At 41.8% G+C, this 131,654-nt stretch overlaps 4 protein-coding genes across 12 annotated transcripts in view; 2 read left to right on the top strand and 2 right to left on the bottom strand.

The window, feature by feature from the left end:
- Positions 1–10,710: 10,710 nt before the first annotated feature.
- Positions 10,711–20,057, bottom strand: LOC139417208 (uncharacterized). Its single transcript, XM_071166455.1, has 4 exons — positions 19,576–20,057; positions 14,405–14,520; positions 13,379–13,505; positions 10,711–12,896 (listed from the first exon to the last, which is right to left on the bottom strand). Exons 1-4 carry the CDS (start codon positions 19,859–19,861, stop codon positions 12,010–12,012), a joined length of 1,416 nt encoding a protein of 471 aa, XP_071022556.1. The 5' UTR covers positions 19,862–20,057; the 3' UTR covers positions 10,711–12,009.
- Positions 20,058–37,746: 17,689 nt separating this feature from the next.
- LOC139416225 (bromodomain-containing protein 3-like) lies at positions 37,747–66,435 on the top strand. 6 transcript variants are annotated; one of them, XM_071164639.1, is made up of 12 exons: positions 37,860–37,948; positions 38,907–39,236; positions 39,867–40,004; positions 40,338–40,485; positions 40,577–40,767; positions 40,979–41,350; positions 41,615–41,743; positions 41,825–42,007; positions 42,418–42,486; positions 43,612–43,838; positions 45,411–45,694; positions 64,380–66,435. In XM_071164639.1, the coding sequence occupies exons 2-12, from the start codon at positions 39,045–39,047 to the stop codon at positions 64,496–64,498; spliced, it is 2,052 nt and encodes a 683-aa protein (XP_071020740.1). In that variant the 5' UTR covers positions 37,860–37,948; positions 38,907–39,044; the 3' UTR covers positions 64,499–66,435. The 6 variants fall into 6 exon arrangements, with proteins under 6 accessions (XP_071020743.1, XP_071020740.1, XP_071020739.1 ...); XM_071164638.1 differs by having other exon boundaries at positions 37,862–37,994; XM_071164637.1 differs by having other exon boundaries at positions 37,862–37,994; positions 41,825–42,022.
- A 9,241-nt stretch (positions 66,436–75,676) lies between these two features.
- LOC139416224 (synaptosome associated protein 29) lies at positions 75,677–98,102 on the top strand. Of its 2 annotated transcripts, XM_071164636.1 has the most exons (7): positions 75,709–75,787; positions 80,987–81,070; positions 88,763–88,993; positions 89,307–89,503; positions 89,847–89,932; positions 95,922–96,023; positions 96,252–98,102. In XM_071164636.1, exons 3-7 carry the CDS (start codon positions 88,763–88,765, stop codon positions 96,410–96,412), a joined length of 777 nt encoding a protein of 258 aa, XP_071020737.1. In that variant the 5' UTR covers positions 75,709–75,787; positions 80,987–81,070; the 3' UTR covers positions 96,413–98,102. The 2 variants fall into 2 exon arrangements, with proteins under 2 accessions (XP_071020736.1, XP_071020737.1); XM_071164635.1 differs by lacking the exon at positions 80,987–81,070 and having other exon boundaries at positions 75,677–75,787.
- A 31,380-nt stretch (positions 98,103–129,482) lies between these two features.
- Positions 129,483–131,654, bottom strand: part of LOC139416223 (cdkn1a interacting zinc finger protein 1b) — a 13,585-nt gene continuing 11,413 nt past the window's right edge. For all 3 annotated transcript variants that reach the window (XM_071164634.1, XM_071164633.1, XM_071164632.1), the window contains exon 12: positions 129,483–131,654. This exon is cut by the window's right edge and continues 802 nt beyond it. The gene's annotated coding sequence lies outside the window, so the exon portion shown is untranslated.

The following is a 131,654-nucleotide window of genomic DNA, read 5'->3' as shown; positions in this document are numbered from 1 at the left end:
GCATTAAAAAAACATTTAAAAAATGTGCTACTGGTAACCCGTTCAGGTAACCAGGTGCACGGCTGTCCATTTGCAATGTCTTACAATGGGCATTTACCATCACAAATTTGACATGCTCTAATATACTGCAGAAATGCCCAATTGACTGGCCCGTTGAACTCGGGATTGTCACGTTTCTTCAAAATCGAACCCAGAAGCAGACCAGGACAAGGAGAGTAGGAAGAAGGTGAGTATTTATTTACAAGTGAATGGGTAGATATATCCAGGTGGCGTAGCGGGCAGCGGTGGTGAGTTGATGGAAGTAAATAGGTGGATCCAATGGGGAAGCGGAATCCTCCGACGACCAGGCGGGAATGGGGTAAATGATCCGGGTGAGTAACTGAAGACAGAACAAACGTTTAAGTAAGTTTAAGGCAAGCAATATGAAAAAAAAAAATTAATAAATTCTATCCAACTTGAGGCTGATACTATGGCACAACATACTGTTCATGGCTAACGATCCGACAGGGAATGGATGTCAGGTCCGGGCTTATGAAGAGGAGAGATGATGATCAGGACCAGGTGTGCAGATAGCTGATGGGATACAGGTGCGGGTAATCAGAAACCCCAACTGGCTACATTGCCCGGCAACCAGACAGGGTGCGTTCCAGGACGCCGGAAAAAACACTCCAGGACAGAACATAGGCAAAAAACAGACTCAGGAAACGGGATTCGTGACAGTACCCCCCCTCCGACGAACGCCACCGGGCGGACTACCCGGAGCGCCAGGGTGGAGGCGGTAAAAGTCACAAAGTGGCGATCTAAAGAATAATAATGGCATTATGGGTTGTTATTTTGTGATGTCCTTAAAAATGTAATAAACTAAATACTGTAACTTGAAAGGTATATACACTACATGTACGGCGTCTCCATCCTCTACATTGTATATGAAATATGAACAATTATGAAAGTATTTTTGATAATATTAGAATGTGATATTAGGAGCCATAATAGATTTTGTCTCCTATAAACTTTGCACAGTAAGTAGCCAAACCCCATGTGACGTCAGAGCGTGTCAGCGTAACGGAACCATCCCTGTTGACCAGAGTGCAAAAAAGGATTGGTAAAGAAATGAACATTTAGACCAGTACATTGCCAGGCTGCAGCTGCATGTGAAAAGTGGTTTGAACCCTGAATAACAACACAAGGTGGAGAAGTAAACTCCCCTCTCACAAAATCCCTGGTATCCCTGGTGTCCTAAGACAGCTAATGGGACCATTCTACTACTCTTCAAACCATCCTATTCTACTACTCTTCTCAAATCACTGTATTCTACTACTTTCATCACTAATGGGAACTGTCGGCATGGCTTGCTAGCCAATCTTCCAAGGAGCATCTTCCAGAGTGAACAACAGTAGAAGACGGGGGAGGGGGACCCCTTTTGAACAATCAGAGCCTTACAAGCGTGCCGCTGAAAGGCGCAACACTCTTCCTAAGGAGGGCTGGTTCTGACAGAGATCCACTGCGAACAAAGGAATTCACATGTAAATACATTCATGATTTCTTACTCCAAACGGGCGGCGGTTCGTGTGCAAACTAGGAATGCCTTGGAGATCCACCAGTTAATCGCAATTAACCGGTTGGTGACCACTGTTCTAGAAAGTTGAGTGAAGTTCAATTTTGTGCTTCTCTGTGTGGGCTGATGTTTCTTCTGTGCAGCAGTCCTGGGGGAGCTGCACAGAAGTCTCTGGACTACTGTACGCCCGTGCCCGCATGCAGTTTAGAGGGAACATTGTTATTCATAATTTGTAGAGTGGCTTTATTTGCCCTCATTATGTTTTTTTACTATTCTGAATGTCTGAAGAATCCATATGTTGTTCAGAAATATGAACACAGAAATACTGTACATTTTGAACTCTTATGGCGGTGATTTGCCAAAAATATGAACACAGAAATACTGGACATTTTGAATTCTTATGGAGAACAAAGTGTTGCTTGGTATTCCCCCTCAAAATAATAAATATTTGGTTAGTAGAGACCCTATTGAGTATTTCCCACCCCGCTTAAGCTGAGACAGGTAGTAAGGTTCCCTCTCTACAGTGCTATATTTGTACTGTATAGTGCAAAGGAGGTTGGTGGCACCTTAATTGGGGAGAACCGGCTTGTGGTAATGGCTGGAGTGGAATTAGTGGAATGGTATCAAATACATCAAACACATGGATGTGTTTGATGCCCTTCCATTTGCGCCGTTCCGGCCATTATTATGAGCCGTTCTCCCCTCAGCAGCCTCCTGTGGTATAGTGTCCCGGTGCCCATGCAACCTATTTGACCACAGTAAAAAAAGTCCACTTGCTATGACCTAGCTTTTTGTTCAAACTCCCCTGTAGGGACTCTAGTGAGTAGACAGGATCCTGGTTTTACGGACACAACCAATCGTTTCTTCTGGACAATGCAATTGGTTTGTGCAATACAACAAAAATACGATAAGACTTTCTTAAACATTACATTTAAAAATTGCATCCTTGAACAAAAGTACCAGTAAATAAACAGGAATCATACAATCAATATGATTGTAATTGTATTTTTTTTTTTTTTCACCAGAAGGCTATTATGCTCTTGACATTCATTTACATATGCTCCAACCATTTCTCACTCTGCTCTACCTTATATTCTTTATCTTATATAAAGTAGCAATTTTCTTTAATTTAGATTTTCCCCGCTGTAGTTATAATTTGTTTTTACATAAATTATGCACGATGCAAAGCTGCAAAAAATATTGATTTCGTGTCATACACAACGTTTTACAGCGGACCTTTATTTTGAAGGCAAAACCCAAAAACCGGAAGTCTTATTGTGGTTAGGATCCAGCTGGTGTTGCTTCAGGGAAACTAATGCAAAGACAGTACAGGATTGTCAAAGACGGAACAATGAGACAGATATTTCACCGGATGTATAAATGTGAAGCATCCGCTTTGTGTTTCCACTCACATGGTAGTGAGAGGAAGCACAGTGGCCGGCGGTGGGAGAGGATGGAACAGTTGGATTTTAGCCGATATTCTACAAATGTTCTCATAGGTGAAACATTTGATCCCAAAATAAAGTCTCCTGTTCCCAAAATAATCTGTTAAGAGTGGACTAACTTTGGTAGACGAACCTTTTACCAAAGTTTTACAAAATTGCGTTGTTTTGGAGTGCAAAGGCGAATTGAATTATAGCACACACGCATCTCAAAGTAGGCGTTCCCTAACGGTAATATGCAAATGTGGGCTAGAACACGCCAATAAAATCTTGCTAGCTCGTGCTGAACTACCTTGCGTGTTCTGCCCACTATGACTCGTTTGTTCCCATTTGAAACGACGGACTGTGGTCTATCTTGGTTTAATTATAACCATCTTTGGTATCGCCACGTTTCAGTGCTAGTCGGAACTTGGAAACTCAGAAAATGTTCGAAATCTGACAAATACGAGTTCAGAACTCGTGAACGCGGCATTAGAAGATAGGGTAAAACTGCCTCTACAATAGAAATCCCTGATCACACTTGTAGGCGATGTCATGGCAAGGTTGGGTAGCACAGCTCATGAGTAGAAACACGTCTTTGGGTCTAACGGTCGTCTCACTCCGAGCTGCGCAGGCCATAAAATCAAAGGCACTCTGATATTAAGTCATTTTTTACTAAAATAAAAACGTGTCAGTTTGTCACTTTCACGAGGTTGAAGTAATAACATGTTCAACTACTTAAGACATTGGCTCGAATTTAGGTTGTGCCTTTAGATTGAGAGAAAATTAACTAAAAGGAAGAATATTTCCCTTCTCATTGACTTTTCAACCCCGGGCCTGGTCTGTTTCGCAGGCGTAGCTGAAAGTCTCGCAATGTTGCGCCTCTGCTTTTAGAAACGCCGTGCTAATCAGCATCTCGTCAGCAATGGTTTCTTGTCTGCAACACAAAGCATTTTTATTTTATTTAAGTGCCCCACTTAATAGTAGAAAAGTGTCAATAACCTGTATTTATTCATGATATGTGAAATAGAATTGTCTAAACAGACCGGAACCCTGGCCCATTGATCCTATTGCATGAGAGTCGAGTAAGTCAGGAATTGTGGTGGCCTTTATCTTTAAACTGTTTATTTCACAAAAACCTAAATTGTCAGGGGCAATTAAACTTAAAAAACAATTAAACTGGGTTGGAGGACTGTTTTTCCTAAAGAGAGGTAGTACTTTAATATATATATATATATTATATACACACACACACACACACACACACACCAGTCAAAAGTTTGGACACGCCTACTCATTCAAGGGTTTTTATTTTTACTACTTTATACATTGTAGAATAGTGAAGACATGAACACTTAGAAAAAAACAAATATGGAATCATGTAGTAACCAAAAAAGTGTTAAACAAATCAAAATGCATTCTCTGTATTTGAGATTCTTCAAAGCAGCCACCCTTTGCCTTGATGACAACTTTGCACACTCTCTGGCTTTCTCTCAACCAGCTTCATGAGGTAGTCACCTGGAATGAAATTCAATTAACAGGCGTGCATTGTTAAAATTTAATTTGTGTAAGATCTTTCCTTCTTAATTAGGTGGTGTTGTGACAAGGTAGAGAAGATATACAGAAGATAGGGCTATCTGGTAAAAGACCAAGTCCATATTATGGCAAGAACAGCTCAAATAAGCAAAGAGAAATGACACTCAATTACTTGAAGACATGAAGGTCAGTCAATCCGTAAAATTTCAAAAACTTGAACGTTTCTAAAAAGTGCAGTCGCAAAAATCATCAAGCGCTATGGTGAAACTGGCTCTCATGAGGACCTCCACAGGAAAGGAAGACCCAGAGTTACCTCTGCTGTAGAGGATAAGTTAATTAGAGTTGCCAGCCTCAGAAATGTTTGCCCAAATAAATGCGTCAGAGTTCAAGTAACAGACGCATCTCAACATCAACTGTTCAGAGGAGACTATGTGAATCAGGCCTTCGTGGTTAAATTGCTGCAAAGAAACCACCACTAAAGAAAACCGTAAGAAGAAGAGACTTGCTTTGGCCAAGAAACATGAGCAATGGACATTAGACCGGTGGAAATCTGTCCTTTGGTCAGATGAGTCCAAATTTGAGATTTTTGGTTCCAACCGCCGCATTTTTGTGAGACGCAGAGTAGGTGAATGGATGATCTCTGCATGTGTGGTTCCCACTGAGAAGGATGTGTGATAGTGTCACCAGCAAAGCAGACCCACACCATCAGTGATGTATTTAGAATTCAAGGCACACTTAACCAGCATGGCTACCACAGCATTCTGCAGCGGTACGCCATCCCATCTGGTTTGCGCTTAGTGGGACTATCATTTGTTTTTCAACAGGACAATGACCCAACACACCTCCAGGCTGTGTAAGGGCCATTTGACCAAGAAGGAGAGTGATGGAGTGCTGCATCAGATGACCTGGCCTCCACAATCACCCGACCTCAACCCAATTGAGATGGTTTGGGATGAGTTGGACCGCAAAGTGAAGGAAAAGCAGCCAACAAGCACTCAGCTTGTGGGAACTCCTTCAAGAATGTTGGAAAAGCATTCCAGGTGAAGCTGGTTGAGAGAATACAAAGAGTGTGCAAAGCTGTCAAGGAAAAGGGTGGCTACTTTGAAGAATACCAAAACATTTCCGCAGCATTAAAGGTCCCCAAGAACACTGTGGCCTCCATCATTCTTAAATGGAAGAAGATTGGAACCACAAACTCTTCCTAGGGCTGGCAGCCCAGCCAAACTGAGCAATATGGGTAGAAGGGCCTTGGTCAGGGAGGTGACCAAGAACCCGATGGTCACTGACAGAGCTCCAGAGTTTCTCTGAAGATGTGAGAACCTTCCAGAAGGACATCCATCTCTGCAGCACTCCACCAATCAGGCCTTTATGGTAGAAGCCACTCCTCAGTAAAAAGGCACAACAGCCCGTTTGGAGGAGTTTGCCAAAAGGCACCGAAAGACGCTCAGACTATAAGACACAAGATTCTCTGGCCTGATGAAAACAAGATTGAACTTTGGCCGGAATGCCAAGATTCACGTCTGGAGGAAACGTGGCACCATCCCTATGGTGGTGGCAGCATCATGCTGTGGGGATTTTTTTCAGCAGCAGGTACTGGGAGACTAGTAGGGAAATATGAACGGAGCAAAGTACAGAGAGATCCTTGATGAAAACCTGCTCCAGAGCACTCAGGACCTCAGACTGGGGCGAAGGTTCACCTTCCAACAGCAGAACGAACCTAACTACACAGCCAAGACAGCGCAGGAGTGGCTTTGGGACAAGTCTCTGAATGTCCTTGAGTGGCCCAGCCAGAGCCCGGACTTGAACATCTCTGGAGAGACTTGAAAATAGCTTGAGAGGATCTGCTGAGAAGAATGTGAGAAACTCCCCAAATACAGGTGTGCCAAGCTTGTAGCGTCATACCCAAGACGACTCAAGGCTGTAATCACCGCCAAAGGTACGTCAACAAAGTACTGGGTAAAGGGTCTGAATACTTATCTAAATGTGATATTTTAGTTTATTATATACAAACTAGGGATGCACAATATAATCAGTGAACATATCGGAATCGGACGATATTAGCTAAAAATGCCAACATCTGTATTGGCTGATGTCTAGTTTAACGCCGATGTTTAAAAACCAATGTCAAAAGGTACTGACAATACCTATATAATGTATACATGACAGGTACATGACATAATGACGCCACGTAAAATTTTGCACTACACGTGCAACACAGCATTCCTAACCTAGCCCACAATGTCTGCTGTGTGGATCGAGCAGTCAACAAGTCAAGCAGTCATTTGAAAGAGTAAGACAATTTCAGCGAGACAACTCAAAGGGAAATCCATTAAAGCCAAGATAATGAAAGTCATTGCTTTTGACAATCAACCGTTCTCTGTCGTGGGTGATGTTGGCTTTCGCCGACTGGTCGAGCAATGGTCCACACTACCAAGTGCGCTATTTTTCAGATGTTGCCCCACCGGAGTTACACAGTTACACACTTCTATTAGCTTCATGACATACATACTATAGAACGCCGTTTGGGTCTTTGCCTGTCCAAAAATATACAGTAGCACTGTAAAAGCTGTACAAAAGTCTTCAAACAAGCAAACACCAGCCACGAACGATGTGTTTACAATACCGCGTTGGTAATAAAGCATAATTTGTTAGAGCACAACTTCTGGTACCTAGCTAGCTCCAATACAACCAGCCTGAAAACACTGACCAGTAGAAACTGCAGTCATTTTCATTACTCTTAGCAATGATTTAGGAATCCTTGTAAGTACTAGCTGGGTTGCCACTTGTTGTTCGCCTATTGAAATTGAACTTCAGTTCATGAAAATAAATAGCTAGCCAGCTACTTAACCCTGTTGCCCAAAACTAACGTTATAAGCAGCCAGCTAGCTTCATCTGGCTAGTGAGGCTCGACCAGACCGGGTTATGTGTTGTGAAGCTAGCCACAATAAGGATTAGGCACAAATGTTAAATTTGCAGTTTGGCCTCAAAATTAAAGTGTGTCATTGACTGATGCAAATTAAAACAAATATAGAATTATGCATATACTTTTATTTAAGGCTGACACGCAAAGACCCAAACAGCGTTCCATAGAAATCCTGGTTGAGAATGAAACGACTGAACAAATGAACAATGAAACAGCACAGCAAGTAAGTGAAAGAAATAGGTTTTGATGATGTTTTACTGGTAATGGGGACATTCACAAATGCCAACAAAATAATATTGTGTTCAGTGTGGTGTGTGTAACCTTTTAACTAGGTAAGTCAGTTAAGAACAAATTCTTATTTACAATGACAGCCCAATTGTGCGCCACCCTATGGGACTCCCAATCACGGCCGGATGTGATACAGCCTGGAATTGAACCAGGGACTGTAGTGACACCTCTTGCACTGAGATACAGTGCCTTAGACCGCTGTGTCCATGTGTGTGTGTTAACTATTTAACTGTACTAGAATGCTTAAAAGACTGCAAAAATGTAATATCCGTATTGTTTTTTTTTGCAAGGAAAATATCGGATATTGGCCAAAAATGTCATATCGGTGCGTCAATAATACAAACATTTCTGTAAAACAGTTTTTTCTTTGTCATTATGGGGTATTGTGTGTAGATTGATGAGAAAAAAAAAACAATTTAATCCATTTTAGAATAAGGCTGTAATGTGGAAAAAGTCAAGGGGTCTGAATACTTTCAGAATGCACTGTAGCAACTGAAGGAGTTAAACATGGGAACTGACCTCTTCATCTTCAACTGACCTCTTCAATCTCCAGCGGTTATTGTTATGCCATTCCTTTTATGACCAGTGTTCTCCTGCTGCGACTGATTTGGATGGAGACCTTCACCTGGTGGGACTGCTTCTGTAACAACAGCTTGAGTTCTCGCTTTCCCATCGCTTCATTGGGAAATTATATGTCCTCATTTTCCTTTCTATTCGCAAAATTGCATAACCTTCATCAACAACTTCACAGATGTCAGCCACTGCTGCCTTGGTCAACACACCAAAGCAGGATGCAAACTGCTTGTGCAAAGCCTTGGAACTCCACATGGGTCCGGGTATCTGTTCATTTTCAGGGCTAGTCTGTTACAGTTTATTGTTTGACACTTTAAAATGTCAAATTATATTTGGGTGGTACTATGGATTTGGAAATGCCAATGTGTGAAGAATTTGTCCATCTGGAGAATAGTATGCCACAAACAATAGGAAAGGGGCGAAGAAAAGATACTGCCTGTACCCAAGTTTTAAAACAGCAGCCTTGGTGACAGCCTGTGTTCTCATCACACAAATATTGCAGGTGGAACCTCTGAAGCTACACAGGTAAGAACCAGATAAATGTGGTTAGGTTCTCTTTATTATACAGTGGCAAGAAAAAGTATGTGAACCATTTGGAATTACCTGGATTTCTGCATAAATTGGTCATCAAATTTGATCTAATCTTCATCTAAGTCCCAACAGACAAGCAGTGTGCTTAAACTAATAACACAAAGTATACATCATTTAAACATTCAGTGTAGGTTGGGAAAAGTATGTGAACCCCTACGCTAATGACTTCTCCAAAGGCTCATTGGAATCAGGAGTCAGCTAACCTGGAGTCCAATCAATGAGACGAGATTGGAGATGTTGGTTAGAGCTGCCCCGCCCTATAAAAAAACACTCACAAAATTTGAGTTTGCTATTCACCAGAATCATTGCCTGATATGGACCATGCCCCGAACAAAAGAGATCTCAGAAGACCTAAGATTAAGAATTGTTGACTTGCATAAAGCTGGAAAGGGTTACAAAAGTATCTCTAAAAGCCTTGATGTTCATCAGTCCACGGTAAGACAAATTGTCTATAAATGGAGAAAGTTCAGCACTGTTTTTACTCTCCCTAGGAGTGGCCGTCCTGCAAAGATGACTGCAAGGGCACAGCGCAGGATGCTCAATGAGGTTAAGAAGAATCCTAGAGTGTCAGCTAAAGACTTACAGAAATCTCTGACAAGTCTATGATACTTAAAACACTAAACAAGAATGGTGTTCATGGGAGGACACCACGGAAGAAGCTACTGCTGTCCAAAAAAAACATTGCTGCATGTCTGAAGTTTGCAAAAGTGCACCTGGATGTTCCACAGCGCTACTGGCAAAATACACTGTGGACAGATGAAACTACAGTTGAATTGTTTGGAAGGAACACACAACATGTGTGGAGAAAAAAAAAGGCACAGCACACAAACATCAAAACCTCATCCCAACTGTAAAGTATGATGGAGGGAGCATCCTGGTTTGGGGCTGTTTTGTTGCCTCAGGGCCTGGACAGCTTGCTATCATCGACAGAAAAATTCAGGATGTAAGGTTCTGTCCGCCAATTGAAGCGCAACAGAAGTTGGGTGATGCAACAGGACAACGACCCAAAACACAGAACTGAATCAACAACAGAATGGCTTTAACAGAAGAAAATACACCTTCTGTCAGAGCCCAGTCAGTGTCCTGACCTCAACCAAATTGAGATGCTGTGGCATGACCTCAAGAGAGCAGTTCACACCAGACATCCCAAGAATATTGTTGAACTGAAACAGCTTTGTAAAGAGGAATGGTCCAAAATTCCTCCTGACTGTTGTGCAGGTCTGACCAGCAACTACAGGAAATGTTTGGTTGAGGTTATTGCTGCCAAAGGAGGGTCAACCAGTTATGAAATCCAAGGGTTCACATTTTGTACACCCTGCACCATGAATGTTTACACAGTGTTTTCAATAAAGACATGAAAACATATAATTGTTTGTGGGTTATTAGTTTAAGCAGACTTTGTCTATTGTTGTGACCTAGACGAAGATTAGATCAAATGTTATGACCAATTTATGCAGAAATCCAGGTATTTCCAAAAGGTTCACATACTTTTTCTTGCCACTGTATACAGGTCTTGTTTTTAAATTGTGAAGTATATTATGTGACAGTTATGTAAATGCATTATAAAAGGAACTCTGAATTTACAAAACAGATATTCATGAATATTAGAAATATATTGCAATGCACAAGTTCAACAATTGCCTGATGGTGAGCTAGAATTGACTTATTCCTGACTTTTTATATTGCATATGAACAATAATAAAACATTGTTCTGACTCACTAATTTCAGACATATTATTCACCTTCAATGTCAACACACTGCCAAACCCAAATATTGACAATCACGTACTAAATAAACAGGTAAATCAATACATTTAAAGAGGTTGAGTAAATTATAATTTTATCCACAAACATATCCACATTTCTATGATATGCAAATAGTTAGTGAATGCCATAACGTAGTTATTTTGTTAGATACTATACTTTTAGGGTTTAGCTGAAATTGTATTTTGTTCAAACTGCTGTTTGAAATAAATATTCTCAGTCTTATCCATAATAATCTCATCATGTAGACTAGCATACTGTATCTGCGAGCTGTTGGCTAGAGCGCACGTGTCAAGACCAGAGTAGGCACATTTGCTATTTAATGCAACAGTTTGTTACAAAGCTATCGGTAGAGTTGAAAATGCAATGGAAACACATTGAACACATTTTATTCGGTACCTGAAAACTTAAACGGAAAAGTAAATTGTATGCACTACGTCATCAGGCACTGATTTGTATACGCAACAAGTCAGTTTGGTGAAAACAGACCACTGGTTGGAAAACGCGCATTTGTGTCATGCAGATTTTATAATTTTTGCATGAAAATCGCCAATTGGATGGAAACCTAGCTACTGACCCACAAAACGTCTTTGTAGATTCATGATAGTGTTATTAGACAAAACAATGAAAGTGAACTTCAAAACGTGATGTCGTTTAACTGGGAATTGCAGCTGTTGGCAAATAATGAATCTTCTAGCTTCTGAACTGACTCATCCTTTAAATAAACTTTCCTACTGTCTGTATTATAAAAATGTAAGTTTACTGGGAGAACACATTTTCTCTTACAGTTCTGGCCTGACATGAGTCATCTTCTTGCAAGTACACTAATAATGTTATACTGTTACATATAGTTACAGCCCTTTGTAAAGCACAGCTTTTTTGAGAATTTCCATAGTAGGATATGATGCATTAGGCAATGCACTCTATAGTTCTTATTAAGACTTTATGTATGCTATATTAAGCCTTTATGAATTGTGGTAAATTTAAAGTGTGACCATTATCGTAACAACTTATATGGAAGGACTGTTCCATTTTCAAAATACATTCCAGTGGTAATAATGTCTCATCAAATAGCTTTGTTTCATTGGGTTAAATATTATCAATTGTATCATTTCAAAGGCAATTAAATGGAAGAAAAATTGAAATTAGAGCATCGCAATGTTAGACCACGTTTTTCACCTCCACCATTCTTGCGGAGTTCATCCATGAAAACATATCATGAGTGTGAAAATACAAAATAGCCTTTTCTTCATGACTAATGTTCAAACTTAGATGTCAAACAGTGCCACGGTTCTGGTCTAATGCTTCTAAAAATGTTAGGCATAACTGTTCGTGGAGCTCTCAACTAGCCTTACACCTCACAGATTAGGGTGGTTTTTCTGTTGGTGTAACCTCAAATTCTGTTTCCCTGCAAACCTTTTACCACACTGCTCGCAGGCAAATGGCCGCTCTCCGGTGTGTACGCTCTGATGCGTTTTCAGATGGCCAGACTGGGTGAACCTCTTCCCGCACTGGGTGCAGCTGTATGGTCTCTCTCCTGTGTGAACCCGTAGGTGTGTCTCCAGATTTCGCGACGATGTAAAACACTTGCTGCAGAAGGTGCAAATAAAACGCTTGCTGTCTCTGCTGTCATACTTGGCTGCAGCGTGAAGTCCGGCGGCAGTCATTTGATAATGGGCAGAGCTCAAGTCTGCAACCTTGTCAAGCAGCAATTCCCTGCGGTCCGGTTTCAGGTATTTCCCGTCCTGCATGGAAACCATTCCCAGCATATCCTGGTTGCTCCATGAAGAACACATATCCAGTTCCACGTCGTAGGGTAGAGAGCTGACCATGGAAACTTCTCTTTTCATTTCGAAATTCCCAGCGAGAGAATTTGGACTACTGTCTGGTTCAAAGGGAAACCGTTTCCCTGTCGGGTGAGTAGAGGGGACGGTGTCGGTTTCTGAAGGGAAATCATAAACGGATTCCACTGTCTCCATTTCATTATTCCCTCCCGGTGGACTGGACCCAGACTCACTGGGTGTCTCATGCAGCGTGTAGTTAAGGCTCAGGGGGTTCCATCTTCCGGCCGTGAATTTAGAACGCAAAAACTGGGGAGTCCTCTGAGAACTCTCATTCCCCTGCTCGGATCGGTGGCCACTATCCTCTCCACTTCTGTCCCACTCCCTCGTAGTTATGGTGGAGGAGGTTGTTCTGGATGGCCCTTCTTCACCGTCATCCACTTCACCATACGACGCCGCAGTACCTTAGGGAAGAGATTGGAGCAAATAGGCATGTCAAACACAGCAATGTACCTGTGTTTCCATTGTTTTGTAAGGGGAGAAGTAGGAGATGTGGCTGGCAACAGGGTGGGGGTACATATTGCCCTACACAAGCAATAATAATGTAGATAAAGCTTTTTCCTATGTCTCAAAAACATTTAAAATTGGGTTGTAGTAGCTCAGCCATCTACATCTGTCAGGGAGACGCAGTCGAACCAGTTTGGGCCACAACGCTCACGACAAATGACTGTCAGCATTGATGCGGGGAGCAATATTGCCAGTGATGGGGGAAATTGTGTAGGCCTACACTTACTTTTGTGTGTGATAATGTTAGGAGTGTGATTCAACTAAGTTCACTTTACCACTTGACATCGGGGAGAGAAAAGCAGTTGACATAACAGACAGAATTTGCAACGTCCATGCAATTCCACCTGGCTAACAATTAATGTGTACACCTTTCACTTACCCTTCTCACTGAATAGCAGAACATCCTGTGTGTCATTACTACTATCCAAGTCCCCACCCAGCTTCTCCTCCTTGATTAAGACTATGTCAGGTCCGATCTTCTCCTCTTCAGTTACCTGCAAAACCACCTGATATGGCGAGAGAGCATATTTAATTGAAAATACAGGAAGATGCAGGGTTTGCAGAATGAGTTGTGGAGGCAGCAAAATTGGGGCCATGTACTGTAAGTCATGATTAAAAGGTAAAAGACATTAATACCATAACATTTTTGTACAGACCAGGGGTTGCATATGGTTTCAATCCACACTGAAATGACTAAAACCCAATAAAATTTAACTATATTAATAATCTCTTCACTCTGTCCAACTTGCTAACAATTACCAAAATAAATGTTAGGTCAGGGAGGATTGAAAATTCTGAAAACAATGGATAGAGGACTAGCACATTTTGAAGGAAATATAAACACATTTTCAGTGCGTTCCTCCAGAGCTCCCAAGTGGCGCAGTGGTCTAAGGCACTGCATCTCAGTGCTAGAAGCATCACTACAGACACCCTGGTTTGAATCAAGGCGGTATCACAATCGGCCATGATTGGGAGTCCCATAGGGCAGAACACAATTGGCCCAGCGTCGTCCGGGTTTGGCTGGTGTAGGCCGTCATTGTAAAATAAGAATTTGTTCTTAACTGACTTGCCTAGTTAAATAAATAGAAACAAATAAAAATAAATTGTAGACTGATTGCAGCCTGCAGGGCAAAATTAGTTTGACACCCTTGGTATAGACATTGTGATTTCACCAGTAGAGACCATTACTTCCTAATGGAAAATGTCTCAAGACACTCAATGTAATGGAACCACCAAGTAATGGTGGCAGTGGAAACCATTAGACTGCGGTCTAGTGGTCACTGATGTTTTTTTAAGTTGGGCTCTCAACAGGATTTATCATCAATAAAACATGGATGGCAAAACAGAACATGAGAAAGCCATAAACCAGCTCTAATAAAGCTTCATGTAGATTTTTTTCTATTACCTCTTTATTTTCAGACTGTTCTGTGGCTTCCCGAACAGCTGTGATCTTTCCAGCTCTTCTTAGATTTTCATTTGACTGCTTGGTACAGGCAGCCCTTCCAGATGAAGAGGAATGTTCTAGGACAAAGTGAGAAGTAGGCCTGATAACTAAGTAAGCTACAATATTGTAATGAAGACAGTATGTGCCATCAATGAATCACACATGATGGACAAGACCATCAAAACACAAACACACATGACCAAAAATTTGAGGACACCTGCTCGTCTCATTCCAAAATCATGGGCATTAATATGGAGTTGGTCCCCCCTTAGCTTCTATAACAGCCTCCACTCTTGTGGGAAGGCTTTCACTAGATGTTAGAACATTGCTGCAGGGACTTGCTTCCATTCAGCCACACAAGCATTAGTGAGGTTGGGCACTGATGTTGGGCGATTAGGCCTGGCTCGCAGTCGGTGTTCCAATTCATCCCAAAACAGTTCGATGGAGTTGAGGTCAGGACTTTGTGCAGGCCAGTCAAGTTCTTCCACTCCAACTGAGCACGGGGGCACAAAGTTGGAAGCACAGAAACGTCTAGAATGTCATGCAATGTATGCTGTAGCATTAAGATTTCCCTTCACTGGAACTAAGGGGCCTAGCCGGAACCATGAAAAACAGCCCCAGACCATTATTCCTCCTCCACCAAACTTTACAGTTGGCACTATACATTGGGGAAGGTAGCTTTCTTCTGGCATCTGTCAAACCCAGGTTTGTCTGCCGGACTGCCAGATGGAGCATGATTCATCACTCCATAGAACGCATTTCCAGTGCTCCAGAGTCCAATGGCGACGAGGTTTACACCACTCCAGCAGACACTTGGCATTGCGCATGGTGATCTTAGGCTTGTGTGTGACTGCTCTGCCATGGAAACCGATTTCATGAAGCTCCCAACAAACAGTTCTGCTGACGTTGCTTCCAGAGGCAGTTTGGAACTTGGTAGTGAGTTGGAACCGAGGACACACAATTTTTTTGCTCTACGCGCTTCAGCAGTTCCGTTCTGTGAACTTGTGTGGCCTACCACTTCACAGCTGAGCCGTTGTTGCTCCTAGACGTTTCTACTTCACAATAACAGCACTTACAGTTGACTGGGGCAGCTCGAACAGGGCAGAAATTTGACGAACTGACTTGTTGGAAAGTTAAAATCCTATGATGGTGACACATTGGAAGTCACTTTGCGCTTCAGTAAGGCCATTCTACTGCCGATGTTTGTCTATGGAGATTGTATGGCTGTGTGCTCGACTTTATACACCTGTCAGCAATGGGTGTGGCTGAAATAGCCGAATCCACTAATTTGAAGGGGTGTGCACATATATTAGTTTGGTTGTTTTTGAAAGCACATTTTTTGTCTATTAAGATCACATCAAATTGATCAGAATTACAGTGTAGACATTGTTAATGTTGTAAATGACTATTGTATCTGGAAACAAGATTTTTAACGGAATATCTACATAGGCACACAGAGGCCCATTATCAGCAACCATCACACATGTGTTCCAATGGCACGTTGTGTAAGCTAATCCAAGTTTATAATTTAAAAGGCTAATTGATAAATAGAAAACCCTTTTGAAATTGTGTTAGCACAGGTTTCTCTTTATTTTTAATATTCTCTACATTGTAGAATAATAGTAAATACATCAAAACTATGAAATATAGCATATGGAATCATGTAGTAACCAAAAAAGTATTAAACATATCAAAATATATTTCACATTTGAGATTCCTCAAAGTTGCCACCCTTTGCCTTGATGACAGCTTTGCACCCTCTTGGCATTCTCTTAACCAGCTTCACCTGGAAAGCTTTTCCAACAGTCTTGAAGGAGTTCCCACATATGCTGGGCACTTTTACTTCACTCTGCGGTCAAACTCATCCCAAACCATCTCAATTGGGTTGAGGTGTGATTATGTAGGCCAGGTAACCTGATGCAGCAACATCCCTCTCCTTATTGGTCAAATAGCCCTTACACAGCCTGGATGTGTGTTGGGTCATTGTCACGTTGAAAAACAAATGTTAGTCCCACTAAGCGCAAACCAGATGGGATGGCATTTATATGAGCTGTTCTTGCCATAATATGGACTTGGTCTTTTACCAAATAGTCTGTATACCACCCCTACCTTGTTGCAACACAACTAATTGGCTCAAACACATTAAGGAAAGAAATTCCACAAATTAACTTTTAACAAGGCACACCTGTTAATTTAAATGCATTACACCTCATGAAGCTGGTTGAGAGAATGCCAAGCGTCTTAAATTGTCCCCCCCCCCTTATCAATATATACACAATACCCCCATGATGATAGCAAAGGGTCTGAATACTTAAGTACATAAGGTATTTCAGAATTTTTTTAAATTATACATTTGCATAAATGTCTAATGACCTGTTTTATCTTTGTCATTATAGGGTATTGTAGTTAACTAATGCACTTTTGTACATTGCGCTGTAACGTACAATTTACCTTATTTTAGTGCCCTAAAAACATAATATGAATACCATTGTAAAGCACAATTTCTCCCCTTTCCAGCAAAATCCAAGACGAGACCTTCATGCTGCCCGTCTTTGCATGATTGAAGGAGGCAATGAGCGTCTTTTTAAAAATGGCAGGTGGGGAAGCGATACCTACTGCGTGATAGTGAAAGGGGGAGATCAGCCGTGTGGGGAAACAGCTTTTTTCACCCAATCTGTCCAACTCATCACCTCTAAAATGTAAATAAAACACTATAAAGAGTTTATATTAAGTGTCATTACATATCTACTTAAAGGTTTGTGTCGAATTATAAATCGGGTTTTTAGGGCGGCGCTACAGTTATCTTCAGAAGTAAACAGCGGCTGTGGCGGCTTTTGAGTCTTGATGGCTTGCAGTGACAACGCAAAAAATGCATGCATTCAGTTGTACAATTGACTAGGTATCCCCGTTACCCTGTCCCTTTCTTGTTTTTAATTTGTGAGAGAAGCGCTACACCTGGTGGAGAGGCTGTACAACACAGAATGAGTCGCATTATGCGCGCTGTACGTTACGTCATGACACATCACAATTTAACGTACAGCTTCAGAGGGGTCCGTTTTTTCAACTCTTCTCCAATACTATCGGGTTATTACCATGTCAATCAACGCTTGAACAGAAACGTAGTTCACACCCCGGATTTTGAAGCTAACACAGTCACTACAGTCCATTAGTTTTCATTGCAGCCTCGTTTGTGCAAATTTGTGCGTAATGGGGTTAGTCAACAGTAGATTGATATACATTGGGACAGTTAAATTGCACTTCAGAACGATTCTGGGACAGTGATGAAAAAAGTTAGTTTGGAGCCCTGTATGTAGCAAGCTAGCTACCTAACATTGCCCAAAAATCTGAAGTCAGAGGATAAACAGTCTCCTGCAGGTGAGGACAGAGAGGAACTGATTAACTCTATTACTGACTATCAAATTATAAAAGTTGATTAATTGATCAAACAAGCAAGATTTCTGACTCTCACAGACCCGTAACTTCTTTAAGAGGCTCCTCTGTCCTCCACTCATTACCTGTATTAATGGCACCTGTTTGAACTTGTTATCAGTATAAAAGACACCTGTCCACAACCTCAAACAGTCACACTCCAAACTCCACTATGGCCAAGACCAAAGAGCTGTCAAAGGACACCAGAAACAAAATTGTAGACCTCACCAGGCTGGGAAGACTGAATCTGCAATAGGTAAGCAGCTTGGTTTGAAGACATCAACTGTGGGAGCAATTATTAGGAAATGGAAGACATACAAGACCACTGATAATCTTCCTCAATCTGGGGCTCCAGGCAAGATCTCACCCCGTGGGGTCAAAATGATCACAAGAACGGTGAGCAAAAATCCCAGAACCACACGGGGGGACCTAGTGAATGACCTGCAGAGAGCTGGGACCAAAGTAACAAATCCTACCATCAGTAACACACTACGCCGCCAGGGACTCAAATCCTGCAGTGCCAGACGTGTCCCCCTGCTTAAGCCAGTACATGGCCAGGCCCATCTGAAGTTTGCTAGAGAGCATTTGGATGATCCAGAAGAAGATTGGGAGAATGTCATATGGTCAGATGAAACCAAAATATAACTTTTTGGTAAAAACATTTGAAGATGAAGATGAAACGTGGCTGGATCTTTCAGCATGACAATGATCCCAAACACACCGCCCGGACAACGAAGGAGTGGCTTCGTAAGAAGCATTTCAAGGTCCTGGAGTGGCCTAGCCAGTCTCCAGATCTCAACCCCATAGAAAATCTTTGGAGGGAGTTGAAAGTCCATGTTGCCCAGCAACAGCCCCAAAACATCACTGCTCTAGAGAAGATATGCATGGAGGAATGGGCCAAAATACCAGCAACAGTGTGTGAAAACCTTGTGAAGACTTACAGAAAACATTTGACCTCTGTCATTGCCAACAAATGGTATATAACAAAGTATTGAGATAAGTATTTGGTCAGAAACCAAAGTTTATTTTCCACCATAATTTGCAAATAAATTAATTTAAAAATCCTACAATGTGATTTTCTGGAATTGTCTTTCTCATTTTGTCTGTCATAGTTGAAGTGTACCTATGATGAAAATTACAGGCCTCTCATCTTTAAGTAGGAGAACTTGCACAATTGGTGGCTGACTAAATACTTTTTTGCCCCACTATCTTCTCTTTCCATCTTAAGAGGGATAGATGACTGGGACGTCAGGAATTACATTTTTTTATGAAATGCAAACGGTTGGGGCTTTTTGATTTACATACATATTTACATTTACATACATTCTTGAAAATGTGATTATATTACAGCAACGTGACTTGTATTATTACTATTTCACAATGTTTAGCATTGTGTTATTTTACAATGTTTTCTGTGGGGGAAAAAAACATACATATTACCATTCACTATCAATCACTTCTATGGTTCAGATTAAAATAATTTGGTATGATGAACCAATAACGAAGGGAGAAATGCTGAGAACAAGGTAAAGCAAGTTTACCAGTTGTATTTAGATTGTCATTATGGAGACACCTATTGGAATAATGTGGCAACTCCTCTTAGCTGCGAAAAACATTTTGGGGTTAAGTTTTCAGGCTTTGCAGGCATGTTAATTTCAGATATAGCTGGCCACACACACATACATACATACATACATACATACCGGCATTGAGGGAATCAATGTTAGCTTGGTGGTTTGTTTCTGCCATATTCCCTCTCTGCCCACGCGCAATGATGGTCTCGATCAACTCGAGTTTCCTTCTCAATGCCTCATTCTCTTTGTGGCTTCGAGAGATTTCCAATTGTAAAACAGCATAGCTGTCATCTACGAGCTCGCAGATATCTGCCACCGCCGCTTTGGTCAATGCATCCATGATGGACGACAGTTGTGTATGAAAAGCTCTGTAGTTGGTCATTGTGTTAGGTAGAAATTGGCGCACAGCTAGCATCTTCTCCGGTGACCATAGGTGTTCTCCCGTGGAAATATGGTGTAAACAGCCTCTTCGAGTTTAATCAAAAACGCAGATTAGTGAATATAGCAAGTGCTGGTCGTAGATAATTGAGCTAGCTATCTAACAAGTTGTCCTCCTGAACCGCAACAAATAAAATAGATTTTCCGTTTTTTTTTCCTTCTTCTGTGGTTTTGTTGGCGTTAACAAACTTTCAAAATAAAAGCCTCTATGAAATTCGCCAGCCAGAGAGGGTAAGCATCGAAGGGCACGGCAGTAGCGATTTTAGCATGTAAATCTTGTTGGCGCAAACTCCCCCAAAAAATGTATATGCCTGCCAGCAAAGCCACTAAACAACACAACACAACACTAAACAATATATTAATTGCACTATAACGGCGACAAGCAGTGCCCACAAACTGTCCGGGCCTACATAAAGCTGTCCCAACAGCAGGGCTCTCTTTTCAGCACCATGGAGTGAATCCTTACCACTGCTACACCTGGCTATCAGCGGAGCCTTGTCTGGCAGCAAAACAATAAATTCAGCCTCGCTTACTGCCTTAAAAAAAAACATAGCTGATATAGCTGACTTGATTAAACAAATGTAGTTTCTACTGACAATTGAGATTTACAAACTATGCCATTAGAGAATGATGAGTGGATAAGAGGCATTCCGTAATTTTGATTAAGACATTAATGAGCGAGCTAAGACAGACGTAGTCAATATAATGTGTTCAGCACTTTTAAATTGTACAGTGACATAATTCAGAACATGGGCTGCTCTTACAGTATTTTCCCTGTACACCAAGTCAGAACCGTAGGATAAATAAAGGGGCCATATAAGCAGACATTGAAAGCTCTTAATATTAGATGATGACATTTCTCAAAAACAGCTATATGTGCACCGCCGAGTCAGAACAGTAATGATAGGCGAAATTAAGAGGTGAAAATAGATCAAATTATTAGGGTGAGGCATATGGGCTACTAACATCTTATTACACAACATACACTTAGTATTACTTTCTTAGCTACAGTATACATATCTCCCTAGCATATTACATAATTTATGCAGCAGCATATAAGACTTTTTTGGACTCACCTTGTTGTGATGTGCTCACTTGAACAGGAAGGTGGCGCGGCCGTCCTTCATGGGCAAATTTTGTCATCAGAGAAAGATTTACAATGCCGAGTTGGATGACCGTTCAAATGTATTTTCCTAGTCTGAGCTCGTTTATTCCCGACTTCCCAGTTGCAATGCTTGCAGTTAGCCACTGTCACCGGTTCCTTCCAAATCACTCGTTGTGTAATGTTTATGTCCAATGGCTGATGAGCACCGATACGTTTTATCTATAATTTATCTTCACTATTTCTCTTCATATGACAAGGATTAAAAAGGATTTGCCAGTATATTGTCGACTTGATTCATGGTGATGACTGCTAGCTAAGACTTTGAAAGTAATATGTTGACATGATCAGTCCAATCAAAGCTACTGTACATATAACGCGATTTTACATCATTTTATCTGTGGCCAATGACCTTGAGCCTTCCTGGAAGGGCACATTTAATATAACTCTATGGCAGGACCCAAAGGGTTGACATTTTGGATGTCTACCCTTACTAAGGACATAGACTTGGCGATGACGTAGTGTCCCCATGAGTGACAGAACACTGAGCCAATCACAGCGCAATGCTCCTATTTTCTGCAGGCTCGCCACACCACCACAGAAAGCACTGAGCTAGGCTGAAACACCTGCATTTTGGATCTGCCTTACTCAAGAAAACAAAAAGAAGACCATGTTTGTGCACGGTTTTATTAACTTAATGATATACAGTGCCTTGCGAAAGTATTCGGCCCCCTTGAACTTTGCGACCTTTTGCCACATTTCAGGCTTCAAACATAAAGATATAAAACTGTATTTTTTTGTGAAGAATCAACAACAAGTGGGACACAATCATGAAGTGGAACGACATTTATTGGATATTTCAAACTTTTTTAACAAATCAAAAACTGAAAAATTGGGCGTGCAAAATTATTCAGCCCCCTTAAGTTAATACTTTGTAGCGCCACCTTTTGCTACGATTACAGCTGTAAGTCGCTTGGGGTATGTCTCTATCAGTTTTGCACATCGAGAGACTGAATTTTTTTCCCATTCCTCCTTGCAAAACAGCTCGAGCTCAGTGAGGTTGGATGGAGAGCATTTGTGAACAGCAGTTTTCAGTTCTGAAACCATTCCATTGTAGATTTTGCTTTATGTTTTGGATCATTGTCTTGTTGGAAGACAAATCTCCGTCCCAGTTTTCAGGTCTTTTGCAGACTCCATCAGGTTTTCTTCCAGAATGGTCCTGTATTTGGCTCCATCCATCTTCCCATCAATTTTAACCATCTTCCCTGTCCCTGCTGAAGAAAAGCAGGCCCAAACCATGATGCTGCCACCACCATGTTTGACAGTGGGGATGGTGTGTTCAGCTGTGTTGCTTTTACGCCAAACATAACGTTTTGCATTGTTGCCAAAAAGTTCAATTTTGGTTTCATCTGACCAGAGCACCTTCTTCCACATGTTTGGTGTGTCTCCCAGGTGGCTTGTGGCAAACTTTAAACAACACTTTTTATGAATATCTTTAAGAAATGGCTTTCTTCTTGCCACTCTTCCATAAAGGCCAGATTTGTGCAATATACGACTGATTGTTGTCCTATGGACAGAGTCTCCCACCTCAGCTGTAGATCTCTGCAGTTCATCCAGAGTGATCATGGGCCTCTTGGCTGCATCTCTGATCAGTCTTCTCCTTGTATGAGCTGAAAGTTTAGAGGGACGGCCAGGTCTTGGTAGATTTGCAGTGGTCTGATACTCCTTCCATTTCAATAGTATCGCTTGCACAGTGCTCCTTGGGATGTTTAAAGCTTGGGAAATATTTTTGTATCCAAATCTGGCTTTAAACTTCTTCACAACAGTATCTCGGACCTGCCTGGTGTGTTCCTTGTTCTTCATGATGCTCTCTGCGCTTTTAACGGACCTCTGAGACTATCACAGTGCAGGTGCATTTATACGGAGACTTGATTACACACAGGTGGATTGTAATTTATCATCATTAGTCATTTAGGTCAACATTGGATCATTCAGAGATCCTCACTGAACTTCTGGATAGAGTATGCTGCACTGAAAGTAAAGGGGCTGAATAATTTTGCACGACCAATTTTTGTTAAAAAAGTTTGAAATATCCAATAAATGTCGTTCCACTTCATGATTGTGTCCCACTTGTTGTTGATTCTTCACAAAAAAAATACAGTTTTATATCTTTATGTTTGAAGCCTGAAATGTGGCAAAAGGTCGCAAAGTTCAAGGGGGCCGAATACTTTCGCAAGGCACTGTATATATATTATTTAACATTGTTTGCAAATTGATATGTGACTCGTATTAATGCCAAAATATCATGCAAAACAGGCAAGCCCCTACTGCCCTGAATGACGGGTCGCCACTGGGCACGGATGTTATTATTTTAATTGCAACAAAACACAAAACATATCAATACAAAAAAGCATTATTAGGTGGACCCTTGTTCAACAGGCAGTGATATAAAGGGTAAAATACCATATAATAAATCTGATTTTAGTAGGCCACATTCCAATATTAAATTTCACAGGATGACAGAAACCCAGTTATCAATAATGGTTGAGTGCCGTGCGACAGCTTTTTGCCCTTTGGCCTCATTCACGGCCACTTTCTCAAGCGGCAGCCGTGCTCCTGCTGTTCACGTGCCGTTTCCTCACACAGCCCACCTGCCATTCTCCAGACCGACGACACTTACAGACACTTTTTCATCTTGAAGCCATCGGTTTTCCTACTAACTGTTGCCACTTATTTGTATATATTGATAGATTTTAGTATTTAAGATACATTGGAAGCTATTTGAAAAACGTATGTGGAATAGTACTGTAAATGATTATGTGTGTGCTAAATATATCAGATATCAAGGGCCAGTCCTGGTCACCTGGATCCACTGGTAACGACAAATCAAATCCAAATCCAGTCAAATCAAATGTTATTATCATATACTTGCAGGCTTCTCACACAGTGTGACAAAAGTGACATAGTAATCAAATAAGTAACATAGGAAAGCATTGAAATATATAACAAAGTAATATGCAGATAAAAGAAAATAAGATTTAAATGAAAATAAGATTTAAAAATTGCCTGTAGGGTTATAGTATGGACATTGTTTGCCCATGTGCATAGTGAGTGGAATATGGTACAGTGCAGTAGCAGCATATAATTATATGAAAGTATATACATTAGTACTGCAGTAAGGTGACATAACTATTTAATTGGTCTGGTAGACAAAGGTAATTTCAGTGTGTACAGAATATAAATAAATGGTAAGTGTGTGGTAAGGTGCAGTAGTCAGCCCAGGGTTCAGCTGTTGGAACAGTCTCGTGGCTTGCAGGTTGAAGCTGGCTTTGAGACAGATGGTCTGAGACTTGATGTTGACCCTCACTGCAGCGGATCCCTCTCCGACGTGCGCCACCGCTTCCCACATTCACAATCAGAGGCCCCTTTCATGTAACGGGTGACCTAAATCTGGACCCCCTCATCCGTGGCATCCCTGGTTGGAGCATTCTTCCGAATGGAAAGGAAAGAACATTGAGTTACATTTGAATTGCTCATGGTCTTACACATGAGTTTAAGAATTTACTTAAAAATAGAGAAAACAAGTGTTACACATTTAATAACATTAATTCTTACTGTGAAGAATGGTCTTCAGAAACAAATCTCTGAAACAGGTCTTATACCCTGCCCCAGTCCAGGTTGTGACGATGGCAAGACGGTTTGACAGAATGCAAGGGGGGGCTAGCATGTTGGAGTGAACAGCTGTGTTTGAGAGAGGCTCCGCAACGTTTTATGAAACAGCCTAACTTAACCTACTTTACTGCACCATAAGTCTTTTTTTAATTCAATAGTATACTTTTTATGACAACATGTTGGGTTGTAAGCGACTAAAGGCCTCCTCCCTACCGCACAATGAGACAGCCATAGCGGAAGGCACATGTAATAACGTGAAACTTTCAGAACTTACCCTTGCTCTGGGAGAATTACGTGTTGCTATAGCTGAGGATTTCAAGGCTGCTATTGCTAAACTGGATGCCAAAATCATGAACGCTAACCGAACGGTTGCTTCGCAGGGCCAGAGTATTGTGGATGTTGAGAAGGCTGCTGAATTCAACGCTGGTAGGCTTGATGAGTTAGAGAAGCTATGGACATCTTTTCAGGAGAGTGTGCAGAGGCTTTCCGTGAAAGTGGTCGACTTAGAGGGCCGGTCTAGACATCTTAACCTTCGCATTGTTGGTCTAGCAGAGGGTGGACGCTGGATCTCGCCATACCAACTTCTTGCCTGTTTGATTGGCTTGCCAGGTCTGATCATTGACACTTTCGAATGAATGTCCTTATATTGACCCCTTTTTGTTTTATTTTGTTAGTTATTTGTTTATATATTTGTACTTTTTTTTTTTCAGAGGTCCGGGCATGTATGTGTTCATACATGCCCGGTTTCCATTGGAGTCCAGTTCCATTTCCGATCACAACTTGCAGACTTGTTTACATGTTGCTGTGCGTTTTGTTGCCAACCTTACTTTGCTACCTGACAACTTTACAGTTTTTACTTTTTAATTACCGTTTATAATTTTAGTTTTTCCCTCATTCAACTTTTTTTCATTCAACTTTTTCACTCCGGACGCTTTATCTGGACATGGTTCGTCAGGACCTCCAACAGCCGAAGCTAAGTAGTAACATTAACATGATGCCTTCTAATTGCAGTCGCTGTACTCATAATATACAGGAGAACGATCGCCTTACGGCGAGGATAGACCAGCTTCAGAAGCAATCGTTAGGCAAGGGTCATTTCAGTGTAGGAAAGGATAAAACAGCGTCTGTGCCACCAGTAAGTACAGATAGTAACGTTAGTATAAATCCCCTCGCACGGTCCACGCAGCCGGACAACTTTCTCATGGTTTCTGGAGGGAAATGCTGTAGGAATGCTCAACCGGTGTCGCTCATTCAGCCGCAAGAAATTTTCAACCTGTTTTCCCCATTAAGCAGCGAGTCAGAGTCTGAGGCAGAGCCTTCTCCTGTCTCTACTCCTCCCGTTACGGGGTCTGAGACGCCGATGCTTCCCACCATTAGCTCTGACAAATTGAAAACCCTAGTCATTGGCGACTCCATTACCCGCAGTATTAGACTTAAAACGAATCATCCAGCGATCATACACTATTTACCAGCGGCAGGGCTACCGACGTTAAGGCTAATCTGAAGATGGTGCTGGCTAAAGCTAAAACTGGCAAGTGGAGAGAGTATAGAGATATTGTTATCCATGTCAGCACCAACGATGTTAGGATGAAACAGTCAAGAGGTCACCAAGCGCAACATAGCAGGGCTCTAACTCCACTAGCTCCACAATGAAATAGGGTGCAGGCCAGGCAGCAGGCTGTTAGCCAGCCTGCCAGCTTAGTGGAGTCTGCTACTAGCACAGTCAGTGTGGTCAGCTCAGCTATCCCCATTGAGACCGTGTCTGTGCCTCGACCTAGGTTGGGCAAAACTAAACATGGGGGTGTTCGCCTTAGCAATCTCACTAGGATAAAGACCTCCTCCATTCCTGCCATTATTGAAAGAGATCGTGATACCTCACATCTCAAAATAGGGCTACTTAACTTATAGGGCTACTACTTTAACTTCCTTACTTTCTCAATAACAGTCTCTCCTTCACTTCATCCGTCTCTTCCCTTCTCCCTAAATCCTCAAGGTTATATCAGCTGTGTCGGTGAAACCCTTCCCACATCTGAGCTGGGCACAGCATGATCAGAGGTGAGAGGTCACTTGGTCAGGTCAACAGGAAGTATTATTAAAGAGATGCTTTACATTGAAAATATGTAGTCCCAGAGTTAATGATCCAAGGTCAGCGTTGCATTTTTTTATTTTTTTATCTGTCGGCCACAGCTGCGAACTCAGGCTCTTTGTGTAGTTAACCGACCCTCTCTGCCCATTCATCACCATTTTACCTGTTGTTGATTTAGCTGATTAGCTGTTGTTGTCTCACCCGTTGTTGTCATAGTTAGCACTCCAAATCAACACCTGTGATTACTCTATGCCTCGCTGTATGTCTCTTTCATATGTCAATATGCCTTGTATACTGTTGTTTAGGTTAGTTATCATTGTTTTAGTTTACAATGGAGAGCCTATTCCACTCATTATACCTCCGATACCTCTTTTGTCGCCACCTCCCACACATTCGCAGATCTCATCCATTATAACCAGCTTATCGTGAGATACAACCTCTCTTATCATCACTCAGTGCCTGGTCTTACCTCCGCTGTACCCGCACCCCACCGCACCCCCACCGTACCCCAAAACTTTGGTTTCATGCATGTCAACATCAGAAGCCTCCTCCCTAAGTTTGTTTTACTCACTGCTTTAGCACACTCCGCAACCCTGATGTTCTTGCCGTGTTTGAATCCTGGCTTAGGAAGGCCACCAACAATTCTGAGATTTCCATACCCAGCTACAACATTTTCCGTCAAGATAGAACTGTCAAAGGGGGAGGAGTTGCAATCTATTGCAGAGATAGCCTGCAAAGTTCTGTCATACTTTCCAGGTCTATACCCAAACAGTTTGAACTTCTAATTTAAAAAATTAACCTCTCCAGAAATAAGTCTCTCACTGTTGCCGCCTGCTATCGACCCCCCTCCACTCCCAGCTGTGCCCTGGACACCATTTGTGAATTGATCTCCCCCATCTAGCTTCAGAGTTCGTTCTGTTAGGTGACCTAAACTGGGACATGCTTAACAGTCCTACAATCTAAGCTAGATGCCCTCAATCTCACACAAATCATCAAGGAACCCACCAGGTACAACCCTAAATCCGTAAACATGGGCACCCTCATAGAGATTATCCTGACCAACTTGCCCTCCAAACACACCTCCGCTGTTTTCAATCAGGATCTCAGCGATCACTGCCTCATTGCCTGTATCCGCTATGGGTCCGCGGTCAAACGACCACTCCTCATCACTGTCAAACGCTCCCTAAAACACTTCTGCGAGCAGGCCTTTCTAATCAACCTGGCCTGGGATGAGGATATTGACCTCATCCCGTCGGTCGAGGATGCCTGGTCATTCTTTAAAAGTAATTTCCTCACCATCTTAGATAAGCATGCCCCGTTCAAAAAATGCAGAACTAAGAACAGATATAGCCCTTGGTTCACTCCAGACCTGACTGCCCTTGACCAGCACAAAAACATCCTGTGGTGGTCTGCAATAGCATCGAATAGTCCCCATGATATGCAACTGTTCAGGGAAGTCAGGAACCAATACACACAGTCAGTCAGGAAAGCAAAGGCTAGCTTTTTCAAGCAGAAATTCGCATCCTGTAGCTCTAACTCCAAAAAGTTTTGGGACACTGTAAAGTCCATGGAGAACAATAGCACCTCCTCCCAGCTGCCCACTGCACTGAGGCTAGGTAACACGGTCACCACTGATAAATCCATGATAATCTAAAATTTCAATAAGCATTTCTCAACGGCTGGCCATGCCTTCCTCCTGGCTACTCCAACCCCGGCCAACAGCTCCGCCTCCTTCGCATCTACTCGCCCAAGCCTCCCCAGCTTCTCCTTGACCCAAATCCAGACAGCAGATGTTCTGAAAGAGCTGCAAAACCTGGACCCGTACAAATCAGCTGGGCTAATCAATCTGGACCCTCTCTTTCTAAAACTATCCAACACCATTATTGCAACCCCTATTACCAGCCTGTTCAACCTCTCTTTCATATCGTCCGAGATCCCTAAAGATTGGAAAGCTGCCACAGTCATCCCCCTCTTCAAAGGGGGTGACACCCTAGACCCAATCTGTTTGAGACCTATATCCATCCCGCCCTGGCTATCTAAAGTCTTCGAAAGCCAAGTTAATAAACAGATCACTGATCATTTCGAATCCCACCATACCTTCTCCGATGTGCAATCCGGCTTCCGAGCCGGTCACGGGTGCAACTCAGCCACGCTCAAGGTACTAAACGATATCATAACCGCCATTGATAAAAGACAGTACTGTGCAGCCGTCTTCATTGAACTGGCCAAGGCTTTCGACTCGGTCAATCACCGTATTCTTATCGGCAGACTCAATAGCCTTGGTTTTTCTAATGACTGCCTCGCCTGGTTCACCAACTACTTTGCAGACAGAGTTCAGTGTGTCAAATCGGAGGGCATGTTGTCCGGACCTCTGGCAGTCTCTATGGGGGTACCACAGGGTTCAATTCTCGGGCCGACTCTTTTCTCTGTATATATCAATGATGTCGCTCTTGCTGCGGGCGATCCCCCGATCCACCTCTACGCAGACGACACCATTCTGTATACGTCTGGCCCTTCCTTGGACACTGCTAACTAACCTCCAAACGAGCTTCTATGCCCTACAACACTCCTTCTGTGGCCTCCAACTGCTCTTAAACGCTAGTAAAACCAAAAGCATGCTTTTCAACCGTTCGCTGCCCGCACCCGCCCGCCCGACTAGCATCACCACCCTGGACGGTTCCGACCTAGAATATGTGGACAACTATAAATACCTAGGTGTCTGGCTAGACTCTCCTTCCAGACTCATATTAAACATCTCCAATCCAAAGTCAAATCTAGAATCGGCTTTCTATTTTGCAACAAAGCCTCCTTCACTCACGCCGCCAAACTTACCCTAGTAAAACTGACTATCCTACCGATCCTCAACTTCGGAGATGTCATCTACAAAATAGCTTCCAACACTCTACTCAGCAAACTGGATGCAGTCTATCACAATGCCATCCGTTTTGTTACCAAATCACCTTATACCACCCACCACTGCGACCTGTATGCTCTAGTCTGCTGGCCCTCACTACATATTCGTCGCCAGACCCACTGGCTCCAGGTCATCTATAAATCTATGCTAGGTAAAGCTCCACCTTATCTCACTCAGTTCACTGGTCACGATAACAACGCCCACCCGTAGCACACATTCCAGCAGGTATTTCTCACTGATCATCCCTAAAGCCAACACCTCATTTGGTCGCATTTCCTTCCAAATCTCTGCTGCCAGTGACTGGAACGAATTGCAAAAATCGCTGAAGTTGGAGACATTTATTTCCCTCACCAACTTTAAACATCAACTATCTGAGCAGCTAACCGATCGCTTCAGCTGTACATAGTTCATCTGTAAATAGCCCACCCAATCTATCTACCTCATCCCATACTGTTTTTATTTTATTTACTTTTCTGCTCTTTTGCACACCAGTATCTCTACTTGCACATCATCATCTGCTCATTTATCACTCCAGTGTTAATCTGCTAAATTGTAATTATTCGCTTCTATGGCCTATTTATTGCCTACCTCCTCATATGCCTTTTGCACACACTGTATATTCTTTTTTCTACTGTGTCATTGACACTTTATTGTGTTATTGGCTTGTTTATTGTTTACTCCATGTGTAACTCTGTGTTGTTGTCTGTGTCACACTGCTTTGCTTTATCTTGGCCAGGTCGCAGTTGCAAATGAGAACTTGTTTCCATCTAGCCTACCTGGTTAAATAAAGGTGAAATTTAAAAAATAAAATGTCACCTCCTGATGATTGATGACTGGCAGAATAAAAAATAAAAAACAAGGCTTAAACATGCTCTCTGTCTCCATCTGTCTCTCGTCTGCAGGTATATTAAGATGTGAGAGAGGATACCAACCCCCAGTCCTGTCATCACCACCTCACCCGTTCTTAAGATAACCTGTGGGCTGACTGGGAGCCCAAGGCTGGTTAGGAGACACCACTAGAGACACTATTACGTAATTGTGATGAACTGAGAGAATATTAGTGTAGCACTGTGATTCATTAATCATATGCTGTCTTCCCTGATCCTCTGTTACCTCTTTCCCATTCTCTTGTACATTTCTCTCGCCATCTCTTTCTTCCTGTTTTTATTATGCACACCAGATGTGCATTGAAGTACAGATTGAACTTGTATTTATAAAATTACAATTATAATACATGTATTATGTATTCATAACACTTGGATAATGAACTTCTTTCAATAAAGCGTTTCACATTCTCTACTGGTTGAAATTAAGTCTCTCATTTGATTAAATGCTACACCTATCCTGTGTTTCTCAGATCAATGCAGATGAAGGAAATTAGATATTGAGACTAACCGGTTTTAGAGTATTTACATGATACAAAGGAAGTGTAGTGTACTGTTTTTTATATTCTATTTCTGTATATATGAATTAGAAATCAGCCTTTAACTAGTTAAATCATGTTTATAGTCTTTTTTTGAGGACATTTTACAACTCAAACTATGGATTTTACACAAGAGGCTACAAGATTTTCCTATTCCCATGAAGAGGGCCAAAGGATTATTACCACTACCTCATTGCTAGATGAGATGACAGCCACAGAGAATACTGGAATGGATTTAAACAAGGCTTACAGAGATTTGCAACACCTTATGGAGAAAGATACCAAACTTGACCTCAATTATATCGCCTTGTCTGACTATTGGAGGAAAGGCCTAATCCCCAGAGGCCTCCGTATTATGGAGTTTCCAGCTAATGGAGCACAAGGTAAAACTGAATTTAGAGATAAATGGGAGGCTATTCTCTACAAGTGTTCTTTTGACCTAATGCTACTTCTAATAGAAGAATCTAAAAAGGACGTCCAAGTAGTCCAAACTGTCACGCCCTGACCTTAGTTATCTTTGTTTTCTTTATTGTTTTGGTTAGGTCAGGGTGTGACAAGTGTGGTTGGTTTAGTTTTTGTATTGTCTACGTGTTTTTGTCCTGTCTAGGGTTTTTGTATATCTATGGGGTTTTAGTATGTCTAGGTATATGTAGGTCTATGGTGGCCTGAATTGGTTCCCAATCAGAGACAGCTGTTTATCGTTGTCTCTGATTGGGGATCCTATTTAGGTTGCCATTTTCCATTTTGGTTTATTTTCTATGTGTAGTTGACTCCTTATTATCAGTGGTTTGTTAGTTTGTTAGTTTGTTAGTTAGTTTGTTGCTCCACAGCGGATGCAAAGAACTGTTTTTTTATCAGAAAAGAAGGTTATTAAAAATGTAATGTGTCCAGCCTACTATCTACACGGATTTCAGAGCACTCTCGACTGAGTGTACCAGAGCGCAGAATAATTACTTTACGAGCGCTCAACACATGTTGAATACGGCCGGTGTCAGTAAACGTCGTAAAAAAGCGTAATTAAATTGTTTACAGCAGCACGTTTACAGTCACCAACGCTCTGGTTAACACGATAACTGCCTTACCGGCTCTGCTAGGCTGAGTAAAATTGTCAGAGTGGTCTCATTTGTGTCTGGAAGTAGCTAGCAAGCTAGCCAACATTAGCTTGGGTGCTTGACTGCCGTTGTAAGGTCAGAACGCTCAAATCAATCCTACTCCTCAGCCCGAACGTCCAGTGTATGCTCCGAGAGCGAAACGGTCTAAATTTACAAACTGACAATTTTTCTCTGAATGGAAGCCAAATTTCTTAAAATCAATCCCATATACTATGTTATTACCAAAAATGTTTTAAATTCTCTGGTAATGCCAATAAGGAATAATATCAAATGCTTCTCAAAGATGCCCTCTGGTGGTCAAACTAGCAATAACTTGCAGTAACAGAAGAAATGAGAATTAAATGACGTGCCACAGAATTCTGCAGCAGCGCACAGGGTGTGTCGCAGTATGAAGCAACTTTTAAAGGAGGAACCACTGTACATATGGTCAGCAGTTGTGTGGTTCAGTAATTATGTTGTTCAGCAGTTGTGGTCATTAGTTGTGTGGTTGTGGTCAGTAGTGTCTGCAATGATGTTTGTGGTCCAGTAGTTGTGGTCAGTAATTGTGGTGAGTAGTTGTTGTCAGTAGTGGTCAGTAGTGTCTGTAAGTAGGTGTATGGTCCTGTAGTCAGGGTCAGTAGGTATGCGGTTGTGGTCAGTTGTGGTGAATCATTTTCATCAGTAGTAGTGGTCAGTAGTTGTGTGGTTGTGGTGAATAGTTGTGTGGTTGTGCTGAGTCGTTGTGGCCTGAGTGGTTGTGTTCAGGAGTTGTGGTCATTAGTTGTGTGGTTAGAAGTATTGTGTTTGTGATAAATAGTTGTGTCCTTATGCTCATTGTTTGTGGGGTTCAGTAAATGTGTGGTCAGTAGTTGTGGTTAGATGTTGTTTGGTTGTGGTCAGTAGTTGGGGTCAGTAGTGGTCAGTTGTTGTGGTAAGAAGTTGTGATAAGTAGTTGTGTGGTTGTGATCAGTAGCTGTGATCAGTAGTTGTGGTTGGTAGTGGTCAGTTGTTGTGGTCAGTAGTTGTTCTCAGTAGTTGTGTGGTTGTTGTCATTAGTTTTTTGGTTCAGTACTTGTGTAGTTCAGTAGTTGTGGTCAGTAGTTGTGGTTCTGTACTTGTGGTGAGCAGTTGTGTTGTTATGGTTCAGTAGTTGTGTGGTCAGTAGTTGTGTTCATTAGTTGCGATCAGTAGTTATGTCGTCAGTAGTTTTCATCAGTAGTTGTGTTGTTGTGGTCAGTAGTTGTGGTCAGTAGTTGTGTGGTCCAGTAATCATGGCCAGTAATTGTGTGGTTGTGGTCCGTAGTTGTGGTCAGTTGTGGTGAGTAGTTTTCATTAGTAGTTGTTGTCAGTAATCAAATCTAATTTTATTTGTCACACGCAACGAATACAACAGGTGTAGACATTACAGTGAAATGCTTACTTTACAAGCCCTTAACCAACAACGCTTTAAAAAGTTAAAAAAACAAACATGTTCAGTAAAAAATAAATAAGTAAAAACATTTAAATAAAAGTAACAAACTATTAAACAGCAACAGTAAAATAACAATAGCGAGGCTATACACAGGGGGTACCGGTACAGAGTCAATGTGCAGGGGCATCGGTTAGTCGAGGTAATTGAGGTAATATGTACATGTAGGTAGAGTTAAAGTGACCGTGCAAAGATAATAAACAGAGAGTAGATAATAAACAGAAAGTTGCAGCAGCGTAAAAGAGGGGTCTGGGTAGCCATTTGATAAGCTTTTCAGAAGTCTTGGGGGTAGAAGCTGTTCAGGAGCCTTTTTTGGACCTAGACTTGGTGCTCCGGTACCGCTTGCCGTGCGATAGTAGAGAGAACAGTCTATGACTATGGTGGAAGGTGTCTTTGACTATTTTTAAGGCCTTCCTCTGACACCGCCTGGTGTAGAGGTCCTGGATGGCATGCAGCTTGGCCCCAGTAATGTACTGCCCACTACCCTCTGTAGTGTTTTGTGGTCGGAGGCCGAGGAGTTGCCATACCAGGCAGTGATGCAACCAATCAGACAGAATGCTCTTGATGGTGCAGCTGTAGAACCTTTTGAGGATTTGAGGACCCATGCCCCAAAAAAATCAGTCTCCTGAGCTTTGTCGTGCCCTCTTCACAGCTGTCTTAGTGTGTTTGGACCATGATAGTTTGTTGGTGATGTGGACACCAAGGAACTTGAAGTTTTCAACATGCTCCACTGTGATGAGAATGGGGGGCATGCTCGGGCCTCCTTTTTCTGTAGTCCACGATCAGCTCCTTTATCTCGCTCATGCTGAGGAAGAGGTTGTTGTCCTGGCACCACACGTCCAGGTCTCTGACCTCCTCCCTATAGGCTGTCTCATCGTTGTTGGTGATCAGCATGTTGTGTCGTCAGCAAACTTAATGGTGGTGTTCTAGTCGTGCTTGGCCACGCAGTCATGGGTGAACAGGGAGTACAGGAGGGGACTAGGCACACACCCCTGAGGGGCCCCAGTGTTGAGGATCAGCGTGGCAGATTTTTTATTTCACCTTTATTTAACTAGGCAAGTCAGTTAAGAACAAATTCTTATTTTCAATGACGGCCTAGGAACAGTGGGTTAACTGCCTTGTTCAGGGGCAGAACGACAGATTTTTATCTTGTCAACTTGGGGATTCGATCTTGCAACCTTTCAGTGACATGTCCAACGCTCTAACCACTAGGCTACCTGCCTCCCCTGATGTGTTGTTGCATACCCTTACCACCTGGGCGCAGCCCGTTAGGTAGTCCGGGATCCAGTTGCAGAGGGAGCTGTTTAGTCCCAGGGTCCTTAGCTTAGTGATGAGCTTTGAGGACACTATGGTGTTGAACGCTGAGCTGAAGTCAATGAACAGCATTCTCACATAGGTGTTCCTTTTGTCCAGGTGGGAAAGGGCAGTGTGGAGTGTGATTGAGATTGCGTCATCTGTGGATCTGTTGGGGCGGTATGCGAATTGGAGTGGGTCTAGGATTTCCGGGATGATGGTGTTGATGTGAGCCATGACCAGCCTTTCAAAGCACTTCATGGCTACCGACATTTAGGCAGGTTACCTTCACTTCCTTTGGCACAGGGACCATGGTGGTCTGCTTGAAACATGTAGGTATTACAGACATGGTCAGGGAGAGGGTGAAAATGTCAGTGAAGACACTTTCCAGATTGTCCACGCATCCTCTGAGTCCATGTTCTGGTAATATGTCTGGCCACACAGCCTTGTGAATGTTGACCTGTTTAAAGGTCTTGTTCACACCGGCTACGGAGAGTGTGGTCACACAGTCATCTGGAGCAGCCTGTTCTCTCATGCATGCTTCAGTGTTGCTTGCTTCAAGGTGAGCATAAAGGTGGTATACTCCTCAATGTCATTGGATGAACCCCTGAACATATTCCAGTCACTACAGGACTGCAAAACAGTCCTGTAGTGTAGCATCCGCGTCATCTGACCACTTCCATATTGAGCGAGTCACTGATTACTTTAGTTTTTACTTGTAAGCAGGAATCAGGAGGATAAAATTATGGTCAGATTTGCAAAATGGAGGGCGTGGGAGAGCTTTGTATGCGTCACTGTGTGTGGAGTAAAGGTGGTCTAGAGCATTTTTTCCTCTGGTTACACATTTGACACGCTGGTAGAAATTAGGTAAAACAGATTTAAGTTTTCCTGCATTAAAGTCTCCGGCCACCTAGGAGCGCCGCTTCTTGATGAGCATTTTCTTGTTAACTTATTGCCTTATACAGCTCTTTGAGTGTGGTCTTACTGCCAGCATCGGTTTGTGGTGATGGTAGATAGTGTGGTCCACAGCTTATCATGGGGTACTCTACCTCAGACGAGCAATACCTCGAGACTTCCTTAATATTAGACATTGCGCACCACCCGTTATTGACAAATAGACACACACCACCACTCCTCGTCTTACCGGACGTAGTTGTTCTTTCCTGCCGATGCATTGAAAAGCCAGTCAACTGTAAATGATTTGTGTCGTCATTCAGCAATGGCTCAGTGAAACTTAAGCTATTACAGTTTTAATGTCCCATTGGTAGGATACTCTCGAACGGAGCTCATTCAGTTTATTCTCCTGTGATTGCACATTGGCCAATAGAACGGATGGTAGAGGCGGGTTACCCACTCACTGATGAATTCTCACAAGGCACCCCGATCTCCGCCCCCTGTACCGGCGTCTTTTCTTCATGCGAATAACGGGGATTTGGCCCTGGTCTCTGAGAAACAGTATATCCTTTGCTTCGGACTCACTAAAGAAAAAATCTTTGTCCAGTTCGAGGTGAGTATTCACTGTTCTGATATCCAGAAACTCTTTTCGATCAGAGGTGAGTATTCACTGTTCTGATATCCAGAAACTCTTTTTGGTCATAAGAGACGGCAGCAGCAACATTATGTACAAATCAAGTGGGTTGACGTGCAGGTACTGCTAATAAGAAAATAAGGGGTGTTGGGCAAATACAACTAATGGTTCAGGGCTGCTGAAACTGCTAACAAAGGGCTGGACTTTTTAATAATACCCCTAGTCTATGTTTTTTATTTGTTGCATTGGATCTCTCAATCCACCGCATCCGGTGATGCCGCACATCTGCAGTGAAAATGTAACAGAGCTAGAGCACTTGTTTGTCAGACCATGAGACATCCTGAAAATCGGTCTTCTCACAAAATCATCTATAGCATCCAAACTACTATGACCCATCTGTTGAAAGACGAGGCTCCCATGAACACAATGGTGTTCTCCATTTTGCTCTACAACCCCCCACAAGCGTCTTGGGACTCATTTTATAGTCCTTGTTGGTATTAGATAGAACGCCCACTTGTGGGGAAAACAACCTGTGGTTCCCTAAGTTACCCCACTGGCTCAGAGCAAAAACATGACCCCATTCAAATGCAGTTTTTTTGTTGTCTGCTTGTTTTAATCAATTACAAAACTACATTTAAGAAAAGCATGTCTAAAGATTATTGCTCCAAAGTGTTCTCACTACTTAGAAAAACGTAAAATTGTAGGGCTTCCCTCATGCCCCTTTTCATGACAGTGCAAGCAGCAACTTGGGTGAGTGCTAGCTACCCAGCTACCGACAGAACATTAAGCTAGCCAAGACCAACAACACAAACAAATAGACTACACAGATACAAGTAGTGAGTGGAGTATACTAACAAGTTAAATGGATTATTTGTGATAAAATGTTTTCCACACAAATCCCTACTTGTAGCCTACTTGGCCACCGTGTCCCCACATTTCTCACTCCCATGCCAAATAGCCTGAAGATTTTTGACCTGATTACACAGCAGCTTTGGCATGTTTTGTTATCCTATATAACAAAATAGATTTTTACAATGGTGGTCCATCAATAAGATTGTTTGTTTTCCACAATCTGTGGGCGTGGTCGAGGGAATTACTTTTATTTATTGATTATCGACTCGGGATAGCATAAACACAAAAATACAAATATAGACTCGGAGTGTTGCGTGACGATGCAGCGTGACGCAACATGACAACGTAAACACGATTGGTCGACAGTCTTTGGTCAATGTCCAATGGGATTTCTATCTCCTCTTTTCTGTGTTATCTCTGGCCTTTACCCCTCAAACGCTCCCTGTGCCAAAACATGGCTTGTGCTTAAGGAGCTGCATCCCGGGATATGTAGTCAGTCATTTAGCGACATACATCCAATTCCAAATGCTTTACCCATCAAAACACAACAAGGACCATGATGCTGCTCGAAATTGCGCATGGGATATCAGACAGCCGATAACCCGTCTATTATGCTACTTCGCTGAAATAAAAAGGTACCGGAAAACTGCGAGCGAACAACCATTGGAGCCACTTGAGAAAGTAATAAAGTAAAATATGTACTTTTTCCTGATTTGTGTAATTTAAAGGATGGGATGCATATCGAAGTGTTTCTCAATACACTCAATCCATAGGTTGCTTTCTGAGTCAGCCTGCCCGCTCGGCGCCTTGATTGAAACAATGCATACAAAGCTTAGTTAGCGAGGATTTGTTAGGCTAGTAGTTAACCTTAGCTAACGCTACATTTGTCGTATGCAAAGTTGAAATGGTAACCTAGTTATCGTTTCATATTATTTTCAGCGCTTCTACAACGCACTGGTCAGCATTTTAGTTGTACTTCACATGAACTAGTGTGTAAGTTAGCTATTTGCATTGCGTGCACATTTAGCATTTTGCCTATTGAGAGGCTAGTTACTGTAGCAAACAGCTATAGCATCCCCCTGCCCGCCATCTTTTTAAAGGAATAGATGTGATGCACAACCATATGCACCCGGTCGCTAAATTGTAAATGGCTACTATTTTGTGAAATAAAGGATGTGCGCCCAGTCGAGTAACTAGCTAATCTGTCTACATTTAGCCATATGGATTTGTAATTGCTAAACGTGCCAGATTTTGGCGTAGTTTATTATCCCACAATGTGTACTTTTGTGAATGTTGATCTCTGCATCATTGCTGTTGCCCAGCGAAATGCTCACTTCTTTGCCCCTGTTAGGAATTCTAAGTGGTCTGTGTAGGCTATATTACTTTGGCTACATGTATGTGTACTCACGTTTTAGATTCATTTGACTTTTAGTTTATTAGAATTTAGCCACCACTCCATAGCTCAGTCATTCTCATAAAATATTAGCCCAATTGACTCGAGATTTGACTACTGTCTGTGAGGATGGCATCTGAAGGTCTCAACAGCACTTCTTTAATTTTCTAATTCCAATATTTGACCATTTTGTTTGGCAGGGCACATACACCCAGGTGGTGATGGGATGTGTGTACTGCTGGAGGAATAATGAGCTGAAAGAGGAGCAAAGTATCTATTGAAAACACTAGACTCAGACGTTTTGTAGAACAGGGAAGAAGTGCTCTCCTGTTGCCAGTATGTCGGCTGTTCCTGCGTCCGCCCCAGCACTTGTCAATCCCTCGCCACCAGAGTTCACCAACCCCAACAAGCCTGGCCGGAAAACAAACCAACTACAGTACATGCAGAACGTTGTGGTGAAGACTCTATGGAAGCATCAGTTTGCGTGGCCCTTTTACACACCTGTGGATGCCATCAAATTATGTCTCGCCGTAAGTCAATTCCACACTTTTCTCTCTGTTATTGGTAGTCAGTATGGGGTACTAAAATCAGAGCCTTAATGCTAGAATCCTTAATTGAGACAATAAAATAGTGTGGACCCCCCTCTGTTTTGGTAAAAAGCTGAGGAATGGACCTGGAGAAATGTAACCACTCTCAAATTCATAGACTGAGCTATGGATTCAAGGACTGACCACCCATAATATCAAATGCATAGTTTTAACCATGTTTTGAGGCTACAATGTTTGTTTACGTTTAACAAACATTGGAGTGAAACAGGCTTATATATTGGGTTTTGATGGGGTATGACAGTTGAACTATGCTCATTTCTAAGTTATATTCTCCAAGAATCAGTGGGTATATGTCATTAATGTCTAAGTCTAGAATGTATGTAGTAACAAATGATTCTAGCTTTAACAATATTTGCCTCTGGGTAAAAGTAGGCTGTTGCATTTTAATATATACATTGTGTGGATGTGTGTACATTTTGGTGTTGTTCCTAACTAACCCTAACCCCTCATTGTTGAACAATCATAATCTTAAAATGTTTTCTTTATTTCCTGGCTGTTTTGTTATTGCTCATTCATAGTGAATTCTACTGCCCTCTTGATGCTGTCATACAGGACTATCATAAAGTTATCAAGAGCCCAATGGACATGGGAACAATAAAGAAGAGGCTAGAGAATAACTACTACTGGAGTGCCAGCGAGTGTATGCAGGACTTCAATACAATGTTTACTAACTGTTATATCTACAACAAGGTAAATTCTCCTTTGCCATTCATAAAAATATAGATGTGAAAAACAACAAGGTCCGCACTCAACAAGTAGTTCACAGAGCTTATTTCCTTTAGCAGTTTTTTCACTGGATCACATAGATGTTTACACACACAATGTTTTTTCAGTGATATTGATGAAGACTTTTGGACTGTATTTTGACTCATTACGAAGAGGATGTATTTATACTTACTCTAGTCAGTCTAGAGGTGCCCCGTAGGCATTTTTAATAGCTGTGATGATTATGATCAAGTGAACCATCTGACCTTGTTTACCTTAATCTTGACCCATAACTCATCCTTTCTTGTGTTCCCACAGCCTACAGATGACATTGTGCTGATGGCCCAAGCTCTAGAGAAGATATTCTTACAGAAAGTGGCCCAAATGCCTCAGGAGGAGGTGGAGCTGCTACCACCGGTGCCCAAAGTCAAAGCAGCCCGCAAACCAGGAGGGCCCGTTAGTGCAGGCAAGTCCAGCCTTTCACAGTTGATAGGGACTCATGCGCTGAGGAAATGTCTGTCATTTACACCTTTTTGCTTCCATCATCTTTCTTGCAGAGAGCCAAGCACAGGGTGAGTCGACGGATTCACCCCCATCTTCTTACCCCAGCTCCCCTCCACTTCTGTCTCAGACACCTGTCATAGCAGCCACGCCAGTGCCAACCATTACATCTGTTACCCCTGTCCGAGCTGTGCCTACTGCTGCCTCCATGATGGCTGTGGTTCCAACGGCACAGCCAGTCATCAAAGTAAGTCCCAGAGAGACAGGCTGCTCTAGGGGGTCTTTTCATTTAGCTCTACAGTCTAACGGAGGATTCTTGTGCGGAGCGTATTTTACAGTTCTACTCGTCAAAATTTTGTCTTAGGATATAATCCATCCAGAAATTCTAACATGCTATATATTGATGAAGAGAAGCAGGCTACTGATATATTTGCATTTGGACATTGTCATTTCCACAGAAAAAGGGGGTCAAGCGGAAAGCAGACACAACAACTCCCACGACCTCAGCAATCTCGGCCAGTAGAAGTGACTCCCCTACCCAGCTCCTAGAATCCAAACAGGAGAATGTCTTGTCCAGGCGGGAGAGCACAGTGCGGTCCGTCAAGCCCCCCAAGAAGGACACAGAGGATGGAGAGGCGCCCCTGCTCAGTGGCAAGAAAGGCAAGCTCGGCGAGCAGCTGAAGCACTGCGAAGTCATCCTGAAGGAGATGCTGTCCAAGAAGTACACGGCCCACGCTTGGCCTTTCTACAAGCCTGTAGATGCAGAAGCGCTAGAACTGCATGACTACCATGAGATAATCAAACACCCCATGGACCTGAGCACTGTCAAAGTAGGTTCCCTATTCACTCCCTCGACTCACTACTAACTATTCTAAATTACCCTCCAAAGCCTGGCTGTTTACTTGGTGAAGGAAAATAATTTGACCAATGTTTTCATTTGGTGGTTAAGAATAGTTAAAATGGAACTATCCCTCAACAACAGTCACAGCTAAGGGGAGGACAATTACCTCTGTTTTGCTAATATATTTGTTTAGAGTTTTATAGAGATCTCTATCTCAATAATAAGGCTCTGAATGTTTGCTCTGTATCCACAGAAAAAAATGGACAGTCGAGATTACCAAGATGCCCAAAGCTTTGCGACAGATGTCCGGTTAATGTTTTCAAATTGCTACAAGTACAACCCCCCCGACCACGAGGTTGTTGCGATGGCCAGGAAGCTCCAGGTAGGATAAGATTAATCAGATATTCACACCACCTCATTGGAGAGCTGTCGGTTGAACTACCCCTTGTCTTGTGTTTCTCAGGATGTGTTTGAGATGCGATTTGCCAAGATGCCGGACGAGCCCATCGAAGCCACCCAGCTCTCCACCATGCCGGTGGTAAGCAAGAGTACAGAGAGCAGTGAGAGCAGCGGCAACACCTCCAGTTCGGAGAGCTCCGACTCAGAGGAGGAGCGGGCCACGCGGCTCGCCGAACTGCAGGAACAGGTGGGTTCGGAACAGGTGGGTTCTCACAACCAAGGACCAAGATCCAAAACCCATGGATGGATGAACAGGGAGATGCCCCACTTCAGATTTAGACCGCTAACCCTTAAAAATCAAAGCCACTCCACGATGTTCAGAGATGATTTTCAGCCAGCCCTCCAGAGTAAAAGTGACATAGTTAACCCTCTGCCGCTACAAATGCTGAAATAAACTGTTAGAATAACTTGGTATTATGGCTTGCATGCTGAAACTGTAGAGCTCACATTTTTAGAGCAATGTTTTACATTTCATTCATACCAATGGTGACAGTATTTAGCTCTAATGAAATAGTTTGTTGTGCTACTAGAATGTTAACATGATCTTTGGAGTTTTCTATCTTTGTCCCCTGATTTCCCCTTTGGCTTTCTTACCAGCAAATCACTGTGGAGCACCCCAATGGTAACAGGGCGGGGGGAAAAAACGGGTGTGCCAAACGTTTTCAGGTGATTTATCTCTTACTTCCCCGTCCCCACAAAACGTTTTATTTTTGTATTGCACCTTGTTGAAAGAGCGGTAGAGGGTTACATGTGGGGATGAGAACTATTAAACAGGTTGTAAGTGTGCTAAAGGTATTTACCTCAGTAGTCAGCTTGCTCTTTGACATGTAGCCCTAGATATTCATTTTTAAGGCTTTTTGTGAGATGCGGGTAGTTACTTTTTCTCCCATTGTCGCATTCTTTTAGTGGTTTAAAAATGGGAAATGTTAGTTTTCATGGTGGTCACAGTGTTTGCTGGTGATGTTTAGTGTTTTTTTTGATGATTCTGGCAATGATTTCAAATGCTTTTGTTGCGTTGTAGGTTCAGTATTTCTTCCTTTTTTCAAGTTGAATAACTCCTAAAGAACAATGTCTTTGTGCTGAAGACAAGGAAGTGTCACTGAGAGCGTTCACAATTATATGTTATTGTTTTCTTTTTCTGTTTTATATTACTTGTTTCTTCAAAAAGCAATCAGTCAATGCATCACTTTGGGAGTCAGCATTTGCTTATTGTTTTAAAGTTTTCGGTAGACAGCTACAGTACAAGCTGGTGCACCGGTGTGCTTCTCTGAGGCCAATGAGAAATTATTTAACGAGACTCCTTTTTTTCCTTGCCAGTATAGTACTGTTTTTATGAGATCAATGACTGTACACTATTTACACACACACGCCTGATTGTTTCCTGAGCTTTCATTTGAGAATATATGTAGAAATATGAGTAGTGTATAGTTAATTAATGCACATACAATACATGAATAAGGTAACTTGAGGATGATTTAAGATGCAGCAACCCTTTAAAAGTTAAGTAAATCAAGCAAACCCATGAATTGGCTAGAAAATGAGACCCCTTCAAAGTCAATGGAAAATAAAACGTTCCTCCTAGGGCCAATATAACTGTCATAATTGTGACATAATGGTCCAAGACATTTTCTGCAACAGGTTACACATACCTACATCCCACAATAGCTAACCCTTGATGCCTGTATTTTTCCATCACTTCCAGTACCTTGTCCCAGTCTCTGCATCCGTTTTACCCTATATAAACTAACATCTGGGCTCATCGGTGACTCTTTATTCTGCTTCTCTCCTCAGCTGAAGGCCGTTCATGAACAGCTGGCTGTTCTGTCGCAGGCCCCAGTAAGTAAACCAAAGAAAATGGAGAAAAAGCAAAAAGATAAGAAGAAAGACAAAGAGAAAGACAAAGCCAACAAGGGGAAGGCTGATGACGAGAAGAAGCCCAAGTCAACACAGCAAACCAAGCCAGCTAATCAGAAGAAGGCTCCAGCCCGGAAACCAAACCGCACGGGGGCGGCTACCAGGTACTACTGCCCAGTCTTATCATACAGTGCCTTGAGAAAGTATTCAGTATTTCTTGACTTTTTCCAAATGTTGTTGTGTTACAGCTTGAATTTAAACTTTTGTGTCACTGGCGTACACACAATACTGGAATTATGTTTTTAGAAATTAAAAATGAAAAGCTGAAATGTCTTGAGTCAATAATTATTTAAACCCTTTGTTATGGCAAGCCTAAATAAGTTCAGGAGTAAAAATGTACTCTGTGCAATAGTGTTTAACATGATTTTTGAATGACTACCTCATCTCTGTACCCCACACCTACAATTATCTGTAAGCTTCCTCAGTCGAGGAGTGAATTTCATACACAGATTTAATCACAAAGGCCAATGTCTCGCAAATGGCACCTATTGGTAGATGTGTAAAAATCAGAAATTAAATATCCCTTTGAGCATGGTGAAGTTAAATTACACTTTTGATGGTGAATCAATACACCCAGTCACTACAAAGATACAGGCGTCCTTCCTAACTCCGTTACCAAAGAGGAAGGAAGCCGCTCAGGGATTTCACCATGAGGCCAATGGTGACTTGAAGTCAGTTACGGAGTTTAATGACTGTGATAGGAGAAAACTGAGGATGGATCAACAACATTGTAGTTACTCCACAATAATAACCTAAAATGACAGTGAAAAGAAGGAAGCCTGTACAGACTAAAAAATATTCCAAAACATGCATCAGATTTGCAAAAAGGCACTAAAGTAAAACTGCAAAAAAATTGGCAAAGAAATGTACTTTGTCTTGAATACAAACTGTTATGTTGGGGGCCAATCCAATACATCCCTGAGTACCACTGTTCATGTTTTCAAGCATGTGGCTGCACCATGTTATGGGTATGATCGTCATCAGCAAGGACTAGGGAGTTTTTTGAGGGGATAAAAAGAAACGGAATAGAGCTAAGCACAGGCAAAATCCTAGAGGATAACCTGGTTCAGTCTGCTTTCCAGCAGACACTGGGAGACATTCACCTTTCAGCTGGACAATAACCTAAAACACAAGGCCAAATATACACTGGAGTTGCTTACCAAGAAGACAATGAATGTTCCTGAGTGGCCTAGTTAGTTTTGACTTAAATTATTCTAACATGTATCGACTCGGGTGTGAATACTTATGTAAATTAACTTTTGTATTTCATTTTCAATACATTTGCTACAAATTCTAAAAACATAGTTTCACGCCATCTTTATGCTGCGTTGTGTGTAAAAAAAAAATCTTAATACATTTTGAATTCAGGCTGTAACACAACAAAATGTTGAATAAGTTAAGGGATATGAATACTATCTGAAGGCACTGTATCCGTTTCGTAATTTGTCACAATTAATTTGCTCATTTACTGCAGGGAACTTGAACTTTTGGATGAATCATCATTACCCATGCCACTTGTTGTAACAGTGTTAAGCTCTGCTGTGTTACACTTTCCCCTTGTAGTCTGATCCAGATGTAAATCATATGTACTTTAAACTTCTCTCAGTGGTAATTTGAGCATCCTGAGAGAGGCAAAACCCGTAGGCCTATCAAAGATCTGACCAAAACATTTTCAGGCAAACAAAGAAAGGGACCAAGGTGGCGAACAACGAGTCTGAAGAGGAGCCGTCCCTTCCCATGTCATACGACGAGAAGCGCCAGCTTAGCCTGGACATCAACCGTCTTCCGGGTGAGAAGTTGGGCAGGGTGGTCCACATCATCCAGGCCCGGGAGCCTTCCCTGCGTGACTCCAATCCGGACGAGATAGAGATAGACTTTGAGACACTCAAGCCCTCTACCCTTCGTGAGCTCGAACGATACGTCAAGTCCTGTTTGCAAAAAAAGCAGCGGAAACTTTTACGTAAGTTGTGAGCTATTACTCTTGTTGTTTTTACAGATGCCCTTCTCCAGTCGCTAATGGTTACCTGGTTCTTCAGGGGTAAACCTCTTTCCCTGCCTGTTTACTAAATGCTCCCTTGCGTTTGTTCCCCCCCTTTTTAACACGGATGTTACTCACCCTCCCACCCTTTGCACATTTGCTTTTTGGTATTTTATTAGGATCCCCATTAGCTGTTGTGAAACCATCAGCTATTCTTCCCAGGGTCCACATGAAACATGACATATTACAGAACATAAATAGACAAGTAAAGCACGAGGATAGAACTACATGAATTTAGAAACGGCACACACAGCCTTCATTTCAATACATATACAAAAAATATCTAGGTGAAATAGGGAAGAGGCGTTGTGCCGTAAGGTAGTGGTGAAATGGGTCAACTGTTTGTTCACCCGCCCGCAATTGCAAATAACCCAAATCTCAACCTCTCAACTATATGCGATAAAGTGAAACTCTGAGGCCTGCACCCAACCTAACCCGTAAATATAGAAAATGCGCTGTAGGCTACGGTCAGACTGCAGAACAATTTTTGGAGTGTGTGTGCAGGATTTTGTTTTGCCTGATTTAGATATGTTTCTGCTTATAATATCCAACATTTTGGTAGGCTATTTGTTAGTCAACTTGTCTATAATTAGATGTATGTAGCTTCTCTTTTGTCATGTGTTTCCCTAAAATACTAAATATACCCTTGCTCAACAGAATAATGTAATAGCTTGATAGAATGAATGCTTCAATCTAGGTGACATCGATAAACTTTTCTCTGTCGTCTTTCGCAATGCTAAGACCTTTCGGGACTGGGGAGAAAATAAAATGCAATACAGTAAAAAAAAAACGACCGTAAGACTTTCTGTAAAAAATGTCCAAATGACATCAGTTTGATCAGTTGTAAGGAAAAAGAATACTGTGAAAACGACCCAACATGTTTCAGTTCGGCTTCAATGCATATTTTATGTGGTTGAAATTACCCAATTGTTGTACTTGATTAAATTAAAGATAACTTAATAGAAACTGACTCAAGTAAAAGTTGAGTCACCAAGTTAAATTCTTGTCTAAAAGTATTTGATTTAAAATATACTTAAGTATCAAAAGTAAACATATAAATAATTTTTTAAATCCTTATTAAGCAAACCAGACAGCACTGTTTTCTTGTTTAAAAAAAATATATATTTATTTACAGATAGCCAGGGAAACACTCCAACACTCAGACATAATTTACAAACAAAGCATGTGTGCTATGAGTCAGCCAGATCAGGGGCAATAGGGTTGACCAGGGATGTTCTCTTAATAAGTGTGCAAATTGGACCATTTTCCTGTCATGCTAAGCATTCAAAATGTAAAATGGGTGTCAGGAAAAATGTATGGAGTAAAAAGTACATTATTTTCTTTAGGAATGTATTGAAGTAAAGGTTGTCAAAATTATAAATGGTTAAGTTCTGATACTTTAAGGTATTTTTACTTTAGTACTTTACATCACTCGTTGAGATACTATCACCTTTTATGATGCTTTCATGATGAAGATAGATACATTCTTTAGAGGTGCTAACTGAGCATTGCATTCTCTCAAGATGCAGAAAGAAATCATATTTCTCTACTCCTGTTCCCAAGTCCAAATTTTGTGTACATTTGGTGTATAATTTTACTGCAAGGAATGCTTAGTTCTGCAGGAGTTATTATTAAGGCTAATGCCCTATTCGCTTTAGGACTAGTTGGTTATGTATTTATTATCACACATTATGTCTGTTAATCCAGAGGACGATTCGGACATGATATGTTTTTTCCAAACTGCCCCCTGTAATTTATTCTTTATATATACACACACTACTGTTCAAAAGTTTGGGGTCACTTAGTAATTTCCTTGTCTTTGAAAGAAAAGCACATTTTTTTGTCCATTAAAATAGCATCAAATTGATCAGAAATACAGTGTAGGCATTGTTAATGTTGTAAATCACTATTGTAGCTGGAAACGGCTTATTTTCTTTATGGACTATCTACATAGGTGTATAGAGGCCCATTATCAGCAACTGTCCAATGGCACGTTGTGTTAGCTAATCCAAGTTTATAATTTTGAAAGGCTAATTGATCATTAGAAAACCCTTTTGCAATTACATTTTCACAGCTGAAAACTGTTGTTCTGATTTAAGGAAGCAATAAAACTTTAAACTTGTTGTATCTGGAGCACCAGCATTTGTGAGTTAGATTTCAGGCTCAAAATGGCTAGAAACAAAGACCTTTCTTCTGAAACTCGTCAGTCTATTCTTGTTCTAAAAAATGAAGGCGTGAAATTGCCAAGAAGCTGAAGATCTGGTACACGCTGTTTACTACTCCTTCACAGAACAGCACAAACTGGCTCTAACCAGAATAGAAAGAGTGGGAGGCCCCGGTGCACAACTGAGCAAGAGGACAAGTACATTAGAGTGTCAAGTTTGAGAAACAAACGCCTCACAAGTCCTCAACTGGCAGCTTTATTATATAGTACCCACAAAACACCAGTCTCAACGTCAACAGTGTAGAGGCGATGCTTGAAGCACAGCGCTGTTTATGACTTCAAGCCTATCAACTCCCGAGATTAGGCTGGCAATACTGTAGTGCCTATAAGAACATCCAACAGTTAAAGGTATATGAAATACAAATGGTATAAAGAGAAATAGTCCTATAATAACTACAACCTAAAACTTCTTAACTGGGAATATTGAAGACTCATGTTAAAAGGAACCATCAGCTTCCATATGTTCTCATGTTCTGAGCAAGGAACTTAAACATTAACTTTTTTACATGGCACATATCGCACTTTTACTTTCTTCTCCAACACTGTTTTTGCATTATTTAAACCAAATTGAACTTATTTCATTATTTATTTGAGACTAAATATATTTTTATTTATGTATTATATTAAGTTAAAATAAGTGTTCATTCAGTATTGTTGTAATTGTCATTATTCCAAATATATAAAAATTGTCCGATTAATCGGTATCGGCTTTTTTGGTCCTCCAACAATCGGGTTCGGCGTTGAAAAATCATAATCGGTCGACCTCGTGTGTGTGTGTGTGTACACAGTTGAAGTCAGAAGCTTACATACACCTTAGCCAAATACTTTAACATTTAGTTTTTCACAATTCCTGACATTTAATCCTAGTCAAATTATTTTAAAAATGTGAAATGTCAGAATAATTGTAGAGAGAATGATTTATTAAAGCTTTTATTTCTATCATCACATTCCCAGTAGGTCAGAAGTTTACATACACTTAAATAGTATTTGGTAGCATTGCCTTGAAATTGTTTAACTTGCAAAAGACCTGCAAAAGTTGGGTGAATTTTGGCCCATTCCTCCTGACAGAGCTGGTGTAACTGAGTCAGGTTTGTAAGGCCTCCTTGCTCACACACTCTTTTTCAGTTCTGCCCACAAATTTTCTATAGGATTGAGGTCAGGGCTTTGTGATGGCCACTCCAATACCCTGACTTTGTTGTCCTTAAGCCATTTTGCCACAACTTTGGAAGTATGCTTGGGGTCATTGTCCATTTGTAAGACTAATTTGCGACCAAGCTTTGACTTCCTGACTAATGTCTTGAGATATTGCTTCAATACATCCACATAATTTTCCTTCCTCAGGATGCCATCTATTTTGTGAAGTGCACCAGTCCCTCCTGCAGCAAAGCACCCCCACAACATGATGCTGCCACCCCTGTGCTTCATGGTTGGGATGGTGTTCTTCGGCTTGCAAGCCTCCCCCTTTTTCCTCCAAACATAACGATGCTTATTATGGCCAAACAGTTCTATTTTTGTTTCATCAGACCAGAGGACCTTTCTCCAAAAAGTACAATGTTTGTCCCCATGTGCAGTTGCGAACCGTAGTCTGGCTATTTTATGGCAATTTTTGGAGCAGTAGCTTCTTCCTTGTTGAGTGGCCTTTCAGGTTATGTTGATAGGACTCGTTTTACTGTGGATATAGATACTTTTGTACCTGTTTCCACCAGCATCTTTACAAGGTCCTTTGGTGTTGTTTTGGGATTGATTTGCACTTTTTCACCAACGTATGTTCATCTCTAGGAGACAGAACACGTCTCCTTCCTGAGCGGTATGACGGCTTCGTGGCCCCATGAAAGAGGCGGTCTTCTGGTCAGACTCTGGAGACGGGCACATCGTGCATCACTCCCTAGCATCCTTCTCGCCAATGTCCAGTCTCTTGACAACAAGGTTGATGAAATCCGAGCAAGGGTAGCATTCCAGAGGGACATCAGAGACTGTAACGTTCTTTGCTTCACGGAAACATGGCTCACTGGAGAGACGCTATCGGGGGCGGTGCAGCCAGCGGGTTTCTCCACGCATCGCGCCGACAGAAACAAACATCTTTCTGCTAAGAAGAGGGGCAGGGGCGTATGCCTTATGACTAACGAGACATGGTGTGATGAAAGAAACATACAGGAACTCAAATCCTTCTGTTCACCTGATTTAGAATTCCTCACAATCAAATGTAGACCGCATTATCTACCAAGAGAATTCTCTTCGATTATAATCACAGCCGTATATATCCCCCCCCCAAGCAGACACATCGATGGCTCTGAACAAACTTTATTTGACTCTTTGCAAACTGGAATCCATTTATCCGGAGGCTGCATTCATTGTTGCTGGGGATTTTAACAAGGCTAATCTGAAAACAAGACTCCCAAAATTTTATCAGCATATCGATTGCGCAACCAGGGGTGGAAAAACCTTGGATCATTGTTACTCTAACTTCCGCGACGCGTATAAGGCCCTGCCCCGCCCTCCTTTCGGAAAAGCTGACCACGACTCCATTTTGTTGATCCCTGCCTACAGACAGAAACTAAAACAAGAGGCTCCCACGCTGAGGTCTGTCCAACGCTGGTCCGACCAAGCTGACTCCACACTCCAAGACTGCTTCCATCACGTGGACTGGGATATGTTTTGTATTGCGTCAGATAACAATATTGACGAATACGCTGATTCGGTGTGCGAGTTCATTAGAACGTGCGTTGAAGATGTCGTTCCCATAGCAACGATTAAAACATTCCCTAACCAGAAACCGTGGATTGATGGCAGCATTCGCGTGAAACTGAAAGCGCGAACCACTGCTTTTAATCAGGGCAAGGTGACTGGTAACATGACCGAATACAAACAGTGCAGCTATTCTCTCCGCAAGGCTATCAAACAAGCTAAGCGTCAGTACAGAGACAAAGTAGAATCTCAATTCAACGGCTCAGACACAAGAGGCATGTGGCAGGGTCTACAGTCAATCACGGACTACAAGAAGAAATCCAGCCCAGTCACGGACCAGGATGTCCTGCTCCCAGGCAGACTAAATAACTTTTTTGTCCGCTTTGAGGACAATACAGTGCCACTGACACGGCCTGCAACGAAAACATGCGGACTCTCCTTCACTGCAGCCGAGGTGAGTAAGACATTTAACGTGTTAACCCTCGCAAGGCTGCAGGCCCAGACGGCATCCCCAGCCGCGCCCTCAGAGCATGCGCAGACCAGCTGGCCGGTGTGTTTACGGACATATTCAATCAATCCCTATACCAGTCTGCTGTTCCCACATGCTTTAAGGGGGCCACCATTGTTCCTGTTCCCAAGAAAGCTAAGGTAACTGAGCTAAACGACTACCGCCCCGTAGCACTCACTTCCGTCATCATGAAGTGCTTTGCGAGACTAGTCAAGGACCATATCACCTCCACCCTACCCAACACCTTAGACCCACTCCAATTTGCTTACCGCCCAAATAGGTCCACAGACGATGCAATCTCAACCACACTGCACACTGCCCTAACCCATCTGGACAAGAGGAATACCTATGTGAGAATGCTGTTCATCGACTACAGCTCGGCATTCAACACCATAGTACCCTCCAAGCTCGTCATCAAGCTCGAGACCCTGGGTCTCGACCCCGCCCTGTGCAACTGGGTACTGGACTTCCTGACGGGCCGCCCCCAGGTGGTGAGGGTAAGCAACAACATCTCCACCCCGCTGATCCTCAACACGGGGGCCCCACAAGGGTGCGTTCTGAGCCCTCTCCTGTACTCCCTGTTCACCCACGACTGCGTGGCCACGCACGCCTCCAACTCAATCATCAAGTTTGCGGACGACACAACAGTGGTAGGCTTGATTACCAACAACGACGAGACGGCCTACAGGGAGGAGGTGAGGGCCCTCGGAGTGTGGTGTCAGGAAAATAACCTCACACTCAACGTCAACAAAACTAAGGAGATGATTGTGGACTTCAGGAAACAGCAGAGGGAACACCCCCCTATCCACATTGATGGAACAGTAGTGGAGAGGGTAGCAAGTTTTAAGTTCCTCGGCATACACATCACAGACTAACTGAATTGGTCCACTCACACAGACAGCATCGTGAAGAAGGCGCAGCAGCGCCTCTTCAACCTCAGGAGGCTGAAGAAATTCGGTTTGTCACCAAAAGCACTCACAAACTTCTACAGATGCACAATCGAGAGCATCCTGGCGGGCTGTATCACCGCCTGGTACGGCAACTGCTCCGCCCACAACCGTAAGGATCTCCAGAGGGTAGTGAGGTCTGCACAACGCATCACCGGGGGCAAACTACCTGCCCTCCAGGACACCTACACCACCCGATGTTACAGGAAGGCCATAAAGATCATCAAGGACATCAACCACCCGAGCCACTGCCTGTTCACCCCGCTATCATCCAGAAGGCGAGGTCAGTACAGGTGCATCAAAGCTGGGACCGAGAGACTGAAAAACAGCTTCTATCTCAAGGTCATCAGACTGTTAAACAGCCACCACTAACATTGAGTGGCTGCTGCCAACACACTGACACTGACTCAACTCCAGCCACTTTAATAATGGGAATTGATGGGAAATGATGTAAATATATCACTAGCCACTTTAAACAATGCTACCTTATATAATGTTACTTACCCTACATTATTCATCTCATATGCATACGTATATACTGTACTCTATATCATCGACTGCATCCTTATGTAATACATGTATCACTAGCCACTTTAACTATGCCACTTTGTTTACATACTCACCTCATGTATATACTTTACTCGATACCATCTACTGTATCCTGCCTATGCTGCTCTGTACCATCACTCATTCATATATCCTTATGTACATATTCTTTATCCCCTTACACTGTGTATAAGACAGTAGTTTTGGAATTGTTAGTTAGATTACTTGTTGGTTATTACTGCATTGTCGGAACTAGAAGCACAAGCATTTCGCTACACTCGCATTAACATCTGCTAACCATGTGTATGTGACAAATAAAATTTGATTTGATGATGTTTATACTTGCGTACTATTGTTTGTACAGATTAACGTGGTACCTTAAGGCGTTTGGAAATTGCTCCCAAGGATAAACCAGACTTTGTGGAGGTCTACAATGATGTCAATTAGCCCATCAGAAGCTTCTAAAGCCTTGACGTCATCTTCTGGAATTTTCCAAGCTGTTTAAATGCACAGTCAACTTAGTGTATGTAAACTTCTGACCCACTGGAATTGCAATACAGTGAATTATAAGTGAAATAATCTGTCTGTAAACATTTTTGGGTGGAAATTACTTGTGTCATGCACAAAGTAGATGTCCTAACCGACTTGCCAAAACTATAGTTTGTTAACAAGAAGTTTGTGGAGCGGTTCAAAAACGAGTTTTAATGACTCCAACCTAAGCGTATGTAAACTTCTGACTTCAACTGTGTGTGTGTATAAGTGTGTGTGTATGTATACATATGTGTGTGTGTATATAGATATATGTATATGTGTGTGTGTGTGTGTGTGTGTGTGTGTGTGTGTGTGTATATATATGTGTATGTGTAGATGTGTGTGTATATATATGTATACATATATATAAAATATATATATGTGTGTATGTGTGTGTGTATGTATATATGTATGTGTATATATGTATGTGTATATATACATACATACATACATACACACACACACACACACACACACACACACACACACACAATTGGTGGCTGACTAAATACTTTTTTTGCCCCACTGTGTGTGTGTGTGTATGTATGTATGCATATATGTATGTATGTATGTGTGTGTATAGATATATATATATATATATCTATACACACACACACACACACACACACACAGGGGCAAAAAACGTATTTAGTCAGCCACCAATTGTGCAAGTTCTCCTACTTAAAAAGATGAGAGAGGCCTGTAATTTTCATCATAGGTACACTTCAACTATGACAGACAAAATGGGAGAAAGAAAAAATGAATTTATTTGCAAATGATGGTGGAAAATAAGTATTTGGTCAATAACAAAAGTTTATCTCAATACTTCGTTATTTACCCTTTGTTGGCAATGACAGAGGTCATACGTTTTCTGTAAGTCTTCACAAGGTTTTCACACACTGTTGCTGGTATTTTGGCCCATTCCTCCATGCAGATCTCCTCTAGAGCAGTGGTGTTTTGGGTGTATGCCTATACACTGCTCAAAAAAATAAAGGGAACACTAAAATAACACATCCTAGATCTAAATGAATTAAATATTCTTATTAAATACTTTTTTATTTTCATAGTTAAATGTGCTGACAACAAAATCACACATGATCAATGGAAATCAAATGTATCAACCCATGGAGGTCTGGATTTGGAGTCACACTCAAAATTAAAGTGGAAAACCACACTACAGGCTGATCCAACTTTGATGTAATGTCCTTAAAACAAGTCAAAATGAGGCTCAGTAGTGTTTGTGGCCTCCACGTGCTTGTATGACCTCCCTACAATGCCTGGGCATGCTCCTGATGAGGTGGCGGATGGTCTCCTGAGGGATCTCCTCCCAGACCTGGACTAAAGCATCCGCCAACTCCTGGACAGTCTGTGGTGCAACGTGGCGTTGGTGGATGGAGTGAGACATGATGTCCCAGATGTGCTCAATTGGTTTCAGGTCTGGGTAACGGCCGGGCCAGTCCATAGCATCAATGCCTTCCTCTTGCAGGAACTGCTGACATACTCCAGCCACATGAGGTCTAGCATTGTCTTGCATTAGGAGGAACCCAGGGCCAGCCGCACCAGCATATGGTCTCACAAGGGGTCTGAGGATCTCATCTCGGTACCTAATGGCAGTCAGGCTACCACTGGCGAGCACATGGAGGGCTGTGCGGCCCCCCAAAGAAATGCCACTCCACACCATGACTGACCCACCGCCAAACCAGTCATGCTGGAGGATGTTCTCCACGGCAGAACCTTCTCCACGGCGTCTCCAGACTCTGTCACGTCTGTCACATGTGCTCAGTGTGAACCTGCTTTCATCTGTGAAGAGCACAGGGCGCCAGTGGCGAATTTGCCAATCTTGGTGTTCTCTGGCAAATGCCAAACGTTCTGCACGGTGTTGGGCTGTAAGCACAACCCCCACTTGTGGACGTCGGGCCCTCATGGAGTCTGTTTCTGACGGTTTGAGCAGACACATGCATTTCTACCTGTTGTCTATTCCATTTGCACAACAGCATGTGAAGTTTATTGTCAGTGTTGCTTCCTAAGTGGACAGTTTGATTTCACAGAAGTGTGATTGACTTGGAGTTACATTGTGTTGTTTAAGTGTTCCCTTTATTTTGTTGAGCAGTGTATATTTGTATGTATTTATTTGTATGTATGTGTGTTTATATATGCATATGTGTATATACATATACCTGTATATTTACATATATATATATATATATGTGTGTGTATACATACGTATACATGTATATATACATGTATGTATAGGTATATATATATACACACATATATTCACATACATGTATTATATATACACACACACACACATCCACCGATAAATCGGAATGGCCTATTAATTAGGGCCGATTTCAAGTTTTCATAACAATTGGAAATCGGTATTTTTGGACACCGATTTTGCCTATTTAAAAAAAAACATGTTACACCTTTATTTAATCTTCATTTAACTAGGCACGTCAGTTAAGAACACGTCCTTTCAATGACGGCCTAGGAACAGTGGGTTAACTGCCTCGTTCATGGGGCAGAACGACAGATTTTCACCTTGTCAGCTCGGGGGATTCAAAGAATTCTGCATATTTAGCTAAAAGAAATCCAGCTTATCAGGATTTTCTTGCGTTAATTGCACGCAGAATTTTACGTAATTATGACATAACATTGAAGGTTGTGCAATGTAACAGGAATATTTAGACTAATGGCTGCCACCCCTTAGATAAAATACGGAACGGCTCCACTAAAAGAATAAACATCTTGTTTTCGAGATGATAGTTTCCGGATTCGACCATATTAATGACCTACGGCTCGTATTTCTGTGTGCTATTATGTTATAACTAAGTCTATGATTTGATAGAGCAGTCTGACTGAGCGATGGTAGGCACCAGCAGGCTCGTAAGCATTCATTCAAACAGTACTTTCGTGCGTTTTGCCAGCAGCTCTTCATTGTGCGTCAAGCATTGAGCTGTTTATGACTTCAAGCCTATCAATTCCCGAGATTAGGCTCGTGTAACCGATGTGAAATGGCTAGTTAGTTAGCGGGGTGCGCGCTAATCGCGTTTCAAACGTCACTCGCTCTGAGACTTGGAGTAGTTGTTCCCCTTGCTCTGCATGGGTACAGCTGCTTCGAGGGTGGCTGTTGTCGTTGTGTTCCTGGTTCGAGCCCAGGGAGGAGCGAGGAGAAGCTATACTGTTACACTGGCAATACTAAAGTGCCTATAAGCACCTCCATAAACAAAAGAGAGAACATATTTCAACCCTGCAGGCGCAACACAAAACGCAGAAATAAAAATATAAATCATGCCTACCTTTGACGAGCTTCTTCTGTTGGCACTCCAATATGTCCCATAAACATCACAAATGGTAATTTTGTTCGATTAATTCCGTTGATATATATCCAAAATGTTCATTTATTTGGCACGTTTGATCCAGAAAAACACCGGTACCAACTTGCGCAACGTGACTACAAAATATCTCAAAAGTTACCTGTAAACTTTGCCAAAACATTTCAAACTACTTTTGTAATTCAACTTTAGGTATTTTGAATAGTAAATAATAGATACAATTGAAGACGTGATGATCTGTGTTCAATAGAGGAAGAAAACAAACTGCACCTCTATCAAACAGTACACATGAAGTGACCCTTGTTCAAGATGGCCGTACTTCTTCATTACACAAAAGAATAACCTCAACTAATTTCTAACGACTGGTGACATCCAGTGGAAGCGGTAGGAACTGCAAGCAAGTCCCTTTGAAATCTGGATTCCCAATGAAATCCCATGAAAAAAAATATATATCTGAATGGTTTGTCCCCGGGGTTTTGCCTGCTACATAAGTTATGTTATACTCACAGACATGATTCAAACAGTTTTAGAAACTCGAGAGTGTTTTCTATCCAAATCTACTAATAATATGCATATCTTATCTTCTGGGGATGAGTAGCAGGCAGTTGAAATTGGGCATGCTTTTCATCCGAAATTCCAAATGCTGCCCCCTATCTTAGAGTTATTTTGATTTTTAGGAATTATCTTTGAATGACAGGGTCCTGAAAAGGGGGTGTTTATTTTCTTGGTGTGTGAGAAGTGGCCTAATCATGGCGCCGGAGAAGAAGGCAGACATTTACGTGTCCCCAACAGCTGTTTTTTTTTTATTTTGATCCAATTTTATTTGTCACATGCGCCGAATACAACCGGTGTATTGAGGTAATTGAATACAACCGGTGTTGAGGTAATTGAGATAATTATGTCCATGCAGTTAGGGTTGTTAAAGTGGCTATGCATAGATAATAACAGAGAGCAGCGTGGGGGGGGGGGTGCAAATAGTCTGGTTAGCCATTTGATTAGCTGTTCAGGAGTCTTATGGCTTGGGGGTAGAAGCCTTTTCGAAGCCCCTTGGACCTAGACTTGGCACTCCGGTACCGCTGGCTGTGCGGGAGCAGAGAGAACAGTCTATGAATAGGGTGGCTGGATTTGACGATTTGTAGGGCCTTCCTCTGACATCGTCTGGTATAGAGGTCCTGGATGGCAGGAAGCTTGGCCCCAGTGATGTACTGGGCCATACGCACTACCCTCTGTAGTGCCTTGTGGTCGGAGGACAAGCATTTGCTGATGCAACCAGGCAGGATGCTCTCGATGGTGCAGCTGTAAAATCTTTTGAGGTTCTGAGGACCCATGACAAATCTTTTTACTCTCCTTAGGGGGAATAGGTTTTGTCGTGCCCTCTTCACGGCTGTCTTGGTGTGCTTGGACCATGATAGTTTGTTGTTGATGTGGACGCCAATGAACTTAAAGCTCTCAACCTGCTCCACTACAGCCCCGTCGATGAGAATGGGGGCGTGCTCAGTCCTCTTTTTCCTCTAGTCCACAATCATCTCCTTTGTCTTGATCACGTTGAGGGAGAGGTTATTGTCCTTGCACCACATGGTCAGGTCTCTGACCTGTTCCCTATTGGCTGTCTCATCGTTGTCAGTGATCAGGCCTACCACTGTTGTGTCATCAGAAAACCTAATGATGTTGTTGGAGTCGTGCCTGGCCATGCAGTCATGAGTGAATAGGGAGTACAGTAGGGGACTGAGCACGGGGCCCCCGTGTTGAGGATCAGCGTGGCGAGTGTGTTGTTACCTACCCTTGCCACATGGAGGCGGCCCGTCAGGATGTCAAGGATCCAGTTGCAGAAGGAGCTACTTAGTCCCAGGGCCCTTAGCTTAGTGATGAGCTTTGAGGGTACTATGGTGTTGAACGCTGAGCTGTAGTTAATGAATAGCATTCTCACATAGGTGTTCCTTTTGTCCAGATGGAAAAGGGCAGTGTGGAGTGCAATAGAGATCGAATCATCTGTAGATCTGTTGATGCGGTTTGCAAATTGGAGTGGGTCTAGGGTTTCTTTTTTTTTTTTCTTTTTTTACAGTTTAGAACAAGTTCTCATTTACAACTGCGACCTGGCCAAGATAAAGCAAAGCAGTGCGACCAAAAACAACAACACAGATACACATAAACAAACGTACAGTCAAATACACAATAGAAAAATATATTTACAGTGTGTGCAAATGTAGAAGAGTAGGGCAATATATAGGCCATGGAGGTGAAATAATTATAATTTAGCATTAACACTGGAGTGGTAGTGAACCAGGCGAAGTAGTCATTTGAGGAGCCAAGGCTATTGAGTCTGCCGATAAGAATGCGGTCGAAAGCCTTGGCCTGGTCGATGAAGACGGCTGCACAGTACTATCTTTTATCGATGGCGGTTATGATATCGTTTAGGATCTTGAGCGTGGCTGAGGTGCACCCATGACCAGCTTTGAAACCAGATTGCATAGTGGAGAAAGTACTGTGGGATTCGAAATGGTCGGTTTGTTAACTTGGCTTTCGAAGATTTTAGAAAGGCAGGGCAGGATGAATATAGGTCTGTAACAGTTTGGGTCTAGAGTATCTCCCCCTTTGAAGAGGGGGATGACCCGCGGCAGCTTACCAATCTTTGGGGATCTCAGATCTCAGATCTGGTTAATATTGCCGGCTAACATGGATTTCTTTTAGCTAAATATGCAGGTTTAAAAATGTATACTTCTGTGTATTGATTTTAAGAAAGGCATTGGTGTTTATGGTTAGGTACAACAATTGTGCGTTCTTCGCAAATGCGCTTTTGTTAAATCATCCCCCAGCGTTGCATCGATTATATGCAACGCAGGACACGCTAGATAAACTAGTAATATCATCAACCATGTGTATAGCTAGTGATTTATGATTGATTGATTGTTTTTTTATAAGATAAGTTTAATGCTACCTAGCAACTTGAAAAACGTGAAAATCTGTCGTTCTGTCCCTGAACGAGGCAGGTAACCTGTTATGGCTGTAATCCCGATATCGGGATCGATATGACAACTACCAGTGAAAATAGAGGGTGCCAAATTCAAACCACAGAAATCTCATAATTACAATTACTAAAATGTACATGTGTCTTATCATTTTAAAGCTATTATCGTTGTTAATCCCACCAAAGTGTCTGATTTCAAATCAGCTTTTCAGCGAAAGCACTACAAACGATTGTGAGGTCTCGACCAAACCACACAGCCATTTTCCAGCAAAATATAGCATTCACAAAAAGCATAAATAAAGATAAAATTAATCACTAACCTTGAATTATCTTCATCTGATGACACTCATAGGACTTCATGTTACACAATACATGCATGTTTTGTTTGATAAAGTTCATATTTCTATTAAAAAATCTGAGTTTACATTGGCTATTTAGATTCCCTAGTTCCAAAAACATCAAGTGAATTTGCATAGCCACATCGTTTCAACAGAAATACTCATCATAAATGTAGATGATAATACAAGTTATACACATGGAATTATAGATACTATACCTCTCCTTAATGCAACCGCTGTGTCAGATTTCAAAATAAGTTTACGGAAAAAGCAACCCATGCAATAATCTGAGACGGCACTCAGAACAGTAGCCAAATTAGCCTCCGTGTTGGAGTCAACAGAAACCAGAAATTACATGATAAATGTTTCCTTACCTTTGATGAACTTCATCAGAATGCAGTCCTAGAAATCCCAGGTCCACAATAAATGCTTGATTTGTTCGAAAATGTCCATTATTTATGTCCAATTAGCTACTTTGGTTAGCGCGTTTGGTAAACAATTCCAAAGTCACAAAGCGCGTCCACTATAACGTGATGAAATGTCCAAAACTTCCGTAACAGTCAGTAGAAACGATGTACTGAATCAATCTTTAGAATGTTGTTTACATATATCTTGAATAACGTTCCAACCGGAGAATTAGAATTACTTCAGATGAGCGGTGGAACGCAAGTCCTTCCCCTGTGAACGCGCCTGGTGAAAGCATGGTCCACTCATGGCTGTGGTGACTATTTCCTGTGTCAATCGACCCCCCTTCACATTAGAGTCATCAGACAAAGTTCTATTGACTGCTGACATCTAGTGGAAGGCATAGGAAGGAAAACTCATCCATTTCTCGCTGTAATTTCAATGAGACCTTGGTTGAAAATCTGCCACCTCCAGAAAAAAAAACAGGAAGTGGAATTTCTCAGGTTTCTGCCTGCTATATGAGTTCTGTTATACGCACAGACATAATTCAAACAGTTTTAGAAATGTCAGAGTGTTTTGTATCCAATACTAATAATAATATGTAAATATTAGCGACAATGACTGAGGAGCAGGCCGTTTGATATGGGCACCTTTCATCCAAGCTACTCAATACTGCCCCTGCAGCCATAAAAAGTTAACCCACCGTTCCTAGGCCGTCATTGAAAATAAGAATGTGTTCTGAACTGACTTGCCTAGTTAACCTGTTGCGTCGAGCAATCCCGTATCCGGGAGCGTAATTATAGCCTCAAGCTCATTACATCTCAGATTTTCAAAATATGCTTTTAAACCATAGCTACACAAGCATTTGTGTAAGAGTATTGATAGCTAGCATAGCATTAAGCCTAGCATTCAGCAGGCAACATTTTCACAAAAACAAGAAAAGCATTCAAATAAAATAATTTACCTTTGAAGAACTTCGGATGTTTTCAATGAGGAGACTCTGTTAGATAGCAAATGTTCAGTTTTTCCAAAAATATTATTTGTGTAGGAGAAATCGCTCCGTTTTGTTCATCACGTTTGGCTAAGAAAAAACCCAGAAAATTCAGTCATTACAACGCCAAACCTTTTTCCAAATTAACTCCATAATATCGACAGAAACATGACAAACGTTGTTTAGAATCAATCCTCAAGGTGTTTTTCACATATCTATTCGATGATAAGTCATTCGTGGCAGTTGAGTTTCTCCTCTGAAGCAAATGGAAAAATGCACGCAGCTAGAGATTACGCAATAATTGCAACGGAGGACACCAGACGGAGCACCTGGTAAATGTAGTCTCTTATGGTCAATCTTCCAATGATATGCCTACAAATACGTCACAATGCTGCAGACACCTTGGGGAAACGACAGAAAGTGTAGGCTCATTCCTTGCGCATTCACAGCCATATAAGGAGACATTGGAACAAAGCGCATTCAAAATCTGGGGCATTTCCTGTTTGAAATTTCATCTTGGTTTCGCCTGTAGCATCAGTTCTGTGGCACTCACAGATAATATCTTTGCAGATTTGGAAACGTCAGTGTTTTCTGTCCAAAGCTGTCAATTATATGCATAGTCGAGCATCTTTTCGTGACAAAATATCTTGTTTAAAACGGGAACGTTTTATTATCCAAAAATTAAAAGAGCGCCCCCTATATCGAAGAAGTTAAATAAAGGTATAAAAAAAATCTGCAAAATCCGCGCCCAAAAATACCGATTTCCGATTGTTATGAAAACTTGATATCGGCCCTAATTAATTGGCCATTCCTATTAATCGGTAGACCTCTAGAATGTACAGTGCCTTGCGAAAGTATTTGGCCCCCTTGAACTTTGCGACCTTTTGCCACATTTCAGGCTTCAAACATAAAGATATAAAACTGTATTTTTTTGTGAAGAATCAACAACAAGTGGGACACAATCATGAAGTGGAACGACATTTATTGGATATTTCAAACTTTTTTAACAAAGCAAAAACTGAGAAATTGGGCGTGCAAAATTATTCAGCCCCTTTACTTTCAGTGCAGCAAACTCTCTCCAGAAGTTCAGTGAGGATCTCTGAATGATCCAATGTTGACCTAAATGACTAATGATGATAAATACAATCCACCTGTGTGTAATCAAGTCTCCGTATAAATGCACCTGCACTGTGATAGTCTCAGAGGTCCGTTAAAAGCGCAGAGAGCATCATGAAGAACAAGGAACACACCATGCAGGTCCGAGATACTGTTGTGAAGAAGTTTAAAGCCGGATTTGGATACAAAAAGATTTCCCAAGCTTTAAACATCCCAAGGAGCACTGTGCAAGCGATAATATTGAAATGGAAGGAGTATCAGACCACTGCAAATCTACCAAGACCTGGCCGTCCCTCTAAACTTTCAGCTCATACAAGGAGAAGACTGATCAGAGATGCAGCCAAGAGGCCCATGATCACTCTGGATGAACTGCAGAGATCTACAGCTGAGGTGGGAGACTCTGTCCATAGGACAACAATCAGTCGTATATTGCACAAATCTGGCCTTTATGGAAGAGTGGCAAGAAGAAAGCCATTTCTTCAAGATATCCATAAAAAGTGTTGTTTAAAGTTTGCCACAAGCCACCTGGGAGACACACCAAACATGTGGAAGAAGGTGCTCTGGTCAGATGAAACCAAAATTGAACTTTTTGGCAACAATGCAAAACGTTATGTTTGTCAAACATGGTGGTGGCAGCATCATGGTTTGGGCCTGCTTTTCTTCAGCAGGGACAGGGAAGATGGTTAAAATTGATGGGAAGATGGATGGAGCCAAATACAGGACCATTCTGGCAGAAAACCTGATGGAGTCTGCAAAAGACCTGAGACTGGGACGGAGATTTGTCTTCCAACAAGACAATGATCCAAAACATAAAGCAAAATCTACAATGGAATGGTTCAAAAATAAACATATCCAGGTGTTAGAATGGCCAAGTCAAAGTCCAGACCTGAATCCAATCGAGAATCTGTGGAAAGAACTGAAAACTGCTGTTCACAAATGCTCTCCATCCAACCTCACTGAGCTCGAGCTGTTTTGCAAGGAGGAATGGGAAAAAATGTCAGTCTCTCGATGTGCAAAACTGATAGAGACATACCCCAAGCGACTTACAACTGTAATCGCAGCAAAAGGTGGCGCTACAAAGTATTAACTTAAGGGGCTGAATAATTTTGCACGCCAAATTTGTCAGTTTTTGATTTGTTAAAAAAGTTTGAAATATCCAATAAATGTCGTTCCACTTCATGATTGTGTCCCACTTGTTGTTGATTCTTCACAAAAAAATACAGTTTTATATCTTTATGTTTGAAGCCTGAAATGTGGCAAAAGGTCGCAAAGTTCAAGGGGGCCGAATACTTTCGCAAGGCACTGTATATGTATGTATATGTGTTTGAGGATATGCGTGTATATTTATTAAACCGTTCAAAAGTTTGGGGTCACTTAGAAATGTCCTTGTTTTTTTTTTGAACGAAAAGCACATTTCTTGTCCATTTAAAATAACATAAAATTGATCAGAAATACAGTGTAGACATTGTTAATGTTTAAATTACAATTGCAGCTGGAAATGGCAGATTTTTTTAAATTGAATATCTGCATAGGCCTACAGAGGCCCATTATCAGCAACAATCACTCCTGTGTTCCAATGTCACGTTGTGTTAGCTAATCCAAGTTCATAATTTTAAAAGGCTAATAGATCATTAGAAAACACTTACAATTACGTTAGCACAGCTGAAAACTGTTGTACTGATTAAAGAAGCAATAAAACTGTCCTTCTTTAGACTTGTTGAATATCTGGAGCATCAGCATTTGTGGGTTCGATTACAGGCTCAAAATGGCCAGAAACAAAGACCTTTCTTCTGAAACTCGTCTGTCTTTTCTTGTTCTGCGAAATGAAGGCTATTCCATGTGAGAAATTGCCAAGAAACTGAAGATCGCGTACACCGCTGTGTACTACTCCCTTCTCCCATTGATGCTCTCTGTGAAAAGGATGTTTGTCTGTTTTCTTTAGTTGATATGTCTGGATTTGACTGTATGCCTCAGTATTAACTTTCCCCTTACCTCCTTCCTTCTCCTGTGCAGAGAAGGCAGGCTCGGCTCTAGCAGGGGGCGCCTCTCGAATGAGTGGCAGCAGCAGCTCTTCTGACTCTGGCAGCAGCAGCTCCAGTGGCTCCAGCTCAGAAAGCAGTGACTCCGATTGATCAGAGAAAGACCCACATACAGTCCAGTCCCTCTCTTACCGTAGTTAATTTACCCCCCTTTCTAGCTAGTAGTCTACTCTCTTTTTTTCTTCCCCTGGATGACTTTTATAAGATAATGAAAATACTTTTGATGACGAGGATATTGCTAATGTTTTGTATTTAGAAATGCCTTTAAAGAAAAACATAGGAAACGTGTAAGAAGATATAGCTGACTGAACATAGTCAGGATTTGTTTTTGCTGGCCCTTAAAGGGAAATGCCTGGTATCACCAGAACAACATGCGTTTAGTTAATATTATAATTTTTTAAAGACTATGTTACATAAGTAGTAAACCGTTAAGAAACACTGAGATTGATTTTGGTTTGGACAAAATTGTCTCAAGGAACAAATATGGTCTTTCTCTTCCTGGGATGGCTGTTGCCTCTAGTTTGACCTTTGCCACCACACATTATTCCTTTTTTTTTTTTTTTTTTTTTCGGTTTTATGGATACAGCTATATTTAAGAAATTAAGATAATTGTTATTTTTATGGTCATACATACAATTTTTGTTGACAATGTAAAACAAATGGTTTTAACGATCATCTATAGAAGATAATTGATAACTGTTTATTTTTGTTCTCAATCTTCCATTCTCCATTCAGTGTTTGTAAATCTGTTGTCTCAAGGGTCTGTTCAATGTAGTTGACGGTTAACACTAGACTGCGATTGAGTGATACATTGACTTAATCATGGCCCTACCTATTTACTGAGTGTTTTATCTACACATTTATGGCAAAGTAAAGTTGCTGTTTGATACATTTTCTGATTGTCTTAAAGATTATTTTTGAGTCTCATGCTTTGATATTCTGTCCACAGTATGTGGTGGCATATACAAATTCACTTTTTGCAGCCAGTGTTAATGTTAAATGCTCCCCTACTAAGATGTAACACACATCACACACTCTTGTGGTTTGTTTCCCAGCCTGTTTGTATATTTGGCATGTGCCATATCTGACAACTTTCATTATTGAATGTTATAACTTTTTCCTTTGTCTGTGTTTGAGCTAGTCTTTCATTTGAACATTATGGTTGTATTCCATATGTAGGTGAATTAACACTCACAGTATAGCCTGTTTCTTTTAAGAGTGGAGAGCAATGGGCTCTCTGTCTCCTCTGTGTAAACAACTAATCGCCACGTGTACAAAAACGTACACAAGACAGGAAATTAGAATCTAAAAGTAAATAATCGTATTGTTATTTTGTTCATATTTGAGCATTACAAAGACCTCTGTAAACAGAACTAGGTAGATGTGTCATAATACACAACCTAGTCTTCCTTCCAAATTCAGAATCATGAATTCAAACTCCTTGTTTACCTTTTACAATACACCTGTTGTGACTGGATTTTTACAATTATGTATCTGTAATTTCTGAGATGGTAAGTGTATTTTCTATCAATTTTAGATAATTTACAACTGCAGTTCACGAAGCTGAGATCATTTGGTTAGTTGTTAGTAGTGGTGATGTTTTAAACTTGATCTGCTAAATCCCCATTAACCTCATTATACAGATTCAGACAACCTCTTACATAAAAAAAAAAGAAGCTGTTTTTGCCTGAGGGATGTCATACGAATTGTTTTCACCATATTCACTTATTTGTTCATTTTAGTTCTTGTTCAACATATAATAGATAATTTTTATATTTTAATAAAATCATTTTATGTATTTGCATGCACTCCTGCTGTAACTTTCTGAAATATTTTTTAGCACTGTATTGTAACTTCTGTAGACATCAATCTTTGAGAATTAAAGATTTGTGTTGTAGTTTTAGGGTTTAAGGGTGAAATTACATAGGGATGCTGGGCAAACAAAAAGTTAATATTTGATGTAATTATTTACATGGGATACCATATTTTTCTGAGTTCCTTTGTTTTCATAAATAAACCACATAAACATACACGATTGTGAGCTCCTTTGTATCCCATCCACATCACAGCTGTTTAGGCCAATAACTGGCATAGCTATGTCAAAGGTTTGTGGTAAGTCAGAATTTATAGTAGTAGACAGACATTTAATTAAAAGAGCACACTTCTATTCCACATGACAGTACACATAATCAACCTCTACTTGCTGTTGGAACAGTTTGTTTATTTTTGTAATTGTTTCAGTTTGTCAGTTTACTTATGATAATACTGCATTGAAATGCAAAAAAATCTAGAAATTATACATATGCCTGAGCTTATACTGCCATGCCCCAATACATACACAGGTAGCCTCTTTTAGAATCAGAGATTGAAATACTTGCACATTCATCTCTAACTCAGCATTCCTGAACAGTCTCATTACAAGTCAGAATGTTGAACACACTTAATTTCAACTTACTTCACCTGTTGTCTGCTAATTTTTGTCCTTATGTCGGCGGTAATCTAATACAAAATCACACTTTATTTGGATGCTACAGAAAGTGTCATACTATCTGTTGATAAGCAACTACTTGCTAATGTTACAGTTAGGGTTAGGTTTAGAATAAGGGTAAGGGTTATGTTTAGAATAAGGGTAAGGGTTAAGGTAAGTGATGAGCGATTAACCAACATTTCTGTTATTTTTCCAGATTTAAAGCAACTAATTGTTTCGTTTTAGTTTTTTTCTCTGTGCTCTATATGCCCATTGCACAGTTTCTCTAGCGATAAATCAGATCCAGCCTGAACTGTGTAATGATAGTAGGGAGTTATAGTGCAGAAAACATGGTAATTACCTACAATGAACATAATCCATTTGTGGGTGCCACTTGTCCGGTCTGTGTTTCTTTTATGCCTGCTATGGAAGAGAGAAGAATGCGCACCTAAACTCAACAAAAAAATAAACGTCCTCTCACTGTTAACTGCATTGATTTTCAGCAAACTTAACATGTAAATATTTGTATGAACATAAGATTCAACTGAGACATAAACTGAACAAGTTCCACAGACATGTGACTAACAGAAATTGAATAATGTGTCCCTGAACAAAGTGGGGGTCAAAATCAAAAGTAAGTCAGTATCTGGTGTGGCCACCAGCTGCATTAAGTGCTGCAGTGCATCTCCTCCTCATGGACTGTACCAGATTTGCCAGTTCTTTCTGTGAGATGTTACCCCACTCTTCCACCAAGGCACCTGCAAGTTCCCGGACATTTCTGGGGGGAACGGCCCTACCCCTCACCCTCCGATCCAATAGGTCCCAGACGTGCTCAATGGGATTGAGATCAGGGCTCTTCGTTGGCCATGGCAGAACACTGATATTCCTGTCTTGCCAGAAATCACGCATCGAACGAGCAGTATGGCTGGTGGTATTGTAATGCTGCATGTTAGGATGAGCCTGCAGGAAGGGTACCACATGAGGGACGAGGATGTCTTCCCTGTAATGTACAGCGTTGAGATTGCCTGCATTGATAACAAGCTCAGTCTGATGATGCTGTGACACACCGCCCCAGACGTCGATGGACCCTCCACCTCCAAGTCGATCCTGCTCCAGAGTACAGGCCTCGGTGTAACGCTCATTCCTTCGACGATAAATGCGAATCCGACCATCACCCCTTGTGAGAAAACCGCAACTCGTCAGTGAAGAGCACTTTTTGCCAGTGCTGTCTGGTCCAGCAACGGTGGGTTTGTGCCCATAGGCAACGTTGTTGCCGGTGATGTCTGATGAGGACCTGCCTTACTACAACAGGCCTACAAGCCCTAAGTCCAGCCTCTCTCAGCCTATTGTGGACAGTCTGAGCACTGATGGAGGGATTGTGCGTTCCTTGTGTAACTCAGGCAGTTGTTGTTGACATCCTGTACCTGTCCCGCAGGTGTGATGTTCGGATGTACCGATCCTGTGCAGGTGTTGTTACAGGTGGTCTGCCACTGCAAGGACAATCGGCTGTCCTTCCGGTTCCAACCGGAAGCGCCTTAAATTGGGGGCATAGGGGCTGTTTCGAAGGTTTAAAAAATACACATCTTTCCAAAACTTCATATGTGTGATTAGGCAACCCTCATGAACTGTAAATCAGTAATTTCTCCCATCTTATTTCCAATAAAAACTCACACACAAACACAGCAAGGACGGAGTGACACAATGTGGGGCTAACAGACACACAGAGCCTGCAATAGTTACCTTTGTTCAAACTATCAAAGAACCGTCAGACCTAGAGCTCTGAAACTTTAGATACCTGTTCTAGAGCTCAAGTCGATAGTGCATGGTGAGTTATGTGGCTCTAGACATTTAGAAAAGTCCCAGAGTCGCAAGACTAGGTGCATTGAAACCGCCTTGGCCCATAGAGAAGGACCCTAACGTTTCTGTCCGATAGCTCATTCAAGGACCCCGTAGCAATGTTTTTAGTTTTTTTTAAATAATGTAATAATGCTACCTTGCACTTTCAAATAAAGCATTTTTGTAGTGTTTCTCCAATATCAACAGTTGGCTGATGCTGCTTCTTGAAAAAAATCAAGAGAACTAAGATTTTAGTTACAATTTGTATTGCATAACACATTTTCTTGAATTTGTTTGAATATCAGCTTTGTGATAGATGCAGAGATGGATGTTAATTTTGTGTTTGCTTTTAATTAATTGCGTGATGATTCAATAGCATAATAACTCAATCAGTCAAGACCATATCTCATTGACAACTGGCTGGCAGTGGAGGATGTCACCTCATCACCCAAATGTCAACAGTGCGTTATCAACCCAGCTGTCGTGCGCTGTAGAGACTGCCTTCCGTGTCCCTTCTTCTGTGCTGATTGTGAAACAGTCAGGCATTCCATTTTTGTGGTCCACAATCGATATGCCATGGTGAAAGGCTTTCTACAGCCACTGCCTTCCACTGACGGCAGCCCTGCTTCAAACCATCTTGGTAACTTTTTTGTGTTTAAAAAGATAACACATTCTATTTACCTTCCTTGCCATGTTGAATATCCTATGTCATTAATTGTATTCGATTATCTGATGTTTTTATTTAGATCATCTTCTGCTTGTAGAGATCCTGCAACGTTTTTTTCTGTGTCCACAACCCGCAATTAGGGTTTGCCCTGGCAGATCTGTTGCACTTTTAACCATGAATACTAAGGATGCAGTATATCTTTATTTAGTTTGTCTTGTTCGACTTTTAAACCGATCAACTTTATTGACTCATTCCTCTCTTTAGGTCGTTAAAATCTGGCATTGCCTGAGCTCCATTTCGAGACCTGCAAGGAGATCGGTAAAGCAGGCATGAAAGAGTGACTACTGGCCTGCCACCATCAACTTTTGCACCATCTTCAACAGACGTGTTCTCTTTCATATGAAGAGATGAATATGGCTGCGCCAGGCATGTCACGACAAGCATTTTTGACAATGCCTGACCAGAGGACAGAGCGTTTTGGTAGAGTAAGTTTATCCTCATTATTCAAAAGCAAAACTGACAGACTAATTGTAATGCAAGACTGGTGGTGGCTATTTTATAATTAACTGCTATTTTGTTATTTATCGTAAACATTCATCTGCCGCCATCGGCTCATGTTTCAGCATGATAATGCAATCCTGAAAGCTGAAAATGTCCCAGTTCTTCCATGGCCTGCATACTCACCAGACATGTCACACATTGCTCTGGATCAACGTATGCAAAGGAATTATGTCGCATTGCATTAGACAAATAGTGATCACACCAGATACTGACTGGTTTTCTGATCCACACCCCTACATTTGTTTTTAAAGATATCTGTGACCAACAGATGCATATCTGTATTCCCAGTCATGTGAAATCCATTGATTAGGGCCTAATTAATTTGTTTCAATTGACTGATTTCCTTATATGAACTGTAGCTCAGTGAAATCTTTGAAATTGTTGCATGTTGTGTTTATATTTTTGCTTTGATCCGACACTGTAGGTTTTCACTCCAACCATAATCTATCTCACCAGGTAAGCTAAATCAGGTAAGTTATCACTGTGACTGGAGTGAAAACCTCCAACCCTTGAACAGGGTTGGAGAGCACTGCCGTGCAGTAACAATTTATATGTGTATTAATATTCCTCCTCCATTCCTGATAAGTACCTCAGAATGTGGCAGACACTCCGTAATGACAGAGCAAGCTGAGCTGCTGGAGGGCCACCATGAACTGAAGAACCTGGAGTGCTCATGGAATGACCTCATGTATCTACTAATACATGAGGTCATTCCATGAGCACTCCAGGTTCATCAGACAGCAAGACAGCAAGAACATGCACAACATTAACCTCATTCTAAACTACTTTGGAAAGGTGCAGAGGCCCTGTCGGATGACCTGGCCAAGCAGCTGTGGATAGCGCGCATTGAGGGCACCAAGTCGTGTCACACGAGTAGGACAAGATGTGGCTGAAGGAATCACAAACCTAAAACCCCAGTTTTACAGCAGCACACTGGCAATCTGCCATGGATGTTGTTTATAATTAGGGCCTTGTGTTTTGCGCAAGCATGTGTCATAGCAAGACTTTATCCTGTATTTTAAGCCTTTTCTAGAATTGAGAATAACACCAAAAATTAAAGCATTTCCGAGAATGGTGCTGGACCATCTGACATAAAAAAAAAAAAAGAAAAGAGTACAGTTTAATGAAAAATCTTTAATCAAACTGTCCCTGCATTCATCTCCTCCCGACTCCACTACTGAAACTAATTACTCTCCAGCTTCAACTCAAGCTCTCTCCATAAACTCCAAATGTTCCTGACAGCACATAACAATAATTTGGTGGGTGCTTATATTTGTCCTATTTCACAATCTACAAGTGTGTATTAATACTGAGAGTGGGGTCGCGGCGAGGGACTGCAATTATCAAAGGCAACCTTGAAGCAATTACGGTTAAGTGCCTTGTTCAAAGGCACATGGACATATTTTTTTTACCTTTTCATCCCAATGTGTTAACCACTAAGCTACCTACCGTCTTCATCACCCCCATCCACCATGAATTCCCCTGGTACCCTGTCTGCCACCGAATTGAATACAATATCCTCTTTCTGACAGACAAAGCTCATCACCACCTTGCCTCTGACATTCTCCCCAACCTTTTCCCCTGCCAACCCACATTCTCACTCCATTCTACCACAGCTGGCCACCTTGTTCCACCAAAGCTCTGGAACTCCTCTCCAGCTGTTACCCCACGCTCTATTTACATAAAGTTGCCTCACGAAACAGAAGATAGTCTTCTGCCATATGAGCCGTTATGACTGGGTCAAGGCTAATTATAATGCACCCACTAGTAACGTTAACAATTTTGCACCAAACTTAAAGGTTTAAAGGTTGTTGATTACGTTAACTTCTTGCAGTCAGTTGCGTAAAGTAATGAAGTAGAAATACTTCGTTACTGTACTTAAGTAGTTTTTTTGGGGTATCCGTACTTTACTTTTTACTCTTTATGTCGACTTTTACTTTTACTTCACTACATAAAAAAATTAAACAAGTATACTTTTACTCAAAAATCAAATCAATCTGAAACTGGAAGAAAAAAACGAATCATGTTGGAAAAAGATGCAAGCAACATCGGCGAGTCGGTACACTCATTGGGGGAACTTGTTTTGCTCGGCTGCAAGCGACGACACGCAGAATTGATCCAATCCTCTTCAGTTTGGTTAAATCCAAGAGTCCTAAAGTGTAAACCCCACCCACCGGGAGCCTGTCACTCACAAAACAGTCATCCACTCAGCAGCACTTTGCTCAAGCGTGTCAGAAATCGCTCTCCCACACCTCCTGAAAATAAATGTTTTCTTTTCTCGGAATGAAGGATTCGTCCTACCGGATGAAATGTCTGTTATGCTTAGTTCAGGAAATAACGTTACTAGCGTTCAATAACTCACCATCGATATGCTGGTAGCTTGCTAGAATAACGTTAGCATGCTATCTAACATTTGCTAATGCAACAGGCAGTGTTAGTGTTTAAATACTGGAGAGTTGAGACCCAATCACGGACGCTGGACAGAGTGGATTTCAGTTGTAACAAAAGACAGTTTTAATGAGTCAAAGATATCTTGTTCTGCAGTTTTACGTGCACGGACCTAGTTCACATAACTCGGCAAGGAGTCAGGTGAAAAAGAGGCCTTATACAACGGTTACATTCATTTTTATACATAGAATAAAGTAGGTGGAGTCTTGTCGTTTCGGTCTTCTTGACTGGTCGGAGGGTTGGAGGTGGGCCTTGCTCTAGCCAGAGCAGAAGCCCCATTGGTGCACAGCAGAGCCTTATCCTGAGCATCCGACCAATAGAGGGGGTCAGTCTTGTGGCTGGGTGTATGTGTTCTTACGACGGAATGTCTTTGTTTATATGAGCTATGTGTATGAATACTTATATAACAGCAGTGTTAGTTGATGCTAGCTAAATCTACCCAAATAGTTCACTAGCTAGTAGCTACCTATTTTAGCTGGCTAAAATGTGCCCAGATTCGGGAGCTTTGTTAGCTAACGCAATCTAACTAAACGAGCAAACCAGCTAGCTTAAGTGAACTGGTAGTTTCTGAATCTGGGCACGTTTTACTCAGCTAACATCAGTCTAGCCAAATAACTTGACTAACTGGTCAAGCTAGCTAGCTAACTGTAAGCTTTTTAATTTTTGCCAACATCCAGTTAGCTAGCCATTTTATTAATTGTGTTAGTTGATAAAGTTGTTCTTAACTCGCTAATTACTGTAGACGTAATTTATTGACGTAACCTACTAGCTAGATCAATTAACATAGTTTTTTTCTCATAGTAACAAGAGTATGCTGACACTATGAGCCCAGTCGCCCAGGCCATCAACATCCTGCAGGCTGAAACCAATGTCCAGATGGGGTGGATACTTCAACTATCAACCAGCTGATCACAAAACTTGACTGAATCAAGTTGTCCCTGTGGTTAATTAACAGTATTTAATTATTAATAAACAACTGCGTATAGTGTATATTTTGATAGATTTGAGAACCACCCATTTAAACTACAATCCTGACATTGGTTAAGGCCAATGGGTAGCCTATTTAGCCCTGTTGCTTGGTGTGTGTGTGTGTATATATACATACATATATATATATACACACATATATATATATACATGTATATATATACACATATATACATATATATATATATACACATATACACATATATATACACATATATATATATATATATATATATATATATATATATACACATATATATATAAAAACACACACACACACATATACATACAGTGCCTTGCGAAAGTATTCGGCCCCCTTGCACTTTGCGACCTTTTGCCACATTTCAGGCTTCAAACATAAAGATATAAAACTGTATTTGTTTGTGAAGAATCAACAACAAGTGGGACACAATCATGAAGTGGAATGACATTTATTGGATATTTCAAACTTTTTTAACAAATCAAAAACTGAAAAGTTGGGCGTGCAAAATTATTCAGCCCCTTTACTTTCAGTGCAGCAAACTCTCTCCAGAAGTTCAGTGAGGATCTCTGAATGATCCAATGTTGACCTAAATGACTAATGATGATAAATACAATCCACCTGTGTGTAATCAAGTCTCCGTATAAATGCACCTGCACTGTGATAGTCTCAGAGGTCCGTTAAAAGCGCAGAGAGCATCATGAAGAACAAGGAAAACACCAGGCAGGTCCGAGATACTGTTGTGGAGAAGTTTAAAGCCGGATTTGGATTTAAACATCCCAAGGAGCACTGTGCAAGCGATAATATTGAAATGGAAGGAGTATCAGACCACTGCAAATCTACCAAGACCTGGCCGTCCCTCTAAACTTTCAGCTCATACAAGGAGAGGACTGATCAGAGATGCAGCCAAGAGGCCCATGATCACTCTGGATGAACTGCAGAGATCTACAGCTGAGGTGGGAGACTCTGTCCATAGGACAACAATCAGTCGTATATTGCACAAATCTGGCCTTTATGGAAGAGTGGCAAGAAGAAAGCCATTTCTTCAAGATATCCATAAAAAGTGTTGTTTAAAGTTTGCCACAAGCCACCTGGGAGACACACCAAACATGTGGAAGAAGGTGCTCTGGTCAGATGAAACCAAAATTAAACTTTTTGGCAACAATGCAAAACGTTATGTTTGGCGTAAAAGCAACACAGCTCATCACCCTGCCCACACCATCCCCACTGTCAAACATGGTGGTGGCAGCATCATGGTTTGGGCCTGCTTTTCTTCAGCAGGGACAGGGAAGATGGTTAAAATTGATGGGAAGATGGATGGAGCCAAATACAGGACCATTCTGGAAGAAAACCTGATGGAGTCTGCAAAAGACCTGAGACTGGGACGGAGATTTGTCTTCCAACAAGACAATGATCCAAAACATAAAGCAAAATCTACAATGGAATGGTTCAAAAATAAACATATCCAGGTGTTAGAATGGCCAAGTCAAAGTCCAGACCTGAATCCAATCGAGAATCTGTGGAAAGAACTGAAAACTGCTGTTCACAAATGCTCTCCATCCAACCTCACTGAGCTCGAGCTGTTTTGCAAGGAGGAATGGGAAAAAATGTCAGTCTCTCGATGTGCAAAACTGATAGAGACATACCCCAAGCGACTTACAGCTGTAATCACAGCAAAAGGTGGCGCTACAAAGTATTAACTTAAGGGGGCTGAATAATTTAGCACGCCCAATTTTTTAGTTTTTGATTTGTTAAAAAAGTTTGAAATATCCAATAAATGTCGTTCCACTTGTTGGAACGACTTGTGTCCCACTTGTTGTTGATTCTTCACAAAAAAATACAGTTTTATATCTTTATGTTTGAAGCCTGAAATGTGGCAAAAGGTCGCAAAGTTCAAGGGGGCCGAATACTTTCGCAAGGCACTGTATATATATATATATATATATCAGCGGTCTAAGGCACTGCATCTCAGTGTAAGATAATAATATATACATATATATATATATATATATCAGCGGTCTAAGGCACTGCATCTCAGTGTAAGAGGTGTCACTACAGTCCCTGTTTCGAATTCAGGCTGTATTACATCCGGCCGTGATTTGAAGTCCGATAGGGCAGCGCACAATTGGCCCAGCATCGTCTGGGTTTAGCCTGTCATTAGGCTGTCATTGTGAATATGAATTTGTTCTTAAATGAATTGCCGAGTTAAGTAAAGGTTAAATGAAGATATATATAACAAAAAAAATTGTATAACAAAGTAGAATGTATTTATATTATAGTCCAGCTTGGGGCAGTAATGAAACATATTGGATGCCAACTGCCGTTAAACTCCAAAGAAGAAGAAGACAACGGAAACCGAGTTTTTTTTTGCTGGTAATCAGCTGATACAACAACGTTTCACCAGACCACGGTCAAAAGGGTGTGTAGATCGTAAAAGTAAGTGGTTTAAACTTATTTTTATTTGGCTGTCGTTTATTGTTATAATGAGAATAGTGCTGTGCTTTTTTAGCTATGAATTGTTAGGTAAGTCATCATGGGCGTATGAAATACGCAATTTCTGTTAAACGTTTCTTAAACGGAAGCAAACTGAACGAAATGGGGAGGGTCCTACCTGAATTTGTCCAATAGAACGTCGTTTTAGTTACAAACGTTGCGTTTCCACTCTTTTCCCTAGCTAATCATTACACCCTTGTGTAACGTTAGTTATAAGCTACACTAGCTAACACGTTAGCCAGCTAACTAACGGTAATTATCTGTTTTAAACGTTGTCATGCTGAAGTGTAATTTACCGTTTTGATTTAATCACCAACTCAGAACGAAAGCAAAAGATTCAGTCACACCAACTTGTTGATAGTTGGAAACTAACTCAAAACAACCACTTTTACCCATGGAAGATAAACCATCGAAACTACCATTGAAGCAATGACCCGTATTACTATTTTTACATTAAATAACGTGTTCATCGTACTACTAACATTTTGTTTGGTATGGTCTTCGGGTCAACAGCACTAGTAGTAGGCTGGACAATAGAATAAGTCCAAATTCACCATAGGCTGGAAAACGGAATGTTGGCTAAACTGGAACGCTAGCGCGAGCCCATGGCAATTTCATTGAACGTTCGCAGGACCTGTTTTGACTAGTGTGACGCTTAAAATTCCATTTCGCCCAAATGGGACAAATGTATCCCTTTTTATTTTAACACTACAATCTATTCGTCGGACAACTCGTGTAGAAAGTAAACATCCGCACGTCAATGGTGTCAACTATGCTTACTTCTGCGTAATGAGAAAGTAGGGGAAGGGGACTTCTGACTTTCTGGTCTAGTAATCGATGACAACCGAATTTACATAATTACAAAGATGAGATTCTCCTGATTTTAATCAAATCTAAATATACACATTGTGAGAAATTTGGCGAAATGGACCAGCATACATATCCATAGGAAAACAATGGGGGAGCTCAGTGTTCCAAGGGCAAAAAAATATTTTGGGGCTAGCATTTGATGACAACCGAGCTTGCTGCCCAGACTTACATAATTAGAAAGAGGAGATTCTCACAATAAAAATGGAGTCCGACCTGAATAAAATCCAAATATACACATTGTGAGATATTTGGCAAAATAGACAGACATGTCTGTATTTCCCTGTAGTAAACAATGGGATGAACTCCGAGTTCCATGAGTCATTTTTTTTGTTTACATTTAACTACCAACAACGTGGGCAGGTCTCAGTGCCAACAATGGCAAAGCAGGCGGTGTGACTTAGAGCAATAAACTTGGAATAGACCGTTCGGAAGGCCTGTTGGTGCCACTGTGCTCAATAGAACTAATAGGAGCTGGCAGGGGGAAAATGCCCTAAAATAAGGCCTATTTTTTTACGTTTACTTCAAAACGATGGCAAGCAGCTTGGAAATATGGTCATATTATGAAATGGGGCTCCACAGCGGATGCAATGGACTTGTTATCAGAAAAAAAGCATTGTTAAATGTCAGGACATGATGAACACATTTTTACTGCTTTTTTGTTGTTGATAAAAATGTGTTCATTGCATTGGCTATGGAGCCCAGTTTCATAACATTACTGTGTGTCCCAGCTGTTTTCCATAGTTATGAAGTAATCATGAAAAAAAACTGCCATTATTTTGTCATTTTTCACCCAGCCAGCTCCAACGGGGCTCTATGCTAACTTTTTTCCAAAGGAGTACATGTGCTCCTAAATTGAAAAAATGTAGGAGCACACAAAGAAATTTAGGAGCACAGTGAAAAATGTAACACAAAGTTTATTAACAATTTATTACATACATATTTATACTGCGTGAGTGTATTAAGGGACACATCTGTGGAACAGCACATGCCACCAAAATCACACATTGACCCATGCCTACTAGACGCAAAGGATATCAGTTGTCCAGCTGCTTTTGTATGTTGGCCGTCCGGCATGCTTGGAGGTCAGCCAGCGGTCCACGGCAGGAGTGGGATCGAACTCCTTGACAGAGAAGACCCCTCCAGGCTGATCCTCATCAGGTCTTCAGTGGTGGAGACCCAAGGCAGCTTCTTGTCGAATTCTTAATCCGGTTCTGCGCAGAGAAGCTTCGCTCACACTGGGTGGCTGAAATGGGCAGCACCAGTATGTATGTTCCAGGGAAAAGATGATATCTTTCAATTTCATTAACTCATCAAAACCAACCATAGGATACCATACATGGACTCAAGACTGTTAGTCTACCTTGTAATCGTGCCTGTAGGGGTCCTTTGTCAACATGGTCTCCCACAGACCACTGTAGGACTTGAAATTGTGGCTGACCAGGATTTTCAGCCCCTGCCACTTATCCTGGATTGCAGCTATGTTGCACCCCCATCTGCAGGATTGAACAGAGCAAGTGAGTTTGCAAATATGTAAATGTAACATTGTCTCATATGGCAATGCAGTGTCAAATAAATTATTACATCTCTCTAGAGGCTCCTTGAAATGTCTCATCAGGTATGCCACACCATCATCGCCAAAGGTGAGAAGGCTGGCCTGGTCTTCTGGCATTGTGTCAGGGTTTAGCATGTTGAAAGACAGCTCTATAGTAGACTATTCATAGGAAGGTGGAGGTGGTGCAAAGGGAGAACAAACAAATTAAAGACATTTTGCTTGATGTACAGTGTCGCTCAATGCGGAACAATCTAATATTTTTTAGGGATACTGGAGAATGACAACAGCAGAGGCTGTGAGGACACAGTCCGAGACTTTATGTCAACTCAACTAAAACTGCCCACTGATGTTGTGCGTAATGTCACTTTCTCCAGAGTCCATAGAATAGGTAAGGCCTCTGGAAATAGGCCACGGGCTATTATTGCATGTTTTGACAAATTTAAGCAAGCAAACGGAAATGGCGAAGAACATGGGCAGAGAACTCAGAAACACTGATTTTGGAATGAATGATCACTTCCCCACCGAGATCAATGAATGGAGAAAAAAACGATATCCCATCATGAAGGAAAGCTTTGCCTGAATCAACGAGTCTCCATGGTGATGGATAAACTTTATATCAATGGGCAACTGTATCAGGACTCTAGGGTAACTCCCTGGCTATTTTAAATCCAATGTTCACATCTGAGTTTGTGAGTTGTAGTGCATCATGACATGAACTACAACAAATACATGCTCTAGTGATCTCCACTATAATGAATACATGCTCTATTGATCTCCACTTGACAAGGAAAAGGTTGCATACAGCTCAGGTTAATGTATGTAGCCTTCCTATCAAAATACATGAGGTTTTTAACTTGGTCAACATAAATAATATTCATATTTTGACTCTGACCGAAACGCATTTAGATGTATCTGTAAATTATGGGCAAATGAACATTCATGGCTATAGTCTACTGAGAAGAGACAGGAATAGGAATGGTGGGGTGTAGCACTGTACATTCAGAATCATATACCTTTTAAGAGGAAGGATGACCTTAATGTATGCCTCACCAGGCAGCCATATTGGTGGGATGTGTGTATAGACCTCCTAGCTCTAAGGTGTCCTATTTGGATGACAGAAATAGTGGCAGAAACTATTGGGAGTGCAACTAGACAACTGCTTATCATGGTCATCTCAAATAACTAATCTATGTAAAAAAAATATATATATTAAAACAGCATGCATGATCAGAAGGATAGCTAAATATTTACCGGGAAAAATTCTAGAGCAAATAACACAAGCATTAATTGAGTCAGGTGAACTACTGTTCTGTGGTCTGGGGAAATGCATCAAGTGAAGTTAGGAGGCTGCAGAATGCACAGAACAAAGCAGCAAGGATTGTTTTAAGGTGGAGATATGGTTCTTCTGTTGTAGTCATGCGCAATGTTCTTGGTTGGTCATCAATCAACAAGATATTTAAAAAAAAAAACATGCTTATTTTATTTCATAATATACATTTAAAACAGCCAAGTTCTATTCACAACGGTATTCAGTTGGTAAGAGACAGACATTCCGTAAATACTAGGAATAGATTGTCCACTATCTATGCGTTATCCAGACAGAAAAGAGAAATAGGCAAAAGAACATTTTGATTTAGAGCAATAAAAAAATTGAATAAATTAACTGAGCAAACCAGAAACCTTTCAATATATACATTTAAACATTATTTTAAAACAATTTAAATATAATACATAGAAATGTTGTGGGACTATAGTAGATGAAGAATCAATATTTTTTTTAGATTGAATATTTATTATGTTAGTATATATGTGAAAATTTGTTGGTATTATAAATTGTATTTTAATGTTTAAGGACTCTTGGAAGATTAGTCCAAATGGGGACTAAAAGAGATTCAAATCTAGTCTGTGAAAGTCAGAACAGAATCTTCCAAACAATTCACAGTCTCCTTCAACCCATGTCTCTTGTGCAACAGAAAACAATAATTCTGTGGTATTTACCATTCCAGCACTTAGTGCACACACACAGACACACACACACACACGCACAGTATTGTTTAACATTCTCTGCTAGCAAATAAAACTAGATCATAGACAATTTATTAGTTACAAACCTATGTGCCTCTCTCTCTGCAGCTGGGCAATTACTCCCCCATAGTGGCCCATGTTCACAGAGGCACCATCTGCCCTGAAGTAGATGCACCTCTTCATCCATGATTCTCCTCTGGGCAAACAGCACGAAATGTGCCCTTGGTGACATCCAAAACACCTCGAATGACAACACAAAAAAAATCTATTATACAAAAGTAAACTGAATAAAATGATCTCTCATGAATAATGATTAAACTTTCCACAAGAATAAGCCTATAAAGAGGAACAACTTACCAATGGCATGAGAGTGCTCAAGGGTCTGTTGTCTGACCATGAGATTGACTGGCTTCCCATCCTCCAACAAGCGTACGTAGACAATCTCGCATTTGGTGTTGGATATATCAGTGTCTCCGTCTATTAGAATGGCAAGATACTTTGCGGCTTTCAGCTTCGCTGACAGGCTCTCTCATTATGTCAGCAATTTGACAGATCATCGCCGCACATCTTACATCATTGTCGTATGTGGGATTAATGTCAACTCTGTTTTTGTGGTGGAGTCTGATAAGCGGACCAAATTTGACGAAAGGTTCTTCTTTCGCAATGAAGTATGCAATGTTTATCTTTATTTTCAGCTGCCTCTTCTCCTCCTCAGACAGCGGCACTTGCCGCCTCAAGGCTGCTGACACCGTGCCTGATGGTTTCTCCTGTCTCAACAGGTACAGATCTCTGCACTGGATATGCCGTCGCGAGATGTTATGTTTCGCTACGCTATCTCTTTTCAGATGCGGGTTTCCTGACGAGTTGCCTGCCTGTTTCTGCCCTCTACAATATTTGCAGAACATGACGTTGTTTTCGAACTCTAGCCATGGGAACATTTTGAGCCAATTCGCATTGAATCTATATGTTCTCCCTCCACCAGCTACAGTGGACGTTGAAGTGACAGCGAGGGTCATGGTAGCTTCGCTAACGTTGTTCTCAGCATCCCTAACGTTAGCTGCCTCAGGTAAACCTTGTGAAGAGGCTTCATTAGTTGAACCTTGCGAATCTCCCTCGCCTGATTCCTCTTTCTCCTCGTCTCTTTTTCGCTTAAAATAAATTTGAATGGGCTTCGTTTTTAGCAATGTCTGCACATTATCTTATAGCCTATACCGATACTATTTTCCGGTGTTCACCTTTCTCTCTCTGATTGGACTGCGTCACCACAAAGAACTCTACTGTGGTTGGCGTGTGCCACTTGTGGAATGTGAGACTTGTAGTTTTTAAACAATTAGCAGCGGGGAAAAATAGATTACGGTAGGTTGTAATCTTTAATCGCACACAGTGCTCGTAAATATTTTTTCCGGTTCGCACATATCTACTATTTTTAGGGGCAAATGCCAGTGAAATACTTGCACCATAGCACAAACTAGTCTTCAATCGTTCTATTCCCAGCTCATTGTTTTGCGCAATAATGCTACTTTCTTTAATGTTAGCAATGAGATCTATCTGCATAAATCTTATGGATTTACCTCAGGAAACTTGACATGAACCTTTCTAGGGCAAGCGTTCCGCTAGCGGAACCCCTCAACAACATTCCGCTGAAAAGGCAGTGCGCGAAATTTAAAAAATATTTTTTAGAAATATGTAACTTTCACACATTAACAAGTCCAATACAGCAAATGAAAGATAAACATCTTGTTAATCTACCCATCGTGTCCGATTTCAAAAATAATTTACAGCGAAAGCACAACATATGATTATGTTAGGTCATAGCCAAGTCAAAAAAACACATCCATTTCTCCAGCCACTAACCTTTGATGATCTTCATCAGATGACACTCATAGGACATCATGTTACACAATACATGTATGTTTTGTTCGATAATGTGCATATTTATATCCAAAAATCTCAGTTTACATTGGCGCGTTATGTTCAGTAATGTTTTGCTTCCAAAACATCCGCTGATTTTGCAGAGAGCCACATCAATTTACAGAAATACTCATAATAAACATTGCTAAAAGAAACACGTGTTATGCATTGAATTTTAGATTCACTTCTCCTTAATGCAACCGTTGTGTCAGTTTTTTTTATTTTTTTTATTTACGGAAAAAGCACACCATGCAATAATCTGAGTACAGTGTTCAGACACAAAAACAAGCCATACAGATATCCGCGATGTTGTGGAGTCAACAGAAGTCAGAAATAGCATTATAAATATTCACTTACCTTTGATCTTCATCAGAATGCACTCCCAGGAATCCCAGTTCCACAACAAATGTTTGTTTTGTTCGATAAAGTCAGTTTATGTCCAAATACCTCCTTTTTGTTTGCATGTTTAGCCCAGGAATCCAAATTCATGAGGCGCGATCACTAGGTCCAGGTGAAAAGCCTGTAGAAACATGTCAAACGATGCATGGAATCAATTTTTAGGATGGTTTTTAACATACATCTTCAAAAATGTTCCAACCGGAGAATTCCTTTGTCTTAAGAAATGCAATGGAACGCAGGTCACTCTCACATGTGCGCACATGATCAGCTCATGCCACTCTGGCAGAGCCCTGACTCAATCCGCTCTCAATCCCCCCTCCTCACAGTAGAAGCCTCAAACAAGGTTCTAAAGACTGTTGACATCTAGTGGAAGCCTTAGGAAGTGCAGTATGATCCCATAGACGCTGTATATTCGATAGGCAATGACTTGAAAAACTACAAACCTCAGATTTCCCACTTCCTGGTTGGATTTTTTTCTCAGGTTTTTGCCTGCCATATGAGTTCTGTTATTCTCAGACATCATTCAAACATTTTTTTTTTTTGAAACTTCAGAGTGTTTTCTATCCAAACCTACTAATAATATGCATATCCTAGCATCTGGGCCTGAGTAGCAGGCAGTTTACTCTAGGCACGCTTTTCATTCGGACGTGAAAATACTGCCCCCTACCCCAAAGAAGTTAACCAACCGTGCTATTTTTATTTTCGCATTGTTTGTAACTTGTTTTGTACAATGTTGCTGCTACCATCTCTTATAACAGAAAAGAGCTTCTGGACATCAGAACAGTGAATACTTACCTTGAATTAGACAGATTATTTCTTTAATGGCCCTCATCCCTGTCATTTGCAGGAAAAAAGAGTTGAAGAGGTATTGCGGAAGGAGATCGGGGTGCCTTGTGAGGATCAAGCTACGAGTGGCTAATCTGGTTTTGCCACCCGTACTGTTAGCCAACGTACAATCGCTGGAAAATAAATGGGACGAACTAAAAGCACGTATATCCTACCGACGGGATATTAAAAACTGTAATATCTTATGTTTCACCAAGTCATGGCTGAACGACGACAACATACAGTTGGCGGGTTATACACTTTATCGGCAGGATAGAACAGCAGCCTCTGGTAAGACAAGGGGTGGAGGTCTATGTATATTTGTAAACAGCTGGTGCATGACATCTAAGGAAGTCTCAAGGTTTTGCTAGGAAGAGGTAGTGTCTCAAGTTGTAGGCCACACTGTCTACCAAGAGTTTTCATCTGGATTTTCCATAGCTGTCTACATACCACCACAGACCGATGCTGGCACTAAGAACGCACTCAATGAGCTGTATACCTCCATAAGCAAACAGGAAAATGCTCATCCAGAGGCAGGGCTCCTAGTAGCCGGGGACTTTAATGCAGGGAAACTTAAATCAGTTTTACCTAATTACTAAGATCCAATCATATTACACCGGCTCTGACGCTCGTCGGATATGGCAGGGCTTGCAAACTATTACAGATTACAAAGGGAAGCACAACCGAGATCTGCCCAGTGACACAAGCTTACCAGACGAGCTAAACTATGCTCGCTTCGAAGCAAGTAACACTGAAATATGCATGAGAGCATCAGCTGTTCCGGATGACTGTGTGATCACGTCTCCCTGTCCGAGTCTGTAATACCAACATGTTTCAAGCGAACACACTAGTCCTTGTGCACAAGATCACCAAGGTAACCTGACCCGTAGCACTCATTTCTGTAGCCATGAAGGGCTTTGAAAGGCTGGTCATGGCTCATATCAACACCATTATCCCAGAAACCTTAGACCCACTCCAATTCACATACCGCCCCAACAGATCCACAGATGATGCAATCTCTATTGCACTCCACACTGCCCTTTCACACCTGGACAAAAGGAACACCTATGTGAAAATGCTATTCATTGACTACAGCTCAGAGTTCAACACCATAGCTTAGTGATGCGCTTTGAGGTAACTAAGGACCTGGGACTAAACACTTCCCTCTGCAACTGGATCCTGGACTTCCTGGTGGGCCGCCCCCAGGTGGTAAGGGTAGGTAACAACAACGACATCTGCCACACTGATCCTCAACATGGGGTCCCCTCAGGGGTGCGTGCTCAGCCCACTCCTGTACTCCCTGTTCACTCATGACTGCATGGCCAGGCACAACTCCAACACCATCATTAAGTAAGCCGATGACACAACCGTGGTAGGCCTGGTCATCGACAACTATGAGACGGCCCATAGGGAGGAGATCCGAGACCTGACCGTGTGGTGCAAGGACAACAACCTCTACCTCAATGTGATCAAGACAAAGGACATGATTGTGGACTACAGGAAGAAGTGGACCGAGCATGTCCCCATTCTAATTGACGGGGCTGTAGTGGAGCAGTTTGAGAGCTTCAAGCTCCTTGGTGTCTACATCACCAACAAACTAAAATGGTCCAAGCACATCAAGACAGTCGTGAACAGGGTACGACAAAACCTATTCCCCGTCAGGAAACTGAAAAGATTTGGCATGGGTCCTCAGATCCTCAAAAGGTTCTACAGCTGCACCATCGAGAGCATCCAGACTCGTTGCATCACTGCCTGGTATGGCAATTGCTCGGCCTCCGACCGCAAGGCACTACAGAGGGTAGTGCACACTGCCCAGCACATCACCGGGGCTAAGCTTCCTGCCATCTAGGACCTCTATACCAGGCGGTGTCAGGGGAAGGCCCTAAAAATAGTCACTCCAGGCACCCTAGTCATAGACTGTTCTCTCTGCCCGCAAGCCATAAGACTCCTGAACATCTAATCAAATGGCTACCCAGACCATTTGCATTGCCCCCCCCCCCCCTTCTATGCTGCTCATACTGTTATTTAGAGCGCATTCGCCAAAAGCCTCAAAATAATGTAAATACTACGTGAGTCTTCCATTTGGGAACTTTTATTAGATCCCCATTTGGAAGTTCCTTTTGGGAACTTCACAATCCTATTGATCAGACAAGCATGAAAAGGTAGGCTCTCTCCCTCAGTTGCCTGTGCACATCAACACGATCAATAACTAATGCTAGCCAGTGCAAGATGAGCTAAAATCTAACGAGGGAACATTAGATAAACCCTCAAACTTTTTCAGCTAGTTGGCAGTCAAAATTGCACTGATAAACGATGAGAGATAGTAGCCTGCTCGTCCTTCTGCAGCTTGCCTGTCAATGCATGCTTGTCCCAACCCACGTTTTGACAACTGAATGGGAACTTGGACTGTCTGTCTGCAGATTTGATCAATGCCAAATACATTTGATTTTGACAACTAAGGGATGCCTTATTTACATAAGTATTCAGACCCTTTGCTATGAGACTTGACATTGAGCTCAGGTGCATCCTGTTTCCATTGATCATCCTGGAGATGTTTCTACAACTTGATTGGAGTCCACCTCTGGCAAATTCAATTGATTGTACATGATTTGGAAAGGCTAGCGGACCCCAGCCAGTGAACAGTGCAGCCAGTGAAAGTGCAGGGAGCCAATTTCAAAACAACAAATCATAATTAAAATTCCTCAAGCATACAAGTATTTTACACAATTTTAAATTCTCGTTAATCCAGCCACAGTGTCTGAATTCAAAAAGGATTTGCAGCGAAACAACCACAAACGATTGTTAGGTCACCACCAAGCCACAGAAAAACACAGCCATTTTTCCAGCCAAAGAGAGGAGTCACAAAAGCAGAAATAGAGAGAAAATGAATCACTAACCTTTGATCTTCATCAGATGACACTCATAGGACTTCATGTTACACAATACATGCATGTTTTGTTTGATAAAGTTCATATTTATATAAAACATATCTGAGTTTACATTGGCACGTTACCTTCACTAGTTCTAAAACATACGGTGATTGTGCAGAGAGCCGCATTCAATTACAGAAATTCTCATAATAAACATTGATAAATATACGACTATTATACATGGAACTTTAGATAAACTTCTCCTTAATGCAACCACTGTGTCAGATTTCAAAAAAACTTTACAGAGAAAGCAAACCATGCAATAATCTGAGTACAGCCTTTAGACAACAAAGCAGCCAAAAAGATATCCGCCATATTGGGTAGTCAACATTACTCAGAAATAGCATTTTAAATATTCACTTACCTTTGATCTTCATCAGAATGCACTTCCAGGAATCCCAGTTCCACCATAAATGTTTGATTTGTTCGATAATGTCCATCAGTTTTGTCCAAATATCTTCTTTTGTTAGGGCATTTGGTAAACAAATCCAAAAGCGCCGAACATCGCGCCGAACATCGGACGAAAAGTTCAAAGAAGTTCTGTTACAGCCCGTAGAAATATGCCAAACTAAGTATGTAATCAATCTTAATGAAGTTTTATGTTAAAAACATCCTAAATGTTCCAACCGGACAATTCCTTTGTCTGTACAAATTAACTTTTACTTGAGCGCGCCAGACCGAGGCTGTGGCACTCTGCCAGACCACTCACTCAAAGAGCTCTTATGAGTATCCTCAAAACAGTTTGTAAATACTGTTGACATCTAGTGGAAGCCTTGGGAAGTGAAACATAACTAATATCCTACTGTATATTCAATGGGGGCTGAGTTGAAAAACTACAAACCTCAGATTTCCCACTTCTTGGTTGTTTTTTTTTCTCAGCTTTTTGCTTGCCATATGAGTTCTGTTATACTCACATATCATTCAAACAGTTTTAGAAACTTCAGTGTTTTCTATCAGAATGTACTAATTATATGCATATTCTAGCCTTTACGGCTGAGTAGCAGGCAGCATAATTTGGGCACGTTTTTCATCCAAGCTACCCAATACTGCCCCCTACTCCAAAGAAGTTAACTTCCTGACTGATGTCTTGAGATTTTGCTTCAATATATCCACATAATTTCCCTCATGATGCCATCTATTTTGTGAAGTGCACCAGTCCCTCCTGCAGCAAAGCACCCCCACAACATGATGCTGCCACCCCCGTGCTTCACGGTTGGGATGGTGTCCTTCGGCTTGCAAGCATCCCCTTTTTCCTCCAAACATAACAATGGTCATTATGGCCAAACAGTTCTATTTCAATTTTATCAGACCAGAGGACATTTCTCCAAAAAGTCCGATATTTGTGCCCATGTATTTGTCCCCAAACCGTAGTCTGGCTTTTTATGGCAGTTTTGGAGCATTGGCTTCTTCCTTGCTGAGTGGCCTTTCGGGTTATGTCGATATAGGACTCATTTTACTGTGGATATAGATACTTTTGTACCTGTTTCCTCCAGCATCTTCACAAGGTCCTTTGCTGTTGTTCTGGGATTTATTTGCACTTTTCGCACCACATTACGTTTATCTCTAGAAGACAGAACGCGTCTCCTTCCTGAGCGGTATGACAACTGCGTGGTCCCATGGTGTTTATATTTGCGTACTATTGTTTGTACAGATGAACGTGGTACCTTCAAGCATTTGGAAACTGCTCCCCATTTTTATGAGGTCTTGACTGATTTGATTTTCCCATGATGTCAAGCAAAGAGGCACAGAGTTTGAAGATAGGCCTTGAAATACATCCACAGGTACACCTACAATTGACTTAAATGATGTCAATTAGCCTATCAGAAGCTTCTAAAGCCATGATGACATTTTCTGGAATTTTCCAAGCTGTTTATAGGCAGTCAACTTCTGACCCACTAGAATTGTGATGCAGTGAAATAATCTGTCTGTAAATAATAGTTGGAAAAATTAGTTGTCATGTACAAAGTAGATTTCCTAACCGACTTGCCAAAACAGTCCTTCCAAAATGTTGCGGAGGATGAGAACATCAGTCATGGACACTTCATTTTTCCACTTTTCATTATTCATATTCCCATAATATTCAGTTGTTTAAATTACAACACAACGTGCATTCAGACAGCTGGACGTGTTGAGGTAATGACAAAAATAATTAATTCCTATGTTGAAATTACTCTTTGTGCAAGGTAGAGAACACGATCTTCATTATGATATTTTGTTACATTACTAAATGTTTTTTATTTTTTAAACCATTACTGCCATGGTGTTTTAATGGTTCCATGAGAATGACCCAGTAAACATGACATGAACGAACACAATTTTCATGGCAGGCATGCCGTATAAGCGCCCCCCCCCCGTGCCTGCTATGTCCACTCTCCACTGTCATAACTCTGCTGTTCTGTTGAAAAGATGGCGTACCCCAGAACCCACAACCCATTTGCAGATGATGATGAGGAGGAGCAGCGCTGGTCAAGTGGGGGATTTGACGACCCCCAAGAGAGGGGGATGAGTGAGGCAGAGCGCAAGCAGAGATGCCTCCAACAGGAAGTGATTCGTACGGCCAAGTCTGCGGTGGTCAGCAGCCACCGCTCCCTGGGGCTCATTTATGAGTCGGAGAAGATCGGCGCTGAGACTGCAGAGGTAAGCCTATTCATTCAGAAAGTATTCAGACCCCCCTGACTTTTTCCACATTTTGTTACGTTGCAGCCTTATTCTATTTCAAGCGACGCGTCACGTCCCTGACTAGGCCCTTCTCCCCCTATTGCCCAGTTTGGACGGGTGGCCAGCTCTAGGATGCGTATCCGTACCTCGGGGAAAAGTCACCCTGGAGCATCTGTATTATCAAAGTCCAGCATTGTTAGATGTATTTCTCCATGTTTTTTGGCCCACTGTAAAGAGTAATACAGCCGAGTGAATTTGATAACACTGATTTCCTCTCTGTGTCCATCCGTAGGAGCTGATGCGTCAGGGGGAGGCTCTGAAGAGGACCGAGAGGATGGTGGACAACATGGGCCAAGACCTGAAAACCAGCCAGAAACACATCAACAGCATTAAGAGTGTGTGGGGAGGCCTTGTCACTTACTTTAAGGCCAAGCCTGAGACCACCAAGTCCCTGCCAGAAGAGCCTGTTGTCTACCAAGCCAGCAGCAAGTAATGCCCAGTCCCTCCCTGCTTATTCCTACCTCTATCTCTTTACTCTGGCATGTGCTGTTGCTATATACAATGCTAGTGAACAACTTTTCATGGGATATCCCAAACATTCCACCATTAGTAGCCCCTTGTTGACTGAGTATTTAGGCTATCCGCGGTGATACTATTATAGTTTCTGCCATGTTGCCCATACAAGAGGTGTAAGATGGTGGTAGAGGGCTTATTCTTACACTGTCAGTCTTTACTTTTTCTGTGTTCAAGTCTGATTAAACTGTGGAGTGTGTAATGTATTTGGTCAAAGATCATCCTGCCTTGAGTCTCTGACTGTATGTGTGTGTGTTAGATTGCAGAATGCCATGTCTCACAGTAAGGAGCATGAAGGCAAGTACCAGGCCAGTCACCCCAACCTGAGGAAGTTGGACATTGGAGGTAAGGCCACAAACCTCAGCAACAAAATAATATCTCCTTTGTCATCCCTTGTTCCCTTTTAGTTGGTCAACTTGGTACAACACAGCTATGAGGAGTTTGTGTGCTAGAGCCCTCTACTGAAGAATATTATAGTTACGCTTGACAAGGCCAGTGAACACCATGCCTCACCGGGAGCTCTGCCTTCCACAGGTGATAAACCCGAGGCACGGATTCGTTCCTTAAATTCTCCCGCTCTTCACCTCGAGCTGAGCAGAACAATTTACAAATGTTAAGAAACATTTTGTGTTCCAATGTTATTTATCAGGGTTTACGCCAACTTAACTGTCTTATGTAAGGAGGGCGTGCTCATCCTTCTGGACATTGTTAAAGTTTGGTAACTAGATTTGTGAAGTTCCCTACAATTTGTTAGTTATTCTTTGGCCTGTTTAGCTTTGCTAACTGGTTGTTAATAATATGACAAGCACAAACGAGTCTACTAAGGCTGTTAAGCCGGGTTTGAGTTCACGATCTTGCCCAATGTCTTTGTCTCGGCTGGGTACATGCTCAGGCTGCCCTGGATCGAACCAGCCCGTGGATATTCACTATGTATCTTTTTTGTCACATGCGCAGAGCATACAGATAAGAGGCATTGAGTGAAAAATCTGCCCGACACCTCTGTTATAAGCCCAATCAATACGCAAGAATTCTAAATATAATTGTTTTTTGGCCAAGATTCAAAAGAGCTATTTTTATTTCTCATTGGTAACTGAATGCAGGCTTAAACACATCACACACCACTTTGCAATGAGCTGGAGGAAGTATGCATTTTGAAAATACATACTTTTGTATATATAGTGTATCTAGACACCCCTTCAAATTAGTGCATTCGGCTAGTTCAGCCACACCTGTTGCTGACAGGTGTATAAAATCGAACACACCGCCATAGGACAAACATTTGGCAGTAGAATAGCTTTCTGACGAGCCCAGTGACTTTCAGTGTGGCACCGTCATAGGATGCTACCTTTCCAACAAGTCAGTTTGTAAGATTTCTGCCCTGCTAGAGCTGCCCCGGTCAACTGTAAGTGATGTTATTGTGAAGTGTAAACGTCTAGGAGTAACAACGGCTCAGCTGGGATGCTGGCCTTCTAGGCAAAGTTGCAAAGAAAAATCCATCTCAGACTGATCAATAAAAAAGATTAAGATGGGCAAAAGAACAGAACAGACACTGGACATTGTTGACATTGAGACTGGTGTTTTGTGGGTACTATTTAATGAAGATGCCAGTTGAGGACTTGTGAGATGTCTGTTTCTCAAACTAGACACACACACACACTCTTGCTCATTTGTGCACCGGGCCTCCCACTCTTTCTATTCTGGTTAGAGACAGTTTGCGCTGTTCTGTGAAGGGAGTAGTACACAGCGCTGTACGAGATCTTCAGTTTCTTGGCAATTTCTCGCATGCAATAGCCTTCATTTCTCAGAACAAGAATAGACTGACGAGTTTCAGAAGAAAGTCCTTTGTTTCTGGCTGTTTTTAGCCTGTAATTGAACCCACAAATGCTGATGCTAGATACTCAACTAATCTAAAGAAGGACAGTTTTTTTATTGCTTCTTTATTCAGGACAACAGTTTTGCCTATGTATAGAGGCCCATAACAATGTCTACATTGTATTTCGGATCAATTTGATGTTATTTTAATGGGCAAAAAATGTTTTTCTTTCAAAAACAAGAATTTCGAAGTGAACCCAAACTTTTGTTTGTGTGTGCGCCAGTTAGCAGATTTTGCTGTTTTGGTACTGCCCATATGTAGATTGGTTGGGAATGGCAAAAAAAATACACCGTTTACTTAGTTAACTCTGCAAATGGCTGGGTAAATTGATAAGTCATAGTCAATTGATCAATAATATAATACTCTTAGCAAAGGTGTTTATCTTTAATTTACAATCTGTCAACTATGAGAATATAAATATTTTGTGAAACAGCACAGTGGAAAAATATATGGCAGCTAGAAATCAAAACCTGATGGTCTTCAGAGATTGGAGGGGTTGAGGATTGCTGAAGGCTGGGACTAAAAATAAACAAGGTAGTTTACATTAGTAATGTCTGAAATGTATGTATAAGCTGAAAGTAAAAGCCTAAGTATTGTTGTCCATTAGTTTACTCAATAAAAATGTAATATATTTAATTAGTTTACTCCAATTAGGGGTAATAGGGTTAGGGAAAATATTAAAGGCAGAAAAAATATATATAAAAGTCCCTTTTTCAGGACCCTGTCTTTCAAATATAATTTGTAAAAATCCAAATAACTTCACAGATAGCTCTGTAGCTCTAACTCCAAAAAGTTCTGGGACACTGTAAAGTCCATGGAGAACAAGAGCACCTCCTCCCAGCTGCTCACTGCACTGAGGCTAGGCAACACGGTCACCACCGATAAATCCATGACAATCGAAAACTTCAACAAGCATTTCTCAACGGCTGGCCATGCCTTCCTCCTGGCTACTCCAACCTTGGCCAACAGCCCCCCCCCCCCCCCCCTCTTCTGAAAGAGCTGCAAAACCTGGACCCATACAAATCTGCTGGGCTTGACAATCTGGACCCTCTATTTCTGAAACTATCCGCCGCCATTGTCGCAACCCCTATTACCAGCCTGTTCAACCTCTCTTTCGTATCGTCTGAGATCCCCAAGGATTGGAAAGCTGCCGTGGTCATCCCCCTCTTCAAAGGGGGAGACACCCTGGACCCAAACTGTTACAGACCTATATCCATCCTGCCCTGCCTATCTAAGGTCTTCGAAAGCCTAGTCAACAAACAGATCACTGACCATCTCGAATCCCACCGTACCTTCTCCGCTGTGCAATCTGGTTTCCGAGCCGGTCACGGGTGCACCTCAGCCACGCTCAAGGTACTAAACGATATCATAACCGCCATCGATAAAAGCCACTACTGTGCAGCCGTCTTCATCGAACTGGCCAAAGCTTTCAAATCTGTCAATCGTCATATTCTTAACGGCAGACTCAGTAGCCTCGGTTTTTCTAATGACTGCCTTGCCTGGTTCACCAACTACTTTGCAGACAGAATTCAGTGTGTCAAATCGGAGGGCATGTTGTCTGGTCCTCTGGCAGACTCCACAGGGTTCAATTCTCGGGCGACTCTTTTCTCTGTATATATCAATGATGTCGCTCTTGCTGCGGGCGATTCCCTGATCCACCTCTACGCTCTACGGTCCACCTCTAGACGACACCATTCTGTATACTTCTGGCCCTTCCTTGGACACTGTGCTATCTGACCTCCAAACGAGCTTCAATGCCATACAACACTCCTTCCGTGGCCTCCAACTGCTCTTAAACGCTAGTAAAACCAAATGCATGCTTTTCAACCGTTCGCTGCCTGCACCTGCACGCCCGACTAGCATCACCACCCTGGATGGTTCCGACCTAGAATACGTGGACATCTATAAGTACCTCGGTGTCTGGCTAGACTGCAAACTCTCCTTACAGACTCATATCAAACATCTCCAATCCAAAATCAAATATAGAATCTGCTTTCTATTTCGCAACAAAGCCTCCTTCACTCACGCCGCCAAACTTACCCTAGTAAAACTGACTATCCTACCGATCCTCGACTTCGGCGATGTCATATACAAAATAGCTTCCAATACTCTACTCAGCAAACTGGATGCAGTTTATCACAGTGCCATCCGTTTTGTTACTAAAGCACATTTTACCACCCACCACTGCGACCTGTATGCTCTAGTCGGCTGGCCCTCGCTACATATTAATCGCCAGACCCACTGGCTCCAGGTCATCTACAAGCCCATGCTTGGTAAAGCTCCACCTTATCTCAGTTCACTGGTCACGATGTCAACACCCACCCGTAGCACGCACTCCAGCAGGTGTATCTCACTGATCATCTCTAAAGCCAACACCTCATTTGGCCGCCTTCCAGTTCTCTGCTGCCTGTGACTGGAACGAATAGCAAAAATCCCTGAAGAGACTTTTATTTCCCTCACCAACTTCAAACATCTGCTATCTGAGCAGCTAACCAATCCCTGCAGCTGTACATAGTCCATCGGTAAATAGCCCACCCAATTCACCTACCTCATCCCCATATTGTTTTTATTTTATTTACTTTTCTGCTCTTTTGCACACCAGTATCTCTACCTGCACATGACCATCTGATCATTTATCACTCCAGTGTTAATCTGCTAAATTGTAGTTATTCTCCTACCTCCTCATGCCTTTTGCACACAATGTATATAAACTCTTTCTTTTTTTTCTACTGTTATTGACTTGTTTATTGTTTACTCCATTTACTCCATGTGTTGTTATCTGTTCACACCGCTATGCTTTATCTTGGCCAGGTCGCAGTTGTAAATGAGAACTTGTTCTCAACTGGCCTACCTGGTTAAATACAGATAAAATAAAACAGATCTTCATTGCAAAGGGTTTAAACATTGTTTCCCATGCTTGTTCAATAAACCATAAACAATTAAGGAACATGCACCTGTGGAACAGTCGTTAATTGCCTAAGATGTTAGTGTCTTAAAGTCAAAGGTATTAAAATGTAGGACACTCTAAAGAGGCCTTTCTACTGATTCTGAAAAACACAGAAAGAAAAATGCCCTGGGTCCCTGCTCATCTGCGTGAATGTGCCTTAGGCATGCTGCAAGGAGGCATAAGGGCTGGAGATGTCCGTACTGTGAGACGCCGAAGACAGGACGGACAGCTGATCGTCCTCGCAGTGGCAGACGACGTGTAACAACACCTGCACAGGATCGGTACATCCGAACATCACACCTGCGGGACGGGTACCGGATGGCAAAAACCACTCCCGAGTTACATCAGGAACACACAATCCCACCATCAGTGCTCAGACTGTCCGCAATAGGCTGAGAGAGGCTAGACTGAGGGCTTGTAGGCCTGTTGTAAAGGCAGATCCTCACCAGACATCACCGGCAACAACGTCGCCTATGGGCACAAGCCCACTGTTGCTGGACCAGACAGGACTGGCAAAAAGTGCTCTTCACTGACAAGTCGTGGTTTTGTCTCACCAGGGGTGATGGTCGGATTCCATACACGCTGTCTGCTATCTGCCCGTTGCAGTTGAAACAGTTTAATCCGTGAAGAGCACACTTCTCCAGCTTGCCAGTGGCCACCGTAGGTGAGCATTTGCCCACTGAATTCGGTTACGACGTTCAACTGCAGTCAGGTCAAGACCCTGGTGAGGACAACAAGCGTGCAGATGAGCTTCCCTGAGATGGTTTGACAGTTTGTGCTGAAATTCTTCGGTTGTGCAAACCCACAGTTTCATCAGCTTTCCAGGTGGCTGGTATCAGACGACCCCACAGGTCAAGAAGCCGGATGTGGAGGTCCTGGGCTTGCGTGGTTACCGGTTATGAGGCCAGTTGATCTTACTGCCAAATTCTCTAAAGCAACAAAGGTGGCTTATGGTAGAGAGATAAACATTAAATGCTCTGGTGGACATTCCTTCAGTCAGCTTGCCAATTGCACGCTCCCTTCAAAACTTGAGACATCTGTGTTGTGACAACTGCACATTTTAGTGGCCTTTTTATTGTCCTGTGTAATGATCATGCTTCTTGATATGCCACACCTGTCAGGTGGATGGATTATCTTGGTAAAGGAGAAATCCTCACTAACAGGGATGTAAACACATTTGTGCATTGATTTGGAGAGAAATAAGCTTTTTGTGCATATAGAAAATGTCTAGGATCTGTAATTTCAGCTCATGAAACATGGGACCAACACTTTGTTGCGTTTTTTATATTTTTGTTCAGTGTATTTCCTGATATGTGACCTCACATACTTTGACCGAGACAGGCCCGTCTGTGATTTGTTGATCACTATTATGCAAATGACAGCAGCATTTTTAAGTCTTTATTTTCCTCATATTGTAATAGGTCATATTTCATAGAAATCTGGAACACTTGGCAGCTACTTTAAGCAAAAGGATAATTTTCTGTCAATGACATCTCCTCCTGTGTGTGGTGTAGGTTTCGACGCATTTGCATCAGATGACAGCTCATCTAGTCAAAATGGCTACCCTGCAAACAGACAGCTTAGAGCCGCCCACCAGACCCTGGACAACAACTTAGGTAAGAGCCTTCCAGGACCTATGGGAAATAACAATTACATTTGTCTTAATTTTATTCATTCATTCAATGGCGATCAACAACAAAATAATCCAACTCCTTATCAGCAGTAACATCTGTTTTTGTATATCTGTTTTTGTGTGAAGCCGAAGGCAAATTTCCGCATTTTGTGGAGAATTTAAAAAAAATATTCTAATTTTAATGAACCCCTGTTTTCTTGAACTGCTCCAGATGAGATGTCCCTGGGCCTGGGAAGGTTAAAGAACCTAGGACTGGGCCTCCAATCTGAAATTGAGAATCAGGACACTTCTCTGGACAATCTGCTGGGTAAAGTGGACAAGCTGGACCTCAAGATCAACAACACCAACCAGCAGATTAAAAACCTCAAATAATAAATCCCAAACATTCTGACTCACCAGTCAGAGACACCGGTCAACTCAACTCCCCATTACCTGGGTTTCGCTACAAAGCAGCTCTCTGTGCACCAAGATATCTTATTCCTCTATGATAGAGTACCAATGTTATTGATACTCTAATGAATGATATTCAGTTCCTCAAACAGCTCCATATAAATGCATAGACCACCCTGTTCTTGACGATTTATGATTTGTTATCTTGTGATTTTTTTTTTAGAAAGGAAGGATCTCTGTGAGTAGGACCTGTGTAGTGCATTTAAAGGGTAGTTGAGAAGTGTTAATGGTCTGTTATTGTTGCCCTCAGTTTGCATCGTGGTAAGTTGCATTTTAATTTAGTTTGGTAAGTAAATTAATTTAATTTCAACTCAAAGCGAGGGATCCTCTTTGAAAACAAAGTGCCACTTGCATTCATGAATTGAATTTGAAAGGGTCTACTGACTTGACTGAATTGAAATGCTATTGACTCCAACCTTGATCGCTGTGTCCAGAAGCCAGAAAAATAAATTGAGTGGTGCTTGTTTGAAACTGGAATGTCATACTGTGGTATGTATGCTGTCCGCTGCCTGTTGATTAGATAATTCATATCCTATTTGTAACTTTTGAGATGACATACCCACAGAACTCGAATGAATGATTCATTACATTTCTTTAGACTCACCCACACTCTTGTACATAAACATCCCCCCCCCCCTCCCCTCCCAGCGCTTGCTGGACCTGTGCTTGGTACATGTAGAAATAGACAAAGAACCACACCTGTTCCCCTGGAAGATTCAAGTGCCATCCACTCTTGTCTTACACCAGGTTTTAGGCTCGAATTCAATCTGACGCACATTATAGAGTGCTGTCAACAATGCACCTTTTTTAAAGGCAATGTTACGGCATTTTGCGGAAGTTGCATTCATGGTAAATGCTTAAATATGTCACACGTGCTCCAACGTGTTTCGGATTAAATATCGGCCTTTTATTTTATTTGGGGATCTGAAAGAATGTAACCTGATGTGGTAGCCTAGTGGTTAAGAGCGTTGGGCCAGTAACTCGAAAGGATGCTGGTTCGAATCCCAGAGCCGACTAGGTAAAACATCTGTCGACGTACCCTTCAGCAAGGCACTTAACCCTAATTGTTCCTGTAAATTGCTCCGGATAAGGTCTGCTAAATGACTAAAAATATAAATGTTCAACCTTCATGTTGCTTTAACTTATCCTGTGACTTCAAATGTTTGTAAATGAAGAGATGAGGAAAGGAAGCCACTCTACACTATTGAAATGCAACCCCAGTGTCTCACAACACAAGTGGCTTCTGTTTCTCATATTGTTTTTGCAAGCTACCGCTCCAAACCTTGCTACTTTTCTGAAGGGATGTCAATGTGTGGAAATATGCGGAATGGAAATTGCATTGTTAATTCTTCCTTAATTTGATTTTTCATCCTTTTGCTTTTGTTGTGATAAATCACCTTGTGTATAATTTATTTTGTGATTGAGGAGAATATTTAACAGATAATGTGACTGCTCTTTGTCTGATAAATTACTTCTGCAAACGGAAGGAACATTTATGCCTTCCTCGTGTGTGTGTGTGTGCACAGAAGTATATGAAACATCTGTATTACCTTTTTACAAATGTCAATGCACACATGCTAAGAATATGGTTTAAATACAGACTTTAAATTGAGAGACATTCTGTTGTCTTCCTAGAGATGTTGACGAATATCCCATACTCAAACTTTTTGTCTCACTTGTTTGCGAAATGTTGATGCGGTTACTTAAACTGCTGTAACTTTTTTGATCTGAATATCATTTTTTTGTCAACTCCAGATTTGAGTAGCAGAGAAGTAGAAGAAGCTGGTAAGCCTTTTTTTTGTGGTTGCAAAGTGGAATTATTAGCTGATTTGTGTCAAGTTGCATGATTTCACTCACAGAAAATGACAGTTCGAAGTGATGTCACAATGGGGAGCCTTAGAATCTTGAGAAATCCCATGTTAGCGGATTTGGGCAACAAAAAAACTGGACTAATAGTTTAACAGATATCATAAAGTTGTATACAAGCAACTCGATCGAGACAGTTCCGCACATTTTTGAAGTTGGAATGGCATTTCAAGCTTAAACAGTGTAGGAGGAGTAGCGTGCGGAGGAAGAAGAATAACAACTAGATAACTTTACAAGTAAAGTTGTGGGGCTAGCAAAAGCTCTTTAAACATTTGTTTGTGGTAGTGAAAGGTGTGTAAAAATGTCATTTTTAATTCCCATCAAGTCAGTAGATTTGGTCAGTAGTTAGATGTGTATTCAGAAGTTGTGTAATTTTGTGTTTGAGTTGTGTAATGTGGTTCAGTAATGTTGTGGTTCAGTAGTTATGTGGTTGTGGTTCAGTAGTTGTTTGGTCAGAAGTTGTGTGGTTATGTAATTGTGCAATTACATGGTGTTTGTGGATACTGATGTGGTCCATAGTTATTTGGTTCAGTAGTTGTGTGGATGTGGTCAGTAGTTAAATGTGTGATCAGAAGTTATCTAATTGTGGGAGAATGTCAGTTGGAAGTGATGTCACAATGGGAAGCTTTAGAATCTTTAGAAGCCACTCCTCTCTCTCTCTCCTTTTAATTTTGGCCTTTAGTGTCAGCGAATATCTTAGCAATGGTTCCAGTTTGGAATCTCAGTATTGACATAGAGCTATTGTCAGAAGACAGCGGGTTACTTAAATCGCTCTCCCTCGAATGGTAATCACAAATTAGTTTTTTTCTTCTCCGCAGTTGACAAGCAGAGAAGTAGAGAACTCTTTTGGTTTAGTGGTCAAAATGATAGTTTGGAAAGTAATGAATCTGCTAACTTCTGACATGAAGTTAGAAGACAGGCGATGGGTTACGAAAATGGCTCTAGTTACAGATTGGTAGTCTTGATTTGAAATCAGACTTCATATTTGAAAAGCAGAGTGGGGGAAGATTTCTTACCTTAGTCTCTAAATTATTGCGTTAGTGGTCAAAATGGCAGCTACTTGGGAAAAGTTGAAAACACGTGGTAATGCAGTTACAAAAACAGCTTACGGTAAGTTACATAGTGAAATATTTAGATTCTGCAAACAGATATGAATAGCAGAGAAGTAGACATATATTTTTGTCTAACTTGTTGCGGTAGTGGTTAAACCGGATGTTTGCCAAAATGTTACAGAAAATGATGATGCGGTTACTTAAACTGCTGTAACTTTTGATCAAATATAATTTTTTGTCAATGGCAGATTTGAGTAGCAGAGAAGTAGACGAAGCTGGTATGGCTAAGTGGTTGCAAAGTGGAATTATTCGCTGGTTTGCACCAAAAGTTTCATGATTTCAGTTTGAAAATAACAGTTTGAATTAATGTCACAATGGGGAGTCTTACAATTTTGAGAAATCCCATGCTAACGGATGGAATGTAACAAGATGACAAAGTGAGTAACGATCGTGTTGCTTGTATACAACTTTTTACGAGACCATTCCTGAGTTTTTGCTGGAACGGCGTTTCAAACTTAAACACTGTAGGAGGAGTAGCGTGTGGATTAAACAGAAGAAGTATAATGAATATCTAAGCTTAGATGGTAACTTATAAAGTTGTGGGGCTTGCTTAAGCTCTTTAAACTTTTTTTATTGTGGTAATGTCAGTTAAAGTTTTACGCAATTAAAGCACCTAAATATAGTCCAAAAATTATTTGGCCTGGTTACTTTGACAGACTACTATATCAACCTCATTACTTTGGACAGTGCGTCAATTGTACTGAAGAAAAATAAACCTAACATGTATTGGTGCCAGTATTGGTGCCATGTTTCATGCGCTGAAATAAAAGTTCCCATTTTCCATATGCACAAAAAGCTTATCCCTCAAATTTTGTGCACAAATGTGTATACATCCGTGTTAGTGAGTATTTCTCCTTTCCCAAGATAATCCATCCACCTGACAGGTGTCGCATATCAAGAAGCTGATTTAAACAGCATGATAATTACACAGGTGCACCTTGTGATGGGGACAATAAAAAGCCACTCTAAAATGTGTTTTGTCACATAACACAATGCCAAAGATGTCTCAAGTTGAGGCAACTGGCAAGCTGACTGCAAGAATGTCCACCAGAGCTTTTGTCAGAGATTTTAATGTATCTATCATAAGCTGCCTCAAACACATTTTTGGAGAATTTGGAAATATGTCCAACCGGCCTCATAATCATAGACCACGTGTATGGTGTCGTGTGGGCAAGCGGTTTGCTGATGTCAACGTTCTGAACATAGTGCCCCATGGTGGGGTTATGGTCCCGACGACAAACACATTTGCATTTTATCAATGGCAATTTGAAAACACAGCGATACCGTGATGAGATCCTGAGGACCATTGTCGTGCCATTTATCTGCCGCCATAACCTCATGTTTTAGCATGATAATGCACAGCCCCATGTCACAAGGATCTGTACACAATTTTGGGGAGCTGATAATGTCCCAGTTCACCATGGCCTGCATTACCCACCAGACATGTCACCAATTGAGCATGTTTGGGATGCTCTGGATAGACATGACGTGTTCCAGTTCCCGACAATATCCATCAACTTTGCACAGCCATTGAAGAGGTGTGAGAACATTCCACAGGCCACAACCTGATAAACTCTATGCGAAGGAGATGTGTTGTGCTGCATGAGGAAAAGGTGGTCACATCAGATACTGACTGGTTTTCTGATCCAAGCTGCTACCTCTTTTTAAGGGGTCTGTGACTAAAATATGTCTATATGTATTCCCAGTGTTGAAATCCATAGATTAGGGCCTAATTAATTAAGTAAATTGACTGATTTCCTTATTTTATCTGTAACTCCATAAAATCGTTGAAATTGTTGCATGTTGCATGTATCACTACACTTTAGACTACTACCTTTTATATACATTTTATCCTACTATAATATACTGTAGTACAGAAGACAAGGAGGTATTGTCTTTTAAATAAATACACTTTATTTTATCACACTGTATGGATTACAACAGGGGGGTCATGAAGTCTTCTCTGGGCTGGAGGGGGGTCAGTGGGAAGAGGGACCCACTGGCCAGAAGGGGAAACCCCTTCTCTGCCCCCAGGGGGATAAACAACTTAACAGAGCATTTGAGTTACATTATTTTAAATGCATTTTGTTTTACCATAAACATTAAGGTCAACATGTTATTCTGCTTTCTCAACATACTTTGACTTTTGTTTTTGTACACTTACATGAATAGGACTTTAAACTTAATGCAAGCAGTGAAATGTTATTCATGTTTTGGTCAAGATTCATACCTGAGCGATGTCTGAAGTTAAAATGCAGTACGTCTGCAGCACACCTGAAATGGAGGCAACTTTGTGGTCGGGAAAGGAACACTGGATCCAGCAGAATATTATTTTCCGTGGTAGCAGCTTATATCAACTGTGCGTACCCTCTATCGTGAAACAATGTTTGATTGACCTGGACAGCAGATCCTCGTTGAAGTCACCATAGACAATGATCTGATGATGATTTACGATGGCCAGAGTCCAGAAGGTTCGCAAGATTTGGTAAGAACTGGGCAATACTGTATTGCCCAGTTCTTACCAAATCTTGCGAACCTCCTGGACTTGGTGGTCTGTAGACAGTGACTATCAATGCATCGACTGGGACCGTGATCTTGACTACCAAGAATTCCAAGTCGGTCACATTCTGTATGTACTGAATGTTGTGCCCTTTAAGGGAGTTTTTTTACATAAATTGCTCCATGTTTGTTGGACAGATGTGGGTAGTTTGTGGAAGAGACTTGTCTGTTGTTAAAACATGAGGTAGTCTCCTAACTGTAGATTGTCAGGAACCAAAGAGCCAAACAGTTTAGTTTCTGTGAAACACAAAACATCTGCAAGAAACAACTCATAGTGCGAAATTGTCATCAATGTGTGCAAACAATCCCTGCACGTTGTGGTGAATAGCTATGAGTGTTTGGTGTGGAGTTGTGTGTGTGGTGTCAGTGAACATTTGAAAAGTGGCAATACGAAACATATCTTTTCTCATGCTATCCAATGAGCTACATATTTCCGGATCAGAATATATTTTATTCTTGCCAAATTCAGTAATGAGTAATCCACGAAGCGAGGTAGTTCATTGAGCGCGAAGTCTGCCTTGCCTGGTTCGAAAATATGCTTGAGTGAAACCACTGCAGATTCCATCGTGATGCCCTGAACCTTAAGTCTCGTGCAAGCAAAGGTCAGTTTTATGGGGAACTGATGGCGAGCCACTCCCTTACTGCCATGTTTGGGGATCCTTTTTGTATCCATGTGCATCAATGTTTATAATATTAGAGTGCCATAATTGTGGTTGAGATGTGGTAGTCGACCTCTTTGTTGGTGGCAAAAATGTGTAACACGTCAGTTGGGCAATCGGGTGGGTCGGTCACTGCCTGGCTAAGCAAAGCTTTGTTGCTGTCAGATAAGGCTTTCCCTTTCTGTTTGACACGAAGCCTGTTCAACAGTTGTGCGAAGGCAACGTCCTCTTTCTGTCTTTCTGATCTCCGTCAGGGTTACCATCTGAAAGGTGTCTTGCCAAAAGTCCAGCACATGTCCTTCAAACAAGCACAGGGGTTTAGCATGTCCCATCGGTGGCAACTGGTAAAAGTCTCCCACAGCTAACAGACATTCCTCAAAGGTTTCTTGATTTTTATTTTATTTTTATTTCACCTTTATTTAACCAGGTAGGCTAGTTGAGAAAATTGCAACTGCGACCTGGCCAAGATAAAGCATAGCAGTGTGAACAGACAACAACAGAGTTAAAAATGGAGTAAACAATAAACAAGTCGATAACATTAGTAGAAAAAAAAATCTATATACATTGTGTGCAAAAGGCATGAGGAGGTAGGCAATAAATAGGCCATAGGAGTGAATAATTACAATTTAGCAAATTAACACGAGTGATAAATGATCAGATGAACATGTGCAGGTAGAGATAGTGGTGTGCAAAAGAGCAGAAAAGTAAATCAAATAAAAACAGTATGGGGATGAGGTAGGTAAATTGGGTGGGCTATATACCAATGGACTATGTACAGCTGCAGCAATCGGTTAGCTGCTCAGATAGCAGATGTTTAAAGGTTGGTGAGGGAGATAAGTCTCCAATTTAAGATATTTTTGCAATTCGTTCCAGTCAAAGGCAGCAGAGAACTGGAAGGAAAGGCGGCCAAATGAAGTTTTGGCTTTAGGGATGATCAGTGAGATATACCTGCTGGAGCGTGTGCTACGGGTGGGTGTTGCCATTGTGACCAGTGAACTGAGATAAGGTGGAGCTTTACCTAGCATAGACTTGTAGATGACATGGAGACAGTGGGTCTGGCGACGAACATGTAGCGAGGGCCAGCCGACTAGAGCATACAGGTCGCAGTGGTGGGTGGTATAAGGTGCTTAAGTAACAAAACGGACGGCACTGTGATAAACTGCATCCAGTTTGCTGAGTAGAGTATTGGAAGCTATTTTGTATATGACATCGCCGAAGTCGAGGATCGGTAGGATAGTCAGTTTTACTAGGGTAAGTTTTGCGGAGTGAGTGAAGGAGGCTTTGTTGCGAAATAGAAAGCCGACTCTAGATTTGATTTTGGATTGGAGATGTTTGATATGAGTCTGGAAGGAGAGTTTGCAGTCTAGCCAGACACCTAGGTACTTATAGATGTCCACATATTCTAGGTCGGAACCATCCAGGGTGGTGATGCTAGTCGGGCGTGTGGGTGCAGGCAGCGAACGGTTGAAAAGCATGCATTTAGTTTTACTAGCGTTTAAGAGCAGTTGGAGGCCACGGAAGGAGTGTTGTATGGCATTCGAGATGGTCAGTGATCTGTTTGTTGACTTGGTTTTCAAAGACCTTAGATAGGCAGGGCAGGATGGATCTGTAACAGTTTGGGTCCAGGGTGTCTCCCCCTTTGAAGAGGGGGATGACCGCGGCAGCTTTCCAATCCTTGGGGATCTCAGATGATACGAAAGAGAGGTTGAACAGGCTGGTAATAGGGGTTGCGACAATGGCGGCGGACAGTTTCAGAAATAGAAGATCCAGATTGTCAAGCCCAGCTGATTTGTATGGGTCCAGGTTTTGCAGCTCTTTCAGAACATCTGCTATCTGGATTTGGGTAAAGGAGAAGCTGGGGAGGCGTGGGCGAGTAGCTGCGGGGGGCGGAGCTGTTGGCCGAGGTTGGAGTAGCCAGGAGGAAGGCATGGCCAGCCGTTGAGAAAGGCTTGTTGAAGTTTTCGATTATGATGGATTTATCGGTGGTGACCGTGTTACCTAGCCTCAGTGCAGTGGGCAGCTGGAAGGAGGTGCTCTTGTTCTCCATGGACTTTAGTGTCCCAGAACTTTTTGGAGTTAGAGCTACAGGATGCAAATTTCTGCTTGAAAAAGCTGGCCTTTGCTTTCCTGACTGACTGGGTGTATTGGTTCCTGACTTCCCTGAAAACATTTGCATTCGATTATTCGACTATTCGATGCTATTGCAGTCCGCCACAGGATGTTTTTGTGCTGGTCGAGGGCAGTCAGGTCTGGAGTGAACCAAGGGCTATATCTGTTCTTAGTTCTGCATTTTTTGAACGGAGCATGCTTGTCTAAGATGGTGATGAAGTTATTTTTAAAGAATGACCAGTTATCCTCAACTGACGGGATGAGGTCAATATCCTTCCAGGATACCCGGGCCAGGTCGATTAGAAAGGCCTGCTCGCAGAAGTGTTTTAGGGAGCGTTTGACAGTGATGAGGGGTGGTCATTTGACCGCGGACCCAGTGCGGATACAGGCAATGAGGCAGTGATCGCTGAGATCCTGATTGAAGACAGCAGAGGTGTATTTGGAGGGCAAGTTGGTCAGGATAATGTCAATTAGGGTGCCCATGTTTACGTATTTAGTGTTGTACCTGGTGGATTCCTTGATGATTTGTGTGAGATTGAGGGCATCTAGCTTAGATTGTAGGACTGCCGGGGTGTTAAGCATATCCCAGTTTAGGTCACCTAACAGAACAAACTCTGAAGCTAGATGGGGGAGATCAATTCACAGATGGTGTCCAGGGCACAGCTGGGAGCTGAGGGGGTCGGTAGCAGGCGGCAACAGTGAGAGACTTATTTCTGGAGAGATTAATTTTTAAAATTAGAAGTTAGAACTGTTTGGGCATAGACCTGGAAAGTATGACAGAACTTTGCAAGCTATCTCTGCAGTAGATTGCAACTCCTCCCCCTTTGGCAGTTCTATCTTGACGGAAAGTGTTATAGTTGGGTATGGAAATCTCAGAATTTTTGGTGGCCTTCCTAAGCCAGGATTCAGACACGGCAAGGACATCAGGGTTGGCAGAGTGTGCAAAAGCAGTGAGTAAAACTAACTTAGGGAGGATGCTTCTGATGTTGACCTGCATGAAACCAAGGCTTTTTCGATCACAGAAGTCAACAAATGAGGGTGCCTGGGGACATGCAGGGCCTGGGTTTACCTCCATATCACCCGAGGAACAGAGGAGGAGTAGGATGAGGGTGCGGCTAAAGGCTATCAAAACTGGTCGCCTAGAGCGTTGGGGACAAGGAATAAAAGGAGCAGATTTATGGGCGTGGTAGAATATATTCAGGGCATAATGTGCAGACAGGGGTATGGTGGGGTGCGGGTACAGCGGAGGTAAGCCCAGGCACTGGGTGATGAAAAGAGAGGTATCTCTGGACATGCTGGTTATAATGGGTGAGGTCACCGCATGTGTGGGAGGTGGGACAAAGGACGTATCAGAGGTGTGAGGAGTGGAACTAGGGGCTCCATTGTAAACTAAAACAATGATAACTAACCTGAACAACAGTATAGAAGGCATATTGATATTTGAGAGAGACATACAGCAAGGCATAAAGTAATCGCAGGTCTTGATTGGGAGAGCTTGCTAAAACAACAGGTGAGACAACAACAGCTAGTCAGCTAACACAACAACAGCAGGTAAAATGGCGATGATACCTTTTATTTGCTGCTGTCTCCAGTTTACATAGGCAAATATTGGTTTCGAGACCATTGACATCTTAATGACGATAATCTGAACATTCAATAGTTTAGCCCTCACTTCATCCAAGCAGTTTCCAAGTGACTGGTAGGAGGCGTAAAGCTTCGCGGGAGTTTAAGGACCGCATGCAAGGTTTTGCCTGAAAATGTTAAAGGCTGCAGGGCCGGTGAATACTGTTGAAATCACACTGGGCATGTCACTCTCTTCACAGACACGGGGCAATTTGCACAGTATCTTTGAAGCCTCTGGGTAGATGCAATTGATGAGATGCAATTTTCTTTTACCCAGTACCTGCGTCGCCTGTCACAAAGTAGAAGAATTTATCTGGATTTTGGCTGCAAATAAGCCTTTTGCACCAATCATGGACGGTGTAGAATATCAACGCTTGTATTCGATTGAGATTTTGGTACATTTTCCGCAAGACTTCAGGACTTATTTGCGGACCCTCCATACCTGCCATAGTTGTGGCTGTCTTTGTAGCTCTTTCCTTGGAATCTTTGCTGTATTCAGAAATGTCATCGTGTTCGTTTTGCTCATCTGAATATACTGCCTGACGTTCTATAGCACTTTCTAACTAGACCATCTCTGATGTGGGTGCCAGTGTTGCCCATGCATCCTCGGAGGGTCTGTTTGGTTTGAATGCCTCGATGGCCTTATCTACTGCCGTGTTGTGCTTCTCAAACACTCTTAACTTGTGGGCAGGTGGGACGGTAGCGTCTCACCTGGCCAACATCCGGTGAAATTACAGAGCGCGAAATTCAAACTACAGTATTATAAATATTTAACTTTCATAAAATCACAAGTGTAATACATCAACATAAAGCTTCACTTCTTGTTAATCCAGCCGCGGTGTCAGATTTCAAAGTGGCTTTACGGTGAAAGCAAACCATGCGATTATCTGAGGACGGCGCCCTGCATTCAAACACATGAAAAACATATTTCAACCAGGCAGGTGCGACACGAAGGTCAGAAATAGCGATATAACAAATGCTTTACCTTTGATCTTCTTCTGTTGGCACTCCAAAAGGTCCCAGTTACATCACAAATGGTTGGTTTGTTTGATAATGTCCTTCTAAAAACTCAGTTTAGCTGGCGAGCTTCAGTCAATAATCCATCCAGTTTCCCTCAATCAAAATGCATACAAAATGAATCCCAAACGTTACTAAATAAACTTTTCCAAACAAGTCAAACAACGTTTATAATCAAACCTTACATAATCTAATAAGTAAATAAACAATACAATTTAAGACTGAGAATCATTATTGTCTTTACCGGAGAAAAATACAAAAAAAACGCGCTCTCTTCCACGTGCTTGGAAACACTCCAGACAAAATGGGGGTCACCTAGAAAAACTAAAATTTCTGGCTCATTTTGTTTTTTTGTACACTTTCTGCCTGTGGGCATCAGTTCTACAATGTGCCAGCAGAGCGTGATACCCTTTGTTTGCATAATTGTTCTCATTCAGGCAGAGAGTATACCTGGCATACCCCTTTTTATCCACTGTATTGAAAAAGTGAGAGAGGGAAACTGTGTGACGTTCCTTTCACCTCTATAGTTGCATCCAGTTTAAGCCAGACCCAGCTCCAGCTACACTTGATCTCTGAATCCACTTGTTTAACAAGCAACACCTCATTTTCTCCTAATTCTCTCATTCTGAATATTAACCACGTACTGTAGAGGGAAAACATTATTTTATAGATAGTAAAGAACTAACACGTTATAACTTGAGGAACGGCAAGGAGTCGTATACCAGTTAATAATATAGCGAATTGGATAGCTCATCTGATGTTGTAACGTTACCTAGCTAACATTAGCTGTCTGACTTTATTAGCCAGCTAATTTTCACACCATAAACTAAATTATTTGATCAGTTAAGTTGGCTAATGTTGCTCAACATTTCTCTGGCTAGCTAACGGAGAATTCGATCCAGCTAGCAAGATATTTAACAATATTAACCACTTGTTCCACTACACTTTCTCCCTCACCTCAAACTTTCCAAATGCCAGTTGTTTGTCGGTTACAGCTCATGAAGTACGCTCCATCACCTTCTCACCCACATCTCCGTGTTCAGACTTCTCACCTCTTCGTAATAGTTCAGGGGACATGCTGCTGTAACTGGCAAACTGCCTTTCCACTCTCTGCTGTCTTTCCAGAGCGCGTGCTGATGCTGTAACTAGCAAATTAGTTATCTTCTCTCTTCAGTCGTGTGCTGCATTCTGCTATGTGAACAATTGGCTAAGCCTTGGATACAGTGAGCATTGCTCCAAACGTGCATCACTCGTCCGCTTACAGCCAGTAGTGATCCCCCGCCCCAATTTTTCTTGTCAGATCTACACGAAGCACGTAGCTCACCTATTTTGGATTCAAAACTGCAAATTTCGCCGAAAGTGACCAGTTTGCATCCCTGAATCTATTGTTTATCCTGCGTCCATCTCTGGTCATGGGTTTTCCTTTACGGAGCTGAAGCGACATACTTTCCTTGGCCTGATGCATCTCTGTGACAAATTGCAACAAAAAATGTAATTTGTATCTTTGGCGAAGCGATTGTCAGCGAAGAATAGCCTTGCATTAAAATATCTGCTTGATAATAGCTTTTTCGGTCTGTGTTGCTCATCTAGTGTGTTTTCTCCAGTGGGAAATTGAACAGGGAAAGCCATGGCCTCAAGTTTTGGGATTCTGTAAAAGCTGACTGGGCTGTTTCCTTCGGCAAGGGCAATGCAAAATATCTCGTAGCATCTCCTGTCCGATGTCTGCTGGTTGTAAGCATGTGAGTAGGGCAATACCAGTAATCTGCTCATTGTTGGCCTGTTCGGAATCCTCAGGTGACTGATCAGCTTCAGTGTCGTTTTCACATCTGTGTTTCGCTGTTCTGAGGTCTCATTTTCATCCATGCTCTCCTGTGTCAGTCCTTTCACCAACGTCCATCATGTCAGTTGCATCGTGTGAGATCGTCAATAGTTAGGTCATGAGTTGAGACCTCATCTCTCAGTGATATTTTTTTATACTCCGTGTGGACCTCTTTCAGTTTTATGGAGGTAAGTACTTTAGACATGTTGAGTGTTTGAAACTGGTAGTGGCCTTTTGTAATTAAGTCGTCTTTTCATCTTCTCCTTTAGGAGCTGAGATTCGCTGTTGGACCTCGGTAAAGAATTTACTGTTGCCTCCATCTCAGACATTACAAATACGACTGGGCCATTCACAGCATGTTGCCGTCCTTTGGGAAGTGCAATAATCTTAGCAAATGGTATGTACTTGGCAATAATGTGTCTCAAGTATATTGAGATCACTCAATTCAGAGGGAATTGGAGACAATTGCAATTTATTGACCACAGAAATAGCGGACATGCTTCCTCATCAGATTATCATGGCAGCTGTGACAGCTCCTTTCTCCTCTCAGCAACAGTACATTGCTCAACATCTGTACATTCATCAGTGCAAACATGAACATAAGTTCCTTTCAGGCAAGTGGAAAGCAGATTGGATTTCTTTGGTAGCGTGCACAGTTGCATGATTTTACTTGATTTGGAAACCGTGTTCTGTGTGTAGATCTAGTCGAAAGTTGACATGCACTTAGGTTGGAGTCGTTAAAATTCGATTTTCAACCACTCCACAAATTTATTGTTAACAAACTATGGTTGTGGCAAGTCGGTTAGGACATCTACTTTGTGCATGACACAAGTAATTTTTCCAACAAATTGTTTACATACAGTGAAATAAGTGGAATAATCTGTATCACAATTTCAATGGGTCAGAAGTTTATATACATTAAGTTGACTTTGCCTTTAGAACTTCTCCGGGATCGGTATCCCGCTAGAGTTACAATTTCCGGTCAAACTGGAGGGGGTGTAATTCCCATTTAAAATGGCGCAACCAATTGTGCTATTATGTGGGGGGGTTTCGCGTTATTTGTAACTTATTTTGAACATAATGTTTCTGCAACCGTATCTTACAGCAAAAAAAGAGCTTCTGAATATCAGGACAGCTTCACTCACCTCAGACTAGATAAATATTTTTTCTTCAACAAGCAGGATGCACCGCACATTCTCCGAACACCCTACAAGGCCAACATCCCAGTTATTTGCAAGAGGAAGAGACACAGGTGCAGAGGACACAGAGCGGGTTGCCTCGTAAGGATCCGCAGAAGGCGAGTGGGAAAGCTGTTGTTACAGTCAATATTACTTGCAATCATTGGACAATAAATTAGACGAGGTACTATCACGAATATCCTACCAACGGGACACCAAAAACTGTAATATCTTATGTTTCACGGAATTGTGGCTGAATGATGACATGGTTATTCAGCTAGCGAAATAGAACAGCACACGTAAGACGAGGGGGGGGGGGGGGGGGGTCTTTGCATATTTGTAAACAACAGCTGGTGCACGAAATCAAGGAAGTCTCTAGATTTTGCTCGCCTGAAGTAGAGTATATTGTGATAAAATGCAGACCACGCTATTTGCCTAGAATTTTCAGCTATACTTTTTGTGGCAGTTTATTTACCACCACAGGTGGATGCTGGCACTAAGACCGCACTCAGTCAGCTGTATAAGGAAATACGCAAACAGGAAACCGCTCACCCAGAGGTGACGCTCCTAGTGGCCAGAGACTTTAATGCAGGGAAACTTAAATCACTTCTACCTCATTTCTATTAACATGTTAAATGTGCAACCAGAGGAAGAAAATTCAAGATCACCTGTACTCTACACACAGAGAAGCGTACAAAGCTCTCCCTCGCCCTCCATTTGGTAAATCCGACCACAATTCTATCCTCCTGATCCCTGCTTACAAGCAACAATTAAAGCAGGAAGCACCAGTGACTCGGTCTACAAAAAAGTGGTCTGATGAAGCAGGTGCTAAACTACAGACTGTTTTGCTATCACAGACTGGAACATGTTCTGGGATTCATCCGATGGCATTGAGGAGTACACCACATCAGTCACTGGCTTTATCAATGAGTGCATCGAGGATGTCGTCCACACAGAGACTGTACGTACATACCCCAACCAGAAACCATGTTATTACAGGCAACATTCGCACTGAAACAAAGGGTAGAGCTACCGCAAATTAGTTATCTCGGAAGCTTATACGAAATCCTGCTATGCCCTCCGACGAACCATCAAATAGGCAAGCGTCAATATAGGGCTAAGATTGAATCGTACTATATCGCCTCCGACGCTTGTCTTATGTGGCAGGGCTTACAAACTATTACAGGCTACAAATGGAAGCACAGCCGGGAGCTGCCCAGTGACACGAGCCTACCAGACGAGGTAAATCACTTCTATGCTCGCTTCGAGGCAAGCAACACTGAGGCATGCATGAGAGCATCAGCTGTTCTGGAAGACTGTGTGATCAAGCTCTCCGTAGCCGACGTGAGTAAGACCTTAAAAACAGGTCAACATTCACAAGGCTGCGGAGCCAGACGGATAACCAGTACGTGTGCTCCGGGCATGTGCTGACTAACTGGCAGGTGTCTTCACTGACATTTTCAACATGTCCCTGATTGAGTCTGTAACATGTTTCAAGCAGACCACCATAGTCCCTGTGCCCAAGAACAATGAAGGCAACCTGCCTAAACGACTACAGACATGTAGCACTCACATCCATAGCCATGAAGTGTATTGAAAGGCTGGTAATGGCTCACATCAACACCATTATCCCAGAAACCCTAGACCCACTCCAATTTGCCTACCGCCCAAACAGATCCACAGATGATGCCATCTCTATTGCACTCCACACTGCCCTTTCCCACCTGGACAAAAGGAACACCTATGTGAGGATGCTATTCATTGACTACAGCTCAGCGTTCAACACCATAGTACCTTCAAAGCTCATCACTAATCTAAGGATCCTAGGACTAAACACCTCCCTCTGCAACTGGATCCTGGACTTCCTGACGGGCCGCCCCCAGGTGGTGAGGATAGGTAGCAACAAATCTGCCACTCTGATCCTCAACACTGGGGCCCCTCAGGGGTGCGTGCTCAGTCCTCTCCTGTACTCCCTGTTCACCCACAACTGCATGGCCAGGCACGACTCCATCATTTAGTTTGCAGACGACACAACAGTGGTAGGCCTGATCACCGGCAACGACGAGACAGCCTATAGGGAGGAGGTCAGAGACCTGGCCGAGTGGTGCCAGAGTAACAACCTATCCCTCAACGTAACCAAGACTAAGGAGATGATTGTGGACTACAGGAAAAGGAGGACCGAGCACGCCCCCATTCTCATCGACAGGGCTGTAGTGGAGCAGGTTGAGAGCTTCAAGTTCCCTGGTGACCACATCACCAACAAACTAGAATGGTCCAAACACACCAGGACAGTCGTGAAGAGGGAACGACAAAACCTTTTCCCCCTCAGGAGACTAAAAAGATTTGGCATGGGTCCTGAGATCCTCAAAAGGTTCTACAGCTGCAACATCGAGAGCATCTGGCACTGGCACAGGCACTGGTTGCACTGCCTGGTATGGCAATTGCTCGGCCTCCTACCGGAAGGCACGACAGAGGGTAGTGCGTACGGCGCAGTTCATCACTAGGGCTAAGCTGCCTGCCATCCAGGACCTCTATACCAGGCGGTGTCAGAGCAAGGCCCTAAAAATTGTCAAAGACCCCAGCCACCCCAGTCATAGACTGTTCTCTCTACTACCGCATAGCAAGCGGTACCGGAGTGCCAAGTCTAAGACAAAAAGGCTTCTCAACAGTTTTTACCCCCTAGTCATTAGACTCCTGAACAGGTAATCAAATGGCTACCCGGACTATTTGCAATGTGTGCCCCCCCGAACCCCTCTTTTACGCTGCTGCTACTCTCTTTTAATCATATATGCATAGTCACTTTAACTATACATTCATGTACATACTAGCTCAATTGGCCTGACCAACCAGTGCCCCTGCACATTGGCTAACCCGGCTATCTACATTGTGTCACGCCACTACCACCCGCAAACCCATCTTTTATGCTACTGCTCCTCTGTTAATCATATATGCATAGTCACTTTAACCATATCCACATGTACATACTATCTCAATCAGCCCGACTAACCGGTGCCTGTGTATAGCCTCACTACTGTTATAGCCTCGCTGCTGTATCTAGCCTCGCTAGTTATTTTTCACTCTTTTTACTGTTGTTTTTATTTATTTTCTTACCTATTGTTCACCTAATACCTTTTTTGGTTAGAGCCTGTAAGTAAGCATTTCACTGTACACCTGTTGTATTCGGTGCACGTGACAAATAAACTTAGATTTGATTTAATTGGTAATATAGCGATTAAACATTTCGATACATATGTGTCTTATATCGGCTGAAAGCTTACATTCTTGTTAATCTAACTGTACTGTCCAATTTACAGTAGCTATTACAGCGAAAACATGCCATGCGATTGTTTGAGGACGGCGCCCCACATCAAAATATTTTTTCCACCGACACGGGTTTCATACATTCAAATATAAAATGTTTGTTTACTTTTTGAAAATCTTCCTCTGATTTGTCATAAAAATGGTCCCAGAGATAACATGTAGTGTCGTTTTGTTAGATAAAATCCTTTTTTATATCGCAATAAGTCTGTATAGTTGGCGCCATCGACTTGAGTAATCCACTCGTTCAACTTGCAGAGAAAGGAATCCGAAAATCTACCCCTAAACTTGTTACAACAAGTCAAAGTATGTTTGTATTTACTCCTCAGATACCCTAAAATGTAATCAAACTATATTATATATTTCGGAAAGAAGTATGTTCAATAGGAAATCGATTTTAGTAGGTGCACAAAAACTCTTGTTATTCGTTTTTGAAGTTACAAGCCTGAAATTTTTAACAGACTGTGGGACTGCTGGCACTCCTGGGAGCTATTTTACAATATGAGCTTTCTCTTGCATTTCTAAGAGGATGGTTTCTCCCAAAAAAAATCCAGTTGGTTTTTCTCCTACCATATCTATTGTGTTATTTTCTCCTACATTACTTTAACATTTATACAAACTTCAAAAAAGTGTTCTTTCAAATTGTACCAATAATATGCATATCCTGGCTTCAGGGCCTGAGCTACAGGCAGTTTGCTTTTGGGCATGTTATTCAGGCGGAAATGGAGAAAAAGGGGACTGATCCCTAAAGTTAAACAGCTTGGAAAATTCCAGAAAATTATGTCATAGCTTTAGAAGCTTCTGATAGGCTAATTTACATCATTTGACTCAATTGGAGGTGTACCTGTGGATGTATTTCAAGGCCTACCTTCAAACTCAGTGCCTCTTTGCTTGAAAACATGGGAAAATCAAAAGAAATCAGCCAAGACCTCTGGTTCATCCTTGGGAGCAATTTCCAAACGCTTGAAGGTACCATGTTCATCTGTATAAACAATAGTACGCAAGTATAAACACCATGGGACCACGCAGCCATCATTCTGCTCAGGAAGGAGACGCGTTCTGTCTCCTAGAGATGAACGTAATGTGGTGCGAAAAGTGCAAATCAATCCCAGAACAACAGCAAAGGACCTTGTGAAGATGCTGGAGGAAACAGGTACAAAAGTACAAAAGTATCTATATCCACATTAAAACGAGTCCCTACATAACCTGAAAGGCCGCTCAGCAAGGAAGAAGCCACTGCTCCAAAACCGCTATTAAAAAAGCCAGACTACAGTTTAAAACTCCACATGGGGACAAAGATCGTACTTTTTGGAGAAATGTCATCTGGTCTGATGTAACAAAAATAGAACTGTTTGGCCGTAATGACCATCATTATGTTTGGAGGAAAAAGGTTGACGCTTGCCAGCTGAAGAACACCATCCCAACCGTGAAGCACGGGGGTGGCAGCATCATGTTGTGGGGTGCTTTGCTGCAGGAGTGACTGGTGCACTATACAAAATAGATGGCATCATGAGGCTGGAAAATTAGGTGGATATATTGAAGCAAAATCTCAAGACATCAGTTCAAGTTCAAGCTTGGTCGCAAATGGGTCTTCCAAATGGACAATGACCCCAAGCATACTTCCAAAGTTGTGGCAAAATGGCTTAAGGACAACAACATCGAGGTATTGGAGTGGCCATCACAAAGCCCTGACCTCAATCCTGTCAAATTTGTGGGCAGAACTGAAAAAGAGTGTGTTAGCAAGGAGGCCTACAAACCTGACTCAGTTACACCAGGTCTGTCAGGAGGAATGGGCCAAAATTCACCCAACTTATTGTGGGAAGCTTGTGGAATGTTTGACCCAAGTTAAACCATTTTAAAGGCATAGCTACCAAATACTAATTGAGTGTATGTAGACTTCTGACCCACTGGGTATGTGATGAAATAAGTAAAAGCTGAAATAAATCATCCTCTCTCCTATTATTCTGACATTTCACATTCCTAAATGTCAGAAATTGTGAAAAACTGAGTTTAACCTCTCTAGGGTATGTGGGCGTCCCACCATGCCAACATCCAGTGAGTTTTCAGAGTGCCAAATTCAAATACAGAAATACTCATTATAAAAATTCAGAAAAGATACAACTATTTTACATAAGTTTAAAGATTCACTTCTTGTTAATCCAACCATGGTGTCAGATTTCAAAAATGCTTTACGGCGAAAGCATACCTTACAATTATTTGAGAACATAGCCCAGCAGACAAATCATTACAAAAAGTAACCAGCCAAGTCAGATGTAGAGATAAAATTAATCACTTACCTTTGATGATCTTCATATGGTTGCACTCAGAAGACATTCATTTATTCAATAAATGTTCCTTTTGTTCGATAGTCTCTCTTTATATCCGAAAACCTCCGCTTTGTTCGAGTTTCTCTAGCAGACCTAACCAATAGAACTAACAACCAAGTCATCCATTATTTCCAGATAATGTACAAAGCGTCTCTGTTTATCCCTTACATGTTTGTAGAGTATGTGTGTATGTAAATGTATCCGTCTCTCTGGGTCTATCCACCCTTTCCTTGCTGTGTTCGGTCCTTTCCTTTCTGCTTCCTTGCAGCTACCTTATGACGTACTTCACCGTTTCTCCATCTGTAGCCTTGGATGTGAAAGTGTTTCTCATGACAGAACATTTGAATAAAATAAAAAAAAGAGCAAAATAAGTTGTTACAACACCATGTGGTCAATCTGAATGTGCTTACATATGTTGAGTCTTGACAGGTTTTGGAACGTGTACCTAGTTTGGCTACAATACAAATATCTGTGTCTGATTTATGTGCCAGACCACTCTCACAATGTGTATTGGTCAGTTGACAATGAAGTTGACATTTTAAATGGTTAAGGTTAGGGTTATGGTTTAGGGTGGGGACGTCCAAAGGATTCCAGATAGCACTGACCATAAACATATAGGAGCTACGGATGCATGGACTGACCATCCTTTATTTAAAAATTAGAGTTTAAACCATGTTGAGGCTATACAGTGTTTGTTTTCAGTCAAACAGGCCTATGTTTGGTTCTGATGGGGAAGAACTGTTCAACTATACTCAAAAAGCATTTATAACTTATTTTCTTCAAGAATCAAATCAAATGTTTTGTCCTTGAAAGCGGCAGTTCTACCCTTTAGCCCTATTGCCTGTAATCCATGGCTTCTGGTTGGGGTATGTACGTACAGTCACTGTGGGGACGATGTCATCGATGCACTTATTGAGCCAGTGACTGATGTGGGGTACTCCTCAATGCCATCGTAAGAATCCCAGAACATATTCCAGTCTGTGCTTGCAAAACAGTCCTGTTGCTTAGCATCAGCATCATCTGACCACTTTTTTATTGGCCGAGTCACTGGTGCTTCCTAATTTTTGTTTTTGCTTGTAAGCAGGAAGGAGGATAGGATAGTATTGTGGTCAGATTTGCGAAATGGAGGGCGAGGGAGAGCTTTGTACACGTCTGTGTGTGTGGAGTAAAGGTGTTCTAGAGTTGTTGTTTTTTTTCTCCTCTGGTTGCACATTTAACATGCTGATAGAAATGAGGTAACATTTATTTAAGTTTCCCTGCATTAAAGTCCCCGGCCAAAACATCGAGACTTCATTAGATTTCTATACATAGATTATACATAGATTACCAGAGGTGGCTGTTATATCCTGCTGATACAGCGTAAATCCCGCCAGCTGTATGTTGTTCATGTCGTCGTTCAGCCATGACTCGGTGAAACATAAGATATTAGTTTTTATGTGCTGTTGGTAGGATATATGTAGTTTGGCTATTTTATTATCCAATGATTGTACGTTGGCTAATAGGACCGATGGTAAAGGCAGATTACCCACTCACTGTCGCATCTTTACAAGGCACCCCGACTTACGTCCCCGATATCCCTGTCTATTTCACCTGTGAATGACTGGGATGAGGGCCTTGTCGGGTGTCTGAAGAAAATCCTTTGCGTCCGACTCTTAAAATAAAAAAATATTATTCCGGTATCAGGTGAGTAATCGCTGTCCTGTTATCTCAAAGCAATTTTCAGTCATAAGAGATGGTGGCAGAAACATTTCGTACAAAATAAGTTACAAACACAATAGCACAATTGGTTAGGGGACCGTAAAATGGTAGCCATCTACTCCGGCGCCATTGTATCACTCCCTTGAACAGCCATTCCAGCTCAGGGTGCCAGCCTTCACATTCACATTTTGAGTATTTGGCGCATGGTGGGGGAAGTGCCTAGGGAAAGTCCACACTCCCTTGAACAGTTTTCACATTTGTGATCAACTCCTTTTACTGTCCAGCCACTACAGCTGAAGGTGCCAGCCTTCAAATTCACATTTTGAGTACTTGGTGGAAGGTGTAGACAGTCCATCAGAGAGGCTGCTGGTAGGGAGACAAAACAATAAGAATTGTATTGTAAAGTACATCACTTTACATGGGGTTCAAGTGAGGAATGGGCTCAATTGGAAACACTCATCATTCAACCTATAGAATGTTTTTACATCATATTTTGTAGATTTGTTTTTCAATTAAAGTAGACCGCAGCTGATTGTCCCATTGGATGTATCGGGTCAACCATGAATAGTTTTGCAAAACAATTTATTGTTTTGTGGTCGACAACTAGTTAGATAATTCTGTGTTTAGCTGCCATAAAACACTTGCTAGCTCAATTACCTACTATCACAAAGGCTAGACGCTAACTGTTAGCTAGCTGACGTTAACAGAGAAATTTGAAAACATCCTTGACCAGTCCAGAAATTAAGCTAGTTACGTCACAAACAAATTAGCAACTGCAATACACTACTAGAAATACAATAGATACAATTCATAACTTACCCAGTTTAGACAGAAGAAAATAAGTGTGTCTTCTCAAAATGCTCAGGCAGCCCATTGCTACTGTTTAAAGTTCCATGCAGGAAAATGTTTGTCTCACAAATATGAGGTGTGCAAAAATAAATGTGACATTAAGCAGATGCTTTTATCCAGAGTCAGTATGCATGCATTCATTTTCCATTTGTGGCCATGGGAATCAAACCCACAATCATGACGTTTTGAGCGCCGTGTTTTTTTTCCATCGACTGTCATGTCGTCATTTATTTTGCTATTTTAATAAGCTATTAGACATTTGTAACAGTTTTATAGTTTCATGTGCCTTAATAATAAACTTGTATGCCATCTGTAAATACGAATAAAAAAACTCAATTACGGGCCTAGTTGTTTTAGCCAAAGAAAAAGTCTACAACCATCCCGCTTGCCATGATTGGCTGAGATGAGTTTGGTCTGCCATATAGCATGCTTCTGTCTATTAGAGCTGGTCAGTATGTCTAGGTAATCTTGTCTAACGCAGCTCTAAAAAAAAGTATTGTGTATTAAAACTGCATAAGTGTTGCTCTCCACTTTCTGGAGGACTGAGTTTTGAAATCAGTGGAATTCGAATATGATAGTTTAAAGATGTAATCCAGAAGCTAAGGGCAATCATGGCATCCGACAGGAGACATCCAACCATGAATGATGGTAAGATAGTCTGGCTAGATACCTTATCAGATATTACACGTTTGCTGTAATGAATGAAAAACTTTGCATCTTATCTTTGGTGTCATAAACAATCCTTGCTTCCTGCCTGTGTCTGGTTAAGAGAGGAGGGGGAGGGCCCCCTCCGGAGGAACATCTGTCAGAATGCCCAGAATATGATCTTTAAGTTAAGATCGAGATGGAGCCAGTCACATGTGTGAACCGATCCAATGAATCATGTTTATGTAGGTTTAGATAGCAGTATATAAGGCTCTATGTAAGTAACGCCATTTCAAAGCTCACTTTCAGCCCAGTCCTTAAGCATCTAAGTTTGACTGTGACCACTCCAGCTTGCTGACAATAAAGAGTGATTCATTTAATATTGACATTGAGTGTCCTGTGTAAGAACTTCAGTAACAGAGCCATATAAAGTTGAAGTCAGAAGTTTACATACACCCAGAAAATATACAGTTGAAGTCTACATAAACCTTAGCCAAATACATTTCAACTCAAGTTTTTCACAATTCATGACATTTAATCCTAGTAAAAATTCCCTGTCTTGGGTCAGATAGGATCACCACTTTATTTTAGGAATGTGAAATGTCAGAATAATAGTAGAGTGATTTATTCCAGCTTTTATTTGTTTCATCACATTCCTATTGGGTCAGAAGTTTACATACACTCAATGAGTATTTGGCAGCAGTGCCTTTAAATGGTTGAACTTGGTTCAAATGTTTTGGGTAGCCTTCCACAAGCTTCCCACAATAAGTTGGGTGAATTTTGTCCCATTCCTCCTGACAGAGCTGGTGTAACTGAGTCAGGTTTGTAAGGCCTCCTTGATCGCACACGCTTTTTCAGTTCTGCCCGCAAATGTTCTACAGGATTGAGGTCAGGGCTTTGTGATTGCCACTCCAATACCTTGACTTTGTTGTCCTTAAGCCATTTTGCTACAACTTTGTTTGTTTGTTTTTCTGAGGTGTTGGCTGATTTATTTGGATTTTCCCATGTCAAGCAAAGAGGCACTGAGTTTGAAGGTAGGCCTTGAAATACATCCACAGCTACACCTCCAATTGACTCAAATTATGTCAATTAGCCTATCAGAAGCTTCTAAAGCCATGGCATCATTATCTGGAATTTTCCAAGCTGTTTAAAGGCACAGTCAACTTCGTGTTTGTAAACTTCTGAGCCACTGAAATTGTGATACAGTGAAATAATCTGTCTGTAAACAATTGTTGGAAAAATGACTTGTGACTAACCCTAACCCTAACCCTAACCCTAACTGACTTGCCAAAACTATAGTTTGTTAACAAGAAATTTGTGAAGTGGTTGAAAAACAAGTTTTAATGTCTCCAACCTAAGTATGTCAACTTCTGACTTCAACTGTATGTTAGCTAGCTAACATTGAACCTGGTTGGTTAGCTATCTGCAGATTCATGCAGGGTAGCAATGTCATGAGTTCAAATTACATTTTATTGGTCACATACACATGGTTAGCAGATGTTAATGTGAGAGTAATGAAATGCTTGTGCTTCTAGTTCCAACAGTGCAGTAATAATAAACAAATAATCTAACAATTCCACAACTACCTAATACACACACATCTAAAGGGATGGAATGAATATATGTACATATACATTTATGGATGAGCGATGACCTGGCTGCATAGGCAAGACGCAATAGATGGTATAAAATACAGTATATACATGAGGTGAGTAATGTAAGATATGTAAACATGATTGAAGTGGCATTATTTAAAGTGGCCAATGATTCTGGTCTGTATGTAGGCAGCAGCCTCTCTGTGTTAGTGATTGCTGTCTGATGGCCTTGAGATAGAAGCTGTCTCTCGGTCCCAGCTTTGATGCACCTGTACTGACCTCGCCTTCTGGATGGTAGCGGGGTGAACAGGCAGTGGCTCGAGTGGTTGTTGTCCTTGATGATCTTTTTGGCCTTTCTGTGACATCTGGTGCTGTAGGTGTCCTGGAGGGCAGGTGATGCGTGATGGGTGATGCGTTGTGCAGACCGCACCACCCTCTGGAGAGCACTTGCCATACCAGGCGGTGATACAGCCCGACAGGATGCTTTTAATTGTGCATCTGTAAAAGTTTGTGAGGGTTTTAGGTGACAAGCCAAATATCTTTACCTTCTTCACCACACTGTGTGTGGATGGACCATTTCAGTTTGTCCGTGATGTGTATGCCAAGGATCTTTTAAACGTTCCACCTTCTCCACTGCTGTCCCATCAATGTGGATAGGGGGTGCTCTCTCTGTTGTTTCCTCTAGTCCACGATCATCTCCTTTTTTTTTGTTGACGTTGAGCGAGAGATCGTTTTCCTGACACCACACTACGAGTGCCCTCACCTCCTCCCTTTGAAGTCTGCCTACCTCTTCTGCGGCGACGTTGTTTTGGGTCGGCCTCTGGGAATGTGGGAATACCAATGTCCTGGTAGGTGGTCCGAACAAAGGGTCCACATCGGGAAAGTGATATTCCTGGTCGCAATGTTGGTGAATTGACGTCGCTCTGATATCCAATAGTTCTTCCCGGCTGTATGTAACAAGACTTAAGATTTTCTGTGCTAACAAAGTAAGAAATAATACTTTTTAAAAAACAAAACACTGCATAGTTTCCTAAGGACTCGAATGCGCGGCGACCATCTCTGTCGGCGCATCTTGTTGTGATTATGGTTCATTGTTTACCTAGCTAATGTAATCTTGTTACGTGTATGACATTATTAGTATCTCAGAGCTATTTGCTTAGCTAGCTATAGCCTAATGTAAGCTAGCTAACACTGAACCTGATTGGTTCGCTACCTGCAGAATCATGCAGGTTAGTAGCATCATGAGTTGTGATTATGGTTAATTGTTTAACTAGTCTAGCTAGCTACATGTCTTAACAAAATACTCCACTATACAAGTAACCACTCCCTGGTGCATTGGTAAATTCAGTCTGACCATCTACTCTAATTTCAAAGCACTCTCGTCTGTGTGCCAGAGAGCGCGGAATAACTGAAGATTTTCAAACGCTCAACACCAGTTAAATATGGCCATGTCAGTAAACTCACTCATCGGCCAGAGAGTCCGCTGTGCGCTCAGAACACTAAACGCTCTGAATTTACAATCTGACAGCACAATTGCAGTCACCAATGCTCTGGATAACATAGCAGCCTAACCAGCTCTGCTATAGGGCAAGTAAATGTTCAGTGAGCTGTTCTCTCTCTCACATAGATGTCTGGAAGTAGTTAGCAAGTTAGTTTGGGTGCCTGACAGCTGTTAATACATTCGGATAAACCCTTAAAGAGATGGTTTGGGCTAAAGTTTAAGAGGCTGTGAACAATGCTGAATGGGTGTAGACAAAGAAGGGTTCTCCAATAGTAGTACCAAAACTTTCAAAGACCATTTTCTCAAAAGTGAATTTACAAGTTTATCAACTTTCAAAGCAAAATTACTTTCCCATTGTTCCTCAACTGTAGTGTATGATATACCATTTTGCAGCTCTGAGTCTCTACTTTTATCCAATGTAGAAAGCACAATTTAAAATGTTGCTTCAAGAGACCGATTTGAGCCCGTCAGTCACAAATCATCTGTCCTCGGTTGCAACACTTCTAAACTGCCTGGAAGCAACGTCAGCACAAGAACTGTTCGTCGGGAGCTTCATGAAATTGGTTTCCATGGCCGAGCAGACACACACAAGCCTAAAATCACAGTGCGCAATGCCAAGCATCGGTTGAAGAGGTGCAAATCTCGTAGCCGTTGGGACTCTGAAGCAGTGCAAACGCGTCCTCTGGAATGATGAATCACGCTTTACCATCTGGCAGCCCGACGTACGAATCTGGGTTTGGCAGATGCCAGGAGAACGCTACCTGCCCCAATGTATGTCCACCCAGTTTGGTGGAGGAGGAATAATGGTTTGGTGCTGTTTTTCATGGTTTGGGTTACTTAGTTCCAGTGAAGGGAAATCTTAACTTTACCAGACAATTCTGTGCTTCCAACTTTGTGGCAGTTTGGGAAAGGCCCGTTTCCTGACCTGCACAGAGCCCTGATGAATTGGAATGCTGACTGCGAGCCAGGCCTAAACTCTCAACATCAGTGCAGACCTCACCAAAGCTGGTGGCTGAAAGAAAGAAGGTCCCTGCAGCAATGTTCCAAAATCTAGTGGAACGCCTTCCCAGAAGAGCTGTTGCTCTGTTGCTGTTACAGCAGCAAAGGGGGGACCAACTTCTGTATTAATGCCCATGATTTTGGGAAGTTAAGAGCAGATGTCCACATACTTTTGTATCTGTGCATTAGCCAGCACCGGTACTGCAAGCCTTCCTCTTATGCGTGAAATGAGTTGGGGAAAAACTGACACTTTGCATCTTAGAAATAGTTCACACATACAGTATATCACAAAAGTGAGTACACCCCTCACATTTTTGTAAATATTTTAGTATAATCTTTTCATGTGACAACACTGAAGAAATGATACTTTGCTACAATGTAAAGTGTACAGCTTGTATAACAGTGTAAATTTGCTGTCCCCTCAAAATACCTCAACACACAGCCATTAATGTCTAAACCGCTGGCAACAAAAGTGAGTACACCCCTAAGTGAAAATGTTCAAATTGGGCCCAATTAGCCATTTTCCCTCCCCGGTGTCATGTGACTCGTTCGTGTTACAAGGTCTCAGGTGTGAATGGGGAGCAGGTGTGTTAAATTTGGTGTCATCACTCTCACACTCCCTCATACTGGCCACTGGAAGTTCAACATGGCACCTCATGGCAAAGGACTCTCTGAGGATCGGAAAAATATAATTGTTGCTCTACATAAAGATGGCCTGCGCTATAAGAAGATTGCCAAGACCCTGAAACTGAGCTGCAGCACGGTGGCCAAGACCATACAACGGTTTAACTGGACAGGTTCCACTCAGAACAGGCCTCGCCATGGTCGACCAAAGAAGTTGAGTGCACGTGCTCAGCATCATATCCAGAGGTTGTCTTTGGGAAATAGACGTATGAGTGCTGCCAGCATTGCTGCAGAGGTTGAAGGGGTGGGGGGTCAGCCTGTCCGTGCTCAGACCATACGCCGTACACTGCATCAAATTGGTCTGCATGGCTGTCGTCCCAGAAGGAAGCCTCTTCTAAAGATGATGCACAAGAAAGCCCGCAAACAGTTTGCTGAAGACAAGCAGACTAAGGACATGGATTACTGGAACCATGTCCTGTGGTCTGATGAGACCACTATACACTTATTTGGTTCAGATGGTGTCAAGCGTGTGTGGCGGCAACCAGGTGAGGAGTACAAAGACAAGTGTGTCTTGCCTACAGTCAAGCATGGTGGTGGGAGTGTCATGGTCTGGGGCTGCATGAGTGCTGCTGGCACTGGGGAGCTACAGTTCATTGAGGGAACCATGAATGCCAACATGTACTGTGACATACTGAAGCAGAGCATGATCCCCTCCCTTCGGAGACTGGGCCGCAGGGCAGTATTCCAACATGATAACGACCCCAAACACACCTCCAAGATGTCCACTGCCTTGCTAAAGAAGCTGAGGGTAAAGGTGATGGACTGGCCAAGCATGTCTCCAGACCTAAACCCTATTGAGCATCTGTGGGGGATCCTCAAACGGAAGGTGGAGGAGTGCAAGGTCTAACATCTACCAGCTCTGTGATGTCATCATGGAGGAGTGGAAGAGGACTCCAGTGGCAACCTGTGAAGCTCTGGTGAACTCCATGCCCAAGAGGGTTAAAGGCAGTGCTGGAAAATGATGGTGGCCACACAAAATATTGACACTTTGGGCCCAATTTGGACATTTTCACTTAGGGGTGTACTCACTTTTGTTGCCAGCGGTTTAGACATTAAAGGCTGTGTGTTGAGTTATTTTGAGGGGACAGCAAATTTACACTGTTATACAAGCTGTACACTCACTACTTTATGTTGTGGCAAAGTGCCATTTCTTCAGTGTTGTCACATGAAAAGATATACTCATATTTACAAAAATGTGAGGGATGTACTCACTTTTGTGATATACTGTATAAACTGAATGTCTGAACTCAGAATCAAATAGGCTTCGCAAAAATAACATGGTCTCTGTGGCATAACGTTTATTTTGTTCGATTTCATGCATTTAAGTCTCATTATCAAGTAGCCTGATTTCAGATGTGTACACGATAATTAATTAAATCGTTCTTGCAAATCAGGTAACTTTTTAAAACAAACTTTTATATGATTCTATCGTATTTGTGCGCATTTAACCATTTTCATAGGGCAACACTTACTCAATGAGCAACGTTACATCATACAATCAAATCAAATCATCAAATCAAATTTTATTTGTCACATACACATGGTTAGCAGATGTTAATGCGAGTGTAGCGAAATGCTTGTGCTTCTAGTTCCGACAATGCAGTAATAACCAACAAGTAATCTAACTAACAATTCCAAAACTACTGTCTTATACACAGTGTAAGGGGATAAAGAATATGTACATAAGGATATATGAATGAGTGATGGTACAGAGCAGCATAGGCAAGATAGACAGTAGATGGTATCGAGTACAGTATATACATATGAGATGAGTATGTAAACAAAGTGGCATAGTTAAAGTGGCTAGTGATACATGTATTACATAAGGATACAGTCGATGATAGAGTACAGTATATACGTATGCATATGAGATGAATAATGTAGGGTAAGTAACATTATATAAGGTAGCATTGTTTAAAGTGGCTAGTGATATATTTACATCATTTCCCATCAATTCCCATTATTAAAGTGGCACTCAATGTTAGTGGTGGCTGTTTATCTCAAGGCCATCAGACTGTTAGAAGCTGTTTTTCAGTCTCTCGGTCCCAGCTTTGATGCACCTGTACTGACCTCGCCTTCTGGATGATAGCGGGGTGAACAGGCAGTGGCTCGGGTGGTTGATGTCCTTGATGATCTTTATGGCCTTCCTGTAACATCGGGTGGTGTAGGTGTCCTGGAGGGCAGGTAGTTTGCCCCGGGTGATGCGTTGTGCAGACCTCACTACCCTCTGGAGAGCCTTACGGTTGAGGGCGGAGCAGTTGCCGTACCAGGCGGTGATACAGCCCGCCAGGATGCTCTCGATTGTGCATCTGTAGAAGTTTGTGAGTGCTTTTGGTGACAAGCCAAATTTCTTCAGCCTCCTGAGGTTGAAGAGGCGCTGCTGCGCCTTCTTCACGATGCTGTCTGTGTGAGTGGACCAATTCAGTTTGTCTGTGATGTGTATGCCGAGGAACTTAAAACTTGCTACCCTCTCCACTACGTGTAGCCATGGCCACACGTATCTAAGAACTATCACTACAAACTATTAGCCAGATAGCTAGCTACTTGCGTTTTTCCTATTTTGTTGCATTACAATTAAAATTGACTTTTATTTGGATTTCATGTAATGGACATACACAAAATAGTCCAAGTTGCTGAAATGAAAAAAAATTACTTGTTTCAAAAAATCCTAAAAATAATAAAAGGAAAAGTGCTGTGTGCATGTTTTCACCCCCTTTGATATGAAGCCCCTAAATAAGATATGGTGCAACCAATTACCTTCAGGAAGTCACATAATTAGTTAGATTGCACACAGGTGGACTTTATTTAAGTGTCACATGATCAGTCACATGATCTCAGTAAATATATGTACACCTGTTCTGAAAGGCCCCAGGGTCTTCAACACCACTAAGCAAGGGGCACTACCAAGCACGCGGCGCCATGAAGACCAAGGAGCTCTCCAAACAGGTCAGGGACAAAGTTGTAGAGAAGTACAGATCAGGGTTGGGTTATAAAAAAATATCCAAAACTTTGAACATCCAACGGAGCACCATTAAATCCATTATAAAAAAAATGGAAAGAAAATGGCACTGTAACAAACCTGCCAAGAGAGGGCCGCCCACCAAAACGAACAGACCAGGCAAGGAGGGCATTAATCAGAGGCAACAAAGAGACCAAAGATAACCCTGAAAGAGCTGCAAAGCTCCACAGCGGAGATTGGAGTATCTGTCCATAGGACCACTTAAGCTGTACACTCCACAGAGCTGGGATTTAAGGAAGAGTGGCCAGAAAAAAAGCCATCGCTTAAAGACAAAATAAGCAAACACGTTTGGTGTACTCCAAAAGGCATGTGGGAGACTCCCCAAACATATGGAAGAAGTAACCTGATTTCAGATGTGTACACGATAATTAATTAAATCATTCTTCTTGCAAATCAACTTTTTAAAACAAACTTTTATTTGAGTCCTCAGATGAGACTAAAATGTAGCTTTTTGTCCATCAAGGAAAACGCTATGTCTGGCGCAAACCCAACACCTCTCATCACCCCGAGAAAATCATTAATGCTTTTCAACGGCAGGGACTGAGAAACTGGTCAGAATTGAATGAATGATGGATGGGGCTAAATACAGGGAAATTATTGAGGGAAACCTGTTTCAGTCTTCCAGATATTTGAGACTGGAATGGAGGTTCACCTTACAGCAGGACAATGACCCTAAGCATACTGCTAAAGCAACACTCCAGTGGTTTAAAGGGGAAACATTTAAATGTCTTGGGATGGCCTAGTCAAAGACCTCAATCCAACTGAGAATCTGTGGTATGATTTAAAGATTGCTGTACACCAGCGGAACCCATCCAACTTGAAGAAGCTGGAGCAGTTTTGCCTTGAAGAATGGGCAAAAATCCCAGTGGCTAGATGTGCCACGCTTATAGAGACTTGCAGCAAAACGTGGCTCTACAAAGTATTGACTTTGGGGGGTGAATAGTTGTGATCGCTCAAATTCTGTTTTTTGTCTTATTTCTTGTTTGTTTCACAATAAAAAATATTTTGCATCTTCAAAGTGGTAGGCATGTTGTAAAATCAAATGATACAACCCCCCCCCCCCCAAAAAATCTATTTTAATTCCAGGTTGAAAAGCAACAAAATAGGAAAAATGCCAAGGAGGGTAAATACTTTCGCAAGCCACTGTATGACCCCATCAGGGCCTAGGTCGGTGCACTTCTTACCTGGTCTGCCATGTCCCTGCTCATCCGATCATTCTGCCCAATGTCAGTCTGGTACTGCTGATGCCAGTGCAGACTCCTCAAATTTTAACTGACCAATATCTTTACCGTTGCCTTGGGTTCAGACACCTGCTCCAAGTATGGAAGTGCAAGTGCTACCTCAGCCCCATAATGCTTAACGCTGGGTTATACAGCTCACTCTGTAAGCAGTAGTTGCCATAGCATAACATGTATAGACCCTTTTCCAGTAGACGAGACACTGACGTCATGCACTCTTGGCGGCAATAAGAAAGCCATCGCCATTTGCGCCCATTCAACATAGCCTAGATTTGATGTTTTGATTTTTGCTTGAACAGTCAATAATATTTGGTTGTTATCTTTGCAGCAGTTGTAAGCTAGAATGATAACTCATTGATATAGGCTGTAGCAAAAGCTAGCCAAAGAGCCATTTTACTGGTTGAAGTTCAAATTAAACTGTACTAGTCACACACACATATTTAGCAGATGTTACCACGGGTGTAGCGAAATTCTTGTTCCTAGCTAAAAATGCAGTAGTATCTAACAATCCACACAAAGCTAAAAGTAAAAGGGAATTAAGAAATATATAAATATTAGGAAGAGCAATGTCAGAGTGGCATTGACTAAAATACAGTAGAATAGAATATCCGAAACTTTGTCCAAATTGAAGGGGATAAACACGGCTATGACAATAACCGACGATAATTATCTTGGGAGATAATATGGAAGACATTTGATTGTAAGGAATTCTAGGTCAGGTGAACAAAGGGACTTGAGATCCTGTATATTATGATAAAACCATGAGTGGTTAATCATGAAACATGCACCCCCGCCCCTTCTTCTTCCCAGGGAGACACATGAAGACATCCTGGGGCTGTACCGATTCCGACAAGATCATACATATGAGATGAGTAAAGCAGTATGTAAACATTACTAAAGTGGCCAGTGATTTAATGTCTATGTATATAGGGCAGCAGCCTCTACGGTGCAGGGTTGTGTAACTGGGTGGTAGCCGGCTAGTGATGGCTATTTAACCTTTTCACACATACCAACAAACAGGTGTGATCATTATACAGTGGTCCCTGTAGCGTATGCTCAAACTGGTGTGATTAAAACACTTATAGAACGTCCAGTTTTGATTGACGCAACAGTTGGCATTTGAGCTAGCCACATTGTTCAAAATGTTTCTGAAAAAACAAACAGTCCTAAAAAGTTATATCGTGAACGTGACCAGTTTATTTTTGGATCCAATGTTCAGACATTCACAAAAGTAGCAACAGCATACACAATCATCCAAACTGGAAAATGTAGGCTACATTAGTCCTAGCGCTAACTAAGGAAAGATTGAAGTAGCACAAGCAGTCATATTTAGCTAACCCTCAGCTGACAGAAACCACAATATGAATTAGCTAATAGAAATTACTATTTATAATTCATCACATTGCGGATGAGCTCAACATTGATCGAAACAATTGAGTAAAACACTTTCTTGAAATCGTCTGTGTGGACCATTTAATTTCAGATAATGTGTACGCCCAGGATTTTGAAGCGTTCCACCTTCTCCACTGCGGTCCCGTCGATAGTGGCGTGCATCCACATCGAAGTCCACAATCAGCTTCCTAGTTTTATTGACGTTAAGGAGAGAGGTTATTTTCCTGGCACCACAACCGCCAGGGCCCTCACCTCCCTGTAGGCTGTCTCGTCACTGTTGGAAATCAGGCCTACTACTGTTGAGTCGTCTGCAAACTTGATGATTGAGTTGGTGTCGTGCGTGGCCACACAGTCAGCCCCCTCTCCCTTGTGGGGCCCATGTGATGAGGATCAGCAAAGTGGAAATGTTTTTTCCTACCTTTACCACCTGGGGGCGGTTCAGACCCAGGGCCCCGAGCGTAATGATGAGCTTGGAGGGTACTATGGTGTTGAAGGCTGAGCAAAAGTCAATGAACAGCAAATACTACAATGTGGTGATAGAACTTCGGTAGCATTTTCCTCAACTTTGGTTTGTTAAAATCCCCAGCTACAATAAATGCGGCCTCAGGATATGTTGTTTCCAGTTTGCATTAAGTCCAGTGTAGTTCCTTGAGGGCCGTCGTGGTATCGGCTTGAAGGGGAATATACATGGCTGTGACTATAACCGAAGATTATTCTCTTGGGGAGATAATTCAGTCGGCATTTGATTGTGATGTATTCTAGGTGAGGTGAACAAAATTACTTGAGTGTCTGTATGTCATCACAATAACACCATGAGTAGTTAATCATGAAACATTCACAACCGCCCTTCTTCCCAGAGAGTTCTTCATTACTGTCTGCATGATGTATGATGATGTATGGACGGGGACAGTATATCCCAAGAGAGCCATGATTCTGTGAAACAGAGTATGTTACAGTCCCTGATGTCACTCTGGAAAACAATCCTCACCCTAAACGGTTCTAGTTTATTGTTCAGAGACTGAACATTAGCGAGTAATATACTCGGAAGTAGTGGATGGTGTGCACGCCTCCTGAGTCTGACTAGAAGTCCACCCCGAATACCTCTTCTCTGCCGGTGGAGAAGGATCCAACTCGGGAAAGTCGTATTTGTGGTCGTAATGCTGGTGAGTTACTGCTGCTCTGATATCAAAAAACTATCTGGGCTAATAATGTAAGAAATAACACACAAAAAAAGATTGCAAAGTGTTTAAGTATAATGCAGATGATTTGCGATGATGACGCATTATATTAAGTAGGACATTCATTCATACGAGTCTTAAAATCCAAATATCTCCTTGTTCTGCCACCAACTTGCACCGATCGCCCTTGTGTATAAATGTTTGCAAACACAGAAAGGTTCTATACTGATTTGCCGAAGTGTGTCCTCTAGCATGGTAATGCAAGTCACAAGATGAAATGCATGCATCAGATGATATATTTAGTTAATTACCTAGCTTAAAATAACTTAATCCACCCTCTCTCAAACCAGCATCAATAATGTTGATCACCTCAAAGCATAAGCTACAGCGAACTGCAAATCCTAGAATAAGAATAGATGGAAACAGGTGTGGCCCATACAGTTGAAGTCGGAATTGAAACTAGAATGGTCCAAACACACCAAGACAGTCGTGAAGAGGGCATGACAAAGCCTATTTCCTCTCAGTAGACTAAAAAGATTTGGCTTGGGTCCTCAGATCCTCAAAAGGTTCTACAGCTGCAACATCGAGAGCATCCTGGTTGCATCGCTGCTTGGTACAGCAATTGCTCGGCGTCCGACCGCAAGGCACTACAGAGGGTAGTGCGTACGGCCCAGTACATCACTGGGGCTAAGCTGCCTGCCATCCAGGACCTCTACACCAGGCGGTGTCAGAGGAAGGCCCTAGAAATTGTCAAAGACCTGAGGCACTTTCTTTAAAAA

The sequence above is a fragment of the Oncorhynchus clarkii genome, chromosome 9, assembly GCF_045791955.1.
Source record: "Oncorhynchus clarkii lewisi isolate Uvic-CL-2024 chromosome 9, UVic_Ocla_1.0, whole genome shotgun sequence".
Taxonomy (NCBI): domain Eukaryota; kingdom Metazoa; phylum Chordata; class Actinopteri; order Salmoniformes; family Salmonidae; genus Oncorhynchus; species Oncorhynchus clarkii.
The sequence above is the reverse complement of the archived record's forward strand: the minus strand, read 5'-3'. Positions and strand labels throughout refer to the sequence as shown.

What these genes read in the sequence shown, in the direction of transcription:
- LOC139416224 (XM_071164635.1), top strand. Translation starts at nt 88,763, where the DNA reads ATGGCGTACCCCAGAACCCACAACCCATTTGCAGATGATGATGAGGAG. An exon ending in GTCTACCAAGCCAGCAGCAA is followed by an intron (nt 89,504 to 89,846) that starts GTAATGCCCAGT and finishes TGTGTGTGTTAG; the next exon opens with ATTGCAGAATGCCATGTCTC. An exon ending in GACCCTGGACAACAACTTAG is followed by an intron (nt 96,024 to 96,251) that starts GTAAGAGCCTTC and finishes GAACTGCTCCAG; the next exon opens with ATGAGATGTCCCTGGGCCTG.
- LOC139417208 (XM_071166455.1), bottom strand. Translation starts at nt 19,861, where the DNA reads ATGCTAGCTGTGCGCCAATTTCTACCTAACACAATGACCAACTACAGA. An exon ending in CATTGATTCCCTCAATGCCG is followed by an intron (nt 14,521 to 19,575) that starts GTATGTATGTAT and finishes ACTTTGTCCTAG; the next exon opens with AACATTCCTCTTCATCTGGA. An exon ending in AACAGTCTGAAAATAAAGAG is followed by an intron (nt 13,506 to 14,404) that starts GTAATAGAAAAA and finishes TCGCCATATCAG; the next exon opens with GTGGTTTTGCAGGTAACTGA.
- LOC139416225 (XM_071164637.1), top strand. Translation starts at nt 39,045, where the DNA reads ATGTCGGCTGTTCCTGCGTCCGCCCCAGCACTTGTCAATCCCTCGCCA. An exon ending in AGGAGGGCCCGTTAGTGCAG is followed by an intron (nt 40,486 to 40,576) that starts GCAAGTCCAGCC and finishes TCTTTCTTGCAG; the next exon opens with AGAGCCAAGCACAGGGTGAG. An exon ending in AAAGCAGCGGAAACTTTTAC is followed by an intron (nt 45,695 to 64,379) that starts GTAAGTTGTGAG and finishes TCTCCTGTGCAG; the next exon opens with AGAAGGCAGGCTCGGCTCTA.